This window comes from Canis aureus, chromosome 1, assembly GCF_053574225.1.
Source record: "Canis aureus isolate CA01 chromosome 1, VMU_Caureus_v.1.0, whole genome shotgun sequence".
NCBI classification, from domain to species: Eukaryota; Metazoa; Chordata; class Mammalia; order Carnivora; family Canidae; genus Canis; species Canis aureus.
In genome coordinates this window covers 94,766,368-94,910,546 of record NC_135611.1, presented here as the reverse complement: position 1 = coordinate 94,910,546, position 144,179 = coordinate 94,766,368, and the positions used below count along the sequence as shown (strand labels likewise).

Sequence of the window (144,179 nt, the reverse complement as noted above, 5' to 3'; positions counted from 1 at the left end):
TGCACTTCCACTTGTCCATTCCACTAGCTATTGGGGGGCAGCCTTGGCTGAGTCCCTGTTCAGTCCCCATCCCTGTATGTGTGGGCAAGAATGCTATGGCCTGACCTTCAGAGGGTTCATGAGAATTGCATGTGATAAACAGGCACCCCCTGGCGGGACCTGGTGGGCAAGCCTTTTAGTGATGCCTGTTGCTCCCTTTCATTCTTTACCCACGTCTTCTTCTCATCAGGCTTGATGCATTCACTTCCAGAAAGCAACACTGGAACCTGCATTGTAAGTATGTTCTCACCCCTCATTAGTAGAGACCTTTTCCCCTAATATTTCATGTAAAGCAGTGGGATCAAAGCTGACGGTGACTCTGAAGCACATCCTAGGGCGAGGCCGCAGCGGGCTACCAAACCCCCACTGCTTGTGTGTATTCCCTGGAGCAGGACTCCTTTCATCTGATCACAGAGAGCTGAGACGAATCCTCACGCCACAGCTATCTTTCTGCCACTCAATTCTGTAACCTTTAAAAAATCCATTGTGTTGAATCATTTGCCCAAAATATAAGCTGTTAGTTCATGGTCTAAAGCTTTGCTTTTACTGGTCTTACCCTGAAACCCATCCCCAGCCCTGGCACTTGTAAAGATAAATGATCTCATTCGGGTCTGTCTTCAGGGAGAGAATTATAACACCCTGTGATAGGGGTTGATGCACAAGAAGTATTACTGTTTAAAAATAAAGGGTTTGGCAGTAGGATATAAGTACTAAACAATATAAAGTATCATTGTGAATGACTTCTATAAGTGAAAACACAAGCTTTTGTCTAGGAAAGAATGCTCTGGTCTACATCTGGATGAGTTCCACAAAGAGCTAAATCTTCTGCAATTATTTATTTGGAAGTGATGTGTTCACAATTGTTAATTATCAACACAAGACCCCAAAAAAGGATGCCATAAATAAGTGCATGCCTGCGAAGTGTCAGAAGTGCTATCCAACAGAACTTCCTGTGCTGATTGAGAAGTGCTCTATTCCGATCAATGTCCAACACCGCAACCACCAGACATGAGTGGTTAAGGGGTGCCTGAAAAGTGCCTCATGTAATTGAGCTTTTAATTTCATGGGGATGGTAATGGATGCTTTACTAAGTAAAAAATATTTTGTTTTTTTTCCCTTTCTGTTAAAAAAAAAAAACAGTTACAAACAACAAAATTTGGAGATAGAGAAGAACCAATTGTCTCATTAAGAAAAAGCTCAGTTGTACTCTTGATTTTCTTTCACAACTGAAGTTTTCCAGTTTGATTTAATGAAGATAAGTTTAAAGGAATGTCTCGTTCATTTAATGAAGATAAGTTTAAAGGAATGTCTCATTCATCTATAATTAAAATACCACTAGGTAATATATATTATAAAATTTGAATTATTTAAGTCCAAAGATAATACTGTTTTCTCACTGACCAGACACCTGCTAAATATCAGAAAGCCAAGAGTATTTCTTTTATTTCGTGTCTCCTCATTTTCACTGCAAGCATAGCTTTTCTGGGGGCTACTTTTGACTTAAATGCATTTTCTTAAATTCAGTAGAACTCTTACAAATTTCTAAATACCAAATTTCTTATTCTTTCCAGAATATTTTACTTACAAGTGATATTATTTTCACCAATACCAGAATCTTCATCAGTCAGAACGTAGTGAGCCTCAGAACTACTGGTCTCCTAAGTTTTGAACCACCATATAGGCTAAAACACTGATTTTTTTAAAAATTAAGTGTACTATGCACATGCATAGGCTGTCAAGATCCGATCTACAGCCTTAGGCTCTTTGATGAATAGAGTATGTTCTGGTTTTCTGAGAAGCATGAGCAGCAAGCAGGTCTTTCATGAAGATTTACAGGTTCTTGGCAACTCTCCTACGGAGTTCCTCCACCTGCATCCTTGTAACTACCCAGCTCATCAGTCCTCAGGCTTCACCCTCCATCAGTGTGATCCACAAGACACTGCCTGGTCCCACCACTCCCATGACCTTCTCTCTTGGTTGCTTATCTCTGCTTGGGATGACCTTTCTTTTCCTGCCTTAATGACACTGTGCTTGTTTCTGTCTCCTGGCATTTAGATCTACCCTTCATTCTTGCTTATACAGTTCTTCCCAGATGCTCCTTAGCTGGCTCCTTTCACTGTTTGAGTTCATTTCAAGTGGCACCTGCTCTGTGTGGCCACCTTGATCCCCTAGCTAACCTTCTGTCCCCATCCCAATAGTCATCATTCTTCCCCGTTGCTGTGATTGTGCATTCACTGTCTAGTGTGACCGTATGCTGCATTTGTCCTCATGTGTACTGACCATCTCCCCCACCAGGGTCATTTGCATGCTGCCCACTGAATATCAAACCTAACACAACGGCGGCTCTGTGGTGGGCACTCAGGAAATATTTAGTTAAATTAAGATGCATTAAATTGTAACTGATAATTAAGGCTTCTAAAACATAACTGATATTTTCCCATTGATTTCTCAAATATGTTATGCTTATCATTTGAAACAAACCTCGGGCTGGAATTTTGGGTGATGTGTATGTATGGGGTAAGGGGATCATGGCACACAGACCCCCCTTAGAGGAAAAAAGAGGTCATTATCACCTCCAGCCTGCCTACTGTGGACAACCAAATGCCATATCTAAATACTTATGATTTGGGGACTCAAACACTTTTCGGGTTCTTAGATTTCCTATTAAAAATGTAGATGCTTTGTCACAGTGATTCTTCTCAAGCACTATGTTCGGCTCCAGAAAGTAGATTATGAAGAAGATGAGACATGATTTCTGTCCTTGGGGAGCCCACGTTTTAGCCTCATTGGCTCCTGATTGAGAACAACATACACAGACTGAGTTTTTAAAAATGCAGGGAGGAGGAAAAAGGAAGAGAGAAATTGCAAAGGACTAATTTTACCCACTTTACTATTTTTGTCTCAAATTGGTCCTATAGAACATAAAATATGTGTAAAGACTGTGCCAAAGTAAATGGCTCATATAGTGAGCATTTCTAAGATAGTGTTATGGCTCACTCTATCAATTTTATTGTATAACTGTCTGCTTCCAGCACATTTCAGAGACAAATCTTGAGCAAGCAGTGTGATCAGAAGGGCATTTTGATCTATAAGATCTTATCATTCTATAGATCTATAAGATCTACAATTACACTCCTGAGGTTTTACCCATTTCACACTGTTCATGTTGAGCCTGTTAGGCGTCAGATTGATTCAAAGGGGTGTATAATCTCTCTTCTCGGTGTTTCTGCATAAGACTATTTTTCTTTAAAATTGTACAGCTGTGTAAGCAGTAACTCTAAATGAAAACACTGAAATAGCTTTCGCTGTTTTTCAACATTAAATACTCCAAGCAGAGCTGAAGTATTGAAAGATAATTCCTCTGTTGTTCCCTTGCCACCTAAAGAGCTTTCGCTCTTGCAAATTTTTAGTTCTGAATTTATCTGCAAAGTCTTAATTATGTTTAAGAAAATGTTTCTTATTCACAACCTGAATTGATCTAGAAAGTCCTAGAACTAGGATGACATTTTCAGCTCCATGTTGTACCTCAAAATTCCATAAGAACAGAAATTCCATTTAGACCTTCAACTGCTTGGGTGCAGGGATTGGACGCTCATGCAAAGTTTATAGGCCACTAGTGAGAATTCCTGGCTTCTGAATCAGACCCATTCTAGGAGCCCTGGTAGCCAATGAGCTGATCCCCAGAAGTCTTAAAACCCCTGCACAATCATAGACAAAGCCAAAGGAGAAGAGAATTCTCAGATTCTTTTGCCTCCTGGTGCAGTTAACTGCCCAGTGCTTCCTTCCCATGGCAGTCCAGGATGAATGTGGCTGGGCCAGGGTGACTCTCAGATGGTGAGTTTTTAGGACCCTTCTGCCCAATATTGAATTACTGATATGCTTAAGAAGCAGCACTAGATTCCATGGGAGTGGAAATTAATAGTTTTTAAGTTGAAACTTCTAGATCAGAATTCCTGCCCTGTCACTTCCAACTCTAGGGTGAATTCATGTAATCTTTTTGAACTTCTATTCCATTGATAACAGACATAGTGAGGATTGTTCCAAGTCCTTTATCTAAGAGAATGTATGCAATTATCCTATAATATAACACACCCTAAGACCACAAAAGATTTCCTCCCCAAATCAATTCAGAATGAGGCAAGATAGATAGAAAGAAGAAAAATAAGAAAAAAATCTTGCATTATTATTTTTTGCACTCTAATAGATGTCCCCCAGAATTTGAAAGATGAAGGTACTTGGTGTTTCATGGACAAACCATGGACACCCTGGAAATCTCAGCAAAATGCTACCCTCTGAAAATGCTGTCACTATTCCCTAATACCAAAGGACATAACATACCAATTTTCTCCCTGTAGCTTCCTGTGAACTAAAAGATTATGTATTTCAAAATTATATTGGGCACCAGGAAAGTGAAAGCTTATATTTCTCACTCTGAGGAAGGAAAATAAGAGTGAAAATGTGATGATATTGGCAGACAATGGTTTTATTTTTAGTACCAAACCTGAGAAGTTTAGGAAAGCATGATGTTTCTTTAATCTCTTTCCCTAGATTTCTCTGGATTGTAGAAAGTCACCAGAGAATCCATTTCCTGATTATTTGTTCCCAATAGCTCACAATTTCTCTCAATGTTCATCTTTAATTTTATCCCCTATATTAACCCAGAGATAGTATTTGGTTCATAGGTGTGTTATTTTCCATTAGCTATAGCCTATCACTACTAAAATTACATTGTGTAGAATGTATTAAATGGAAGACCTTGAACAACCCAGTTAAGCAAAAGAAATATGTGTATTTATAATATATAAAATATATGTGTATATATACACATACACTACACAACTATATATGTGTGTGTATATATATGTATATTTATTTATAATTGTAGCCTGATAATGTTAATTTGAAGATGTTGTGCAGGGACAGAGACATTTCTATGGTCCCAGATACATAGAACATTGATTTCTATACAGCGTGGTGCAAGTTTTATATAATCAATTAGTCTTGGGAAAATAGAAAAGTTAAAATAGGGGGATCCCTGGGTGGCGCAGAGGTTTGGCGCCTGCCTTTGGCCCAGGGCGCAATCCTGGAGACCCGGGATCGAATCCCACGTCGGGCTCCCTGCATGGAGCCTGCTTCTCCCTCTGCCTGTGTCTCTCTCTCTCTCTTTCTGTGACTATCATAAATAAATAAATTGAAAAAAAATTAAAAAAAAAAGAAAAGTTAAAATAAAATAATACATAAAAACCTATATAAATGTGTATTTAAATATAAAATATATATTGTATCTGTAGCTATAACTGTTTAGAAAAGAAAGGAAACCCAACAAAAACAAAAGCAAGTCTGTGCATAAGGCTACATTATTTTAAAATCTGCTATATTCTTTTTAAAAACGTTTGAAACATACACTAAGTGATGCTAGCCACAGAGAATGATGAGCCCACTTTGTGCAGACACATCCCTTAGATAGTGACACTGAAGACCAGCTTGTACCGGGTATGGAATGCAAGGGGCCAGGCTGGGCTCTCAGGGCAGGGAACCATCACCATGTGGTTTGGGAGCTACCTCTGGGTCTGCTGGGACACGCAGCAGGTGCATTCACTGGGAAATCAGGCAATGCCCGGTGGAGGAGGTGGTGGATGCAGGGCTTCCACAGCAGGGAGCTTAGGTGGAGACTATGAGAGAAGGGGCATCTGGGGCAGAGTGCACCCACAGGTGAAAGTACTAGCTGGAGGGAGCCCAGCAGGATGCTCCAGAGAACCCTGCAGACCTTTAGGAAACGAGTCAGTGAGGGGACAAGCCCAGAAGCTGAGTCAGGATGCACTCTGAGGGGACCTGAGTGTCCAAGCCAGGAAGGGCAACTGTGGTCTCCAGGCAAGGGGTGCCTAGGGAAGCTTTGGGACACAGATGCCCTGGTGAAAACAACCCTGCAGGGCCCAGAGGAGGGGAGGGGGAATTGCCTCAGAACCTGGACTGGGAATCTATCTGTACAGACTGTATCTGAAATTAAGATAATTAGTGATCAGGAGTGAGTGAAAATAGAGGCCTTCTCACTTGGAATTACAACAGTTTTTGGAAGATTACAAGCTTGTTTATTGTCTGGGGCACAATCGGGCTTGCTTTTGTTATTACTAGGTTTCCCTTCTTTTCTAACCAGCTGCAGTAAATCAGGGTCAGGGCAGAGTTCCAGTAACTAATTCTGCATGGGTGGAGGTGCAGGAAGCAGGGTCCCCACCTCCTTGTGTGGACACGGCTCATCCAGGACTCCCCTGGAAGGCCAGCGCCCTGAGAGACTTCCATGGATTCTGAGTCCTCCACCCTCCCCAGCCTGAAGTCAGAGAGATGGGCTCTCCTTCCTTCCTCTGGGGTGGGGCCCTGAGAGGCAGCCCTGAGGACTTGTCCCTTCTTTGCCAGCAGCCTCTGCCCTGGTGGTTGTTAGGGTCATTGGCTGGGAGGCTATGCCCCACAGAAATCATCATTTAGTGAGTCCTCCAGATGGCACTGCTGGGCCTGGGTGAGGGTCACATTTGGCCCTCAGGAAACATCCAGTAGGAAATGAGAAGTGTGGGTCACTGAAAATGGGCCTGAGGAGGATAAGCTAGAGGAGGGAAGGGCTTAGGGGATTTGCAGGGCCAGCAACAGAAGCACATAGGACATGGCCTGGAGGTCAGCAGAGACATGTGAGGTGAAGGAGCATCCTCTGAGTGCTATGCCCTAGCTGTGATTCCAATTTTCTGTCAATGTCACATTCTGGCCACAAATTTCCCCTGAGGAGTGAAGGCTGCTTTAGTAAGTGGCATGTTTTCACATTACAATACTGCTTCACACTCCTAACTCTGGGAAACGAACTAGGGGTGGTGGAAGGGGAGGAAGGTGGGGGGTGGGGGTGAATGGGTGACAGGCACTGAGGGGGGCACTTGACGGGATGAGCACGGGGTGTTATTCTGTATGTTGGCATATTGAACAACAATAAAAAATAAATTTATTATTAAAAAAAGCAAAAACAAAAACAAAAAAAAACAATACTGTTTCACTTCCTGGGCCCGAATAGGCCTGGTCATTGGTACTGGGGAGCGTGGTCACTGCCCTTTAATTCTTGTGGGTGTCCAGGCACATGGTGTTCTGTTTCCAGCAGCATCTGGAGACACTAATACCACCCCTCAGTGAGGAAGCAGATCTGTGTTTAAGGAGGAGCATCTCTAATTATACATGGTCACTTGGTTCTCTTTAAAAGTGACAGTATTCCTGTGCAGTACAAAAGGTCCTCTTAGCCATCACACATAACAGATTGGCAGAGTAAAGACCCTCTTCTTCCAGCAGTGACTGGAATCTATCCATGTTTTCTTTTTTTTTTTTTTTAATTTTTATTTATTTATGATAGTCACACAGAGAGAGAGAGAGGCAGAAACATAGGCAGAGGGAGAAGCAGGCTCCATGCACCGGGAGCCCGATGTGGGATTCGATCTCGGGTCTCCAGGATCGCGCCCTGGGCCAAAGGCAGGCCCCAAACCGCTGCGCCACCCAGGGATTCCCTATTCATGTTTTCATTTAAAATTTTTCAAAATATGAAAAATGTGGGAAAAAATGCAGAATACTAAAAGGTACCAATTAGCATGTTTTGAAATGAATTTCTTTTTCAGAAGTGATTTTGAAGATGAAGGAACTTTTTCATCAATGTGAAGTTGCCAAAGTAGCCTGGACCACCATGTGATGCAGGGAAGAACACGGAGAGTGCGGAGAGTGCCCTACATATAGGAGTCCCTATGGTGATGAGGACCTCCACTGGTGTCACCAGGGCGCCCGTTTCCCCCATCCTACAGCATGTATCAGCCCATGTTTGCATCCACCTCACCTGACCCCAGAGTCTGCACTCTTACTGACCTTTCTGCCCTGCCTTCTGGTTCTTTCTCGTTCATTTGCTTCTAAGATAATGTACTGTCTTGCCTTGATCTTCCCAACATTTGGGTCAATCTTGAGTTAGCAGAAAAAGGGCCTTATTTCCAGAAAGCCTCTGTTAGAATATACCCTACATTAATAGATAGTGTCCTGGTGATTTTCACTAACATTTGTTCACTAGCACATTAGCCCAGAGTTACACTGGTATTCACTGAGCCTCCATCCAAGGAGCCTGAACAGCCAGGATCAAGGATGGGGGTGCAGGAGATGGACAGCCAATCTCTGGCTGTCCACCAACTCTGGCCGAGAGTGCCTTGTTCTAAAATAGATCCAGGAGGACCTCTGATACCTGGAAACTCCAGGCCATGCCCAAGCAGATATCACAAAGGCATTTAGAAAGAGATAGACATGATACATCTACTTTCCTAAATGCAGATGTTACCTAGAGCATGCCATGTGGGGTCACCTCCCATCAGTGGAATTCCCTTTGGGTGAAAATTTTCTTAAAACATTTGGATCATAGTTTACATGGAGAATTTAGCTCAAACAGAAAATAATTTCTGAATACTCGAATCTAACAATAATAACCACACATCCTAAAGTAGCTGTAGAGAAATTTGATGTGTGTGTGTTCAAAGATTTAACTATAAGAAGTCAACTCCTTTTAGTGCAGAGGTGTCCTGGTGCCATTAACAGGTTTGTCAAGAATGTCTGGATGTTCTATAAGCTTCCTTAAGTTAAATAAACTTAAGGACAGGAAAGCTATTGACCATGTAATTCATTGATCATTTTGCTTATAATAATAATATATAATATATATTATATATTATTATATCATATTATATATAATTATAATTATAATAATAATAATAATTATTATTATGGGATGTAAGGATAGAAGAAATGTTGCCATAGTGATTTTCAATTGAGTTTGGAGGGGTTTTAGGCTTTTTTTTTTTTTTTTTGCCTCTCTCCTCACATTTGCTTGTATGAGCCTTTTCCTGTATTTAAATTTTACTTCTGTAGGAAAGTTAGTAATCATAATATTGCTGGAAAGTAGCACAAAAGCTCCTTGAGGATCTCTTCCCACTGCTCAGGACTTTTTTTTTCTCTTTAAAAAAATGATATTGAGTTTGAAGTGCTGAAAGGAAGACAAGCCAGGCAGTTTGAATGATTACTAAGGATATTCAAGAACAGAATAGGGAAGACAGAGGTTCAAACCCAAATGAAATTTGCATTTGCACAGTGCAGATCAAATTTCTGTTTTATGAACCTGAGGTTTTGTTCTGGTAGTTTCACCCTATTGTTCTTCTTTAAGGATCACAGCTACTTCTGGGCCACCGTCCTGACTCTGGAATCCTTTTACAAAATCTAGCTCGATCCATAGTAGCCAGGAGATTTCTGCACAAGCATTATCTCTGTGCATTACTGACTATAGGGGACCCACTAAGGAGGTCTTCACCCTCTGTGCAAGCTTCTTTTTTTTTCCCTCCTTCAAGGTGGTTAGCAGTAGTCTTATGCTTTCACTATTATTTTATTCTTATTCTCATGTCATATTAGCAGAAGGAAAAGATCTTAATATGTGAAATTAAAAAAAAAAACAAGTAAATGAATCTTACTACACGTTAGGGAATTAGGGATCACCAAAGCGGAATATGGTGAACCATAGGAAATTGCCACTGTACACATCAAGTTGTTTGGCTATCAGTGATCTCATATGGTTCAACCTACAAACAACCTTGGATCCCACTTCTTTTATAATCAAGGGGAAAAAAAAGGAAGTTCACAGAGGTGAACTACCCTACTCGAACTACTCTACTCGTGGTCACTTGACTTTTTAGGAATCAACTTGGGAACAAGGTCCGGTTGTGCCTTAGCCTGTGACTCTTGCCACCACACATATGAAATGATCAGACTCAGGACAAGACAAGTGTGAGAAATGATTAAAGAAACAGAAGAAGATGGTGATTCACTCTTATATTACCAAGACATTGAACACTGAAAATACAATTTGATGCCACCTATTACACTGGGCTTAATATTTCTAAGTGCTACAAAGTTAGAATGACGTATAACCTGTAGAAGGTGCCTATTATCTACTTTAATATAATTGAAGAACTGGATCATGCCCCATCCATTCTGCTCTAGCAGCCCTGCCCTGTCCTCTTACCCTGTCCTCCGACTCCCAACTTGCTCCACCTTGAAACCCCACCGAAGTCTTATCTTCAATTGAAGTTCAGTGATGTCTCGCCCACTACCCCCTACTCTCTACACTCTTAGAGAGAGACCAGTCACTCCTTATCTCAGGACACTGGCCCATGTTCATTAGTGCTGAGTTTACCAACTGGACTCCATCTTGTCAGGAATGCTTCAGGATGTGTGAACAATGGAAGATTTTGTCCTACTCACAGTTTACCAAGCTACCTTGCTATTGTCTATGGATGCTGCTCCAAGATGTGAGGCTCCTGGATCAGAGACAAATAACTTTCTTACGTCAAAAGCATTACCAGAACTTTGTTTTGGTTTGTGCAGGTTCCCCAGGAGCCCCATCATTTCCATGGGGCAAGACCAAGGGTCCAAAATGGATGTTGGTGCATGGACTAGGCTGCATTACTGGAGAAGGACAAGCACCGAATGTTGGGGATTTGTAGCTCTTACAATGAGCAAAAGCAAATATGCTCTTCTTCTAGGAGGGAGGCAGTACCTTGTCTCTCAGGATGGCAGCTGCAAACATACCCGGCCTGGATAAAACTCAGCTGGGCCTTGCATCCTTGGCCCTCCAAGCAAGAAGATGCAGGCTCACACAGCATCCACGGCTGACTGGTTCTCCTTACAAATCTTGAGGGTCTTTCAGTGGACGGAGGAGCCAAACAAAGCACCATGTAGTATTTTTCCCCCAATTCTTGCCAAACCTAGAACTTAACTGAAAAGTAATTCATATGTGTGGTTTAAAAATTGCATTCATTTAATAATTTTAGGCCTTAGCCCCTTACCCAGAGGGGGGAAAGGCTATTAATGATTTCTTGTATATCCATCCAGAAATATTTCACTCACATACATGTGCATTCGTCCCAGGAATTCCAAAGGGGAGCATAATGTGCATATTGTCATTATCTTGCTTTTTAAAAAGACTGTCTCTTAAATGCGTTCTGTGTAATACTGCATTATTCCATAAAATGGAGGTATCATAATTTACTTATGTGCTCATCTACTGGCAGGGAACCAATCATGACCATAATGACATGAGCACTGTTCCCACAGGCACTTTCAATGAACCTCAGGGTCCCTGTGGGATTCATTCCCAGTGGTGGAATTTCTACTTGGTGTAGACAGTATTTTGAGGGCCCTTAAGACACTGCTTCTTTTGGACTCCCATCTTCAGAACTCTAAATAGCAGGTGTTTTAGACACTTTAATTTTACGGAAATCGCCCTCCAGGGATTTGTGCCATTGCTTTTCACACCCTCTGGAAGAGGTTCCTTCCTGCCACCTTTGAGTTTTCCCTGCAAAACTTCTCCGATCTGAATCCCGTAGAGTATGGTGAGCCGGTTTGTGTGGGCCCAGCAGCCGGACTACCTGGGTTCCTGGTCTATGACATCACAGCTAATGCTGTAATGTGGGGGCCATGAACATATACCTCAGTTTACCCTCTCTCTGAATGAGAGGCTGTGTTGGATAAATACATATAAAGCACCCGAGGTAGTGTTCTGTGCTTACTAAGCCCTCAGCTCAGGTGAATTCTTCTTACTGGGTTAATATTCATCTTTAGGGGTGCCTGGGTGGCTCAGTGGTTGAGCCTTTGGCTCAGGGCATGATCCCAGGGTCCTGGGATCGAGTCCCACATCGGGCTACACACAGGGAGCCTGCTTCTCCCTCTGCCTCTCCCTGTGTCTCTCATGAATAAATGAATAAAATCTCTTAAAAAATATTCGTCTTTAAATTTATTCTGTTTTTAAACTTAGTTTTACGCTGTGATATAGATCTGATGTGCTGTCTACATTTTATACTAAGACACAGTAAATACATAACTAGAGAATCAAAGAAAAGGGGGTTTAGATTCTGCCACAATTTGGAAAGTACTATCCTGAGTGAAAGCGTTATTAGGAATGCCTTGAGTTGCTCAAATCAGGTTCAGTAGGATCACATAAATGTTATAATATTCATTTCTTCAAATATAAGTGAAGTTGAGCATTTCTCCTATGTTCATAAATCATTTTAGTTTCTTTTCATAAAGTGCCTATTATATTTCTTGCCTGATTTTATGTGAAGTTTTGGTCTTTATCTGTTGGTTTGTAAGAGGGTTTTATAAATATAAGAGATTAGTTCTTTGTTGCATATACTAAAAATTTGTTCCTATTCATGTTTGGAGAATTCTGAGACCTTTTTTTTTTTCATTCAGCTTCTTTCAAATGATCTAATTTAACAGTCTTTTCTTCTGTGGCACCTGGGTTTGGGTCTTGCTTAGATGCTTGATCATAGCCAAAAGGCCAAGAAGCAATTGGGTCTTACTTAGACATCCATGTCCACTTGCACATTATATGCATAAACATTCACCCCTGATTTTATCTTGTCCTTTCTCTGGGTCTGTTTTAGTTTAAATCTTCATTCCATCATATATCTATTTTAATGTAAGGTGTGAAGAATGGACCTAATATGACATATGTACTTCTAGATGGCTTATTTGTGCCAGTATCATTTATGGAATAATTCAGTTTTTCTCGCTGAATTGAATTGCCACATTCATTTGCTAAATTCAAATTTGCTAAATTTACTATGTTTGATTATAAATCTGTACATGTATTTCTTATTGGACCCTATTATGTTTCTTCATTAATACCTGTATTAATATGCTAGTCTCTAAGAGCTAGAGTCAAGCTTTGTAATGTGTTTCCTTACACTTGTAGAACTAATGCTTATTATTATTCTTTTTACTAATTGCCTTAACTATTCCTGCATGTAATATTATGAAGTGAAAAATAGAATTATACAAAAAAATGGAATTTTCTTATGTTACTTGGCAGTTAATTTAGGAAGGACTAACGTCTTTATAGTCTCAGGGATTTATTTCTGTCTTCTATCACACCCTTCAATGGTGTTCTCAATATTTATTTATAGAGATCTTGGAACATTTCTTGTTAATTTTTTATTTCAGATTCCATTAAAATTGGGGTTGATTTCTCCTTAGTTTATGTATGTAAGAAAAATCATTGGTTTTTGAAATTACTTTCAGGAGAGACTTCACTGAATGTTCTATTTACTGTTTTTCAGAATGTTGTCTTGTTTTCAAAAAGCAAACAAGGATAATTTTATTTTATTTCTAATATTTATACTTCTTGCTTTCTTCCATTTTCTGCTGAATGTGCTTGGTAACCTAGGAAGGTAAGAATAGAGACCTAGGAGAAATGTTTGAAATATTAAAAGGATGATTATTGTCTTTCTCTGACTGACTTATTTTGCTCAGCATAATACCCTCTAGTTCCATCTATGTCATTGCAAATCACATCAGATCTTTAGATGTGCATGTATTCATTGGAGGGTGTCAAACACAACCTCACATTTACTTTGATTTTTTTCTCTATAAACTTTTTAATTTGCTTTTTCAAAACTAAAAGATTTGGAGAAAATGAGGCAAAATGAACTACTTTTATTGCATTAGCTTCAGTACATATGTATATATATATTTATTTGTTTATTTTATGGAGTTTTATATATACAAGCAACACTGAATGGAGGTAATATAGACTGACTGCTTAATAAGAAAATATGCCGAGATGCTTGGGTGACTCAGTGTTTGAGCATCTGCCTTTGGCTCAGGTCATGATTACAGGGTCCTGGGATTGAATCTCACATTGGGCTCCCTGTGAGGATCCTGCTTTTCCCTCTGCCTGTGTCTCTGTCTCTCTCTGTCTTTCATGAATAAATAAATAAAATCTTTAAAAAACAAAAAAAAAGAAAAAAAGAAAATATGCCTATGTTTCAATAGCCCAAGAGTGTGAACAATGAAGGGGACAAATAACAATAATAATTATAATTAATAATATGAATAATATGATTAAAAGAGGAACAGCAGCAACAACAGCGCTGGAAACTCCTGTGTGCCAAGCACCGAGCATAGTGACATAAAAGGATTTTCTCATTTAATCCAAGCAAAAATTCAGTTTGCAAAAGCTTAATTGCCCAAATCCACAGTTTATGACTTATTTTCAAAGCCAGTTCTCTATGACTCTAAAATCCCAGCCCAGGCACTAATTTAGTCCAAAAACTGTTCATTCTCAAGTATCATTGAGAAATCACAAATATTGGTCCCAAATCAAATTATTCTTTAAAAAAATCCATCTATAAATGCAAGCTGCTAAGAGATTAACTTAAATAAAACACTCGGTAAAGATTAAAAAATAACGTAATCAAATCAAGGAAAATGGATTGAGTGCCCACAGGGGCATTTTCTGTAGATGCCCACATAGCATTTCTATCTGAGAAAGAAAACTATCCTTCGGGGAGCCTACTCTCAGAAACTCAAGCATCGCCTACTTTCATGTAGGATGTTCACTAAGAAATGTTTTAGATGAAAGCTGACATTAGAATCTGAGAGCTCTTGGCCCCAAGGCAGACACACATGGCCAGCTTCTGGGGTCAGCTTCTTCCTAAGACCATAGACTTGCTGAGAAGCCTGGTTGTGGATGGAGCCTCAGAATGGAATCATCAGGGATTCCAGAACTGGTTCTGCCTCTGCTGGGGCCTCGGAAGCACCAGACAGGTGTGTCTGAAAAAACAAACTGAAAGGCCCCGATACCCGGAGGAGAAATGTTCACAGCTCAGAAGATGTCTTTCCACTGGAGAAAAGAGAGATTTTTTTTTCAGCTGGTGACAGGGAGAAAGGTGGGGGAGAAGTTGTCAGGCCACTGGTATAGTTCCCAAAGGCTCTGAGTCCCTGCGACTCAAAGTGGGACTGGGGAAGTCACGTGTGATTCCATGGGGTTCCTGAGGCTACACAGAACAATCCATGACTCACTTTCATTTAATCAATACTCTTTTAAAAAAAAAATTTTTTTTTATTTATCTATTCATGGAGACACACAGAGAGAGAGGCTGAGACACAGGCAGAGGGAGAAGCAGGCTCCCTGAGGGGAGTCTGATGCGGGACTCAGTCCCAGCACCCCAGGATCACGACCTGAGCCCAAGGCAGATGCTCAACAGCTGAGCCACCCAGGCATATCTCCTTTTTTTTTTTTTTTTAATTGAAGTATAGTTGACATAAAGTGTTATATTAGTGTCAAGTGTATGATATCATGATTTGACATTTATATACACATTATGAGATGCTCACCATGGCAAGTGTGGTCACCATCTCTCACCATACGGTGTTATTACATTACTGACGATATTCCCTATGCTGTACTTTTAATCTCCGTGGCTTATTTATTTTATAGTTGGAAGTTTATAACTGGAAGTAACTTAATTCCTTTTACCTATTTAGCCCATCCTCCCAACCCCAATTTTCTTCTCTGTATTTAAGAGTTCATTTGTTTGTTCATTTTATTTTTTAGATTCCACATACAAGTAAAATCATATCATATTTGGCTTTCTCTGACTTTTTTCAGTTAGCACAATCCCTCTAGGTCCACATGTTGCCACAAATGGAATTTTCACTCCTCTTTGTGGCTCAATGACATTCCAGTGATATCTTAGGCCTGAGTGTATATATGTATCATATATATAGATCACATCTTATCTTCTTTATCTACTCATCTATCAATGGACACTTGAGTTATTTTTATATCTTAACTATTGGAAATAATGCTATAAATAACATAGGAGTACATATATTTTTTCAAATTGATGTTTTTGTTTACTTTGGGTAAGTACTCATTAGTGAAATTACTGGATCATAAGGTAATTCTTTTTAATTTTTTGAGGAAACTCCACTCTGTTTTTCTCAGTGATTGTACCAGTTTGCATTTCCACCAACAGTGCAAGACAGTTTCTTTTTCCCCACATCCTCACCAACACTTGCAGTCTCTTGTGTTTTGATTTTAGCCATTCTGACAGGTGTGAGGTGATAACTTATTGTGGTTTTTACTTGCATTTTCCTGATGATGAGTGATGCTGAACATCTTTTCACAGGTCTCTTGGCCATCTATATATCTTCTTTAGAAAAATGTCTATTCAGGTCCTCTGCCCATTTTTAAATCAGATTTTTTTTTATGTTGAGTTGTAGAAGTTATTTATATATTTTGGATATTAAGTCCTACCAAGTATATCATTTACAAATAAATCTCTTCTGCCTTTCAGTAGGTTGCCCTTTCAATTTAGTGATGTTTCCTTGGCTGTGCAAAAGTTTTTTAGTTTGGTATAGTCCCAATAGTTTATATTTGCTTTTGTTTTGCTTGCCTCAGGAGACATAGCTAGAAAACTGTTGTGAAGGCTGATATCAAGAAATTACTGCTTAGGTTTTTTTTCTGGGAATTTTATGGATTCAGGTGTCACACTTAGGTCTTTAATCCACTTTAACTTTGTTTTTGTGTATAGAATAAAAAAGTGATCCAGTTTGTTTGTTTGTTTGTTCTTGTAGGTAGCTGTCCAGTTTTCCCAGCACCATTTGTTGAAAAGACTGTCTCTTCTCCATTGTATATTCTTGCCTCCTTTGTTGTAGATTAATTGACCATATAAGTGTGGGTTTATTTTTGAGCTCTCTATTCTGTTCTATTGATCTGTGTGTCTGTTTTTGTACCATACTGTTTATTTTTATTTTTTTTTTATTGAATGTGAACTTTATTGTGGTTTGGATTATGTAAGGCAGTGTGGTGAAGGCACTGCAGAAGTTACACAGACTGAAAAACATGGTAGGAAACGAGTGAGCTAAAAAAAAAAAAAAAACCCTACAAAATATATTTGTAAATGAATGCGTGCTGGACTAGACTAAGTACTACAACTATTTTTTATCTTCATCATTGCAGAAGCATTGAAATAATTGTCAGAGGTGGGGGGTTGGGAGGGGTTAGGGAAGGCTTCATGGAGGAGGTGGCATTTATGCTGGACCTTGAAGGAGAGGTAGACTGTTGATAGATGAGATGGAGGGAAGAACATTCTAGAATGACTGACTCTAGAGAAATTCTATAGAAATACTGAAAACACAAGAGGGCAAACAACACCCCCCAGGGAGTGAAGCTACACAACTCAGAGCAAAAGCTGAGGGGCCCAGGGCTGGGACCCAAAATCTCAAGCACCCAAATGAGGTCTTCAGTACCAATGATATTAGGAGGCACAGAACAATGGGCTTGTTTGTAAACCTAGCAGCAGCTGGAGATTTCACATTGCAGTCAGGGGCCCCAAACTGGCTGGACTACGCCTGGGTGGATTTTTCTCATCTTTTCAGGGGTGTGTGGTACTGATTCATCCTTCCTCTTGCCCACTGACTGCCTGAACGGTAGTTCATGCGTGTGTGTGAGTGTAGGTGTGTGTGGATGGGTGGGGGACCGAGGCTTTGTCTCCCACTGTACCATACTGTTTAGATTATAACAGCTTTGTAGTATATCTTGAAATCTGTGATCATGATACTCAGCTTTGTTCTTCTGTCTCAAGATTGCTTTGGCTCTTCAGGGTCTTTGTGCTTCCAGATAAATTGTACAGTTATTTGTTCTAGTTCTGTGAAAAATGCTGTTGGTATTTTGATAAGGATTGCGTTGAATCTGTAGATTGCTTTGGGTAGTATGAACATTTTAGCAATATTTTTTCTTCCAACCCATGAGCACAGAATATCTTTCCATTTGTTTGTGTCATTTTCAATTTCTTTTATCAGTGTTTTATAGTTTTCAGAGTACAGGTCTTTCACCTCCTTGGTTAAGTTTATTCCTAGATATTTTATTATTTTTGATGCAATTATAAATGCGATTCTTTTCTTAATTTCTTTCTGCTACTTTGTTATTCATGTATAGAAATGCAATAGATCTCTATATATTAATTTGGTATCCTACAACTTTACTGAATTCATTTATCAATTCTAATAGATTTTTAGAGGAGTCTTTAGGGTTTTTTTTTTTTTAAGATTTTATTTATTTATTCATGAGAGACCCAGAGAGAGAGGCACAGACATAGGCAGAGGGAGAAGGAGGCTCCATGCAGGGAGCCTGATGTGGGACTCGATCCCAGGTCTCCAGGACCACACCCTGGACTGAAGGCAGGTGCTAAACCACTGAGCCACTCAGGGATCCCCTGCCCAGGGTTTTCTATTAATAACATCATGCCATCTACAAATAGTGACAAATTTGCTTCTTCCTTACCAATTTGGATGTCTTTTATTTCTTTTCCTTATCTAACTGCTATGGCTATGACTTCCACTACTATTTGGATAAAAGTGGCAAGAGTGGACATCCTCGTTTTGTTTCTGATCTTAGGGGGAAAGTTCTCCGTTTTCCATCATTGGGTATAAGGGTAGTTGTGTGTGTGTGTGTGTGTGTGTGTGTGTGTGTGTGTGTGTGTGTGTGTTTTATATAGGGCCTCTATTAGGTTGAAGTAAGTCCCTTCTCCACCAACTTGTTGAGAGTTTTTATCATGAATAGATGTTATATTATGTCAAATGTTTTTTCTGCCCTCTATTGAGATGAGAATATGTTTTTTATCCTTTCTCTTACTAATGTGATGTATCACATTTATTGATTTGTGAATATTAAACCATGCTTACATTCCTGGAATAAATCCTACTTGATCATGGTGAATGATTTTTTAATGTATTATTGAATTTGTTTCACTAATATTCTGTTGAAAATTTTTACATCCATGTTCATCAAAGACACTGGTCTGTAGTTCTCTTTCTCGTATTGTCTTTGTCTGGTTTTGGTATCAAGGTAATGCTAGCCTCATAGAATGAATTTGGAAGTTTTCCTTTCTGTTTTATCTTTTGGAATACTGTGAGGAAAAATAGGTATTAACTCTTATTTAAAAGTTTGGTAGAATTCACCTGTGAATTCATCTGGTCCTGGACTTCTGTTTGTTGAAAGTCTTGATTATCAATTAAATTTAATTTCTAGTAACAAGTCTGTTCAAACTTTCTATTTCTTTAGGAACCAGTTTTGGAAGATTATTTGTTTATAAGAATTTATCCATTTCTTCTAGGTTGCTTGACTCATTGGTGTATAATTTGTCATACTGTTCTTTTATAATTTTTTGTATGCCCATGGTGTCAGTTGTTATTTTCCCCCCTTCATTTCTACTTCTATTTATTTCAGTCCTCTCTCTTTTTTTCTTGTTGAGTGTTGCTAAAGGTCTGTCAATTTTGTTTATCTTTACGAAAAAAACAGCTCCTGTTTTCATCAATCATTTCTTTTTTTTTAAGTCTATATTTCACTTATTTCTGTTCTAATCTTTATTATTTCCTCCCTTCTACTAGTTTTTGGGCTTTTTTTCATAGTTTATTAAGGTGTAAGTTTAGATTATTTGAGATTTTTCTTGTTTCTTGAAGTGGGCCTGTATTGCTATAATCTTTCCTTTTAGACCTACTTTTGCTGCATCCTAAAGATTTTGGAGTATTATGTTTTCATTTTCTTTGTTTCCATGTATTTTTTTTTATTTCCTCTTTGATTTCTTGGTTGACCTATTCACTGTTTAGGAGCATGTTGTTTAGCTCCATGTATTTGTCATCTTTCTAGGTTTTTTCTTGTAATTGATTTCTAGTCTCATACCATTGTAGTCAGAAAAGATGCTTGATATGAGTTCAATCTTCTTAAATTTATTGAGACTTGTTTTGTGATGTAATATGTGATCTATCCTGGAGATCTATCCATCTATCCATGTGCACTTGAAAAGAATGGGTTTTCTCCCGTTTTTGAATGGAATGCTATATATATACATAACATTTGGTCCATATGATCTAATGTGTCATTGAAAGCCATTGTGGATTTGTGCCTTGTGGATTTTCTGTTTAAACTATTATGTAAGTGGGATGTTAAAGTCCCCTACTATTATTGCATTACTGTCGATTTCTCTCTTTATTAACATTATATATTTATATATATATAACATTATATATTTAGGTGCTCATACACTGGGTACATATATATTTACAATTGTTATATCCTCTTGTTGAATTGCTCCCTTTATCACTATTAATGCCTTTTTTGTGTCTTGTTACAGTTTTTGTTTTAAAGTCTATTTTATCTGATATGGGTATTGCTACACTGACCTTTTTTTTCCGCTTCCACTTGCATGATATATGCTTTTCCACCTCTTCACTTTCAATCTGTATGTGTCTTGTTTAAAATGAATCTCTTGTAGGCAACAAACAGATTGGTCTTGGTTGTTGTTGTTGTTGTTTTTAATCTCTTGTGTTACCCTGTGTCTGTCGATTGGGGCTTTTAGTTCAATTAAAGTAACTGTTGATAAGTATGTACTTGCTGCTGTTTTGTAAATTGTTTTCTGGTTGTTTTTATAGTTCTTTTCTGTTCCTTTCTTCTCTTCTTGCTCTTTTCCCTTATGGCTTAGTGACTTTCTTTAGTGTTACGCTCAGATTCCTTTCTCTTTTTTGCATGTGGATCTACATAGATTTTTGATATGTAGTTACCATTAGGTTTATATGTAACACCTAATATATATAGGTAGATTTTTTATATGTAGTTACCATTAGGTTTATATGTAACATCTTATGTATATAGCATTCTATAGTAAGTTGATGGCCACTTAAGTTTGAACACATCCTAAAAACACTAAATTTTTACTCTCCCTTCTATGTTTTATATATATGAGGTCATATTTTATATCTTTTTATTATATATATCCCGTGGCTGATTTTTGTAGATATAATTAATTTTACTATTTTTGTGTTTTTACCTCCATGCTGGTTTTATAGTCTACTGATTAGTAGCCAGTAGACTGGCTTTATTAGTCTACTACCTATATTTTATGTTTTATTGTTAATTTTTTTCCCTTTCATAATTTCTCACTTTTAGTTCTGGCCTTTTCTTTCTATTCAAAGAATTCCTTTTAACATTTCTTGTAAGGTTGATTTAGTGGTAATGAACTCCTTTAAATTAAAGAAAGTCTTTAAACAGAACACTTTTTTATATGAAAACTTAAATACATTTAAAGTAATTTCTTTATTTTCAAGTATATTTTCCCAACCTGTTCTAAGAAAAGGAATCTTTTTCTTACATATAGGGACTACATGATAAGAAAACCCACTTAAATTTAAAGCTGTCAATGTATTCAGAATAATAAGTCTCATCTTGAATTCATAAGAGCTATAATAACCTTTTAAATTGGAGTCCTGATGAGTTTTTAATGAAAATGACAAAGCCCTAATTATTGCAGAGAGTGCGGATTAAGGATTAAATGATGGCTCTCTAAACTCGCCAACATCTGGTTGTTATTTATTGATTTCTCTCAGCCCTGTGTTCCAGGCCAATGCCTGCCAGGAGGACACGTGCCTCCAGCTGCCACCTCCCATATGAGCACTGCTATAGGAAGGTTCTTTTGGTCAGCTGCAGTGAGTCATCTGCTTGGGCTGACAGATGAACAGAAGGAAACTACTTCCTAAAGCAGGCAGAATCATTCGTATGTTTCCAGGCAGCCACATGGGGAATTACAGGAGCAGAATTAGATTTAATTGTTTTTGTTAGTCTAGATGTGTTCTGTTGTAGAGAAAGAAAGGAGGAAAAGAAAGATAATGTATTTGAAGAAGGAAAACACGAGAGGAAAAAAAGAGAAGAAGGGGCAGGAAAAGAAAAAGAAAAAAACATGGGGCAAGCTGGTGTTGCCTTTCAGCACCCAGCCTTTGTGGTTAGAACTGCTGCCCCTACCCCCATGCAAAGGGCTCCCGTGTCCCTAGATGGTCTTCCAGCAGCCACATGCATTTAAATCAAGGTGGGGTCAGACCTGAACTGGCCTCTTTCCTCTGAGCTATGCTCACCACAAAGGCTGGGCATGTCTGACTGAATACTATTCAAGATAATTTTTAATCAGAGTGAAGGGAAAAAAAGTGTCTTTGTGGCAGTGAAAATTGGAAGATGTAAAACTCAGAGCTCACAGGGGCACCTGGGTGGCTCAGTCAGTTGAGTGTCCAACTCTTGATTTTGGTGCAGGCCATGATCTCAAGGTCCTGGGATCCAGACCTGTGGTATAAGTGTTGGGCTCTTCACTCAGCAGGGGATCTGCTTAAGGATTCTCACCCTCTACCTCTCCCCCTGTTTATGCATGCACTCTTTCTCTCAAGTAAATAAATAAATCTTTTAAGAACACAAAAACCTTAAAGCTCACAAAAGGCAAGGCCCCTAACATAGGAAAAAGCTGACCTGCAGGAGAGATGGACTGGCAGGTGAAAAGGGGCATAGTTTGTCCCTAAAGCTCAGCCGGGTCTTCTGATTCTCACTGCACAGCAGAATTTCCCACTTGCCTATATTAATTTGAGTTGGTTTAACTTCAGGAATTAGAAATGCCACCACATAGGAAAGTAGTAATAAAGGAGAGGAATAAGACAAAAGAGGTTAGGACAATGCATATAATTAAGGAAAAGAATGAAAAAAAAAAAAAGACACACACTATAGGCATTCTCCCTTGTTGGCTTTCATGAAGTATGTGACCATTTTGGGGAGACCCACATGGCAAGGAGTTGCAGGTAGTCTCCAGGCAACCGCCAGAAAGAAGCAGGGGCTCTCAACCCACACACAAGAAGAAATTAATTCTAACCAATAACCTGATAGAGTTTGGCAGTAGCATCCTTCCCTAATCAATCTTCCAGTTGGAAGCCCAGTGATAGATAATACAGATTTGATACCAGAAAGTATGGTCTTGCTGGAATAACAACCTGAAAATATGAGTGTGACTCTGGATGGCAGTGGGTGGAGGATAAAGGAATTTTGAGTAGTGTGAGAGAAAATCTAAATTGCCTAGAACCAACTGTTAGTAAAAATTTGGGTATTGAGGATGCTATTGATGAGGACTCAAAAGGAAGTGAGGAGCATGTTATTGGAAACCTAAAGTAGTGAGATCCTTGTTATGTTTTCAAGTGTTTGCAGAAATCATCTCCTGCAGTCATTTGAGAAGCAGCAAGACTTGTAAGTCATGAACCTTTATAGCTAAGATTTCCAAGGAAAGATGTAGGTGCCTTCTAGCCTGTAGTACTTATAGCTAAGCACTGCATATAGTAAACTTCTATGTAGAGCAAAATGCAAGAGGAGAGAGATAAATTGGGGGAAGCAATGTTTGAAAAAAATGGATCCAGATTTTGATTATTTTGAAATTTTTCAACAGTCTTTCTGGATGGCAGAGAGAAAAAGTCAAGTATGGCTGTAAAAATTATGTTAAACCTTAGAAAGTACAAATAGAGTATTCAAAAGGCCTTTCGGGTGATCAGGATGTCCTCATGAACCCTGCTGGCCATACCAGAGGGCCTCTAAGAAACTAACTGTGTTGCTCAGCCCACACAGCAGGAATCCCAGGTAAAAAAAAAAAAAAAGGCTTATCCAGAAAAGACTTTTGGGACTTTTGTCTAGAAATGTGAGCCCCCTGGGAAATTCATGGGAGACCCACCAGTTCTTGATAAAATGTTATCAGTAAAAATCTTGCAGCTTGGACTGAAAGAGGTAGAATACAAAAGGGAAGGAGATACCAAAATCCTAAAATTGTACTATCAGGAAGCAGACTGATGAAACTCAGCTGCAAATATGTAATACCCTAATGAAGAGGGAAAGATGACTCACATGGCTAAACCAAGAACCCAGAGGCTGGAGACAAGAGCCATGGAAGATTACGCTCATATTCTGCAACCTCATCAGGAAACTCCTTTCATCTTCCTAGCTGGGTTTCAGAACTATTATGGGCCAGTGACCTATCTGTCCTTTCCTTTTTCAACTTTTTAGAGTGGGGACATCGATAGCTGTTATGGATGGCTCTCCTACCACTGCACACTTGGTGTAGGAGGAGGGTGCCAACAATAACTTTAATTAAAGCTGGATGCTAGGTCTATAGATTTCAGATCAGTCAGGCAAGAGAAATTTCACACGGTCTCATTCACACTTTGGAACTGGCTTACATGATGAGATTCTGGACCTTGAGCCGATGCTATTGGGGGATGTGGCTCTTGGAGACCTTGAGAGGGATGAATGTATTTTGCATTTGGGAAGGGCATGAATCACTGGGGGCCAAAGTGACTCTGGCAACCTTGTAAGGAGGTCCCCATGATTCCTGTCTCCTGTATGCCCTTGCATAGCTCCCTCCTTCCAAGTGTAGATAGGACCTGTGATTTGCTTCTAATCTATACCATCCAGCAAAGGTGGATATGCATAGGTTACTGTATATGCAGGATTCAGTTACTCAGCATGGCTACCTGTCTTTCTGGAGAATCTTTCTTGCAGGCAGTGCTAAAGCATGCGGCTATTTGGGGAACTGCAGGCAGCGCCTAGAACCCAAAGGCAGCCTCTGGCTGAGGAACAGCTCAAACCCAAGGCCCTCAGGTCTCCAGCTGCAAGGAAACGAATTCTGCCAACAATATGAGTGAGCCTGGAAGTAGACTCTTCCCCAGTCCAGCCTCCATGTGAGAATCCAGCCCTGCCAGACCCTGTGAGTGTGCCCTTGCACAGAACCCATGCCTGACTCACAGAAACAGCAAAATCATAAATGTGTGTTGGTTTAAGCTGATAGATTTGTAGCACTATTCTTATGTAGCAATATATATACATATATACGTATATATACACATATATATACGTATATATGTATATATATAACAGCATATATGTATATATATTACATAGCATACATATATGTGTATATATATAACATATATATAACATATATATAACATATATATAACATATATATATATATAAAACATAGCAAGTAAGAAAGAGGGAAAGATATATAAAGGAGAGAGTAAATGCAAAATAAAAGAGAAGAAAAGATAACCAAGGGTCATTAGAAGACAGTCCCCTGATGGAGACCTCAGTGCAGTGGAGGCCACCAACCATGGCCTCCCTGCAGATGAGCCTCTGCAGCACTGGCTCACCGATTCTGGGGAGGACGGGAAAGCAATTCAGAGAGTGTGGACTCTAACCAGTGAACACTGCAACAGCTCCCAGCACCACAAGAAAAAGAGGTGCTAAGGAGGACACGTGGGGGCTGGTGGATTCTGCTCTCTCTAGGACACTGTCAGTACCTGGTCTGGCAGGTACCTCTGTAGCTGCTGAAAGCCAAAGCTTTTTGCCAACCTGTTGTGGTAGCTGCCAGGGTTCTTAGCAGGAGAGATATGCTATGTGATGACAGTTCTAAGGCTCTTCAGGGGGCGCTCAGACCACAGCTCACAATAGTCTCTTTCAAAATGGAATGTCTGCTGGTTTACAGGGCAGCCTCAGGAAATTTTCACAGTGAATTGCAAGTCATATATTTCTTTTGAGATTCTGGTTCTTAATTCTCACAGAAATAAGTAGAAACTAGACATCAGGGAAAGCGATGTGTCAGTGATCATCAGTCTACTGCTTCAGTCAATAGAATGTCATCACATAATCCCTTAGCCAGGCTCCGTAATGTTTACAAAGCACAGTTAGGCTGCATTTCTGAGTAATCTTTTATCCTGACACTGCTCCTGAGCATTTGGTCTTACTAGGCAAGCGGTTCCTTAGACAAACAGCAGGCAGAAACCCAATTACCCACATCTCTCACACATTTGCCTTTTTTCTTAGCGCTCGCAGTAATTCTGTCTCGTTTGAATAATGGCGTGAATGATGCTTAACTTAGGTTATTTACCACACACGTGTGTCGTAAGAGTAAGTGCCTGGAGGTAATGCTGTTGCCCAAAGTGTAATATATAGTGAAACTTCTTAAGTATTTAAGAAAACACACGCACACACATACACACACGCATGCACTCTTGTTTAATGCAAGGGTCTCTCTTTTGAACATAGCATTCATAACTAGAGATTTCATTAACTGCTTTAATGATAGTTAAAACATTTATTAATAAGCAACAGAGGCTAAAGTATAATGCATTTGAGCAACAAATTTTCAGTGATTGCTAGGTTGTCCCAAAGTCTCTGATCTCAAGTGCAGAGGTGATTCAGAATTGAGGGTTTCTGTTGACCTTATTGGAAAGGTCACACTGTATATATGCCATATATGGATAATTATATGCATTATGATTTCTGCAGAAAATCATATGCATTGTGCCTCCTGAAAAAATCATATGCATTGTGATTTCTGGAAAAAAAAAAAACCCTCACTTTGTATTTAAATTAAATAAGATAAAGATTTTATAAATGTCATCAGCCAGGTTAAGCTTTACTGTTCTTGTGTTCAGGTCCAGCCAGGTTTTGCCTTCATGACAGTCTTTGTTTCTTCCAGAATATTTAGTAATTGAGAATTGCAGATGAGGATGTGGACTTCTAATAATAGTCAACATTAAGGTGGATAGTGGATAGACCCAGACAGACAGATACTAAAGTCATTTACAAAAATAAGATAATGTCAGAGAGTTTACTACAGCCAGTGGGTTCCCAACCATGATCAAATAACAGGGCTACTTGGGGCATGAGTTCCTGCCAGGGTGGTGCTGTGTCCCTTAATGTGCTTGTCTTTTTACTACGCATTTAAATGTCCAGTGTCTCTTGGAGTTTCCAGATTAAATCAGGAAGTGAAAAAATAAATGTTTTACTAATGTGAAAAAAAATGCAGAGGCCATACCAAAGGCCACGTAATAATGTAAAAATAGATTATAATGGCTTGTTGATTTCTCAGACACACCATAGTTCCATCCAAAAAATGTATTACCTTACTGCCCCCCCCAATAATTCATGCACAATGCATGTAAAGTGCAATATGGACCTGTTTTTCACAAAATATTTTCAAAATAAATTGGTAGATTTGATTTCTCTACTCAATATAGGTTAAAAACCCATGTGGGCCTTTAAATAAAGGAACATACCCAGATGCTTCCTTTTTCCCAATATTGCTTCCAATTCCTGCCCCTGTCACTGAACATCACGATGTACTGGTCACTCAGTGGGAGCTCCTGTACCCTCCTGGGGTAGCCACAGCTGTGACCACCATTCTCTCTCTAAAATCAATCTGCAGTAACTGGCATTTATTTGACATAAGTGGGGACCTGCCACCAGCATCTTTTTATAGAAACAATAAACTGAGAAAACAGAGCATCCCTGAGTGGCTCAGTGGTTTAGTGCCTGCCTTCGGCCCAGAGTGTGATCCTAGAGTCCCGGGATTGAGTCTCGCATCAGGCTCCCTGCGTGGAGCCTGCTTCTCCCTCTGCCTGTGTTTCTGCCTCTCTCTCTCTCTGTGTGTCTCTCATGAATAAATAAATAAAATCTTTAATAAAAAAATAAAATAAAATAAACTGAGAAAATAGAAACAAAAAAGAACAAATGGTTAAGATCTTTGTTAATAGAGTAAAAAGAACTGTGAAACTGTATACATATATATAATTAAGGAAATAATAGTTCTCCAACCCATAATATACAACTTCTTATCATTACAGAAAAAATAATTGGAACTTGAATTTAATGTAAAGGAATGGGCCTTAGATTAATCGCTGGACACTCTAGAGGGCAGACATTCCCTGAATATGTGAGGTGATTAATATGGGAAAAGGCCCTCAAACATCTCATACTTACTCAAAAGTGGTGGACCCTTTAGTTCCTGTGCAGGACTTGCTAAATAGCCCTGCTTCTGAAACTTTTGGCTTTTGCTGTGCATAAGGAAGCAAATTCATATTAAAGAAATTCTCAAAAGTATTTCAGCACACTGAAAAGGTTAAAAGATAAAAGCTGATCCAAATAAAGTTGCACAAAAATTCCTCCATGGCATAGGAAAGATGGTCATTCCATATTGCCAGTCATGTGATGAGAAGGAGGGAGCAGTTCAAAATATTCTTGGTAAATATTTTACAAAGGAATAAGACACTAATTTTCAATGTGTCTAGTGGTTTAAATTACAGTGTACTAAATAAACATAGTTTTCATTTGGCACAACTAGATAGACACTCAGCTTAACTTCATGATCAAAGGGGTGTAAAAACCCACCGAGAATGTCTGCTTCAAGCTCTCAAAGCCAAGATTCATTGTGCAGATGTGGTGGTTCAATCCAGAAATAAGTCTGTATGTGGGAATGAGAAGCCTGGGGAGCTTGGGAGCTCCGACCCAGGTGCTTTCCCATTCTATCTTTCTCTTGCCGCCTTCTGTTCTTTTCCTTTAAATAGAAACCTTTTCATGAGTATGCTCTATGGAGTTCTGTGTGTCCTCTCAAATATATGAAGTTGAGAAATCTTCACATTCACCGAATGTGTATACTGAATTGCAAGAGACGTTGTTATGACTCTAAGATTTAGAATGTGACTGGAGCTAGCATTCCTAAAGTGAACTTCTCTAAATATAATTATGCATATTTCTGGTGCCATATATTCAACAATATGAAAGTAATAAAAAGAATAAGAGAGAACACTCTCTATCTCTCCATAAAGATATTTCTTAGAGTAACGTAGCTCACTAAATCTGTTGACCTGGAAGACAGCAACATTTTCTGACTTTAGCATTTTTCTCTAACAGATATATTTTGTCCTCAGAAGATATATGACTGAGATGGCTCCAATTATATAATTTTAGAAAACATTCTCAAGTACTTTAAAATGTGTTGAAATCTATTAAAACTAGTAAGCATTTATGGAGTACCTATTATTAAGGAATGAGGCCTGCACCCAGCCTTTGTCATCAGATATGTCACCATGAGAAATGCTTAATATTTAATGCAGGCACCAGAGATCAGAATGTAAATAAAGTACTTACAATATTTTGTTTTTCAGAAGGGACTCTGGGAAGAGAGAGGACATGAATAGGGGCTTGAAATTCAGCCTTCATTTGATGTCATGGAAGAGAAGTAGGAATGAGGACCATTGGTTCATCTCAACCTGTATGACCCTGGACAAGTCAGTGAGTCCCTCTAGTCTTCTGGGCCCTCACTCAGAATATGCATGGCTTTGACATCTCTAAATTCTATTCCTATTCTATGAATCTGATGCATCACAGAATCACTGCCTTGCTTTGTTCAGCAAAGGTCTCCTAATCTTCATTGACTATTTCAAATTCTTGGACATGGGTCTTTCTTTTTCACCAGAGCTCTACTAAAATATATCAATTGGTAAAAATTGTAAGAAAAGCTGATAGCGAGTATCCTAGTGAGCAGTCCTTGGTTCTATTGCTAGATTTATTAGTCAACCCATGATTAAACTCATTCAATTTAACAAATATCATTTACCAAAAAACCACAATTTCAAACACTCAAGTGTGTCATATACAAGTGTTGAATTGTTTTAGTTCAATATTCCTAAACTTCCATTAAATCCAGTTTGTTAAAATGTCAGTCTTTTGGGGGAAAAAATCTTTGTTTATGATACTATTTTGCAAATGAGGTAAAGGACAAATCCCAAGTTTTAAGTTGTCTTTTGAAAACTTCAGTCTCCAATAATGAAGTTAGCAATACTCATCTAAAATTGTATATTCTGGGATCCCTGGGTGGCGCAGCGGTTTAGCGCCTGCCTTTGGCCCAGGGCGCGATCCTGGGGACCCGGGATCGAGTCCCCCGACGGGCTCCCGGTGCATGGAGCCTGCTTCTCCCTCTGCCTATGTCTGTGCCTCTCTCTCTCTCTCTGTGTGTGACTGTAATAAATAAATAAAAATTTAAAAAAATAAAATAAAATAAAATTTTATATTCTAAAAAGATGATTGATAAAGTAACTCAATAAGTTGGAAATTTGTGCTTCCATTGTTCATGTGTAATAAATTTTTTTTTTTTAATTTTTATTTATTTATGATAGTCACAGAGAGAGAGAGAAAGAGGCAGAGACACAGGCAGAGGGAGAAGCAGGCTCCATGCACCGGGAGCCTGATGTGGGATTCGATCCCAGGTCTCCAGGATCGCGCCTTGGGCCAAAGGCAGGCGCCAAACCGCTGCGCCACCCAGGGATCCCCGTGTGTAATAAATTTTAATAGGAAGACAATGAACTTTCTGGTGGAAGAATAAGCCCCATTGCTTTATTCTTTTTTTTTTCTTTTAAGATTTATTTGTTTATTTTAGAGAGAAAGAGAGTCTTAAGTAGACTCCTTGCTGAGCGTGGCGCTCGATGCAGGGCTTGATCTCACGACCTTGAGACCTGATCTCACGACCAGATCTCACAACCTGAGCTGAAACCAAGAGTTGGATGCTTCACCAACTGAGCCACCCAAGTGGGCCCTCCCCCACCATTGCTTTATTCTTTATTGTGCATTTGGTTGTGAAGCCTTTGTACCTTTTCTAAGACAGGACATGTAGAGCCATGCCTGAATTCACAAAACAAGTAAGAGCTCCTATCAGCTCCCTAGAAAACAGTCAACTAAAAAGATGTACAGTTTATAGTGATTACACTGTTTTTAATCTTAAGAACCCTTTCCATCCAAAAAACCCAAGTTGAATTGAAATATATCACAAATTATCTTTGTTTTACTTTATAAGATGGAAGATTCTTTAAAAGAGACAATTTCAGAGGATTCGATAGTTGAATACATAGTACTTTATAATAGCTAAATGTTTGAAAATCGTTTAATAAGTAGATGTAATCTCACTGCAAATATTTAGGGTCATTTAAATTATATTCAAAGTTTGGGTGCCTGGGTGGCTCAGTTAGTTAAGCATCTGCTCTCAGCTCAGGTCATGATCCCAGGGTCCTTGGATTGAGTCTCACCTGCTTCTCCCTCTCCTCTCTGCTCATGCTCTCTCACTATCTCTGTCTCTGTCTCTCTCAAATAAATAAAATTAAAAAAAAAATTATGCCCCAAATCTTCCAAATCGATAGCACTGAATTAAATAGAAGAAACTATGCAAAATCAATAACTTGTTGGGTGTTGTTTTGAAATTCTCTAATGTTGAAACTGTATTTTGTATTATTTGTCATAGTGTTTTGTGGTAGGCAATGCATCTATGAAGATTTTATAGAATGGACCCTATTTGAAGCTTCAGGGTCCATTTCAGATAGACTTGCCTGGTTGTCATGGCCATTGTCCTGGTGAATTGATCATGAACAGGTGTGCATCTTATAGCAGTCCAGTCAGAGTAAGGACTATGAGTTTGTTTAATGTGTGAGTGAAACAATGCTCTTTTCTTCCATGTCCGGTCTGGGGCGTGGCTGCGGGGATAGGGGCTACTCTGTGCATCTCTACCACGAGGGACCATGTGATGATGTCAGAACAAGCAGAAGGAGCTCTGAGGGACAGAGCTGGAGACTGCTCAGCCTCCGAAATTGGTAAAGTCACAACAATAGACTTGCACAACTTTATAAGTTCTCTTCATGTTTTAGCCATTTTTGCACATTATGAGGTTTTTTGGCTGAATCGAAATATCAACCAATGTTTTGAATATTGTGGGGGCCTTTTTAATAACAAAGTAAGTTTTTATTTTTATTTTTATTTTATTTTATTTTTTTTTAATTTTTATTTATTTATGATAGTCACAGAGAGAGAGAGAGGCAGAGACACAGGCAGAGGGAGAAGCAGGCTCCATGCACTGGAAGCCCGACGTGAGATTTGATCCCGGATCTCCAGGATCGCGCCCTGGGCCAAAGGCAGGCGCTAAACCGCTGTGCCACCCAGGGATCCCTTTTTTTTTTTTTTTTATTTATTTATTTATTTATGATAGTCACAGAGAGAGAGAGAGGCAGAGACACAGGCAGAGGGAGAAGCAGCAAAGTAAGTTTTTAAAAAAAGTTTTATTACTTTTAAGTCACCTCTATACCCATAATGGGGCTTGAACTCACAACCCCAAGATCAAGAGTCACCTACTCTTCCAACTGAGCCAGCCAGGCCCCCCCTAGAACATTGCTCATAACTGGACAGATGAATTGTTCATTTAAAGCCATTCACTTAAAAAAATTTGACTAACCAGCTTTTCTAAGCTTCTTATATAGACTTGGAAATAGTAAATAATGCATGTAAAGAAGTAACTGCTTTCTAATATTCTCCAATCTGAACCACCAAACTTCTCTTTTTAAAAAAAAAAAAAAACTCATTTAACAGCTCTCTATGCATTTTGCACTAATGTCATTGGCTTTCAAGTAAATGCTGAAAAAAAGACACCCTAAAGAAATATGCATAATTTAATCTTTACTTCAATGCCATAGTATATAGACACAACATCCATTACAAACACTTTCACTTTCTTCATCTTTGTATTTCTAGTATTCAACACAGCTCATACTGTAGACGCTAAATAAATGCCTTTTGAATAAGTGAAAGATAAAGTGCCTAAATGTTACAGTGCTCTGTTTTTGTAAAGAAGTGGTGTAGCAGGCGGTTGAACACATGGGATGTAAGGTCAGGTAAACCTGAATTCAAGTCTGGCGTGTCAATTTCTAGCTGAGTCATTTGAGGACGTTACATGTACCTAATCTTCACAAGGAGCAGAGTTGCAGGCACTACCTTTACAAAGCCCTCAAGACACTTCATATTGATTTTCTATATTTTCTCTAGACAAGGGCTTTGAGGCTTAAGAGCAAAATGGCATAGTCCTTTCTTTACCTATTCGAGATCACTTCTGTAGGTAAAAGTGTATCTAAAAACAAAGACCAAATACAAATAATAAAAATCTCTAAGCATCAGGAGTTCTATCACCATATATCTAAAAACCTATCAGAAGAATTGGCATTTCATGGTTACTCAGTGTTCTTTATATTTAAATCAAGTGAAAAGATGAGATTAAATCAATTATGTTATATACTAAAGATTGCAGTAAAGTTGGAAAATATTAAAGCAATTAATCCACTTTCAGGACAAAATTAACCTGCTTTCTAAATTTATGAATCTCATGTAATGCAAATTACATATAATCTGTCATACGACCAAACTCCAATAAGTGCCCTAGAAGGTTGCTGACCTAGCATTTAATTTTGGCTGAACTATTATCAGGAAGATCTCTCAAATCATGAAATTGGCTTTACAGTTTACAGATTCAGCACCTGCCAAGTATGAGGATGTGTCTGAGAGAGAAAATAGATTACAGTCAATGCATATATATTTTCTTTAATTTATTTGTTCCTTCTCTGATCATTTAAAGACACATTCACTGAACACACTACAAAAATCATTTTCACACTCCCTGACTGACCCCATCCTGTGTGAGGCAGTCACAAGTGGGATAGCCATGTGCCATAGTCACGTGAGTGTGAACTGACTGCTGTGAGTGACCTCCAGTGATTCTTGATATGTGGGAGTCACTTCTTCCCCTCCTGGCATATCTACTAAGGTGTTATTCATCCCCCCCGCTTTTTTTTTCAATAAGATTCACAGTCAATTCTTTTTTTTTTTTAATATTTTATTTATTTATTCATGAGAGACACAGACTGAGAGAGAGAGAGAGAGGCAGAGACACAGGCAGAGGGAGAAGCAGGCTCCATGCAGGGAGCCCGATGTGGGACTCGATTCCGTGACTCCAGGATCACACCCTGGACCAAAGTCAGGCGCCAAACCGCTGAGCCACCCAGGGATCCCCCACAGTCAATTCTTAATAGGTTATAGAAAAGTAGGTGTTTTTTTGTTTGTTCGTTTGTTTGTTTGTTTGTTCTAATAGGTTGATGTTCTGATCTTGCCAGCTGGTCTCATCCTTATATAATTTTCTACTCGCCTTCATATCCCAAACAGCTCAGTTGTCTTTCCAAATCACAGATCTGATCAACTATGCTCAGAAACCTCTGGAGGAGGAGTCCATCCTCCTTCCTGCCAAGGTCAGGCCTACCAAGAAAGGAGGCCCTGTGTCTTGCCACAAATCCCTGCATCCTCTTCCCCTTCCCTCTAAGCCCCACTATTCCAATCCTTGCCGACCGTCCAGCCTCCACCCTTGCTTGTCTCACATCAAAGTCTTCCTAGTCCTGGAATAATTGAGGTTTCTTTCCCATCAGCTCCTCTCTTTACCTGCTTTAAAGACATCATTCTTCCACACTCTTCACATACCCTTTGGTGTCTTTTTTTTTCCCCCTTTGGGATCTTTTTGCCTCAGTTTGCAACCATGAAATCCAGGACCTTTGCTTCTTCAGACCAGTGCTACTGTGGCCCTTTACAGACTGCCCCCCCCTCCCCACCGCCCCGCCAATTCCTCAAAGCACCACGGACCTCAGGATGAGTGACTACGGTGTATATTATTGATGGCATGGGGATGGCTATCTAACGGAGCATGTATGTGGCAAACAAAGCTTGGAACTGGGGACAACATGAGTGTTTCAAGATTTCACATCAAAAAACATGGCCAAGACCTTCCCACAGTGCTCCCACTGCCAGCCTGGCTCTTCTTCCTGGATAGTCACTGATCTCCTACCCCTGGGGGTCAAACCTCAGGAGCTCACTGCTTCACTTATCTTTGGGAAAAGCCAAACCTCTTTATACAGGCATTACTCTGAGCCTAGAATATGCATCTTGGTCCAACCATGACCATCCACTTGACACCTTAATTCTTCAACCATGCCTTCCTGCAGTCTGAGCTTTTCACTCTAAAAACTGTCCCAGAGCTGTGCTCTTGTGAGCCAACCCAGGGCTGGACTGCCCAGGCCTAGCAGATGAGTCTAAGGAGGCCTCTGACACTCTGTTTTGGGTCCCCTTTGATTTCTTTCCTGCAGAGGACATGCCTCTCCATTCTTCCTGAAATGTTCTAGTTTCCTATGGATCACTTTGGAAAGAATGCATACACACAAACAGACGTGATACTGTACACACATGCACAGAGACGTGTACAGAACACACATGCGTACATACATATTATATATATGTATACACACATGCTTCACACACGTATGCACATGTGCACATTGCACACATTCATTCTTTCAGCACACAGTTACTGAAGCCCATGTGAAGAATACAGTAAAAGAATACAGTAAGAATACATACAATATGGTCATTGCCCTAATGGTGCTTATGGTCAAGTGAGGGAGATGACGAATCACTGCAAAATAAAATCTCTCCTTATACTCTGTGACTATGGAACTGAAGGCCTAGCTAGCACTCAGAAGATGCCCACCAGAAGGACTTGCCAGAGCAAGGGGATGATAACAGCTTTAGACCTGTTCTTGGAAGAACAAGGAGACCTAAGAGAGGAGGGAAGGGCATTTCAGGGAGGGGGAACAGCACATGAGAAGACCCAGTGACATGAGGAAGGGTTTATTAAGCTCTTAGTATTAGTTCTGAAAGAATTGCCAGAAGACAAATCAAGACTCCCTCCTCTACAAAGAAGTAGTTTAAAATATATTGACCTGTGATGCTGAGCCAAAAAAAAAAAAAAAAAAAAAATCCCACCCATATATAAAATTCTGTTTATTTTTATCTTAATATGATGAGATTTGAAAAATTACACACCATTTTTCTTCCATTTGAAAAACTCTCGTTCAACGTTTAAGTGCCTGCAAGTACCAGAGTTATCGCTCTGCTGTTTTTCTTTGATCATATGAACTTCAATTGCACTTGGCTTTCTGGCAGACACATAACAGATTGATGGCATGCTTTAGCTTTAACCTTCTCAAATTCTGAGAAAGAGCACATCCTAAAATATACGTGTTGATGGCCGATGAACTGAAATGTCACTTGCAGACTCAATTCAGTGAACAACCTTTAGAAACAAGTAAATGAAAAGTGCAATTGCTCTAAGTTTTATGGCTTCCAAAGGCTCTTTTTTATCCAATATGATTCTGAATGGATCTGACAGAAAAATGTTAGACATTTACAGTATCTTTCTTTGCCCTCTTGGAGCAAATAAGATGCTGATGTTATTTTTAAACTATGGATTTAGTGATTCTTAAAAAGAAATTCTGTAGAAGTGATGAATGCCCAAGAAAAATAATCTGAAGAAGAGAGACAACGTGGGCTGGAAACAGGGGTGTCATCTGGAAGACATTGGGGGTTAATAGCCCTAGAGCTTGCCAATCAACTAGACATGGCTCTTCAGGAGAAGGCAGAGGTTTTCGATGATTTTTCCCAAACCCAAATCCAGTTCTTGGTTTAAAGAATTAGACTCGGTGCCTGGTTATATCTTTGTAGCTACGGCTGTGCCCATGATACAATAATCTAAGGATGACTGTGCCCTTCAGTTGGTCCCTCAGAACATCTCGTCTCCTTTCTTCCAGTGTGCTTCACCCCATGACCAGCCTGTACACTTGTGCCCTAGCCCCAGGCTGGAGGAGACTCCCTGCCCCCTGCCTGTCCTTTTGGCAGTCGAGCTGGGTCTGTCCCTGATGCTGCCCCTGACCTTCGGCTTCCTGTGGTCTGTCAGGTCCTCGATCCTTGTAGCATCACCTTCCAGGTACCAGGCCTCACTGCCTGCTTGGACCACCCTGCCTTTCTGCTCTGCTTCTGAGTTTGCAAGGCTACCTGCCTTACCATATCAGGTGTTTCGTCATACAACACTAGTGATTCCAGACTTCAGTTCACCTGTTCAGACCTAGCCTCTTGTCATTTCCTTGGGTTCTAAGCACATCTGGAACCTGACAGTAGTCTCATCTTCTACATGGTACTTTCCCTTCTGTATTAAATCCTACGGCTAAGACTCTTGCTGTTGCTTACTTGGGTCTCCCAGAACTCCCAGGCCCAACCCACTCTGGCAATGGACATATTTGACAGGTGTGTACCACTGATAAGCAGCCTAGCTCTGGCTCCATTTCTCAGCAGAGCTGACACTAAAACATTAGGGTACACACCTGTCTGTCCTCTTGTGCTGTTAGCTTGACATGGACACTAGAGTCTTAGTAACACATCTCACTGCCAATGACTCTATGATGCCTTATATGATTTTAAGGCTGTTCCCTCATCAGGTGCTTTCCTCATCAGATTTAGTGAGGCAGTCAGATATCAGTGAGCTAGGCCAGGAAGCAAACCCCTGAGACTGAGTTCCCCAGCTTGCAGACATAGGCTTTGGGAATCTCTGAGACCAGGGACTTTCAGAGGACTTGGTGGAGAGGGAGGGAACTGTGCAAGGATCCAGCAGAACCTCTCCCAGATGCCATCTACATAATATGGAATCTCAGGGTGCTGGTAATGATGGCTGCCAGGGTGGAAATAGCCACACATACCTCCACTTCATGGCATGAGGAACCCTGATGGCTGGTCCAAGAGCCTCCTTTGTTCTGCTTTGTTGTTTTTCCTTCACACTCCCAGCTCCAATGTAGTCACTTTAGTCTCAATTATCTTGCAAAGTGTAGATCCTTCCAACACTCCTTCCACACTCTGATGTACTTCCTTACATAATACTTAAAATTCAGTGTGTTTTAGTGTGCAAAACAGCATTGCATTTTGCTCTTAACTGTATTCTGTTTCATACTTTTTCATTAACATGATGACTTTTAAACTTATTTCTATTACTGCATTACTTCTAACTCCTTTATGATGTTACAGAGCATTTGTGGATCATTTTATATTTCAAGTTTTCTAATAATGGATGCTTCAACACTTTACTGTTACTAAAGACACTATGGTGAACATTATGGACCTGCCGAAGAACTTTTTAATATGAAGAAGTTATACTTTTAACCAACTTAATAAACAAATATATGCAAATGAAGTATAGTGCAAACAATCTATTCATTTGAATCTACTGCATTGGATTTCACAAGTAGAACTGAGCTTTTCTGACAATGTGTTCAATGTCCCGTGTATAGGAAGCACTCACTCAATCAGTGTTAACCTAATTGGTTAACATACACAGCTTCAGATGTCATCTATTGGACACCTTTATCCACGAGATATCATGAAGTGCTCAATAATGCTCTAGTGAACCCAAAATATCAACATCTTTTCTTGTTGACTTAACAGCACAAAAGAATATATGTTAATTAGACTTTAGAAGTTTGGAACATAAGAGGATTTGTTTTGAACCTCAGAGGACACTTAATTCACACACTTTAGTCAGATAATATGCTTGCTTGGGGGAAAATAAAGGTATTTATTTCTTGAGGAATCATAAATGTCTAAGAACTTCAAGTCTCCAACTTAGGGATTCTAATAATACAGACTCCTAAATGTAATGGGTGATTATCAGGACCTCTGGGTTTTAGAAAGTGGAGTATCCTCAGGACACAGAAGTAGCTCAGGTCCTCCAGAGTCATGGTAGGGACTGACATGGGCCTCTGGGGGATCCTCACATGAGTAGATCCATATGCACCATGGTCCAGTGCTTTACATTCTCTGCCTATGTCACTCTTGAGCTTGGCATTTGGCAGCCCAGAGACTGGATCGATTCCATATTTTGTTTTGTTTTGTTCTTGTTCTTTACAATGAATTTGTTATCTGCATTTAAAAATGAAATTTGTAATAAAGATGTAAATTACCAGCTTCCATAATTTGGCTATTGTAGATAATGCTGTTATAAACATCAGGGTGCATATATCCCTTTGAATTGTTTGTTTTTGTTTTGTTTTTTTGTATCCTTTGGGTAAACACCTAGTAGTGCAATTGCTGTATCGTAGGGTAGTTTCTTTTTTAACCTTTTGAGGAAACTCCACACTGTTCTCCAGAGTGGCTGCACCAGTTTGCATTCCCACCAACAGTGCAAGAGGGTTCCCTTTTCTCCACATCCTCACCAACACCTGTCGTTTCTTGTGTTGTTGATTTTAGCCATTCTGACAGGTGTGAGGTGATATCTCATTGTACTTTTGACTTGCATTTCCCTGATTATAAATGATATTGAGCTTCTTTTCATGTGCCTGTTGGCCATCTGTATGTATTTTTTGGATAAATGTCTATTTGTGTCTTCTGCTCATTTTGAATTGGATTATTCATTTTTGGGGTATTGAGTTTTATAAGTTCTTTATATATTTTGGATGCTAAACTTTCATCAATTATGTAATTTGCAAATATCTTCTCCTATTCTATAGGTTGCCTTTTAGTTTTGTTGATTGTTTCTTTCACTCTATAGGAGCTTTTTATTTTGATGAAGTCCAATGGTTTATTTTTGCTTTTGTTTCCCTTCCCTCAGGAGACATATCTAGAAAGAAGTTGCTATAGCCAATATCAAAGAGATTACTGCCTGTGTTCTCCTCTAGAATTTTTATGGTTTCAGGTCTCATATTTAGGTCTTTCATCCATTCGGAATTTATTTTTGCGTGTAGTGTAAGAAAGTGATCTAGTTTCATTCTTTTGCATGTTGTTGTCCAGTTTTCCTAACACCAGAGGGGAGGTGGGTGCAGGGATGGGTGAAACAGGTGATGAGGATGAAGGAGGGCACCTGTTGTGATGAGCACCAGGTGTTGTATGGAAGTGTTGCATCACTATATTGTACACTTGAAACTAATATCACACTGTATGTTAATAGGAATTTAAATAATAACTTTTAAAAATACAGATTACCAGCTTCTTATTTCAAAAAAATTAAGATCTACAAAACTTGGCAGTAACTGGCTAAAAGTGAGGAGCAGCAGCCTCTGTAGGATGAAATATGAGATTCTCCATCATGCTATATCACTACACTCACTCTCATTGTGTATCCAACATGGGGGTTGGGCATCTTGTGTTTGTTATATTTACCATCTACATTCTCTTACTGATGTTACCTGGCTTCCTCTGGGAGTAATAGGAGTGTCTGATACAGAGGCTCTCTTAGGGAGTGCATGCCATGAAGAAGGGGCAATGGAATGATTAAGACAAGAGAATCAGGCTTGTGCACAAGGACCTCCAGTAATGAGCTCTGTGACCTCAGACAAGTTACTGTGCTTCTCCAGCCCTGATGACCCTTTGTAAAGTAAGGGATTGGATTATTTAGTATTTTCCAAATTAAACACAAGAATTTTCTTCACAAGAAACTAATAGGTACCCCATTAAAAAAAACAAGAACCATGAGATTTTTCTTCTAAAATGCATTTTTAAATATATCAGCTTATAAAAACATAAAGTTTGCAAAATAAGCTTATTTTTCAGACTTTATCCTGCCAACTTTATGTTGCAACTTCCCAGTTTATATCTGTAGGTTGTAACTCTAAGAATTAACACATCTAAATCCACACCTTTGATCCCCCTAGTCCTGTTCCCACTCCCACTTCCAGATGTTAAACCATCAACCCAACCACTCAAGCAGAAACTTCTGTAACGTATTTGGCTCATTATTTTCCCAGATGCATCCATCCCATCAGCTAATTCTGTCTCAGTATCAGTTACCTAGCTGTGTAAAAAATGACCCCAAAACTTAGTAGCTTAAAAAAATAAACACTTTATTAGCTCGTAGTTTTGCGGGTCAGCAATTTGGGCTAGATACAACTGTATGGCTTTTCTCTTGGTCTTAGGGAATGCACTCAAGTGGCAGCATTAGCTGGTGGGTTGGCTGGCTCCTGGTAGTGCCTCAGCTGTAACAGCCCATATCTACCAGATATGGTCTAATCACCTGTGAAACTGGCTTTGGCTTCTTCACATGGCAGTCTAAAGGCAACAAAAAAGGGCAAACACCATGATGAAGGCGCATTTTCAAGTCCTTGTTTGTAACACATTTGTTAATGTCTTGTGGGTCAAAACATGTCAGCTGGCTAAGTCCAGAGTCAGAGAGGAACCACATAAGAATGTGGATAGAGGTGAGGCATGGTCACTGGGGACCACTGCCGTTGACGCTCTTTCCCCAAATCCAAATCAAATCCCAAATCCTTCTGCACTTTCCATACCCACTGGTTCATCCAAGATCCAAGTCACTCTAGTCTCTCACTTGGAAATTGTCATAGACTCCTAACTTATCTGTCTACGTTTTCTTTCATATCCCCCTATTAGGTTTTCCAAGGACAACAGATTATTTAAAACGTAAATAAGGTAGTTTCTTTCCCTATCGAGAACCCTTCAATGATTTATCATTTAATTGAGAGTGTAATGCAGATTCCTTCTTTGGGCTAAAACACCTATGCAGTTTTGTTTCCATTTACTGGTGCTATTCATCTCCTTTTACTCTACTGTCATCATGGATGCCATTTTTCAATTTCCCAGAGAAATCAGACTCCTCCCAACAATGCATCTTTCCATTACCATTCATGCATGCTACCCAGAATGTTCTTTCCTCAGCCTTTGCATGACTTGGCTCCTGCTCAGATCTCATTAAAGTGGGATCCTTCAATTATTCTCTTTCAAACCTGGTTTGTTTCTTTTGAAGTGCTCTATGAGTCGCAATTTTCTGTTTGTGTGTGTGTTTATAGTCCTTTTTCACTTTCTTGTTTGCTGTTAGACACTAGATTATAGACACATGAGGACAGGTTGTAACCTTTTTTTCTCACTGTTTTATCTGTCGTGCTTAATACATAGTAGAAATTCATGAAATGTTTGTACAACGATTTCTACAAACTCAAAGCAGAATTATCCACGTGGCCAAGAAGTGGAAATGACCTAAATGCCCATAAATTGATCGATGAATGAATAAAATGTGGCATACCCACACAAAGGAGTATTATTCTATAATAAAAAGAAGTGAGGTAGTGACACATGCTACAACATAGATAAGCAGGGCAAACAATGAAAGACACCAGACCAAAACAAAAACAAAAACACTACGTATGTATGATTCCATTCTTGTGAACTTTCCAGAATAGGTAAATCTACAGAAACAGAAAGTGGATTAGTGTTTGCCAGAGACTGGGCAGTGGTAGCGCTTGGAGATACGGAATGACTGCTCATTTTAGGGAGTTTCTTTTTGGTGTGATGAAAATATTCCAAAATTATATAATCATTAGGAATGCACAACTCTGTCACTACACTAAAAAAAATAAATGTGCACTTTATGTGGGAAAATTGTATGATACATACATTATATCCCAACAAGAATGATTAAAAGCAATTCTTAGAGAATGAAATAAAATCAAGGGCAGCAATAGTGTTTCAAAAATTCTCTAATTTCTGTTATCTTTTCCATTTTAGAGGTAAATTGTAAAAGAATAAGTGCTTTGAAACCAGAAACAGGAGGAGTCAGCCTAAAAGCTCCTCTGGCAAAGATGATTTAGTTAAAGAAAAGTTACAAAATCATGGAATTTTAAAACTTCAGTTCACACTAAAGAATATTCCATCATAAAATGCTGTGTCCTTGAAGATATTTTAATTAGCTAGACACACGCGTGCGTGCGTGCGCACACACACACATACACACACACTTCTGAATTCATTCTGGCTGTGCAAGCACCAGGCAAGACCTAAACAACTATTTCCAACTCCTGACATAGGTGTGGAAATAGGCTTTTTCTATCATTGTGAAAATGTTTCTTGGTTGTCAAAGAACTACTAATTATTTATTTTAACCTGCCTGAAATTTAAAATTATTTGAGCTTGCAAACTGAATCTGCTCTAGTTAGCTTCTTAGTCAAATGAGGAAAATCAGCCAGTATGTTTAAGAGACTTACCTAAGATGATTCAACTAAAAACAAAACTCCAGTCTACAGATTTAATTTTCCTTGCTCTTTCCCCTAAGTTTTATCACCATAATTTGTCATTTCAGATCTATAATTTGTCATTTCAGATCCATAATGTGTTGTAATAATACCCTCCTTTGGAGTGTGCTGCTACTGAAAACTTTTTGGAACCATGAAAAAGGAATTATTTATCATGGTGCTTCTCTCATTAATGTCACATTTTTGTTGATATCTGATATTGTTGAAGATACTCTTAGACAACATCCAGAGTCTTTCCACTCAAGAAAAACAGCCACCAATCCACACAATTAATCTTTCAAAAGACGTTTTCCCTACGAGAGGTGATTATTTTATTCCCTACCACCTATTTTCTTTCATGTATTCTATCCTATGCTTAGAAATGAAAAAAAAATACATACAAACAACAACAAGAAGAAAACCACCACATGTACACACAATAAAACCCCTCTGAGATAAAAGTCTGCCTTAGCTTATCACATTGTCTAATGTATGCTGTGTACTAAGTAACTTTGGATTGAACAGTCATGCTAATAGGTTGTTATACGACTGTGTGGTAATGAAAGAAACAACGAGATACCCAAGCCCTTCCAAATTGTGTTGGAGCCTCAGTGTTCCCTAATTTAACAAAGATCCTCCCTGCCAACAAGACAACCTATCCTGCTGGCATGAGCCTTGCCTCCCTCCTAGACACAGGGGTCCTAACAAAAATTGCTCCCTGAACTAGCAAGATGGACTTGACCCCTTGCAGTTCAAACAGCCCACCTGAATCAGAGTTAGACATGTAAGATTACCATGAAACTTAACGATGAGAGCAATGAGTTAAACATTGAATTTGGAATATAAATATAAAGATATTTGAATGCAAAATTGAATAGAGGTTTATCTAGATAAAGAATTAATGAACTGACTTTGGTTCACAATTCTTATTGGAAGGAAGACAAATGATAATTTGTCAAGTAACATTTGATATGCCAAGCGACTTACAAATAGTGTTCTATTTAATCTTCACATTAAATGTATGAAGTAAGGGTCATAGTCTGTAAAATAGATGAGGAAATAGAGGATGGAGATGTAACAATTTATTGAGATCATATAATTTGTGAGATATAGAACTACATTTTAAAATATGGCTGATCTTGGGGCACCTGGGTGGCTTAGTGGTTGAGCATCTGCCTTTGGCTCAAGTCATGATCCCTGTTCCTGGGACTCTGCCCGTGTCTCTGCCTCTCTCTTTGTGTGTCTCTCATGAATAAATAAAGAAAATCTTTAAAATAAAATAAAATAAAATAAAATAAAATAAAATAAAATAAAATAAAATAAAATATGGTTGATCTTGTCATTTCTATAATACCAAATTATTCTCCTAGAGTTCCTCAAACTTCAAGAAATACACAGAAATTTATTTGGGATCATTCCACAGTAATTTATTGAGGACAGATGCTAATACAGATCTTTTGAGAATCAAAAAGATCATTAAGGGAAAGAAAATTGGTAAAGTGTATTTTTTTTTTTCCTGAAACAAAATACATCTTTGGTCCTTAGTGCTAGGTATAGGGTTTAAAAGCAAGTGTACAGTCGTCTCTTTGCTTCTTAGAGAAGCCTTCCAAAATTTAAGGCAAAGGACCAGAAAACCTGATGTTACAAGATATCTTGATTCAATAGTTTTGTTACTGCCATTTTTAAAAAGATTTTATTTATTTATTTATTCATGAGAGACATACAGAGAGACGGGGAGACATAGACAGAGGGAGAGGCAGTCTCCTCACAGGGAGCCCAATTCAGCGACTCTATCCCTGGACCCGGGATCAAGCCCTGAGCTGAAGGCAGTTGCTCAACCGCTGAGCCACCCAGGCATCCCTGCTACTGCCATTTTGTTGCAGTTTATGTGTTGACCTTGCTGCTTCCACATTTATCACAAGAATACAAAACTTTAATCAAAATTGTCTCAAAACTGAGTCTCATTAAAATATTCACTTAATTAATACTGTCTTCCTAACACTATGGATAAAATATTTCTAATTTTTAGGGTTTTTTTCACTAAATGTATTTTTGTGGTTCTAATTCCTTACTTATTACTTAATATTTTAGAAAAAAAACTTTATTTACTGATCAAGGTTTACTAAGTCTATTTCATGCCAATGTGTACTTTGTTTTGCACACAGTTGTTAACTAAATGCAACCTTTCAAGATCTTAAATATTTCAACTTTGTCAAAAATATTTTAATTATCTGTTCATTTTTACCAAACAAAACATCTTACCATGTAAAGTCCTACCTGCTGTCAATATTTTTGTGCTGATTCTTCCTACCAACTGTATTTTTTGTATTTCATTATTGTTTTCAACATTTCCAAGCTATATGATTCTTCAAAAATATTTTTACTTATAACTATCAGTTTAGGATTTTGTTGATTACTTCAATCATAATATTTACTAAGAAATGGATAAAAGTTTTAGATGTAATTATCATCATGTTTTCATGATAGACATTTCAAACTTTCAAAAAATGATTATCATTTGGCTTAATAAAAGAAAAAATACTCCTGGATTCATATCAAGAAAAAAAAAATTCTTACAGCTTTAGTAATTACAAAATAAGAATGCTAATTTCAAGAAATATTACAAACACCAGCATTATTTGGTCTATTGTGCAAGACTAATCATTCAGTTAAATAAAATAATAGATTTTAATTTCACTTGATCTTAGTAGAAATATAAATCCTATTTTTTTCTGAATTATTTTTATCATAGTAAAATATGCATAAAATATACCATTTTATCATTTATCATAACTATTACCATTTTAAAACTTTTTTTTTAAGTAGGCTCCACACCCAGTATAGAGCCCAACACAGGTCTTGAACTCAGAACCCTGAGATCAAGACCTGAGCTGAAATCAAGAGTCAGACACTTAGCTGATTGAGCCATCTAAGCGCGCCTTTATCCATTTTTAATTGTACAATGTAGAAGCATTAACATTTATGATATTAACCACCACTACCCATTTCTAGAACTTTCTCATCATTCAGGACACTCTATACCCATTAAGCAATAACTCATCATTTCTCCCTTTACTCTGCCCCAGGTAACCTTTATTCTATTTTCTGTCTTTATGCATTTAACTATTCTTAGTACATCACATGAGTGGATTCATATATTTTTCTATTGTGTTTGGCTCATTACACTTAGCATAATATTTTTGAGGTTCACATATGGAGCATGTGTCAAAATCTTTATTCTAAGGCTGACTAATATCCCATAGTATGTATATACCACATTTGTTCATCCATTCATCTGTTGATGGACATTCGTGTTGTTTTCACGCTTTGACTACTGTGAATAGTGCTGCTGTGAATGTTGGTCTACAAGTATCTCCCTGAGTCATTGCTTTCAGTTTGTGGGGAGGGGATGGTAAATACCTAGAAGTGGAATTACTAGATCATATCATCCAGCTTTTTGAGGAACTGCCACACTGTTTTCCACAGCAGCTGCACCACTAAAAAATGCGCATGCATTTCAGTTCTTAAATATCCTTACCAACACTTGTTGTTCTAGCTTTTTTTGATAATAGCCATCCTACTGGGTGTGAAGTGCTATCTCATTGGGGTTTGTCTTGCATTTCCTCAATGGTGAGTAAAACTGAGACTTTTTCATGTGCTTTTTGGCCATTTGTGTATCTTCATCAGTGAAGTGTCTGTTCAAGTCCTTAGTCTATTTTTTATTTTGGGTCTTTGTCTTTTTTATTCTTGAGTTGTAGTATTTGTATATTCTGGATATTAATCCCTTAACAAGTATGTAATTTGCAAATATTTGCTCCCATTCTGTGAGTTACTTTTTCCCTCACTTGCTAATATTTTTTGATGCACAAAGTTTTTAATTTTGATAAAGTCCAATTAATTTTTCTCTCATTGCTTATGCTTTTGGTGTCATTATCCATAAAATACCAAATCCAATGTCATGAAGATTTTCCTCAAAGTTTCTTTTGTGTGTTCTACAGCTTTAGCCTTTACATTTAGATCTCTGATACATTTTAAACTTATTTCCATATATGGTATAAGGTAAGAACTCAAACTCATTATTTAACTTCTAGATATTCAGTTTTCCCAGGACCATTTGCTTAAACGACTGTTTTTCCTCCCTATTAAATGGTTTTGGCACCTTGTTGAAAATATTTGCCTGTACATGTAAGAATTTATTTCTGGGCTCTCTATTCTATTCCATCCATTTATATTTCCATCTTTATTCCAATACCATATTGTTTTGATTACTGTGGATGTATGATAAGTTTCAAAATCAGGAAATGTGAGTCCTCCAGTTCTGTTCTATTTTTTCAGGATGTTTTGGCTTTTTGGGTGTCTTTGATATTCAACATACTGACTTTTGTATTTACTCACGTATGTCTCTTTACCAAAGATCTTTATATCTTCCTATGGGTTCTACTTACTGTCTCAAGTTGTTTCGTTTCAATTTTAAGGATTTATTTTTATTGTTTTTTTGTGAGAGAGGCTTATGGTTAGGAACTCTATCAGATTTTGTTTATCTGGAAATGTCTAGTTTCTTTAATTTTACCCTCAAAAATGAAGCACAGTTTTGCTTATTATAAAACTCTCAGACAGCATTTTTCTTTCAGCTACCTGAACATATCCCACAGTCTTCAAACTTCCAAGGTTTCTGATATGAAATTGGCTGACAATCTTACTGAGAATCCCCTGTATGTGAAAACTCATTTCTCTGTTGCTTTCAAGATCCTCTGTCTTTTTCAATAACTTCATTAACGTGTTTCAGTGTGAGTATCTTAGAGTTTACTCTACTTGGAGCTTGTTGAACTTGTTAGGTTTACATTATTTTTGTCTTTAATCCAATTTGGAAAATTTTTTACACCATTTCTTCAAATACACTGTCTATCTCTTTCTCTCTCTTGTCTTTTCCTGGGACTCCCATAATTCTTATGCTGGCCTGGTTGGGATTGTCCCACACATCACTGATTCTCTGTTTATTTTTCTCATTATTTTCTCTTTCTCTTCTCAGACTCCATGATTTCAGTTGTCTTATCTTCAAGTTCACAAATTCTTCTGCATGGGGTCATACCTAATGTTGAGTCTCTCTGAATTTGTCATTTTAATCACTGTACTATTTTAGCTTTAGAATTTTTGTTGGGTTTCTTTCTGTGTTTCTCTCTCTTTACCAAAATTCTCATTTTACCCTAATATTCATTTTCTTGACTTCCTTTAGTTACTTGTCCATGTTATATTCTTAATTTGAGTATATTTAGAACAGTTTTAAAAAAAAGTCTGTCTAGGGGCACCTGGGTGGCTCTATCAGTTAAGCGCTCAACTCTTAGTTTCAGCTCAGGTCATGATCTCATGGGTCATGAGATCAAGCCCCACAGTGGGCTCCATGTCCAGTGCGGAGTCTGCTTGAACTCTCCCCCTGCCCCTATCCCCCCTATGCATGCTCAAGTACTCCCTTTCGCTCACTCTCACTCTCTCTCTCTCTCTTTCTCATTCTCTCTCTGGAATAAATCAATCTAAAAAGTCTTTCATAAGTATGCTCTCTGGATTGGGGATGACTTGGATGGTTGGGTTTTTTTTTTTTTTTTTAAGATTTTATTTATTTATTCATGACAGACACAGAGAGAGAGAGAGAGAGGCAGAGACACGGGCAGAGGGAGAAGCAGGCTCCATGCAGGGAGCCTGACGTGGGACTCGATCCTGGGTCTCCAGGATCACACCCCGGGCTGAAGGCAGCACTAAACCACTGGGCCACCAGGGCTGCCCGCTTGGTTTTTTTAATTACTAAAGATTATAGTAGCCCATTTGTTTCAGATTTGTCTCAACTAATTTTCTTTTTGTTTTTCAACTAATTTTCAAAAACTTCTTCTTGCCATTATGATTACTGAAGCCTGTTCCCTCAGCTAGTGTTTAGTCATACAGACACAGATTTTCCTGAATGCCTTACGCTGAAACAAAGAAAAAAAACACACACAAAAATAAACTCTCAAAAGTAAACAACCTTCTTTCCCTACCATTTCAGATTGGCTCTGTGCATTCCTTCACCACTTACCTAGGCTTATTCTGAACCTTCTTGGTTCAATAATCCCCCAGGTGAAAGCTTAAGGTACTTTTAGATCTTTTCTGAGCATTCATCTTTTCTGACCATGCACATGGTTTTCTAAATTCAGCCCTTAGATATGGCTGCTTTGAAATACCCTAATTTCCAAAGAGTCTCACCCCAGCACTTCTGGGCCATGGATAGTCTATTCTATATCTCTACCAGTAACCTCTTGCTCTAAGTATCTCTCCTAGTTTTTACAAACTATTCCCACTACTTTTCCTGCTTGTGTTCCAAGTTATACAAGACAGAAATGAATGTCTCACATCAATCTTTCAGAAATTTTCAGATTACAGCAGATGTACATAGTAACTTGAAAAAAAAAAGTCTGTTCCTCTAATTTGAGGAGAGAACTAGGAACCAAGTTACTACCTGCAAAGACCAGGTCAGGCAGGAGATGGAGTTAGGATGAGTACCATTTGGTTTCTACAAACATTTTACTATTTTCAGAGCTCTTACAAATTTATTCAGACAGCTTCTGGTGGGTGCATGTGAGTGTATGTGTGTGTGTGTGTGTGTGTGTGTGTGTGTGTTATGTGTAGAAATCAGTCCTTGGGATTTTCTACTTTGCCATTTTGCTGGTATCATTGCTATATATTTTTTTAAAGATTTTATTTACTTATTCATGAGAGACACACAGAGAGAGAGAAAGAGGCAGAGACACAGGCAGAGGGAGAGGGAGAAGCAGGCTCCATGCAGGGAGCCCAACGTGGGACTCAATCCTGGGTCTCCAGGATCATGCCCTGGGCCGAAGGCAGCGCTAAACCACTGAGCCACCAGGGCTGCCCTCATTACTATATTTCTTAAAACCTATGACATGTTTACAGATAAAATATCCCTTCGAATTTTTTTCTGCTCCATTTTAGTTCTCTTCTTTTGGACTCCAATTGCATGCAGGAACTTGGGATAAGTCCCCCATGTCTCTTCTGTTCTTTTTCTATTCTTTATTTTCTCTGTATTATACTTTGGACATTTCTATTGACCACTTCAGTAATATTATTCTATCCAATCTGTTCTTGAATCTATTCATTATGTTCTTAATTTCGCATACATATTTTTCAACTATAAGCTATGGGTTTTACTTTTATATGATGTCTAGTTCTTTGGTAAAGATTCTCTATGTGTTCATTTTTATGTCTATATTTCTCTATTTTATTCAGCATATTAATCATAATTATTATAATATCTTGTTTGCTAAGGTCATTTTCTGGATCACCTGGCAGACATTTTTTTTCAGACTTTTGTTATCTTGTTTGTTTGTTGTTGGTTTTAGCCATACTGTATTATCTCCTTGCATGTCTTGTAATTTTTAACTGCATGCCATATAGTTTGGACAAAAGAACCTTTGAGGGTCCAGATGGTATCTTCCATCACTTGTCCATCTCTTCTGGTAGGCAAAAACGGTAAGTGATTGGTGACTTCCATCTAATTACTAAATTTTGGTTTGGGTAAGATTTAGTTTACTTCTCCCTCATCCCTCCTTATCAGGTGGGGCCCTCAATAGATTTTAACTGAAAGATTAGTAAGCCTTTTAACAACATAGCCCTAAAGTGGATATTCTAGAATTTAAAGTACAATATCTAAAATTAAAACACAGAAGGTGGTTTTAAAAAGCCCACTTTTGTCCTTTAAAGACTTTCAGCTGAATTATTTAGTCTATCAGCCAATAGCTTCAAAATTTGACAACTGGAATTCTGATTTTAGATTAGTTATATAGAGAGCTAGAAAGAGTATCACCCCTATTCTTAAAATAAGGGAAGGAGCTATAAAGCTGGAAGTTGACTAATTTCTATGAGATCATGAAAGAACTGAAGTAACAGCTACAGAGACAGGTGCCTTCAAGAACAACAGCAGAACATTTGCTTGCCTGAGACAGAAGTGTCCCAATGTCATATACACAGGTAGAAGTATCAAAAAAGAAAATTTTAACAAGTAGTTGAAGCATGAACTCTATAGAGAGTGTGAAGCCCCTGGAGACCACTGATATAAAGGAGGGATTTCGCCCTCTTGCAAGTTTTCTCCTCTAGGAACCCCACCAGACAACCACTGGGAAGATGAGAATACCAAGAAAGCTAGTGGCTGAAGGAAGAGCAGCCACTGCCAAAACTCCACCCAAACCCATCCCCCTTTATTTTCCCTAAAAAACAACAGTCATAATCTACAGAAGGAACATCAATTAAACCATAGTTTGGGTCCTAGGGAAAGGGAATGGAGACCCCCACTGAAAATCTATCATCTCCCCTACCTTTACAAGTGAATAAAAGTCTCAATCTGCAGAGAGTACTGTGACCAAACCACAGGCTGGGAGCATAATGGAAACCCACTAAACATGAAGGGGGGAAAATGAAGCTCTTTTTCTGGAGAAGGGGTAGGAATACTTAGTGACATTCATATTCTTAAGACCAAGGTTCAACCTTAAAAAAAAAATCCTTAAAAAAAAAAGACCAAGGTTCAGAGTGATTGCCTAAAACTGAGGTTTAATTTAAAAATCAGAGAATTCCATCACCCAAATTTTATTCCCAGCATCATGCTAACTAGCCTGAAATAAAAATATCAATGGAGTACAGCAGAAAGCACCATATTATTGGTCTTTAGGGAAATTCAAATTAACAATACAATGAGATACCACAATTAGAATTGCTAAAATGAAAACAGTAAGTGTTTTACATGAACATTTATAATTGCCATTCACAGCTGACAAAGAATATAAACAGCCAAGATGTCCTTGAACAGATGAAAGGATAAACACGTTGTACACCTGTACAATGGAATACTACTCAGAAATGAGAAACAGTGAGCTATTGATTCACAAAATTGCATGCTTGAATCTTAAATGTATTTTGCTAACCATTAAAATCTCTCCCAATTTCTCTGTCCCCCAGCAGATGCTCTCTAATAAAAGCAAAAAATATGTACAAATAAAACATACCTGTGTTCCTTAGTGTCAGTTCACCACTATCTCCAGAACTTTCTCAGGTCTGTTTGATTTTCTGGTCCTCTTCACCTTCATCAGCCTGGGGAGCTTGGGGAAATGCTTCCTTCCTAAGGATTGTGAGGTTAGTAGAGATTTTACTGCCTTTCAGAAGATTTTTGGAATATGCTTTTTACTCTCTGGTATAGAAATCAGCAAATGGTTTCTGGAGTCCCCTGGACTCGCAATTTTGTTATTTTAGTTCCATGTGGATACTAAACTTTGTGTTAGTTTTTCTTTTTCCCATCTACCTCAGTCCTTTGTTGGTCAAACCGTGACAACAGGAAGAATAACTGCCTATCATTAGTCCTCCACCAAAGGTTTGCCCTCTTTGAAATTTTAGTTTCATTCAATACTGCTGTTTCCACCTATATCTCCTGCCTCCAAACACATAACTTTTTATAACTTATTCCATTTTTCCTACTTATTAGTGAGAGTGTGCCATGAGTAACTCCCTCACCCAGGAACACACATTTCTATCCTAATTATTTTCAAGAAAGGCTAAATCTTAGATCAAAACACAGAATCTATCATTTGATTACAATGTTAAGTTTCCACATTTTTCCAGTGATTTTTTAAACGATTTATTTATTTATTTATTTATTTATTTGGGAGAGAGAGTGTGTGAGCACAAGAGGGGGAGATGCAGAGAGAGGGAGAGAGAGAATCCTCCAGCAGACTCCATGCCGAGCACAGAGCCTCACCCAGGGATCCAGCCCAGAACCCTGAGACCATGATCTGAGCTGAAATCAAGAGCCAGCTGCTCAACAAACTGAGCCACCCAGGTGCCCTGGTAGCTGAATATACTAAATACACTAAAGAAATTCTCTCTCGTTCTCAAATATTTCTGAGGTTATTCTTAATTTTGATTGTTCTTTATTGAAACATCCCTTATGCTTTATCTCCTCGGCCTCTCATGTTTCTCTCACATTGCAGACTTTCTGTTCTGGACACAGACAGAAGGAGAAGATTAAAAGTGTCATAACCCACTCCTCCTGGACGTGATTTCAAAGCTACTGCCATACCACACCCATTGGCATCTTTTCAGCCTGAGGTTCTGGTTTTATAAGTAAATTATTATTACATTTCTTATGACCTGTGAGCCACAAAAACAGCTGCTTTCATTTTCTTAGAAAAACATATAAAATTTAAAATACAAAAATAACTCCCAAATTTATTAAGTTTTCTGTTTGTATTATTTTACTAGAGTGAGCAAGTTCAATACATGGTGAGTAAGTTTGGAAAAATTAAATATTTAGTATAGCATGTTACATGCAGGTTTATTGCTATACGTGAAAAACATGTATGCACACTGAAATGTAAAGAAAAAATTTTCATTAATAATAAAATTTTTTGAAAAGTTGATTATTCAGCACTATAGTGCCTCAGAATCATCAGCTAACTTATTCATACAACAAATATTTATCAAATGCTTTATTCAGAACCTCGCTTGATATCATACTATTCAGAAGTCCCAATTAATGGAGATTATAGTTGATGGAAAAAGTGATCAGCAGTCATTTATTAATGCATTTTGAAAATAGCATAGAAAGTTATCTAAAATAGTTAAAGAATCCAAAATTGAGGGATACCTGGGTGTCTCGTTTGCTTAAGCATCTGACTCTTGATCTCAGCTCAGGTCTTGATCTCAGGATCATGAGTTCAAGTCCCGTATTGGGCTCCACACTGGGCATGAAAACTCTTTTCAAAACAAAGAATCAGAATTTGGATTATCTGAGTCAGAAATAAAAGGATATTAAAAATGTAATATGAACTGCTCACAACTCCAATTATCTCTATTAAAGTGTGAGCAAATATAAGCCAAAAACAGTTTATCTATTTAATGTATCATATACATCGATTAAAAAACAACTGCTCAGTTAAAAGCAAATATCATAAATAACAAGAAATAGGATCAATAATACCAATATCTAGTTGTCTACTCTATACTAACATATATTTCATGCTATGAAGTTCAGAAAAAAATATGTCTTCGTATGCACTATAAGAAAGGCCATAAAATCTTTAGCAAACAGGAAAAATGAAGTCTTTGGTGTGTTCATTATTAAAAACTGCAGCAGGGGGGAGCCCCGCCTGTGAGGTGCTGGACTGGCTTCCCGGCTGGAACACATCGAGTCAGCAGCAGGGCACTCATGAATTTGAATCCAGTTTCGGCCACGGCAGCACCAAGGAGATTCTAACTGGCAAGGCGGGCTGTGTCTCCCCACCGTGCGATCCCTACAGGGTAATTCCCTCACACCTTTACATCCCTTCTGGAACAGCCGCGCCACCTGCCTGGCAGCTGTTCCACGCTCAGCAACGCCCGTGGCCGTGGTACCTGCACGCTGTGGGGACAGCGAAGCCTCATCACCAGCACTTCTGTTCAGTCTGTTCCCAATGATAAATAAAACATATTTTGGTTGGGATATGAACATTTGCTCGGGAAAGCCTATCCAATGGGATCTGGAATCCAAAGATGGAACTCAAGTTTCAGTTCTGCAGTTGACTAATGTTGGTATCTTGAAAATTGTAGAGTATAGGACCATCAACCGAAATAGGACAAACACTGGAATGTGCACCCAGTTCAGTCCTGGGTGGGAACCTGGTCCCATCAGTCTAATTTGGCAGTCTCTTTTTGCTCAAAGATCAAGAAACCTGAAATAATATAGAATTTCCTTGTCAAAAAAAAAAAAAAAAGAATTTCCTTGTCTATAAGGTTTAAAAGTTTCTTTCTAATTATAAAAAGTTATTCATGGTTATTGGAAAATATTTGGGGTATGTTCCCTCTATCCCTATAGTGTGGAGAGTTTTAATCAAGAAAAGATGCTGTATTTTGTCAAATGCTTTTCCTGAGTCTACTGAGAGGATTTTTTGGTTCTTGTCATTTCTTTTATTAATGTGATGTATCACGTTGATTGATTTGAAAATATTGAATTGCCCTTGCAGCCCAGGAATAAATCCTACCTGGTCAGGGAAATAAGTCAATCAGAGAAAGACAATTATTGTATGGTTTCACTCATATGAGTAATATAAGAAACAGTGCAGAGGATCACAGGAAAAGAGGAAAAACTGAATGGGAAGAAATCAGAGAGGAAGACAAACAATGAGAGACTCTTAATGCTAGTAAACAAACTGAGGGTTGCTGGATGGGAGGTGGGTGGAAGGATGGGGTAACTGGGTGACGGGCATTAAGGAGGGCATGTGATGTGATGAGCCCCGGGCGTTGTATGCAACTGATAAATTACTGAACACCATTCATCTGAAATAAATGATGTATTATATGCTGGCTAATTGAATTTTTTAAAAAAAAGAAAAGAAAATTTGGGGGGAATGCAAAATGATTTAGATGAAAATATATGTCCTTCAAAGCCCTAACTCATTCCATAAATGAGGAGTTACTGTCTTGATACATTTATTTCCAAGGTGCTTCAAGTTCATTTCTTTATCATTTTAGCATAGCTTTCTACATTTGACAGATTTGTAATTAACAACATCAAAGTCTGAGTGTGACAGCATATAGAAAGTAGGAATGATGATTTGATTTTGTTCAGGTGAGCCTCTGCGTTAGCTGAAGGAACTAAGGGTTAGGGTTAGGGTAAGGGTTAGGGTTAGGGTTAGGCAGAGTTGCTACATATCCCTGGCGCTGTCAGCAATAACTTATCTTTTGGAGGACTATGAATTTATGGTTAAATCCATAAAAATTTAAGGAGATAAAATAAGATAAATGAAGGTAGATCAATAGTTTCACAGTTATCAACAGAGCTGCAGTATAATTATATTCTAGACATCTACACCCTTAATGAACTTCTGATAAGAAGCTATGGATTAATAGTCCATATTAACTTAGGCTGAGCTGCAGAAGAAAATCTGCATTTATAATTGTGTCGCTTTTGCCTGTTTTGCAGAATTCTATTCTAGACTGAAGTGCACTATAAAAAGATACATCTGTAATCAACCACCATTGAGAAGAAACACGAAAGAAACTACCTAATTTACATAACAAGATCAATAACAAAAAAATCAAAAGATATGACAAGAATTTTGTGGAGTAATGTAAAAAGCCTACATGAGGAAAACTTCCATTCGATACAAGATAAGTCTTTTTTGTTCTATTGATTCCATTTATTTTTAGTGATGATACCTAATGCTTTGAAATTTCAAGTGATATTTAAGAACCTTTAAAAAAGGATATACAACTTCCATCTGTAACAAACATGACATAAGTTAAGATCTACAGCTCTCAAAGTACATTTCAGTAAACGTATTTCCTTCCTGGGCTGTGTCCATAGCCAGGGATTTACTGAACTTTAGACCCGAAGTGTATCAGCAGTGGCAGTACAATTTAAAAGGCATGTGTTATTTAACAGATATTTTATGATAACTATTTCTTTTCATCTCCATAAGAGCTCTAAAAAGAAGATACAAGTATTTCCATTACACAAGCAAGACAGCTATTCCTAAAATCTGAGGCAAGTTCCCTTACCAGAACTCTGCTTCCAGGCAATGAACTCAGGTCTGCATGTTCCAAAGTCCATATTCTTACTTTCCACTGCCATTGGTACGTTGACCTAATAAAATAGTCCAGAAAATAGGAAAGGAGAGTGGAGATCTTTTACCTTTGCTCCTATGTTCTTTAAATCCTAAAGAAGATTTTGTTTTTGTTGGATTCTTACTACTTAATCTCTCAGATTGGAATTATAAATGCAGACTTCTTATCTTCATTATGAAATTACAGACAGCTTGTAAGCAGAATCACTAATTCTACATTGTATCTCTTAACGTACCTAGAACTAAGATGACAAAAGAATGGACTTGACACAATCACGGAGAAGTCTTTCAAGAAATATGGTCAGAAGGGAAAAGGAATTAATAATAATTTGGCCTAGAAAATCTGTTCTAAACAATAGATTTTGAATAGAGTCAGTGTAATTAAAATATTAGCTATTCCTAAGTTAATACATTTAATGTGATCCCAATTACAACTCCGAAAGTTTTTGATTTGCCTTTTCCGTTTTAGTGAGTAGTGAGGTCTTTTAGTAAAGCAAATTCTGAAGTTCACATGGGAAAATAAACAAAAAAATTTTAGTAAGACTGAATAATGGAGTAGTAGAGAGTGACAGTGCCTACCAGGTAGTAAACATTTACCTCTCTCCTAAATGAAAAATGCATTCATCTCATCCCAGCATCTCCCAAAGTCTTAACCCATTCTAGCATCACCTCTAAGTCCCAAATCTCATCCTCTAAATACTCTACATCAGGCATGGGTATGGCTCTGGGTGGGGGTCATGCTCAGAAGGACTTTTTATCCATGAATCCATGAAACTAGAAAATTGCTCTCTCCTTCCAGAATAGAACGATGGGGCAAATACAGTATAGACTTTCCCATTTCCACAGAGGGAAACTGGAAGGAATAGAGAGGTCACCAAATGAGTCCAAAGTCAGCAGAGCAAATTCTGTTAAGGCTCAGAAGATCCTCTGAGGCCTGACACCCTGTCCCTAGGGCCCTCAGGAGTGGTCCTGTTGACCCCTGGCTCTAAGCCTGTCTCTCTGGCCTCTGCCTCCATGTCCACATATCTGTGTTTGGAGTCTTTCTTCCTTGTTACTGAAGGACAGCCCATGTTTGTCACCAAGGAGCTCTGCAAGCCCCCTTCCTGCTTATAGAATCCCAGAAGTTTGATAGCCTCCCTTCATTTCTTCTGGTCTCTGTTCCTTCCAGAGAAGCTGATGCAACATTCCCAAAAACCTTGTTGGTCTGTGGTATATGTCATCCGGACCCACAACATTAGATCCTTCCTGCAAAACCACATCTCTTTTCCTGGCTCAGCTGAGATGGTTGAGTGGATTCACCGGGCCCCTACCTAATCTCTTCAACAGAAGGCTGCCCTACAGCGTTGCCCTTGGCCCTCCCTCTGGATCCTACTTCCCCAGCCTGTGAATGGCCTTCTGTTTCCATCCTTTGTAAATGCAATTGGCTTGGAACCTTCCAGTCAAGTGCTACTTCCTCTTTGCCTAGTCACCCCCTCCTCAATTTATCTTCTTCCTCACACATTTTGCTACAGGCAGAATGGAGCTCTGTTTGGAAATCTCTGCTAACTATCCACATTCATCTTTTGTAAATTCTGTTTTCCACCAAACAAAAGAACACAATTCAGTTGAGTTTTCTAGCTTTGTAATAAAGATGACCTTTTCTCCAATTTCAGATAATATGTTCCTCCTTTCTTTTTCAGATCTCACCAGAAACACGTTTAACATTTGTATTTCTGCCAAGATTCTGTTCTTCAACAGACGGATGTTCATGATGAGAAACTTTCTCTGCAATGTTTCTTCCTGAGCTTTCATCAGAATCGCCCTTAACATCCATACTTCTTTACCAATTCCGAAGCCACTTTCCTTGGGTGCTGCCATAACAAATTGTCACAAACTCAGTGATTTAACAGAAATGTATTCTCTCTACAGCTCTGGAAGCCTGAAGTCCAAAATGAACCTTCTGGTGTTCCTTCTGGGGACTCTAAGATAATCATTTGCTCCACACTTGTCCCCTGGTTTCTGGGGGTTGTCTGCAATCCTTGGCATTTCTCGAACTGTCAATACATTGCTCCAATCTCTGCCCATGTCTTCACATGGCATTCTCTGTGCCTCTGTGTGTGTCCTTTTCTGTGTTTTACAAGGACGATCTCATTTGATTTAGCACCCATGCTAATCTAATGGGATCTCATCTTGATCTTTATTGTAATTATATCTGTAAAGCCAATAAAGACACAGTCTGAGGTTCTGGGAGGACCTGAATTTTGAGGGCCACTATTCAACCCACAAGAGTAAATTTTATTTCAAGCAAACTATTAGTAAACAAACAAACAACCAAACAAAAAATGTGTCCAGAGCTTGCCCATACAAAATAGCATTAAGGCTTGTTTCTCCTGCTGGAATTCTCTGAGTTCCTCTAGCCTGATTTGGCCCGATGTAAAGTCATGTTATCCCCATAGTGATTTAAATTGATCCTTCTTTTCTGTCAGGTGAATTAGAATTTTTGTCTCATTTGATCCCAGTATTAAATTTTCTTTTTGATTCAGCTGGCTTCTGAAGTGATAACTTCACAGTGTTGAACATACAGATGCTGTTGTATACATCAGAGTGTATGGCCCCCTGAGGGGTTTCTGGGAATTTCCCAGGAATCTTAGCAACAAATCTCATTCGTGTTCTCATACCATAGTTCCTGGACTGTTCACACTGTTATTTCCTAGACTCCAGCTCCTTCTACCAATTTGTTCTATTCATTGACATATAAAGTCTAATTTCTCCCTCTCTTACTCTCTCTGTGGCATAAGGAATACCTGTACCCCACTTCTCCCTCTTGCAGTGCTGATGTGACTGGACTGTTCACTGAAGCAGGCTTCCAGCCCTCCTGCCTATTTCTCCTCAGATTTTTCAGTTATGAAAATATTCTTCTTATCACAGACCTTATTATGAGGTCCTAAATAACACTTGTAGCTTCAGTAAAGCTGATTTAAAAAAAAACAAACCTGTAATTTCTCAATGTTTCATGAAATAAGGAGCTAATTGTTTTAATGATTCCAATATAAGTTGCATCTTATTTCACTGTGTTGATACTAATGTTAATGTCACGTGGTGGTTGTTTTCTGATGCAAAATCAGTTTTAGGAAACGTTTTTTGTGGTCAAGGGTATAGAAACAGCTTTGGACACCAAATTCTTTAGATCTCTGTCTTTCTTCAATTACCTGGCTGTGTACATACAAATATCAAAATGAAACCACAGGGGCTCCTGGGTGGCTCAGTTGGATGAGTGGCCAAATCTTGATTTCAGCTCAGGTCACAATCTCAGGTTTGTGAGATCAAGCCCTGCATCAGGCTCTGTGCTGGGCATAGAGCCTACTTAGGTTTCTCTCTCTGTCTCTCTGTCTCTCTCTCTCCTTCGGCCTCTCCTCCTGCTCTCTTTCTCTCTCTTCCACCTTCTCTTAACAAAGAAAAAAAAGGGGGGGGGGGGCGACCACAAAAGTCATGTATTGCATTAATCTGCTTCCAGACTCAAAGTTCTATTCTTTTATCCCAACCAGAGTTGTTACCATCTTGTTCAGTGCCAAATGAGCCTTGATAATATACATTACTATCAATGCAGGCTCTATGTGGAATTCCCTGAATATGAAGGGTGCTACAAACCTTCTTATTTCCGTGAAAGCAGTATCAATGGTGCTTGATGCATAAACAAAGTATGTGTGTATTCAACTTTGATGCAAGTTGAAAGATGTGAAAAGAGGTGAAATTGGTAGAGCATCAAATGAAATAAAATATAACAGTTTAATGTAACTACTAGTAGGATCCTACTCTACAGTAGTTGTAGATCAAGGATGTATATGAGAATTTAGAGCAAAAATGAGTGGTTTTGGTTTTGAGCTGGTAGAGTAATTGTTGGAAAGACTCCTATAATCATCATATCATAGAGGCATCATCCCCACCATGTGCCACCCACATTTGTCCTATTATATGAAAGAAAAAATAAGCCTCTAATAAAAAAAAATTAATTGTTTTAGAGCTACTATTTCTTGCAGTGCAAAACAGATCCTAATTAGTTCACTGCCATTCTTTGCTTCCCTTCCAAGAATAGTTCTTCAGCTTGCATAGTAGTTACTGAAAATGTCAATATAATTTTGCTATAATTCTTCCTGAGATGTATAGAGATAAAACCAATCAACATTACATTGTATAATTGTGTGCAATTTTATTTAAAATAGTCATGCTAAGCAGTATGTTCTATATTCTCATATAAAACATCAGTAAAACAAGTTTCATGCAATTAAAAGTCAAAAAACATATTAAAAACTAAATAAATATTCATCGGTGGGTGGTAGGTGGAAGAAATTGGTAAACTTCTCATTTTTCAGTTCAAATAAATAAATTTTTAAAAAGTAATAAAGGGGGAAATTGCCTTAAAATTGTTTCTACCTATAACTTTTAAATAGCTTTAGTTGGGCTAAATTAGAATAGTAAAAAACTTGGAACCCTCCTGATTAAAGTATTTTTTAAAAATTCTGAATAAGTATTCATTTGCTTGTGATTTTCATATATCAGCAGGTTTGGATTCATTAATTGCAAAAATACTATTGAACTGGTGCGATCTGAAAATGTTCAAGGAAGAACCACAGTTCAAAGGAAAAGTACTTTTCTAAGCAGTGGTCTTCATTTTATCCTTTCAAAAGACAATGGTATTTGGTACTTTTCCCCCTCGTGATGTGTGGCGATGTAATATCAAGTTAGATATTTTACAATCATGGTGACAATATGCTCAAGTATGTGTGAATGAAGTAGCAGCACTGTATGGAGCTAGATCTCACAACTGAAAGGCTAAGCTATTTTACTTTTCTTTCTGTGTTGTCACTGTATGGAGAAGGGCATTTTGGCACATTTGGCCACATGTTTCACAATGAAAACACAAACTAAATTCTTTTTAGAATAATAAGATCATTTAAAATATGGACCATAAAAATACAAATACAAATGAAATGAAATGAAATAAAATGTGGACCATAGACACATCTCAGTTTGCATAAAGAACATAACTCAGCTTTAACAGTTATACCCATGAGTGTATGTGAAGAAGCACAGGGCAGAATGGAAGATGGTGGAAGCTCAGATTTATTTTTTTCAGCCCTTCTCATTCTGCTCCCCCCGCCAAAGAAGCCAAAGTAGACCTACTGTGCAAAAACCTTTCTATGGATAAAGGTGGTTACTACATAATGACAAAAGATTCAATTGACCAGGAAGATCCAACTATGAAGGTATATGCACCTAACACTGTCTCAAAATACATAAGGTGAAAATTAACAGAACTATGGGTACAAATGAGCACATGAGGATACTGACCACAACAACCACAACAAAACAGGCAAGATATAAGCTTCAAATTCTGACAATTCTAACTGAAATATTGTGGAAAAGAAATGTTCTCTGAAAAGGAAAGATATTTGAAAGCCAAAGGGGAAAACATATAAAAGAATGAAGAGGATATGGCATAGAAGAGGGGTAAGACCAAGGGCTGATCAGAGGGAAATTAGAAGAGTATTAGCAAGGCAACCTTTACTTGGAGGAGGATGGACTTTAAGATGTGGATAGGAAAAAAATTCTTAAGAATTGCAGGAAACTGACCCAGGATAAAGTGAGTATGTCTTGCGATGTGTCTATCTAAATGTAGACAAAATCCAGAGCAGGAGAGAGACAGTCTTTCCCAAGAGAATGCCCTGGCAGGAGGAAACCCAGCAACACATACTCTCTGAATGATTCTGAATGATTCAAAACAAAAAGAGTTGGAATTAGTTGGCTGGAATTATAGGACCAAGATGAAACAGGCAGAGTTAAGAGGAGTGGATTATGACCCTTAGAACAAAGAAAATGAGGAGGAGCAAAAATCTATTCTGAGATTCAGGTCTTTCTAAAACATGCAAGTTTCCAACTGTGGAAAGAAAAATAAAATACAGAGCCAGAAAAAAAAAATTAAAAGCATAGAAAATGTGATGGTAAACTGGGTGAAGTGAGAATAAGGATTATTTGAGTGTTCCATGATGTTCAGTATTTGGGAAAATTTAGTTGACATCAGATTTTTAAGAAATTTTGAAAATGTTAGGGAAAAAATTTCCAGAACAAACTCATTTCATTCAACAACATTTATTAAGGTTTTGTTCATATGGCTGACTTAGTTTTGGGGTGCACACCAATAAATAACAGCACTTCCCTGTCTAAGATGGAAGTCAGACATGTAAATAGTCAGAATTATGAAATGTTTTGTGATCTGCAAATGCCAGCGAGGAGAGGTAAGTTTTTGTTATGGCACAAAGATTCCAAAGATCTTACCAGTTACAGAACAAAAGTTATTTCTTATTCATATGTCAAGTGTAGGTAAACAAGGACAAGTAGACAGGACTTCATTCAACTGATAAGAAAAGATTTAACGTCCGGTGATTTTTTTTTTAACATTACCTGTCATTGAGAAAGGTGGCATTTGTCTAAAAATCACTTTCTGAGAGCTTTGTCCTGCGATGTTCGAAGGCGTGTAACAACAGCTCAATAGCAGTAAATTATGTGCTTCAAAATAAAATTGGTTTGAATATTTAGATGAAGAGAACACAGTCTGTTTTTAAACTTTAAGGGAACACTTCCTGTCTATAAAAAGAAGCAAGGGGTCCCAATGGACATTTACCACAACCATCATCTTGGCATTAGAAATATGTCAAGGAATAATCTTTTTTTAAAAGCTGTAGAAATCCAACTTTAATGTCCTAAAACAAAGGAACAAAAGAGATCTTTCTCTTTTCTCTGCTTCCTTCTGCAAGTGTGCTTTATTACTAAGCCTTTGGTTGGAATGGCTTTTTTGTTCCTTCAGTGAATGTGGCCAGCTAAGGTTATGTGTTTTTGTTCAGGAGATGAATCAGATGGGAGTGGGGAAGTGAAACATTTTAGTCCCATTTCAAATTCCTTGGGAAGAATTCCAGTCATTCTGCCTGGGGTCAGGTGTCAACTAAAAGTATCACACCTCCTGTGAGGATCATGGGGATGGATGGGGTTGCAGAAAATTCATGGATGAAGGAGGTGAAAAATTTCCCCCAGAAAGCAAACAGATAGAATAACAAATAACTGAGAAGGTGGCGGGGAGACAGTACCACCACCCAGTAGAGAGGGTGAACTGTCACAGCATTAGTTATGTCTTTGGAAGCTTCCTTGCAATAAGCCAGGGCAGGGGTGGGGTGTGGGGCGGATAGTAATAGAGTAGGGATTACTGTTAGACCCAGGGTCTCCTCCTCCTCTCCTGGGGGGAGCTTGAGATCTAATTTCATCAGTATTCCTTCTGTCAGCAGGACATGGACACCCCTTCCCTGCCTTGACTCTCCTCTGTCTCCTGCTCCTAATTGGGCACATGGACCTGAATTTTGCCCATTGCTTCCCATTGCATAGTATATCTCCTTGATGCTTTAACTTTTAATTTTAAATTCAGAATATATTTTCTTGCCTCCTAAAATCACAGATGATCCCAGGATTTATCTAAATAAATCAGAAAGAAGATTTTCATCAACTCAGGAATGCTCTTGTTGGCATCCAACACCATTATGGCTTATTCTGAAATCTGAAAAACGTGATGATATCTAGCCTTTGTCTAACAGGGAGCTAAGTAACTCTGCAATGGAACAAAATTCTAGCTATTTAGCGTGACTGTTCTTGTTTAAATTGTTCCCAGAACTTTGGTTTTACTGGTGTTTTCTCACTGCTTTACCCCATTCTAGCTGAAGATTATTCATGAATGATGAAAAGAAGCAAGCATGAAGCTTGGAGGAGATGCTCAAGAATACATAAAGAAAGCAAAATATTTGCATTATTGCTTTTTTTTTCATTTTGTTTTTTACATTCAGTATTTAAAGTAGACTTCTTACAGAGAGAAGGGCAGCAAAATGCAACCACTTTTACAGCTAATTTGCAAATGGAAAGTGTTAATTAAAATTTGAGGCTCTCAAAGTTTCTAATTAGCCTGTAAAATTCATTCTGCTATTGGGATTTCAGTTTTTATTTCTTTTCCTGGTTGTATCTCTAATTATAGACTATAAGCTAAAAGGATTTTTTTTTTATATTTCACAAGAGCATTATAAAAGAAAACCATCAAAGTTTTAAAAATATAAAAGGCTTCCTAAGATTTGGTTGATACAAATACTGTTAGATAATTTGGCTTCACTGTGAAGTGAAAACTTCTAACAGAAATGATTGAGCTTATACTTTATGAATTGGAATTTAGGGAAAATAATCTCAAACATTGATAAAGTTTATCTAAACCATGGACATAATTCCATCTGTTGGCAATGATATCATACAATTTCCATATTAATTTATTATCTAAATGGTACAAGAATATGACAAAAAGTGTGAGTCAGCACTCTATTTTTTAAAAGATTTATTTATTTGAGAGAGAGAGAGAGATCAAGCATTGGGGGAGGGATAAAAGGAGAGGGAGAGAGGGAATCCCAAGCTGACTCCCCATTGAGTAAGGAGCCTAATGCAGGGCTTGATGTCACAACCCCAAGATCATGACCTGTGGCAAAATCAAGATCCAGATGCCTAACTAACTGAGGCACCCAGGTGCCCCATTCACTTTTTGAATACATGTACAGGATTGGTGTTTTAGGATAACTGTCCTGCATAGTAAGTAAGAAGTTGAAATTATGGCAGAATCAGAAATTAAAACAACAGCAATTCATTGACCAGCCCCCATATATACCAAGAACTTAAGGTCTACCTGTCACAGCAATCCTGAAGGTTACATCTTTATTTTTTACCACATACAAAAATACATAGCTAATATATTATACAAAGCTAGTAGGTGTATATATATATATATCCTAAAGTCACCCTATTTTAGTGTACAATTCAGTGATTTCTAGTAAATTAGTAGAGCTGTGCAACCACTCCCATATTCCAATTTTAGAACATTTCCATCACCACATAAAGATGCCTCATGCTCATGTGCCCTCAGTTTTCATTCCCAATCCAAGCCTAAGCAATCACTAATGTACTTTCTGTCTCTATAGGCTTGCCTTTTATGGACATTTCATATAAATGGAATCTCACAATCTATGCTTTTTAAAAATTTACTTAGCATAATATATTTTGTGGTTCATCTTTGTTGCAGCATGGATGGGCATTTGGATTATTTCTACTTTTGGGCTGTTACGAATCATGCTGCCATGAACATTCATGCACAAGTCTCTGTACAGACACCTATTTTCATTTATCTTGATGGATATTCAGGAAAGTAATTGCTGGGTTATATAGTAAATTTACCTCTTCATTTTCAAATAAGTGACAGATTGTTTTCCACAGTGGCTGCACCTTTTTATATTCCCATGAGCAATGAATGAGGGTTCCAATTTCTCCACAGCCTTTCCAACACTTGTTTATGACTGTCTCTTTAATTATTTGCCATCCTTGTGATTGTGAAGTGGCATTTCCTTGTGGCTTTCATGTGCATTTCTGTGATGGCTAATAATATTGATAATCATGCCATGTGCTCGTTGGCCATTTGATATACGTCTTCTCTGGTGAAATGTCTATTCAAAATTTTAGCTTATATTTTGTTGCATTTTGGTCTTCTGATAACTGAGCTGTAAGCTTTTAAAAAATATTTGAGATGTATGTAATTTATCATACATATGCTTTGAAAATCTTTTCTCCCCATCTGGGACTCATTTTTCACTTATTAATGGTGTTCTTGAAGTTCAAAATATTTGAATTTTTATGAATGTAAATTGATCTTTAATCACTTGTGTTTTTGGTGTTGTATTAAGACTTTGACTAACCTAAGGTCCCTACTTACTGAAAGAGGAAACTGAGGCCTCATGAGGTCAAGGAGACACTTGAGTGCAAGAGTGTCTCCTACGCCACGTCTCCTTTGGACTCACTGCCAGCAGCATGAATTCAGATGACTGATGTCTTACACCGGGCCTGCGATGTCCCTGACAGTGGAGGTATTCTGAGTGACACAAGTACACAAAGAAAGAACAGACATATCTTCCTGGAAAATTCTCTTCTAGCTTTCTCTGTATAACTTGAAAGAAAGGTTCTATAAGCAAATACATATTATAAGAAAGTTTCTGATGATCATTTAATCATCCTAAAGTAAAATGAACAATGCTTTTCTTTGACTTTAAGATCTAAAAAATATACATTTAATAAAAAATTGGCTTTTAAAAAGTTTTAAAAATCTTCTATATAAAGCAAATCCTAAGGCTGGCTGGGTGGCTCAGTCACTTGAGTGGTGGACTCTTGATTTCGGCTCAGGTCATGATCTCAGGGTGATGGGATCAAGCCCCTCATTGGGCTCTGCGCTCAGTGTAGCATCTGCCTCTCTCTCTCTCACTCTCACTCTCTCTCTCACTATCCCCCTCTCTCTTTCTCCTCTCTCTCTCTCTAAAATAAATAAATCCTTTTTAAAAAGTTCTGTAGGAAAACCAGGAGATGAATTATTAAATTTAAAGTAATCAAAAATTTTAACTGGATTACCCAAATTAGAAAAATTGACTATTATAATGTGCCAATAATTAAGGCTAGTCACAGTGTTATGTGGGTTTAATGTTAAACCTAACTAAAGAAATGTTGTGAAGAATAAATTGAGGAGACTAGCTCATGTTGTGAATTCAGAGAGCACTTCAAAAATGTACTTGTGGCAGGCAGCCTCTAAGGTGATCCCAATGACCCCTATCTGCTTGTATTCCCACCCTGTGTAATCCTCCCACTTTTTAAATATAGGCTAGACTTACCAACCAGCTTCTAAGAAACAGTATATAGCAGAAGCATATATAGAGAGATCACTTTCAAGATTGGGTGACAAAATGACCTTGGCAACCACCTTGCCCTCCCTCTTTTGCTCACTTGCTCTGGAAGATGCCAGCTGCCATGTTGTAAGCTGCCCTATGGACAGGCCCACGTGGTAAGGCCCTGGTGTCTCTTGCCCACAGCTCAAAAGGCCTAGGCGAGGGAGTGCCAGTCACTGGCCCTGGAGAGTGATCAGGTCTCATCCTCATCTATGAACCTACAGAAAAAAAAAAAAAAAAAGAAATCCTTTAAGTCAATACGATTTTTGGATAAACCAGATATTCAAATTAAGTTGACATCAGTCACACCAGGAGAGGGTGAGATGATTTTTAAGTGTCCTGTCATTATCCAAGCATATTACAATATTACAGGTAAGGTCTAATGAGAAAATGCTATCAGCAGCAGCCATCAGTGCATTAACCTCTGTGGGGATGAGTGAGCTCTGATTCTGCCGTGATGACATCAGACTCAAGGCAGCACCTGGCATCTTCATTATTTGAGGCTTGCACAAAGACATCTTGTCCATTCAAACTGTTCATTCTCAATTCTTGATGCACTGACTGTTAGAGTTAAGGGGTTGATTTATATTCTTATGACCAGAACTAGTTTAGCAAAGGGTACAGTTTAAAATCAAGCAATTAAAGGGAGTGAAATTTCTTGTAACTTATCTCTCTTTAGTTATGTTATCATGAATGACTCTAATGACTCAGTGTGAAGAGCATCACAATAATAAGGATGGAAATAAACAGGGAATTTTATAAAGCAGCACTTCTCAAAGTGGGCTGCATCTTTTATTTGAAAAGCAAATTCCCTGTCTCCACCCCCAAACTAGTGGATCAGAAACTCTAGAGACTAGGATTCCAATGTCTTCTAAGGTTTAAGAAACACTGTTCTAGAGCACTTGTTTTCTTTTTTTTGTTTTTGTTTTAAATTTATTTTTTATTGGTGTTCAATTTGCCAACATATAGAATGACACCCAGTGCTCATCCCATCAAGTGTCCACCTCAGTGCCCATCACCCAGTCACCCCCACCTCCCCTTCCACCACCCCTAGTTCATTTCCCAGAGTTAGGAGTCTTTCATGTTCTGTCTCCTTTTCTGATATTTCCCACTCATTTTTTCTCCTTTCTCCTTTATTCCCTTTCACTATTTTTTATATTCCCCAAATGAATGAGACCATATAATGTTTGTCCTTCTCCGATTGACTTATTTCACTCAGCATAATACCCTCCAGTTCCATCCACGTCAAAGCAAATGGTGGGTATTTGTCATTTCTAATGGCTGAGTAATATTCCATTGTATACATAAACCACATCTTCTTTATCCATTCATCTTTCGATGGATACCGAGGTAGAGCACTTGTTTTCAAAGAGTGGCTTTGTCCTAGAACCAAGAGGGTCCCCAAGACTGGCTAAAAATTGACACTAAAAGCAATAGATAATACTACATGCTTAGTTTTTTATGGACTGCTGAGTATTAAATATTAGTAGATTAAACTGAACCAATTAATGATTAATTAAAATTTATATTCATAACCTAAGGTCAACTATTAGAGTTTATTGACGAAACCAACAACACCTTGTATTTTAGAAATTTGGTTGCAAAACTCTTGCACTAGAAAACAGTGGAAAAGTCCACATTTTTTTCAAGAATGACACTTGGTTGTCAGTGTATCATCAGGGTACATCATGGTGTTGACTGAGGGGCCAGATTCAAAAGGAAGAAATCTGCCTTTGTAGGTATAAACAATGAGGTCATGCATTTAGCAAAACAAACAAAAACACCCCAGTAAATTCGATTTTAAAAATAGTTTATTTTCACATCATTATGAAAGGTTTTCTGAAAGAAGAGGTTGAAGGAGTTTGGGTTGGATGTTTACAACTCATATATTATTGTGGGTTTTTTTAAAATAGTGGGTTCATCACCAATTATAACAACACACATTGTTCTTTATGATCAGGCAGGTCCAAAAACAACCTTCTTTTGCTCCTGTTGAGAGACGGTACTGTGGGAATCTTGCCAGTTCCCAGGTTTTAGAGAAGTTTAGGTGAAGGGAATGAGGATGAGAGCGTACATCTGTGCCTTGAGTTCAAGGTCCGGGAGGACAGAGCCTTGTGTGGAGGGGTGCGGCCCCAGGGGCAGTTCTGATGGCTCAGGACTTGGAAGAATCTGAGTGAGGAGCTCCCAGAAGAAGAAGGGAAGGATTGAAACCAATTTTCCCTTTCTTGCCTAGTGAGGTTGTGAGACAGTCTTCCTATTTCTTCATGCCTCTGAAAACATTCTGATTGTCTGTTTGTTTGCTTTTAATTTCTGCTGTAAGAACAACTTTTCCTATCAAATAAAAATGTGAACTGAAAAAATAAATAACTAATGGAAGAGGTGAGCAGTGGGAAGGGGATCTGCACAGAATGATCTGTCAGGTTTAGCCCTACCTGCTGCTTTGGTGTCTCAATTCAGTCATGAGGGAGGTCGCATGGCCTCTGAGGCATTTTCCAACTCAAGACATCTTTAATCATCTCTCTTCTCCATGTATTTCAATCCTCCTTGTGTTATGGTCAGAGAGACATAGGATTTGATCGCCCAACCCTGAGATCATGACCTGAGCCAAAACCAAGAGTCAAATGCTTAACTGACTGAGCCACCCAGGCACCCCCAGAAAAGGTACTTTTAAGGAGCTAAAATACACATTACTGAAAAGAAAATTAATTCACTCAGAACATATGTACAGTGATCTCAGGGTCACGAAAACAAGCCCTATTTTGGGCTCTGCACTCAGAGAGTCCACTTGAGATTCTCTCTCCCTCTCCCTTTGCACCTCCCACTCATGCTCACTCACTTGCTCTCTCTCTCTCTCAAATAAACAATTACATCTTTTTTAAAAAGTACCCTTTCTGGCTACTGTACATATGCTCCAAGGTTGTTAACACAGAAAGCCACTGGCCTAAAGCCATATACATTTGATCTGATCCATTTCAATTCTGTGGGTTCAGTATTTCTGTCTGTTTGTTAGGGTCACCAGGTTCTAAGAGGCTTTGCCACGGCATCCCAGGGATCAGGTGTGAACACATCATGGCATGAGATCCATATGTATGGAGACAACCAGAGTCCAACTCCAGAAAATGATGCAAAAGGCATGTATCAAAGAAGAAATAGAATTTTTTATTTGCATTTTAGGTTTAAAAACTATCAGAGGTATTTGTATTTGTACTTGGTTTGTTATGAACAGGGTAACAGGGAGTTAAAAGAGAACCACTATTTCAAAAGCTAAAAATCTCACCAAATCCTTAAGATGTTATGAAACAAAGCTCTGGCTCTGGTGTATAAAGCAGCCCCTGGAATGTGTTTTCTGTACCCTGTGTGATACCCTCTAGCGGATAGGGCTCATTTTTTGGTGCTGTTATTGTTTATGTTACTTTTCCCCAGTTTTTTGTTGACATTATTATTTTGCTTTACGTTTTAAGGCTTGCAAAATGATGTAAGTTATGCACAAGATGTAAGAAATAAAAATAAATGAACACCCACGCGTAACCACTCCACCGAGGAAAGAAAACTCATGCATGCCTTTGCAGACCTCTATTGGTCTGTCTCTAATCTCATCCCGTTTATTATTCCCATTGTTCCTCTTTACAGTTTATTGGATATAAATATACTGCTACATAAGATATTGCTTTGATTTGCATATTTTTAAAAGATTTTATTTATTTATTTATTTGAGAGAAAGAGAGGATACAAGCAGAGGGAAAGGCAGAGGAAGAGAGAGAAGCAGACTCCTCACTGAGCAGGGAGCACGACTCAGAGCTGGGTTCCATGACCCAGGGGTCATGACCTGAGCTGAAGGCTTAAACCAACTGAGCCACCCAGGCGCCCCTGATTTGCATGTTTTTGAACTTCAAATAAATGGAATCATACTGTGTGTATTCTTTGACTTGCTTTTTTGGCTCAATATCATGTTTATAATATTAACTCTTATAAAGTTTCATTGCGGTCTATGGTCATTGCTTTATTATATCCCATCATAAAACTATATTAAGCAAATGTATCCATTCTAGTTGATTGGATTGGGTTCTCCCCCACTCCATTTTTGATATTATAATGACAATAACTCTGAATCTTCTTAGAGAGGATTTTGGATATAGGGGCTGGAATTTCTTTAGAGTATATTCAGTGCAATTACTGTGTCCAAAATTTTACACATCTTCATATCTACTAAGCTATGATAAAGTGTCTGCATCCCTAGGAGCAGTTAAAAGACTCAGGAGATCCATGTCACCACTTATAGTTGATAGTGTTGCTCTTTTTAATTGTGTCCAATTTGATGGTTGGGAAATGGTATCTCTCTATGTTTTAATATGCATTTCCTTCATTACTAAGGCAGCAAACAAAGTAAATAATTTTATTTAGACAAACCAAGGAGGAAAAGATAGGAAGGGGCTACCTGTGATGAAGAATTGGAGTGGAGGTCTCCTCTAGAGGGTTGGCTGTATAGACATGAGTGACAAGATGGGCTGTGCCAGGTGGCCAGCTGAGGGAAGGAGCTGCAGACAGAGGGAGTGGCTTCTAGCTCTTCCAAGAGGCAAAACCTTTCCTTTTAAGTGATGTAACTAAATATTCTTAGTTGATAAGTTAGAGACCTGGGAAGACAGTTCTCACGTAGATTAGGAGACTCAAACAGATGGTGTTGGAGAGGAAATAATGCTTAGGGTATTAAAAAAGAATGGATAAGGAGACATACATGATGCCTGTTTATTCTCTTAATTAGAATCTGAATTTGCATTGTAAGAGAAGGAAAACCACACATAAAAACAAATTTTAAACTCTTTGAGAAGAATTAACGTGACATGAATAATGCAATATTATAAGCTAAAAATAACTATTAAGATCTTTCTAGAGATGGAGAATCAAAAAAAAATTGGGGGGTCCATCAATTTTTAGATCCGTGTGGTTTTGTAGGACGACAATGCCTTGTCTGTGTTAAATCCAGATGAAGCATTTCCAGCCCTTTGGAGATGCCTCCCAAGTTTTATTATATGTAGCTACAACGGATCATTCATTATCTGGAGTGAAAATCAATCCTTGCTTTCCTGCCTTGAATGGCAAGCTGAGTTGAGTGTCACCATTCACTCCTGGAAAAGGACCCACTTATTATTGATCAATGGAGTCCAGAAGGGCCCAGGGAGAACCTTCCTTGTTTTTCCTAGTTAGTCACTTTGCATTCTCCTATGATCAGGTGCCAAGATGGAATCAGGCACATGAGAGATTTGCCAGGGAAATGCCTGCAGAGAATGAAGAAGCAGGAGTAGGAGCAGAAAGCATTCCAAAAGAGATGCAGGTCTGACACCTGAGAAAGGAGATAGGGGATGAGGCAGGATTGGGCAAGAAGAGCCTCAGACTTCAGTGCAGCTCTGAAACAGCCTCTGCCAGGCTGATGGGGAGCTGTAGAGCAAAGGCTATCTACTGGAAAAATCTTGCATCAGGCAGGGAGGGCCTGCTCCACCAACCAGTCATTGACTGGGAGAAACCTGTAGAAAGCATGGCCCCAGAACGAAGGGTTGGGTGGTGGGAAGTGGGGCAAGAAGTCCCAGAGGTGCAGCGGTTGTCACTTTCCCACACCCTTTGCGTTAGGACTGAAAAATGTACCTCCATAGTTGCCTCACTGAGAAATATAAGTTTATTAAACTTGTCACATCAAGATGTTTACAGTCTTCAATGTCTCCATAACAATTAAATATCATGAATACATCTGGGTTTCTAAACTGTGTTCTTGTCTATCAATTATGACACACAAGAGTATCTTACTGGTGTTCCTAATGATACTGAAATGAAATAAGGATTATTTGCCTGGCTCAAGGGATTATTTTTTTTTAAACTTTGCTTTGTTTACAAACAAATTAAAACCACATTTTTTTTTAATTTGCAAGTTAAACTGATATAGAGACATCTGTTGGTATCCCGTAGCTTCCTTTCTCTATTTATCTATAAGTACAGTGATTCTCTTTTGTGTTCCTATCCTCAGGCACTCTTAATTGGTTTATTGTAAAGAGAGTTTCTTCACCTGAACACATAGTCATTATCTATTTGGGCTTCACATAAAATTATTGTTATCCCTGACCCAGTGGTCCCAAACCACTCATGTGTGTCTAGAGTGTTCTGGGCCTAGTGATGCTGTCATATGGTTGTGGAAACCAGCCCTCCTTCATTGCTTATTATGTGACATTCAGACATCTCAGACTCATTTGCTTCATTACTTTATTTTTTATTAACGGCACATCCCATTAAAGCAGAAAGATGCAACAATGGGATTCAGATAAAAAGAGGCCACGATTAACCAAGAGACTGGTTCTCTATTCCTCCCTCTGTTTGCAATGTTCAGCTCATTTAATTTACAATTGGAAAGGAGGAAAGGAGTGGAATGGCTCACTAAGAGCAGAAGTAAGAGGAGAAGAAAAAATTAGTTAGAGCAAAGGTATAACATCTAGTATTAGGTTAGCCATCTGTGTGGGAGAACAGAAATATGAATCCCTACAGGCGGTTTCTCTAACAAAGGCTGTGTAGCCCAGGGAGGTAGAGAGAACTCTAGAGGTGACATGCATTTGAGATTTCCAGCATGTGACATGCCTTTATCCAAACCTCTTTCTATCTTACTACAACCTCTTACTACCCACCATGGTTTTCTGCTTAGTCCTAGGGCCACAGAGAATAATTTTCCAGTTGGAACACCAATACTCTCTGTTCTCCTAATGGCCTCCCGCTCCAGGTCCCTGACTCATGCCTATGTACCTTTGCCCTTGAATGGCTTTCACTGACAACTTGACCTTCCTTTGCTCCTGTCAAGACCCCTAAGCTCCCTTTAATGGAAACAAAGAGTATTCAATGACAGTTGCAAGAAGACCCATTAAAAAAAAAATAGACCCCAAGTCACTGTTAGAAGGCTCATTGCAAACCAAAGAATCAGGTATTCTCAAAATCAAAGTTCATGAGAGAAGCCAGACCTCCCAAAGCCAATGAAACTTCTTGACTGACAAATATAATAAGATAGCCACTTTCCAAGAAACTCTTACTTTACCACCACACACTGTCCCCTGCTCAGCCTTCTGTAGAGACAGAAGCTTCACAGACTTAAAGCACAACAGCTGCTAACACCTGAGACTGAGAAGCTCATTGGAAGGATGATGTGGGATGTTTTGCTACTTGGATGGGTTTCAGAAACACTCATATTGGCCACAGGGTCTCTCTTTGGTCCTTTGCCCAAAATTTAGTCCACAGTCTTCCTAAGATTACACATCAATGCAAAGGAAATCTCAAAGATCTTCTCCACAAATATTGGAGGCAAAGATGATAACTAGCTCTTTTGCACAACTAGAAATAGGAACCATGTGCTTTTGTCTGATGTGTGGCTGAACTTTTAGAATTGCAGCTCTCACTTTGAGTCTGTCTATATGTTTTTGTGTCTGTGAGTATGTAGTAGTTTCTTACCTTTGGATGGTATTACAAAATTACACCATATATTCCTTAAAAGGACCTCTATTCTGTTGCTTTAAAGATAAATAAACATTTATACAAATTAAACAGTTCTGAAATTCCCAGAAATTTGGGAAATATATCTTCGAATATCTTCTAGAAACTAACTCAAAGATTTTTAAAATTCAAGTTAACACAATTTAGGTTAAGTCTTTGGCAAAAAGGACTAGTTTGATATTGTTGGTTGAATAAAGACAGCTACATTGTCAGTATCACACATTTTTATTCTATTTGGGTATGCTCTTCCTAAACTTAAAAAGGTTTCCTTAAAAAAAAAAAAAAAAAAAAAAAAGTTTCCTGATTAAATAAACTAGCTTTGTAGCTACCAGCTGTTTCAGATCATTAAAAATGTGATTTCATGGTTAACCAAATTAAACCATTCTTCCAACCAACCTTATTTTAACAGTACTTATGATTTGTGGTATGAAAATAGTTTCCAAGCTCTTTACGTAACTGAAAACCTTAAATTTATGTTAAACTGAGTTAATAATATTCTTTAGATACCGAGGTCACTTATAAATAAAACAAAATACTAAAACTTGATTACTAAGCAAAATTTTAACTTTACATGCTTTTTTTTTTCTCTAATTTTTACATGGTACAGAAAGGCTACAGTCTACTTACTGTAACATTTTATATTCGTATTTCTCTTTATTATTTATAATATCCCTCTTTCCAAATACCTGATTTCCAGGTCTCTCAAACAACTGATTAGAGAACTGAGGTCAAGAGATGCATCACTAATTTATTTAAGAGATGGTTTCATAACTAAGCAGTTACACTTAAAGAACATATTGAAGAAAAAAAAGAACATATTGAACTTCTACTACTTTAGGGATAGTCTTAGAACACTAGCAAAGTTGCAGAATAATGCACACAGTTCCCCATGCCAAGTTCCCAATTTCCCATAATGTTTCTATTTTAGCTCCTAACTTATGGTAGAATTTATAATTCCTTCCTTATGTTTTTTGTGGTTGCCCTAGAGTTTACAGTATGTATTTATAAATAATGTAAGGCCACTGTGCAATAACATTACACCACTTCATGTGTGGTGTAAGGACCTTATCACAAAGTATTGCCAATCCTTTCCCCTCATCCCTATGACATCACTGTCATTCATTTCATTTATCCATGTGCTATAACTAGGTAACACATTGTTACTATTGTCACTTTAAACAGTTACCTTTCAGGGACTCCTGGAATTCTTGCTCTCCACTCAGGTCATGATCTCAGGGTTGTGAGATCAAGTCCCACATCAGGCTCCCCACTCAGCAATAAGTCTACTTGAGATTCTCTCTCTCTACCCTTCCTACATGCATGCATTCTCTCTCTCTCCCTAAAATAAATAAAATATTAAAAAAAATAAGAAGAGTTCCTTTTAGAAATCAATTAAGAATTGACAAACTCAAGGATTCCATTTTGCCTTCATTCATTCCTCCCTGGAAGCTCCTCCTTTATGTAGATCCAACTTTCTGATCTTTATCAGTTGGGCCATGTTTAATGTTTGTGGTAACATGGGTGCTAGATGTTTCAAATTCCTCTAGTGTTCTTGTTTTTGTCTCCCTTCTTGACTTTGGAGCTTCCCTAACTACTCCTCTTCAGAGACAGTCTTTGACCTGCAATTCTTTTTTTAACTAAACTAAATTAAATTAAATTTAAATTCAATTCATTAACATATAGTGTATTATTAATTTCAGATATAGAGTTAAGTGATTCATCAGTTGCATACAACACCCAGTGCCCATGACATCACATCCCCTCCTTAACACCCATCACCCAGTTACCCCACACTAATAATGAGACCAAAGAAAGAGAAATTAAGGAATCAACCCCATTTACAATTGCACTGAAAACTATAAGATACCTAGGAATAAACCTGACCAAGGAGGTAAAGGATCTGTACTCTGAAAACTGAGGACCTCATGAAAGAAATTGAGGAAGACACAAAGAAAGGGGAAAAGACTCCATGTTCGTGGATTGGAAGAAACATATTGTTAAAATGTCTATGCTTCCCAGAGCAATCTATACATTCAATGCAATCCCCATTAAAATACCATCAACATTTTTCACAGAGCTGGAACAAATAATCCTAAAATGTGTGTATGTCTTGCAGTTCTTTCGGCTATAACCTACTTTAACTAGACTGGAGACCTGTAGGTATCATCATAGACTGTCAGGGACAGAAAGCATTCTATAACCTGCCAATAAATCCCAGGCCATAGTGGACTCTGCCTGGGGCTGTGGCCTCCACAAGTTTTTGTGACTCTGCTACAGGGATATGCCTCTCTCCCTGTGTCCCTACTCCTTTCCCTAACTGCAGCATTCCCAATCTTTTTCTGGAGGCTTTATCCTCTATTGATATGTTTCACCCACCTATCCCCTCATATGAGCAAGGAAGGATGCAGGGGGCTGAAGTTCCCCTGACTGGGATGAAATATCAGAATCTCCTTCTGGCCAAGTTCTTTCTCCTGAAGAGCATGCTTCTGCTCTATAGAAAGCTCTGGATATATTTCCAAATAGTTCCTATGTCCCCACTACCTCCTCCTTTTATTCACCACTCCCTCCACAGCCACCAAGGCACCTTTCTCCATCTTCACCATAAGAACCTACAGGGGTCCTGTTGGGGAAGCCCCCAAGACTGTGGCCTCCAGGATTTTCTCAACTAGTCACACCCAGCCTCCAGCAATTTGTCAAAAGTATCATTTAAGTCTCCCTACTAGTTCGTGGTTGCAGTGGTGCCTGCGATAGATATAAGGAAGCAGGAAAGCCAGGCTCAGTTCCTATCTCTCTGTGTGTGCCTGCCTCTCCAAATGTCAGGGTGACAATTAGCCTTGAAGCCTTGATTCTCTAATAAATCCAAGAAAAGCTATTGATTTACAATTTTCTAGATTTTTCTTATTGTAAGGCTAAAAGTTATGACTTCTGGAAGTTCCTTTCCTTGATGTTAACATCTTATATAACCATGGTATGTCTTTAATACTAAGAAATGAACATTGGTACTACATTGTTAACTACAGATTTTATTCTGATTTTACCAGTTTTTTCACTAATGTCCTTTGTCTCTCTCAGAATCCAAATAAGGAAAATAATGCAGAGAATTTAGTTAAGTATCAGCTTAGTCATCCTCAATCTGTGATACTTGCACCATCCTTTCTTGCTTTTCATGACTTTTTCAGTTTTGAAGTTCTCTCATTTTGGATTTTTCTGATAATTAGGCTGGGCTTATGGCTTGGAGGAAGCATAGCACAAAGGTGAATACCCTTTTTATGCATTATAATGGGGCATTCATGACAGCAACATGACTAATCATTAGGGATGTTAGCTTGATCAGTTGGTTTATGTGGCATCTGCCAGATTTCTTTGCTGAAAATTTACATTTTTTTTTTTCTCAAACCTATATTAGTTAGAAGCCAATCACTAAATTCAGCGCACACTCAAGGGAAAGGAAATTAAACTCTACCTCTTGGAGGCAGGAATATCTGTATCTGTATTATTAATAATTTTTGTTATTTATTTTTTCATATGGACTCATGGACAGCTATTTTATTCTTTGGAATATGATCTAGCACTTGTTTGTTTCATTGCTCAATTTGTTAAAATTTTCTGGTTGAATCTTTGTTTGAGCTTATAACTTATTCAGTCTGTGTCTGCCCTGAGTAAGGTAATGCTGAGCTCTTACTTCTTCCCGTAGGTGCCTATCACTCTCTAGATTTCATGTTGCTTGTTTTCCTGTAACATCAGTTCTCTGCTGGGTTCACAAAAAGTAATTAATTTCCAGCAATGCTCTTTCCAGCTTTCTATGTCTCCAAAGTCACTTGCCAGAGTGATATCTGTCAAAAACACCTTTCCATCTATCCATAAAAATGTCTCAAAAAAAAAATCTCTGAAAAATCATGATCCAAGAGCTCACATGAGAATAATGGATATGTAATTACAATATGAGTTCTGACTCATTGGTTCTATGTGCTATGAAATGTTTTGATCCAGGCTGGTGCCATTTAAGAAGATAAAAATAGAGAGATTATTTCTTAGTGTCACTTCAATTCTCTCCCTTTGCATCATTCCCATTTGTCCCTCACTTACAGAACCTATTACACACACACAGGCCAATGACTCGGCTTGTTTTATATCCATACTATCAATCATGCGCTTTGGCCTTACAGCAATAGATTCACTCCCTACCTTGTCCTCAGTGGAGAATATAGTAAATTATCAAAAACAGAAAGCTCACATTACTCTCATAAAGTGTAGTTAACAAGCAGGGGGAATGTTCATGCAACACCCCCATCAATCAGCCTCTGTGCCGAGGCATAACAGTAAATATCAGTGGTAAATAAATAAATAAATAAATAAATAAATAAAGGCTTTTAAAATGGGCATACCTCCCAGGATCTTAGAAAGAAAGGCAACATGCATTTAGAACTCAGAGATGTTTAAAGGTTGAAACAGGTCAGGAAGAGTAAAACTAATACCATTTCACAGATTTGAGCAATGACCTGAGGAAAAATCCATTACATAATATACCTGTTAGATGTTGAGGAAATAGTTTGGAAATGTACTATCTTGCCTGAAAAAAAACACTATAAAAGTATATTCTGGAAAGAGATTCAAGATGGCAGCAAAGGTAGATCCTGAACTCATCTCCTCCCATAGACACACCAAAGCTATAGCTATGTATAGATCATTTCCCTGTGAAAAAAGATCTGAAATTTGTATGAACTGCTTCCCCACAAATAGAGATAAAAGAACCTCATCAAAACAAGTAGGAGAGGCAGAGATGTGGTCTTCACATAAAACTCAACCCCTAGTGCCTCAACACACAATAGGGAGGGGTCTCACCAGTCAAGTGCTTCTTCTGGAAGAGTGAGGGGTTGATGCCTTACTTCAACTCTTGGGATCTTCACCAGAGAGCTGAGCTCCTAAAGATGCCTGGCTTAGAAAATCAAGGGGGATGACATTCCAGGAATCCAAAGTACCATAGGAAACAGATTCTCCTTCTTTCTAAAGAGCTCATATTCAATCTCACTCATCCTGGGATCACATTCAAAAGCACCAATTTTTAAAGTGTCTAGACTGTATGTCAAGGAAATTTATTTGCTCATCTGAGGTATCCGTCTGAGGGGAAGAGGAGAGTCAGGGGCCTCTCTGGAGACAAAGGCTCTGGCAGACACCATTTGTGTGCTCTCTACCTACCCTGATAGCATGGGTAGGCACACTGAGACACAGCAGCTTCCCGCTGCCTCACTGGGAAGGGTGGGGGTGAGCAGCACAGTCCACTGCCTTGCTGAAGCAAGAGAGAGCAGGTGGTAGCAGCAATTCTTTACTCCCTGGCTAGGGTAGGGTAGTGTGAACAGTCAGGGCATTTTTCTGCCCTCAGCCTAAGGCCTGAGACAAGGCATTCTCTTGCAGCATTGCTGAAATCCATGAGTGCATGCACTCAAGGCATTTCCTGTTCTTTCAGAAAGCATGCCTTTCCTCCTCTATATACCAGGGGCCCTACTAAAGCCAGTAGGCATGTGCAAACCACACAGGGGATGTCCCTTGTTTGCCTGGTGGCCAAGGAGGCTGGCATTCCTGTGCTCCAAGGGAATATAACAATTGCAAAGATACTTCTTGGCAGGCCAACACCCCCAGGGCACTGCACAGACAGGATGCTGGAATACCCACTTTGCAGTCTTCCTGTGAAAAAGGCCTATTTACTTACCCCAGAGCTTCAACCTGATGGACAAGTTTCAGGTTTTCCAGACCTCTAGAGGCTGCAGATGTGCTCCCAGGGAATGTAAACAGAGAGACACCATCCTTGTGTACCCCCTTGACCTCACTACAGCTCTACCAAACATCCCAGAAAGGAGCTTATACACTTATCTGGAGCCTTGAGTTTTGAAACTGTCACCCAGAGATGCCTTCAGATCTCTCAGTCTGGAGTCCAGCTGGGTTTACAATTGTCACCCCACAGGACTATATATGTTTGCACACTTTAAAAGCTTCTGTCTAAGAATCTGCCTGCCCATTAGCCTAAAAACTAAGTGTTAAATTAGATTTCTCTTTTTGGAACATTGACAAGTCCTGGCACACCCTCAACAATAGGGACACATCAAAAATAATTCAGATTATTTAGACAATCACAAAGGTTAGGAGACAACCAAGAATTAGGACAAGGGTGAGAAGGAAAGTTCATATCCTACATATGGCAACTCCATCAACACTGAAAGAAGTAGTTGTTTTGCCAAATATATAGAAAGGCAGAAAGTCAAGCAAAATGAGGAAATAGAAATATGTTCCAAACAAGAGAATAAGATAAAACTTTGAGAAAAACTCAATGTTATGGAGATAAATAATCTACATGTAATGAATTCAATTTGATGGTCATAAAGGTGTCATGCACCTTGGGAGAAAAATGGATGAATACAGTTGTTATAGGATTTATTTTCCTTTAGTGCCTGTGGTTCTTGATCATGTGGCTTCAAAGAATGAAAAGGTAGACCAGGTGAAGAGTGATGGGCAGCAAATCAAAGTTTATTGAGCAATAGTACAAAGCTCTCAAAGAGAGAAGGGACCCAAGAGGGCTGCCACCAGGTTTCTAAGCCTAAGGGGTTTTACAGGCATTTTGGTGTGGGCTGTTTTAACCTGATTAACTCTCCATATGCCTGTCACTCAATCCGGTCTTTATCCTTTCATGTGAGAAAGGGTGGATGGCTCCTTCCAGGGTGGTGTAAAATCCTTTTAAGGGTGATTTCCTCTTAGGGCAGGGGACCCTTGTCCCTCCTTGCCTGTCTTTCTTCCAACTCTCCTTCATTACAGTGAGAACTTCAACAGAAACAGTAAGTATGAGAAAGTACCAAACACAAGTCACAAAGCTGAAAAATACATGAACTGAAAAGTACACTAGAGAACTTCAACAGTGGACTGGATGAAACAGAAGATGGGGTCTTCAAGGTGGAAGACAAAGCATTGAAATTCACCCAGACAGAGCAGCAAACAGAAAAATGAATTTAAAATGGTAAAGATAACTTCAGAACTTATGTGACAACATCAAGCAAAATAATGTTCAAATTAAAGGGGTCCCAAAGGGAGAGGAGAGAGAAAGGTATAGAAAATTTATTTGAAGAAATAATGGCTGAAAAGTTTCCAAACCTGGGGAAGAAAACACACATCCAAGTCCAGGAAGGAAAGGAAGTTTCAAATATAAAAATCTCATGACATCTACACCAAGACATGTCATAATTTGAATGTCAAAAGTGAAAAATAGAGAATATAAAAAGCAACAAAAGAAAAGTGATTTGTTATGTATGAAACCCCATTAGGCTATCAGCAGATTATTCACAAATTTTGCAGACCAGATGAGAGTAGCATGACATATTCAAAGTGCAGATAGAGGGGCGCCTAAGTGGCAGAGTCAGTTAAGTGTCCGACTCTTGGTTTGGGCTCAGGTCATGATCTCAGTTGTGAGTCAAGCCCCACATCAGCCTCATTGCTCAGCTTGCTTGGGTTTGTCTCTCCCTCTCTCTCTCTTTCTCTCTCTCCCTCTGCTTCACCTCTCTCTCTGTCTCTCAAATAAATAAACCTTTTTTAGAAAGAAAAATAAATGCTGCCTGACTGCAGCCTGCCTTTCTTTACAAAGTGCAGAAAGAAAAGCTTCCAACCAAGAGTACTCTACCCAACAAGGTTATCATTCAGAATTAATAGGGAGATTACGAGTTTTCCAAATAAGCAGCAAAAGGGGTTGATTACCACTAAACTGGCCTTATGTTTAAGGGACTTATTTAAACTAAAAACAAATGGCATAATTAACAAGAAAATGTACAAAAGTAAAATCTTAATTGCAAAAGTAATATACAGTATATGTACAGCAAAGGTAGTTGGATAAGTCATTTATAAAATATCAAGACAAAAATAGCAAAATTGACTAAAACTACAAGAATCACTGAAAATATTCATAAAATAAAAAGGACAATGTGACATCAAAACCATCAAACATGTGGAGAAAGAAGTAAAAATGCAGCATTTTGAAGTATGTTTCCATTTAAGTTACTGGCAACCTAAAACAGACTGTTACATGCAGAGGGTGTTTATGTGACCGACATGGTCACCACAGAATGAAAATTTGTAGTAAATATGCTTAAGAATATGAGAGGGGAATCTAAACATAGCACTAACAAAAGGTATCACACCTTCATTAGTGTGATGAGGGAAGAGAGAAAAAGAAAAAGGAAAAAAGGAACAGAGAGCAGCTACAAAAAGAGCCAGGAAAAAAATACAAAATGGAAATAGTATATACCTGTCCATAATAAATGTAAATGGACTAAATTCTTCAATCAAAAGACATAGAGTGGTGGAATGGATAAAAACCAAGGCCCATCTATTCACTGCTTATCAAAGACTATCTTCAGAAACAAGGACATTCACAGACTAAATGTGAAAGGACAGACAAAGATGGGCCACGCAATTGTAAATGAAAAGAATCAGAAAATATCAGCTTTAAATGACCCATATATATTGGAGTGAATGGATAAAGATGACACACAACACACACACACACACACACACACACACACACACAAGAATACTATTCAGCCATTAAAAAATGATGAAATCTTGACAGTTGTAATATCATGGACAGACCGTGAAATATTGTGTTACATAATATAAGAGAAAGACAAATACCACATGATTTCACTTATATATGGAATCAAAGCAAAACAAAACAAAACAAAACAAAACTCAGACTCATAGAAACAGAGAGAATAGTGTCTGCCCAGGGGAGGTACGTGGAGGTCCAGGAGGGTAGAGGGATGGGGCTGCAGGGCTGGGGGTGGGGGGAGGGGCTGTGGTCCAGCCTACTTCTCTTCTGTCCCCTCCCCCTCCTTCAGGAGCCCTTTGTGACAAAGCCAAAGCTCTGTGATGTGGCCTGGGCCTCTTGTCCCCAAGTCCACGCCCAGGGCTCAGTGGCCTGCTGGCAACAGTGCAACTTGGCACTAACACATTTCAGAAGAGAGAGATGGAGAATTACCTCTTCTCTCTGAAAAGCATTACTGCTGGTTGGCTGAGCTTCAGCCCCACTTCTTGGACAATTAAAGCCATTTTCATTTTCTTGTGTATACTGGGAGTATACACAGTATACTGTATATACTTCTTCCTGTTATTCTCCTACTTCCGGAATGATCCATCCTTAACACCACATAAGAAACACAGAAGCAGCAGGAAGGTAAGGAATCCTTGGCCCAGACCCAGTAGAGCATGATCCCATCCTCTTTTCTTTTTTTTTTTTTTTGTTTAATTTTTATTTATTTATGATAGTTACAGAGAGAGAAAGAGAGAGAGGCAGAGACATAGGCAGAGGGAGAAGCAGGCTCCATGCACCGGAAGCCCGATGTGGGATTCGATCCCGGGTCTCCAGGATCGCGCCCTGGGCCAAAGGCAGGCGCCAAACCACTGCGCCACCCAGGGATCCCCCATCCTCTTTTCTATTAATATTTCTACTTTTCTGAATCACTGGAGAGACTCCTAAGGTAGGAAAGAACAGCACATGCATTGTTATGAATAGAGCAGAACACCATCTGTCTAGGGACAGGCCAGACCAGGAAGAGGTTAGAGGGGCACGAGGATCTCTACCTGACAATCTCAGGCCAGGAGTGCAGGTGTGGTGGAGGGCCCCAGGACAACATCCTCAACACACACCACCAGTGGCCGAGGACAGGATGGCTGAGGGCTCCATCTCTAGCACAGATCAGGCCCCTGAGAACCCGTTCACCAGCCACCTTCCTGGGGCAGGTGTCTCAGGTGAATGTTGCTCTGTCGGGGCTGATCAAGGGCAGCCGCTGAGCTCAGGAGGCCCCAGGAAGCAGCTGGAGTGGGGCTCTGACCTCAGAGAGCAGGGTCTTACCTGAAGAAACGCAGATGCTGCAGGTCTGGGGATATGTGTGTTTCTTGAGCAGAGGACCAGTGACAGAGGAATTTCTCACGTAGAAAATCTTTCTGTACATTCTTCAAAGAAGAAAAACTGAAAACGTATTTATCTACTTTGAAAATGAGTAAAAGAAAGAAACCCATGCCCCCTCCCCTCTTAGTTAAATGTAGGAAGTCACATTGTTCATGAGCACTGAGCATCTGCAGCTTGCTCCAGAGGGCAGGGAGGGGGTCCCAGTCTCCCCATGTTCTCTTATCTCAGCATCGAGTGGAGCCTCAGAGAAGGAGCAGCAGGAGCCAGAAGAAAGCCCAGACTCTGAAGACTCTGAAAGGTGAGCCTCTGCCCCTGAGCCCTGCACACCCCAGGTACACCATCCCTCCTGCTCCGAGTGCCCAGCCCCACAGTCTCCAGGATCCTGGGGCCCGAGTCTGTTCCTTGGGAAACAGAGCCCTGGTGGGGGCTCCTGGGAAGCAGAGCAGAACCCTGACACTTCCCCAATTCTGGGCCAGAATGAAGCCCCAAGGGGCCAGACACGGTATTGCCCAGCAGGAGCTGCAGGGCCTTGTCAACCTCTAGCTCCAACTGTGGACAAGTTGTCCAACTTTGCTCAGAGTCCTCTGTGAGGTGACCCAGTCCTGTCTCCCCCAACAAGGTCATGAATGGGGATGTACTCTGTATAAGACAAAGCGATCCCCATCATGAGCTTTGATGTCACTGTGTGGCACGTGGCCCTGGACACTGAAGTTTGGGACTCCCAAGTCTAAACCACAAAGGTCTCCCCTAAAGGGACACTGTACCCAGCCTCCTCTAAAAGACTTGGGCCCCTGCCTTCATGTCTATGACCCAGTTTTCTGTTTCAAGCTTGCAGAGATTGCCTGCAAGAACTAGAGGAGGTTCAGGACCTGATTTCCCTTCTCCAAAGGTAAAGAATCTTTCCCCTTTCTCTGCTGGATGATTCTCCCAGAGTCTATAGTGTGAGCCCAGGGCTACAAGGACCATGGGGATAGAGTGTGGCTAAAGCCCTGGGGTGAGGGACAGTAGGAGCATTGCGAAGTGGGTGTGGGGGTGTGGAGGGCCATGGGGCCTACCCTCTTGGCCATGTCTACTCCTGGCTGCAGCTTGTGCCTCTTGTCTCTTGCAGCTACCTGGGGAGGCTCCCTGACCAGGGGGCCTTTCATCACCACCTACATCAAGAAGCCCCTGAGGAGGTGTCCAAAGCAGCACCTGCTAGAACCCACAAGCCAAGGAAGGAGTCTGGGGAAAATGCTGCTCACACCTTGGCCCCATCAGCTTCCCCTGCTCCTCTCCATCGCCTTCTACCTCTGGACTCCACCCTGCCAGCAGAACCTCAAGAAGACCAAAATAACTTAAAGAAAATCCTACTGGGCACAATCACAAAGAGCTTACTTCCAGGTAATTCCTCTTTGGCATCTCTCATTCTAGCCGTCTCAGGCCTCAGACATGCCGACTATCCCATTTTATCCTTTTCCTGGTGGTGGGAAAGTACCAAGTCCTTGTTCTTCCCTACCTCGTCACAGCACAAATGCCAGCAAGAACACCTGGCCTGCCACCCACCAGAGGCCTCGTTCTGGGGTGGCCCTACAAACTGGCAGATAGAGACTCATAAACCCTCATTTGTCACCTCGGATGTCCAGAAGCTGCTGGAAATACTAATCACAAAAAGAGTAGAACTGAAGATTTGGAAGGAGAAAGAAAAGGATGGATCAATTGGGAAACAATTGTGCCCAGACAATCACCTGAACTCTTTGGGGACTATGTGGAAGTTACTCAGTGCTGAGCAGACCACCATAACCCCACAATCCTTCCGGAACATGAAAGATGAACCAGAGCAGCTGGCCAGTCCTCAGCAGCTCTCATCCCCCAAAATCTTGGAAGACCACTTGCAACAGAAATGCAGCCAGCTCTTCTGGGGTCTCCCCTCTCTGCACAGTGAGTCCTTGCTGGCCACTGCTTTGGTCTGTACTCACTCTCCTCAACTACAGGTTCCCTTTCTTTTATTCAATGGGCTCTCTAATTGCTTGCCAGCTCTAATTCAGGATCAAATATCTTCACAGTTTTCCCATGTCTCATCCTTGCCCCACCATGGGATCCAACCCCAACCCTCGACACCAATTTGGCCCCAGCCCCAGGCCCATCTTGCACCTTCTGTCCCAATCAGACCACCTTCTCTTCCACCCCAGATGAGTGCCTGTGGGGTACCTTGCCCTGCATCCCTGGAAAAGACACAATTCTTCATCCCAACTGAAACTCAACAACTGGAATGGCCATTGTTGCCAAAGCACCAAGAAAGGGGGAGGACTTTACACTACATGATGAAAAGATATCGGAAGTTCTTTGGCAAAGTCCCTCTCAAGCTTCCCAAGTACAACCAGGACTCCCAGTCTTACGGGTCAGTTTCCATCATTCATGGGGACTTTGTAATCTTTAATATCCAAAAACACCACCATCAAAGGAGGCTCAGCAAGGATAAACACAGAGACAGCCTGCCCCACAGGGTCCAAGTGTCTCTGGAACTGATGTGGCCTCCCAATGAATTCCCAGAGACAAGTAAGGCACAGGATAACCAGGGATTCTCAAGGCCCTTTGTGTTTAAAGGCAAAAGCAGCCAGACTACACAGAGGACCAAGTCCAGGGACCCTAGAAGTTTCTATAGGAAGAGTCAAACAAGATCCCAACTACAGAATAACTTGGGTAATGGTCTACAGCAATGTCTGAAGAGAAGCCCAACAGATCTCTCCAGAGTTTCAGCCAGCTTCCCAGTAAAGGTTCTAGGAACTGACTCTGAGGAGGAGTTAGAAAGACATTTGATGAGGACCTTGAAGAGTGACCAAGGAAAACAAGTAGCCAGGGGCCCAGGTAAGAAACATCTAGAAAAAAACTTAGAGGTTCACTTGTGCAGGAAATTGGGACAGATCAATGAAGGTTTGATCCCTGTGAGCGTGCGTCGATCCTGGTTTATGGCCACTCACAGTTTGCCCAAGTCCCACCTTGGCAGTGAACGTAGAAATCTGGCACCCTTGAATGATCGGAAACCCTGCATAAATACCTCCCATGAGCTGCCTTTCCTTAGTCCTCACACTCGACAGATGTTGGAAGCACACATCATAAGGTTTCGGGTGAGGCATAAGTGGGACCTACCTTCCCAAGCCTTTGAGCCCATAGATCTCAAGCTATGTGAAGCTCAACCCTTGCCCCTTCCCCTGCACCCCTCTCCTTGCTCAGCCACCTGTGTATCTGGGACCCACTCAAGAGCCATGTTCTACAAGTTCTTGGGAAAACCTCCTCAGCCGCATCTGGGAGAGGAGATAACAGAAGAGTCCATTCCCACCTCAGAGAGTCCCCAGCCTGTCCCCTCATCTGCAAGTGAGGAAATTCAGCAGGCCTCACCTGGTGATGTCCAGGAGCCCTCAGAGGTCCCTTTACCTGGACAGGAAGACAGATCACCTTCTCAGACCTCTACACTCAGCCTCACAAACAGAACCCTGGAGAGTGAGATTGTTATGGGGGCCAAGAAAGACAACCTGGAGTCAGGTCTAAGTTCAGCAACGGCCAGGAATGAACTAAAGGACAAAAGTGGGGATCAGGCCTCACAAAACAAGGTAGCAATACTGAAGATGAAGCTCAGGTCCCAATTTACAAGGGCTGAAGAGGCCAGGGAGGAGACAGAGCCCAAGAAGGCCCCTGCTTGGAAAGTCATCTTAAAACCCAGTATGCTGGCCAACAACCAAACCATTTATGTGGATCTGAGGAGATCAGGATCTCCATGTGCTAGTAAAAGCCCCTTACCACCTACAGAGTTGGCTGCCCAAGATTTAAAGGAGCCATGCCTTAAAGCAAAGGTTGCCAGTAAGTTTGAGCTCCAAGAAAAGGTAGAGTCAGAGAACCAGCCTCAAGGACCTATCGCTGGTGTGCCTCTTCAAGATTCTTCCAGTGACATCTCCCTTCAAGACTCTGGCACTTGCGACCTTGTCCAAGACCATGATACTAAGGTGCCCCTGCAAGATTCTCCCACTGATGTCCTCCTTACCATAGACACCTTGTCCACACACAAATCATCTTCCTGTTCCCAGAGGGAACATGCCAGTGGAGACACACCAGCTTCCCCAGTGCCACATGACCTTGTATCAAGTGAATTGAGCAGTGAGGTGCAGCAGGAGCCCAGTATACCGAAAGCTGAGGACCCATGTAAGAGCCAGAGTGAGATGACTATCTCCACTGCTGAGACAGAAGACCTGCAGAGTCCCAAATCAGAAGAGCATGAAGAGTGTGCAGAGCCATTGGGAAGCAGCGTTTTCCAAGCTGGTGGGACAGGCCACCCTCCCCGTGTCAGAGGAACAGGAGATAGCCTTGGAAGCAAATACCTCCAGCTCATGCCAGAAAGGGGACAGGTTATTCCAGAAAGCCACTTTAGAAAAAGGGTAAGGAACTTTCTGCAATGTCTTAATCTCAATAAAAAAGGCAAAGGACTGGAAGATCCCCTTCAAAAGGGCAAGCCTGTGTCAGCAACTGTCCAGAGGGAGGTACCAGTCAGAAGCAGATCAGTTATGGACAGCAGAGCTACTGAAGCTCAGACGGTTGTGACAGCTGTGGGACGGGTCCTGGTGGAGAAACTGGGACTTTACCAAGGAATGCGTGCCTCAGACATAAATATGCACAAAGAATTCCAGGCCCCAGGACGTGGGCACTCCCGCCACCACAAGGTTCTTTCCTCCCCAGAACAGGGGAGAGTGATGAGAGAGACGGCCTCCAAGCAGCAAGCCATCCCCAAGGGCCACAGCTGTCCCAACAGGGCCGAGTGGATCCCAGGCAGGGACAGCAGATGGGAAGGCCCACCCAGGGAGCTGGGGGCCCCAGGCAGACCCAGCCAGCACAGGCTGATGCTGGCAGGTGCCTCAGGTCACATTCACCGTTATCCAACATATAGTCTTCAAAAATGTGTGTCATCCCATCAGGCAGTGTGTGCTCCTCACACCTGTCATGGTAGGAAAGCTTTACTTCAAGAAAAAGTTGAGTATATGCAAAGAAAGCCTTTTGTTTCTCATGTTAGCACATCTTCCATGTGCTAATGGCTTCTTTGTACCACGATTTGTATCGCTTCCCAAAATATATGTTTTTTTTTCTCATGAGAGGTTCTGCCTTCTGTGTGGGCCCTGCTGGGGAAGAGAGGGATGGAGTCTGCTCTCCCCAGTGCCTGCTTTGGCTTCCAGAAGGGATTGGGCCTTGGAGGGGGTGAACCCGCGGCCTGCCCCCCATGCCCCCTCATGCCCCTTCCGTTTCCATAGCACCATCCTTATGACCACACACAAAAGAGGAACAAGGCCTGGAAGGCCCCCACCCCAGGATCCAGCTAGGCCCATTCTGTCCTGCAGTGTCCCTACCCCGAACTCCTAGGCCATAGGGAGGGTTTGCAGAGACAGAAGGCCCCCGCCCCCCAGGCTCCAGGCGGGTGGCAGACAGTGCCCTGTGTCAGAGGCAGGCACAGGGTCTGCAGGCGAGGCTGGCCTTGAGCACAGAGGCAGGGGGAACCATGCCCCCCGGGCCTGGTAGGGTAGAGGGTGGCTCTGCTGGGGGCTCTCCTGTCCCCGCTGACACCGGGGGCCCTCGCAGCTCAGTGGCATCACCCCCTCGTCCCCTGGGGCAGCGCAGGGCGAGGACACCCCCGGCTCTGAGGTGTGAGCAGGTGGGGAGCGCAGAGGCCACCCCGACCAGTCCCCTGCTCCCTGGGGCGCCCCTCCTGGGAAGTGGAGCAGGGGCAGGTGCCAGGGAGGTGGGGACAGGCCGCACCATGTGGCCACACATGGGGTGGTGACCAAGGCCCCGCGGGCCCCCGGGAGCCCCCCTGCCACCCGCAGGCCCAGAGGCTGTCACCCCAGGGTCCTCCCCCACTCCTGCTGCCAGGGCCCAAGTGGAGAGAAGCCACCGCACCTCCCACACCGAGGGCCTGGCACCCGGAGGCACCGAGGCCTGCAGGGGGGAAGGGTCTCTTCAGCTGAAGGTGATAAGCTTGCTCAGGACTGGGGACCTTGGGCAGACTGGGGGTCCGTGACCTGTGCTTAAATGTGCAGCCCACAGATGGCTCCCAGAGGACTGGCCTGGGTCATGGAGCAAGTGTTGCCTGGTTCCCTGTTATGGTTTCCTGGAGCCCAGGGAGAGGGAAGAAGCCATCAGGTGGGGTTTGCCCTGCACCTGGCGGGAAGTGACCCATCCGGAGTGAGGGTGCCGTCCAGGAGGGTCCCCCCGCCGTCAGGACCCAGCCCATGGGAGGGAGGGACCTGGGGGACAGGTGGCCTGGCCACAAGCTGCTCTGCTGCTGCGTCTCCCCGCAGAGACCTCTGCCAGACACCCCCCCAGAGACCTGTAATAGACTCACACAGAGATCTCCCACAGAGGCCCACACCAAGACCTCAGAGACTCTCAGACTCTCAGAGACCTCTGACTGAGGACCATGTCCAGGAACCACTCATAAAGACCTCCCACACACATCTTACAGAGACCTCTCCCAGAGACCCACACCAAGACCCCACACAGAGACCTCTGACAGAGAACTCCCACAGATACCCACATAAGACCTCTTCTAAAGACAAAGCTCACACTGACCCTATGCGGAGACCTCTGACAGGGTCCAACATCACAGAGTCCATATCCAGGGACCATCCACAAAGACCTCCCACACATATCTTATGCAGAGACTCTCACAATGGCCAATACCAAGAGACCTCACAGGGACCTGTGACAGATCCACACAGACTTCACACAGAGACACCTCAGAGATCACAGGTCTGAGCACAGAGACCCACACACAATCCACATAGTCCACAGAGAGACCTCCCAGTGCCCCACAGACACCAAAGCTAGACCTTGAACAGAGGCCTCATCTCCATTCTTAGGACCCTGAGTAGCCATCCAGTGACAGACCCCCTGCATGGATCTGCAAATTGGCAGTACAGCTGTGCCCCACCCCCCAGAGAAAATGCTTGTGTATTTTTTAATTACTTCTGAAGAAAACTTTCGATTCCCCATGTATACCTGAAAAATCCTTTCCTTCGTGGATTTTCAGTACCCTGAGCTCTGACCCACAGTTGAAAGAATCACAAACTGAAAACAAACAAAACTTTGCCTACATCTAATGAGGGAAGATATCTTATCTGTCCTTTTTTTTTTTTTTTTTATTGTTTAGCAATACAGCATCAGGGGTCACATTTTGTATTTTGTTAGGGCCAAGTTCCTACACTCAAAGCGACTTCTTCACATTGGAAACAATGTAGGGAGGCCTACAGCAACTGAATGCAGTGGATTGAACCAGCAAAGAGACGTCTGACTCATGCTGTAGACAGCATGTTATTTGGTCCCAAACAGCTTGTGTTCAGTTTGGGAGGTTTGCTTTATTTTTAAATCAAGCGAATCCATAGTATCAAACATATGAAGCTGTTTTAGAAATGAGACGGAGTTTTGGCAATATTTCTATTACATCCTCAGGCTTGTTTATTTTTACCATTAATAACATTAAGTAATTATATCTTTTTCTTTTTTTGCTCCTTTTAAAATACAGTAATATCCTTAGATGATATTATGTCTATCTCCAGAATATGAAAAACTCCTAATGCTAAGATAGCTTAGGCTTCTGGGCTATGTAGAATAAGGTTGCATATTTTATATAATTCTAAGGAATGCTCATTTTCTAAGACTCCAGAAGTCAGGTTCTATTTTATGTTATAAGGTCAAAAAAGGATGCATTGCTTAAAGTAATTTTGAAATCTTAGAAAATATTTCACTTAGTTGGTGCTTGAAATACATATTATCTCAATTAAATTACTTGGAATTGGCATTTTAACATCTTTTAAATTAAAGAAAGTATACTTTTAATCAACATTTCATTCTAATAGATAAGATCTCACCATCTTCCTAAGATTTTCCAAATTGGGCACTTAGTTGTGACTCTATATTTCTCACTGGTCATAAGAATCCTATTGCCCTTGACTTGGTAAGATCTTGATAATAAATAGATATCAAGTGTATGGTGAAATCTCTCAGGACACCCACTGGGATGACAATGTCATAATCCTTTCTCTCAGAAGAGAGGAATGAGCTGGTGTCAGTTCTGTGGGTATATATATATTTTTTTAATTAAGGAAAAACATAGGCAGTAAAATATTTTACAGAGTAATAGCTATTAATGTTTTGAAATTCACTCCCTTGGTGATACTTTCTCATGTTATTGAATCACAGAACTATGGAAAGTGGCCATGGATGCCCTCTAATGTCCAATCAATAGTATTTAATAACTAGGATAACTCATCATTTCCCTATAGATGCCCACATCCACAACATTCCACAGTCATAAAAAGGATACTTTCTTTTACGAAAGTTTAAGCTATTTCCAAACCATGTTTTTAAGTAGAATAAAAGTAAATTATTGTAAGAGGCATAAAGTAAGTAACTTTCAACAAAATAGATGAAGATTTAGGAAATGCTACCATCTTTCGTAGGAAAACACAATTGCCTCATCTCATGCTGATACCAAGAAACCTGGGTGACACAGGTCTTTGCTCTGAGCATTTTTATGTGTGTGCTTATTTGGTCCTGTGGATAGGATTTTTTTTGTGTGTGAAGATTTGTATGACAAAATAGTTTTACAGAAGTGATAGATAGGATATGTGTCTGGTAAGTTAGCTTCGATAGCCATTCTTATCCCTCTTGGAATAAGAGCAAGCAGAATAACTGACAAGTATTTTCTGGAAAATGGTTCCATTATCTTGAACCTTTCTCAGTGGAAGAGAAGATGGAGGCCTTGGGTAGGAAGCTGAGATGCCCTTGCCCCACAAATAAGTATGTAATTTATAGGCTATTAAAACTGGAAGGGGGGCAGCCCAAGTGGCTCAGAGGTTTAGCGCCGCCTTCCACCCAGGGAGTGATCCTGGAGACCTGGGGTCGAGTCCCACGTCGGGCTCCCTGCATGGAGCCTGCTTCTCCTCTGGCTGTGTCTCTGCCTCTCTCTCTCTCTCTCTCTCTCTGTGTGTGTGTCTCTCATGAATAAATAAAAATCTTTTTAAAAAATAAAAATAAAACTGGAAGGGCTACTGCAAGGCTGTTTGCTGGAAGGATCTGCAGAGAGCAGATCAAGAAGGACAGGCAATAGTGTCCTATGGCCAGAGCCAGGACACTATTTACAAAATTTGTCCATAACATAAGCAGGAAACAGAACTTGGCCAAAGCAGTGCTGCATGCTGCACCTTCCCTCCATTTGTTCAGAGATGACACTGCCCTCCACCACCACCTCACCCCATAATCCTCTCTTATTGTCAAAGGCATACTGGAGACTTCAGATGAAGAAGAGTAGGTAAAGAGAGGAGAAAGTGGAAGAGAAGAAGCAGGCAGGAGAAGGGGGAAGATGAAGAGCCTTTACCGGAAAACACACAAAATTCTCTATCCCAGCCACTCAATTAACAAATGGGGACCCTGTGGCATGCAGAGACTCCCCAAGCCACATGTATACTCAGTTTCCATATCTGACTTTGATCAGATGCTTCCTCTACTACATGACACAATTGGCATGAAAGGATCCCTTTCCTAAGTCAGATGACATTGCTACAGGAAATTATTTCCACCACCACCAGGTTATGGTACATATCACTATTTCAGAGAAAAAAAAGAAGAAAAAGCCACGTTGCCATATAGACAATGAAATATTTCAGAGAATGGAAACCTCTTTTGATCACAGTCTGTTGTCTTTAATCATAGCATGATTTAAAAAGAAATGAATGACAAGGAAATTTAATTTCATTAACTTCCATGAAAACCAGCACAATGTAATGTGTTCCACTTCTCCATCTGGGTAAAACTCCATTGTGAAAAGTGTACCTTTCTCTGAATCCTGAACCCACCTGCCATTCAAAGTAGTCATCACAGATTTTGAGGATTGGAGGCAAAAATATACAAAATCCAATTCCTGGAGATACCATTCCTGCTTTGCTCACCTGAGAGGCATGGGAGTCCCTTAGGGGTAAGACCCCTTGATGGAGCATTTCACCAGGGGAGTGGACAAGACAGTACACTGTGGTGCAGAAGAAAAATATTAGAACTTCCATGTGGAATCTTTTTCATCTCATTAAAAAAAAGTCCTTATATTTGTATAAGCTTTGTCATGGATATAAATCACAGAATCATAGTGCATGCAGTTCATTTGCAAAAACATAAATATACACACATAAGATGCTATGTGCTCAGAAAAATTTTTTATGGGCTAAAAGAATGATAGAAATTTTGGAGAGCACTGACATGAACAAGATTCCTGGTCTTTTCTAAGAAACAGACCCAGAATCCAGAAACCCTGATGGGTCTGGGCTCCATCAGGCAAACCACATGCATGGCCTATCCAGAAAGAATGAGGGCTACGGATATACTCTAGAAGGGCTGTTTCACCAAACTCTACAACTTGGAGGAACCCCGTCAACTCTGAGCGTCACCTCGTAGGCAGGGGGTGGGTAACACAGAGGTAAGTGAAACGTTTTTCCCTGACTCACCTGCAAACATAATGCACCTGTGAACTAATAGGGACCCCAAGTCTGTGGTGAAGGGCTGTGCTGAGTGGAAACAAAAGCCCAGAGTCAGTTAGAATATAGTGCAGGAAACTCATGCCCTCCCAGGGCCATCAGACCTGCAGGAGGTGTGGGGAGGGTACAGAAGCAGTGGAGATCCCAGACAGTGTTTAGCAGAGATTGCACACACCGTAATTCAGGAAAATGGCTTTACAGTTACAAATGCAATCGTTTCCATTTACATTACACTTTTGGAAGTATCCTATTGCTTTCAAGGCAAAATTTTGAAGGTAGTAGTTTTATTTACTAATTTTTAAAAAAAAAGGAAAATCTACTGGAAGATGTTATTTGCCTTGGATCATGTAAGCAGTTCTGGGGAGAGAAAAGAATGGATTCAGGAAGTCAAGCATAAGGACACAGTGACTTGACTAGTAAGCATGAGGGCTGAGAACGTTGGACAAAATTAAACAGATTGGATATTCCTTGGGTGTACAACCATTGATCATGCTCACAAACCAGCATATTAAGACAGACCTCTCGGTATCAGGCCAAGCAACTACCGTGAGCCCACTTGAGCATGGACAGATCAGGAAACACCCCAAGGTAGGGGTTGCAAATGAAGATGAAAGGAGTTCAGCCAGTGATCCAGTTTCAATGAAGGCAGCATCTGTAATGGTCAGCACTTGCCATCAGAAGACGATATGGGAAGAACAAGTTGAGAAAGAGAAGTAGTTCAGTTTTGATGCCAAAATCAATCACCTGGATGTATCACTAAATGTAGAAAACGGACTGAACTAAGTCTAACTGGTTGATCCACTACATGCTATCTACATTACCTGCTTATCTTCTTCAGGGAGTTATGTCATTATTTCTCACACTTGGTGATCTCTAACATGCTGGGGGAGTCCAATATATTTGTCAAGGTGAAGCCAGACATCAGTGACGGACTCAGAAGTGTGAAAGTCTTGCAAGTAACTTCCTTGAATGACACAGCCACCAAATGAAACATTTCACTGCATGACATGATATGATATGATATATGACTGATGTATCGATAAACAAAGGAATGGAGAAAAATACTGTAAATTATAAACGCGAAAAAAGTGACACTTGTTAATCTCTGGGGAAGTACTCGATTTTTAACATTCTACAGCTTCCAAGAGCTATTGTATCTGTGTGTTTTTTTATTACGGTGACATCTTTACCCTTACTCACATATGGATAATTTATCAGTGAATAAATTCTTATTAAAACCCTTTGTATTTAGGGATGCCTGGTGGCTTAGTGGTTGAGTGTCTGCCTTCAGCTCAGGGCATGATGGAATCCCACATCAGGTTCCCTGTGAGGAGCCTGCTTCTCCCTCTGTCTCTGCTTCTCTCTGTGTGTCTCTCATGAATAAATAAATGAAATGTTAAAAAAAAAAAACCCTTTGTAAAAAAAAACCAATTATGAACAGACTTTATATAATAAGGTTTTTTGTGAATATCTTCTTTGTCTTATATCATTCCATTCTGATACCATTGCATTAGTTTTCTAGGGAATAACATTGGGCGGTGTACAGATAGAGGTTGAAATCTTAAGCAAAGGGAATCAACAGGCACAGGCTGAGACAGTATTTAAGAGAAGGTGCATGAACTGAAATCATATTGGTGTTTTGATATTTATGCATTTTTACTATGCCAAAATAAATACAAAATTTGGGAGAGGAAAAGTTAAGCAAATCTTAAAGAATACATCCAAGCCAGTGATGCACTTACCCATTAATCTGTTTCTCCTTCATACATTGAATGGGTTTGGCTAGAAGACCTGTACCTTTCATTGATTTCTAAAATTCAAGAATGATGTTTCCCAATTGAAGCTAAAAGATTCCCCTATGCTTCCTTTCACTCATGAGAGAGAAGTGGGGGGAACTAGCCCTGCTAATATCCAGAAGTGGCCCTCACTCACACCAGAGCCATGCTAATCTCCTCTTGGACATAAATACCAAGAGATATCACAGAATACCAACACCAAACAAAGTTACTTTGAGATCATGATACAGTGAGATAAAATGAAGGTAATTCATAATCATTTTCTAAGTATAGAAAGATCATGGTGCCACCCCTAAAAATACCAGACACCCCATTCTCTTGGCTAAAATGAGTGACATCTACTCATTACCACTAATGGTTTATTCTGGCTATAATCTTCTCTCTTATAGATAAGATTTATTGAGATATCAATCATAGAATTGCCTCTGCTTTCAGCATCCAATCTAAAGTGACCCCTCCCTTTTAGGCCCTCCCTCAAATCACCCAACCAAAACCCAACCCAACAGTAGGTTTTTTTCTAACACCTCCTACAGAGACACTCCATGGTTTCCAGTGGTGTATGTCCTCCTTTGTTGAAATGAATAATAAACCCAACTTATTCTGGATAAAATTTGTTTAGAGGAGTGTTCCTGATGGTCTTTGGCCGGAGGACATGGACATTGGAATGATCTCATCTCAACCAGCTGACTCTGCCTCCCCAAGTTAAACATCCCCATTCTTCAGCCTTTTCTTCAAACATCACCTTCTCCAAAGCATTCTGTACTCCCCCACCTAAGTCAGGTCTCACCTGTGCTGTGAGACCCCTTTGTACTACCTCTTGTGACAGCCACTGCTTATCATAGGTTTCTCACAAATGCACTGAAAGCTCCTCGCAGGCTTAGTGAGGAATGTCTGACCACATTTCTTATACTTAATCTAGTGCCTGTTGAAATGTATCAATAAAAGTTTGTTAATTAATGGAGATGTGAATTAAATAAAGCTTTTTAACCTACCTTATGTATAATCACAACAGTATAATCATATCTTTAAAAAGGTTTCCAACTCTTTCAAGTAGCCAATATGTTTTGAAAAGAATCTGTAAGATAAAATAGTATTAACAATTGAAATTTAATGATGCAAAGAAAACTCCAAATTATTGAATCGAAGTCTTTTATTTTATATGTCAAATATGAATATCCTTGTAGCTTTTCAAATTAATCACAAAACTTAAGTGCTTACCGAATATAGTTTAAAAAGCAATTTTACCTCAAGGTATTGTTTCTATGATGACAAAAATTTCATTTAAAAAGCTATTACCAAAGAACATATTTAAAAGAATTTAAATATATAACTTGCAACAGCTACATATATTGTAAATAGACTATTCTAAAAATAAGAAACAATTATCTCTTGTTTACTTTAACGTTTAATATGCTGAAAAGTCCAGAGAACCATTGGTTTATTAGCAAATTCATATAAAACGGGATAGTGAACAATCATACTGCATGCATTTTTCCCTCTTTGAAAATTATTTTTGAGTTATTGAAAATATTTCAAGACATTTGAAAGATGTGTGTGAGTGTAGAAAGATATGCTTGCATGCTTATTGCCTAACAATTTAACTTACAAATATACAGAAGGTACAAACTTGTAGTTATTATATGAGTAAGCTCTTGAGATTTAATATACAATACGGTGATTATAGTTAATAATAATGTGCTGTATACTTGAAATTTGCTAGAAGAGTAGATCACAAATGTTCTCACCCCGAGGAAAGGGCAAAGATGTAAGATGATGGATATATTAATTAGCTTAATTGGGGTATGATTTCCTGGTTTCACTCATGAGATGATTGCAAAATCATTTCACAATATGCAGGTAAATGAAACATCATATTGTACAACCTAAATATATCCATTTTTATTTGTCAATCATACCTCAATAAAGCTGGGAGAAAAAATATCCACAGACATGTATATGCACACATATATCTATGCATGTACTACATGTGTGTATATACATGTGTGTGTTAACATCCTTACATTTGTATTACTGATTTCAATTTTTGCTGGAAAATACTGTTTTCATTATTTCTAATAACATGACATTGTAAAGTTGACCAGCAGATTTGAAGTCCAAGTAACTATTCTCTCTCTTCAGCAGTTTCTGCCAGGTTGACCTGAACTTGGGTTTGGTAAATCCCCTCTCTGCTCCACAAGATTACTGCCAGCATCCTCAGTTCACTCTCGACACACTGGTCTACTCTTAATCCTCTAAAAATTTCATGAACACAAAAAGAGATTTTTCCTCAGGAAAACACTGGATGGCTCTACTATTGACCATCTGTGGATGTATAATGAATGATCAATCTATGTGATTTGTCTATAAACCCAGTGAATACTCTTCCTTTTTTCTCAGAATAACTAATGGTACACATAAATCTGTTATTGAAAATAAAATTTTGTTAAAAGGTACCCACAAAAAAGAACTAAGAGCTCTTGATCTGTCCTGCATCCAAAAGGTTTTCTCCCAGGATTTGTTTTAATAGTTTTATAATATTACTTTTTATACCTAAGCTTCTGATTCATTTTGAGTTAATTAGTGTGAAAGGTGTGAAGTTTAGGTTGAGATTTCTTTAGCCTATGGATGTCCATTTTCTCCAGTATCATCTGTTTACCAGATTAGTTTTCGTATTTCAGAAAAAAATTGTCAGAGACTACAGTGAGTGAAGGGGAAAAAAAGTAAAATTGAAGACTTTATTGCCTTTGTAAAAAAAAAAAAAATGCTTTAGGATATTTCCATTTATAAACAAATAACAATTTATGGATAGAATTACATTAAGCAATAAATAATTGTGAAATTGAATCATGTTCAAAGTTAGTGCAGCAAGTTTTAGAAAAAGACCTCATTGATGGTACCCTTTGCTATGAGAGCGTCACAACTTCCTGGGTATATTTGTGAATCTGAGAAACAACTTGGTATCACATGGCCCCAGCTAACTTGGTTGAATGCTATCTGCGTAGCCTCAAATTGCCTAATTCTGAAACTCATCTAGATCTTGAGCAAAGGAAATATAAAGGCTTGTATATTCATTTTCTATTGTTATGTAACAAATTACCACAAACTCAGTGGCTTCAAACAATACCCATTTATTTACATGATTTTCAGTAAGGCTGGATTCTCTGCTCAGAGTATCATAAGGCTGAAAGGAAGGTGTCAGCCAGCAGACTCCCTGCCTGGAGGCTCTAAGGAGATATCTGCATCTAGGAGATATTAGATTATTAGAGTTCAGGTTTTTAGAGTTCTGTTCCTTACAGTTTTTTTTTTTTAATTTTTTTTTTTATTTATTTATGATAGTCACAGAGAGAGAGAGAGGCAGAGACACAGGCAGAGGGAGAAGCAGGCTCCATGCACCGGGAGCCCGACGTGGGATTCGATCCCGGGTCTCCAGGATCGCGCCCTGGGCCAAAGGCAGGCGCCAAACCGCTGCGCCACCCAGGGATCCCTGTTCCTTACAGTTGTAGAGGAGGTCCCTCTTTTGCTGGTTGTCATCCTGGGTCCTTGCTCAGCACCTTAAGGCCACTCTCACTTCTTCTCATGTGTCTTCGTCTATCTTCAAGCCAATGATGATGTGTCAAATCCTCCTGTGCTTCAAATCTCTCTGATCTTCTCTTATATCACCACCCAGACAAACCCTGTGTGTAAAGCACTCATCTGATTAGGTCAGGCTCACCTAAAAAAATCTCTATGTCTTAAGGTGAACTGACTCAGAAGTTTTAATTACACCTGCAAAATCTCTTCACAGTGGTGTCCACATTAGTGTTTGATTGAATAATAAGAGGACAGAAGTCTTGGAAGACTCTGTGTAGAATTATTCCAACAATAAGGTGCCTGGGTGGGTCAGTTGGTTAAGTGACCAACTCTTCATTTCAGCTTAGGTCATGATCTCAGTGTCATAGGATTGAGCCCCATGCCAAGCATGGAGCCTGCTTAAGATTCTTTCTCTTTGGGCAGCCCTGGTGGCCCAGCAGGTTAGCACCACCTTTGACCCGGGCCTGATCCTGGAGACCCAGGATCAAGTCCCATGTCTCGGGCTCCCTGCACAGAGCCTGCTTCTCCCTCTGCCTGTGTCTCTGCCCCCACCCCCGTGCCTTTCATGAATAAATAAAATCTTTAAAAAAAAAAAAAAAAGATTCTCTTTCTCTCCCTCTACCCCACCCCCATCCCTTTCTAAAGAAAATAATAACAGTAGAATTATTCTAATCATGGCCAACATCCATCAGTCTGTAATGAGTAAAGTACATGTGTAGGGATTTCTGGGAATTCTCAGGAAGGTGTTATGCTTGGTGACAAAACGTTCTAGTCAGTTACCATATGATATTCACATATCAATTCTTTACATTTTCCTGGGGTCTGCATTGTCCTCCAGCTATTCCACATTCATCAGGTTCCATAAACTTCCTGGGGTTACTACTGTCTTCACTTGGTATGTCTGAAAATTACATCAGTGGCAAAGCAGGAGATTCCTTGAGGGGTGCCATGATGAGAGATGAGGTAGAGGACAGTCTTCTTTCCCCTTCTGTGTAAAAGCTTTAAGGAGGTGTCAAAATTTCAAAGCTTTTGGAACAGTTCTTTTCTTTTTATTTACACTTTGTCCCTTCCTCCATGGGCCTCAGGTATCAATTAATGGAACTGGTCCAGTTGATGGATCTAATTAGCAGGATCAACCAGGATTCCATCTGGATCATGACTCCCCCTAGGATGTCAAGGCTTGGGCTCACTTTTACTCATGATCAGTAACTTCACAAGGATTCTAATTTTTGCCCAAAAGTCCTAACGTATTTCTTCTCTTTACTCTTCTTCCTCCTAAGTTATTTTATATATCAAGCTTCCTCTTTCTGCAAGCCTCCAAAATCTCTTCTCCAGTGCCTACTCTCTGCTGATGACTTGCTTCCCACAGGATTGAGAAAAAAGAAGCAATCAAAGACACTTTCCCTATATTCCCCACATCTGCCCCCCTACATGCCCCTGTACCCATTTACTCTGCCTTCCCTCTGATGCAGGGGGTACACTGCCCATGCCCCTTTCAGAGACCAAACTCCACCTTGCACTAGAATCTAACTACTTCCCCGGACACAAGGACACAAGGCACTTCCCCTTAGGAGTCAACAATGAAAATTTTATTTAATCATTACAGTCAGCATGCAATCACACCATAATTTTTGAATATTAAGAAATAAATACGTAATACCTCTTTTTTACCTCATATCTACATTTAGCTACTCCTCCATATCTCTTCTCCAACCTACATCTGTATTTGAATTTTTTTATTGACATACAACATTAGTTTCAGGTGTACAATAACATGATTTGATATTTGTAAATACTACAATATACTTATCACTACAGTGAGTCTGATTAACATCTATCACCATACATATAGATTTTTTCTTGTGATGAGAACCTTTAAGACCTACTCTCTTAGCAACTTTCAATATGCAATACAGTATTATTACAATCACCATGCTGTACATTGCATCCTCATAATGTATCTAATTTTTGTTTCAGTTTTTATTGATTATTAAATTCTCTTTATTATTTTTTCATTATGATAAATATGCTCTTAATCATCACTTATTTCACCTATCCACTCACCTTCCTCCCTTCTGATAATCATCAGTTTGTTCTTTAAAGTCTTTTCCTTGGTTTGCTTCTCTCTCTCTCTCTCTTTCTTTTTGTTCATTTGTTTTGTTTCTTAAACTCCACATATGAGAGAGATCATTTGGTATTTGTCTTTTTCTGACTGAATTATTGCACTTAGTATTATATTCTCTAGCTCCATCCATGTCCTTGCAAATGGCAAGATGACTTATCTATTTTGTAACTGGAACCTGTGTCTTTTGATTCCCTTCACACATTTGAACCAATCTTTTTGTCCCCACCTCCAGCAAGCACCAATCTGTTCTCTATATCTTCAGGCATGATTTTTTTTGTTTTTATTTTTATTTTAGATTCCACACATAAGTGAGATCATATAGTATTTAACCTTCTCTGTTTGACTTCTTTCACTTAGTGTAATACCTTCTAGGTCCACTCATGTTTTTGCAAACGGCAGGATTTCCTCAGGATTTTTTTTTTCAATGGCTGAATAATATTGCATTGTATGTATATATCACATTTTCTTTACCCATTCGTGTTTTACATATCTTGGTTATTGTAAATAATGCTGCAAGGAACATGAAGGTATATATATCTTTTTGAGTTAGTGTTTTCATTTTCTTTAGATAAATACCCAGAAATGGAATTCCTGGATAATATGGTATATCTATTTTTAATTTTTTGAAGATCATCCATATTCTTTTCCATACTGGCTTCACTAATTTACATTCCCACCAACAGTGCACCAGTATTCTCTATTCTCCACATCCTCACCAACACTTCTGTTTTTGAAAGTAGCCATTCTAACAGGTGTGACGTGATAACTCATTGTAGTTTTGATTTGCATTTGCCCAATGGTTACTGATGTTGAGCATCTTTTTTTTGGTACCTGGTGGCCATCTATATATGGAAGACTATTACAAATCTGTTTGTATCAGCCTATATCTGTTGGCCATTCTCTTCCAATTTTATCTAGAACTCACTCAGGCAGGCTTCCCTCCTACCAAAATTATCTTTCATAGACATCACTGACCTCTTTCTACATCCAAAGTTGGAATGCAGATCTTTACCTTAACAGACACTGGAGCAACAATTGACATTGATGACCACCAAACCTCCTTGTTAGAGAGGTGTCTTCATTTGGTTTCTAGGGACCATATTCTCTTGTTAGCCTCCTACCTTAAGAGCCACTGCATCTATGCCTTCTTTGTTAATTTATCCTTATATTCTCATTCTGCTTTTCTCTAACTCCTTAGGAAGTTAATATTATCTCATGACTTTAAACTCCATTGGTATGCTGGTGACTCACAAGTTGGTATTTCCAGCCTGGACCTATTATCCTGAACTCTTTCTTACGTGTCTGACTGTATATGGCTCAGCCCAAGTGTCTAGAAGTCATTCAAAATTACCTTATCTCAAAAAAAAAACAAAAAAACAAAAAAAAAAAAACAAAATTACCTTATCTCCTGTCCTTGTTCTCTTGAATCTGTTCCCACTTCCAATATTTCTTTTCCCAGTTAATGGTAACTCTATTCTCCTAGTAGATTAAGTAAAAATTCTTGGTGTCATCCTTAATTTCCAACTCACATCCTATACCTCACATGTCAATCAATCCAATTGGCACTACTTCAGAATTTTCACTGGCATCTAGCGATGTCTCACTACTACCCCTCCTCCTGCTCTTGTCCAAACCACTATCTATCATCTTTTGCTGAGGTTTTGTCAGTTTCCTAACTCTGACAGCCTTTACTGCTTTAGGCCTTGTGCCTCTATAGTTCATTCATAAAAACCAGAGTGAGACTTCTAAAACTCAAGGCAGACAGTGCCACTCCTTTGCTCAAAACACCAGAACTTCCCAATTCATTCAGTCAAGTCTAAAGTGCTTACCATGACTAATCAGGCTCTCTGCCCTCCCCAGCACTCCCCCTTCTCTCATCACTACCCTTCTCTGAATTTTCTAGTTTGTCTCTGTGCTTTTCTTTAAACATGCCACAGCCTTCTACTTTATTTGCTCTGTCCTTAGGTGTTTCCCCAGACATTTACACGGCCCCACCCTGACTTCCTGCAGCTCCATCATAAAGGCACCATGATAGTAAAAACTTCTCTGATCACTTTTTTTTTAAGACCCCAGTCCCCATCTCCCCATTCTGCAATCTTTATCTTCCATTTGTTTCATTTTACTTAAAAAATATATATATTTTTAGAGCTGGTTCAAGATGGTGGCATAAGAAGATCCTGAACTTCCTTCCTTCCACAAACACAACAAATCTATAGCTGCAAATGGAATAAACTCTGAGAGAGTCCTGAAAAACTAGATGAACAGTGCTTCTACCACAAATGATAGAAGAGACACATTGAGAGGGATAAGAGCAGCAGAGACAAGTTCTCACCAAAAACACCCCCCCAGGCAGGGCAACACACACACAGGTGGGACCTCAAAGGTATGGAACTGTTCCCTAAGGGGCAAGGAGCTTATCTTCCATATCAGACATAGCCAACCCTTGGGCCCTGCACCAGACAAACAAGCCCCCAAAACACATGGCTTTCAAAACCAGTAGGGAGTATGTCCAGAACAACCACAGAACTATAGGGAAAAGATAATCCATTCTTAAAGGGCTCACACAGAGATTCACTCAGCCTGGGACCCAGCACAAAAGCAGCATTTTTAAAGGACCTAGACTACATGTGGAAGAGACTCATCTACTAATCTTAAAGTGACTTCCAGAGAGGCAGAAGCCTGTTGGGACTCTTTTCAGGAACAAAAGTGCTGGTGGGCACCATTTCTATAATCCTATTCCACTGGCAGGTACCATTTTGGCACTCTAACCTACGAGTGGCACTGGGCCCACCCTTCCCATGCACACACGACAGCCACATTGTAGCCAGTCAGGAGAACCCAAGCTCTGCTTTGCACTGCTACCACACTACAGCCAGCCAGGCAAGCACCCTGTCTCCCTGTGCTGCAGCCATGCCATAGTCGGATGGCTCATCAATACACTGCCTATGAGAGACTAACTTCAAAGTAAGGACACATGTGCTACTGAAAGTGAAGACCCATAAAGTGTTATTTCATGTAAGTGAAAACCAAAACAAAGTTGTTATAGCTATACTTATATCAGATAAAATAGGCTTTAAAATGAAGACTGGACTAATAGACAAAGAAAGGCATTACATAATGATGAAGTGGTCAATCCAGCAAAATATAACATTCATAAATATATATGTACAAAATGTGAGAGCAATAAATAAAGCAAATATTAACACACCTGAAGGAAGAAACTGACACAAATAATACAATATACTATAATACAAGTAGGCAACTTTAACCCCCCCCCACACACACACACTTACATCAATGGATAGACTATCCAAATAGAAAAATGCATAGGGAAACATCAGCCTCAAACAACACATTAGACCAGATGGATTTAATAGATATGTGTAGAACATTCCATCTGAAAGCAGAAGAATACACATTCTTCTTAGGTGCGCATGGATCATTCTTCGTGATACATCACATGCTAGGCCACAAAACAAGTCTCAATATATTCAAGAAGATTGAAATCATATCAAGCATCTTTTCCAATCACAATGATATGAAATTAGAAATCAGTTACAAGAAGAAAACTGGAGAAACCACTAATATGAGGAGATTAAACAACATGCTACTGAACAACAAATTGGTGATTGAATAAATCAAAGGAGAAATAAAAAATACCTAAAGATGAAAGAAAATACAAGTGAGTCATATCAAAATCTATGAGATGTGAGATGCAGGAAAAGCGGTTGGAAGAGGGAAATTCAGAACAATACAAGCTTACCTCAAAAATCAAGAAAAATCTCAAATAAGCAATTTAACTTTACAGCTACAGGAACTAGGAAAAATCAAAGAACAAACAAAGCTCAAAGTTAGAAGAAAGGAAATAATAAAGACCAAAGCAGAAACAAATAAAATTGAGACTAAAAAGGCAATATAAAAAATAAAACTTAGAGCTGGTTCTTTGTAAAGATAAAATTGAGGAAACTTTAGCTAGACTGGCCAAGAAAAAGAAAGGATTCAAATACATATGATAGAAATAACAGATGAGAAGTTGTAACTAATTTCACAAGAAATACAAAGGATCATAAGAGACTACTAAGAAAAAATAGAAGCCAAGAAATTGGACAACGTAGAAGAAATTGATACATTCCTAGAAACATAGAATCTTCCAAGTCTAAATCATAAAGAAATAGAAAATCTGAACAGACTGATTACTGGTAAGGAGACTGAATCAGTAATTGATACTTCCCAACAAGTAAAAGTCCAGGACCAGACATTTATAATTACATCAAAAAGAATAAAATGCCTAGGAATAAAGGTAATTAAGGAGGTTAAAGATATGCACACTGAAAACTATAAGGCATTGATGAAAAATACTGGAGATTACACAAATAAATGGAAAGATACTCCATTCTTATGAGTTGGGAGAATTAATATTCTTAAAATGTTCATACTACCCAAAGCAATCTACAGATTCAATGTGATTTGGGTCAAAATTCCAAAGGTGTTTTTCACAGAACTAGAATAAGTAATTTGTATGAAATCACAAAACACTCCAGATAGCCAAAGCAATATTGAAAAAGAGGAACAAAGCTGCAGGTGTCCCACTCCATGATTTCAAATTATGCAACAAAGCTATAATAATCACAATAGTAGGGTACTGGCATAAAAACAAACACAGAAATGAAGAGAACAGAATAGATACCCCAGAAATAAACCCACTCATATATAGTCAATTTATGACAAAGGAGGCAAGGACGTATAATGGGGAAAGAACAGTCTCTTTATTAAATGTTGGTAACTGGACAACTACATACAAAGGAAAGAAACTAGACCACTATTTATGCCATATACAAAAATCAACACAAAATATATTAAGAACTTGAATATAAAACCTAAAACCATAAAACTTCTAGAATAAAACACAGGCAATAATATCCTCTTAGTGTTGTTTTTTTGAATCTGACTCCAAAGGCAAGGGCAACAAAAGCCAAAATAAACATATGGGACCACATAAAACTAAAAAGTTTCTGTGCAGCAAAGGAAACCATCAACAAAAAGAAAAATAACCTAATGAAATGGAAGAAGATACATGCAAATCATATATCTGATAAGGGGTTAATGTCAAAAATATATTTTTAAAAAACTCATACAACTCAATAACAAAAAAAAATCTGACAAAAAAATAAGCAGAGGACTGACTTGAACAGACATTTTTCCAAAGACATACAGAAGGCCAAGAGGCCCTTGCAAAGATGTTCAACATCATTAATCATCAGCGAAACGCAAACCAAAACTACAATGAGATATCACCTCACACCTGTCAGAATGACTAGTATCAACACAAGAAATAACATGCTGGTGAGGACATGGAGAAAGAAAATCCTCATGCACTGTTGGTGGGAATATAAATTAGCGCAGATACTATTGGATACAGTGTGGAGGTTCCTCAAAAAAATTAAAATAGAACTACCGTATGATCCAGGAATTCCTCTATGAGGTATCTATTTGAAGAAAACAAAAATACTATTTTGAAAAGCTAGACAGATACAGATACTAGACAGATACAGTTTTGTTCATTGCAGCCTTGTTTACAATAGCCAAGATATGGAAACAATCTATACATTATCAACAAATTATCAACAAATGAATGGATAAAGTAAATTTTATACATAATTGAGCATTCTTATAATGATAAAGGTGTCAATTGTCCAAGAAGATATAGCAATCCTAAACGTGTATGCACCTAACAGAAGAGCTTCAAAATACATGAGGAAAAAGCTAATCAATATGAAAGGAGAAATACACCAATATGCATAGTAGGAGACTTAAATACTCTGCACTTCAATAAATGATGGGATAAATAGGCAGAAGTTCATGTGGGTCATCATGACTTTAAAAAGTCAGATGTATATTTATCGTGATTTCAAAAACTCAACTAGAGATTATAAATTAATATGCCATTAGTGTGTTGTTTTGGCTATTTCTCTATTATTATCTAAAGAGAAATGCAGTTAAGCCAGGGTCTAGAGCTATGTGTCATTTATAAGGATTTATCTTTTGCAAGGAACATCAGAAAAAAAAAAATTAGTGGGAATGAAAGGATGGCTAATACAGAGACAGTGGCATAGTACCTTTGGATCGAGCTCATTGTGTATGCTCTTCTGGTGGGACTCCTAATACGATTCATTATATAAGCAGATACATAAAAATTGAGACTTAACAATTCCTTTTGTTCAACTGTATTAGTGCTGTGAACCCTCTCATTAGCAAGTTTTCCAACCAGTATAAAAGTTTTGGTTCTGATTTTTGTTTTCACAGCTGAAAACTATTTCAATCCAATTTCACATTCACAAAATAATAAGAAATTGTTCAACGTCTCCGATTCAATACAGTAATATTTTCATGTTGAGGTGGGAAAAGCAAAGTGGAGATAAAAGAGGATGATGAAGAAAAGAAATTCCTCAGTCTCCTATAAAAAAAAACAAAACTCTAAGCATACTGGTATGGTAAGCAAAATTCAACATTAGAATTACATAAAAATTCTCACACACGTCATTCTGCAGAAGAGGCTGAGAACATGATAAACATGGCAGCAATCACGGTACTAATAAAATGTGAGTCTGTATATCAAGAACTCATGGAGCTTCTGGAACCACAGAGCTCCTGACCCATTAGCTGTTGAGCAGAAGTGGAGAGTCAGCATCAAATAGCAGTTTCCTGGAACCATAATAACTAAAATAGTACTTACATAGTTGTGAACATATGCACCACAAGAGAGAACCATTGGCTTGAATTTATTAAGAAATTAAAATTCCAGTATAACTCCAGAATAAAAGATCTACTTCCATATGTCACTCCCTTAGGACTGATTATGGCAAGATAGTTGTACTTTACATAATTTACCTTTTAGTACATTACTAGAAATGTAGTGAAAATATCAGAGGAATTTATCAAATCTTTTCATCCCTCCCAAGGAATTATTAATTATAAGAGACACCATCAATACTTTAAGAGGACTAACGGAGGAAAGAAAACACTAGATTAAATATGCACTTTAATTTTCAAAATCATACTAACTAGAAATATTAAGTATGAAAAACATGTCTAATCTTTGAAGGAATACAGCAAGTCCCAACATACTGATCAATAATCAGACTATTTGAATAACCTCATTCAGGTGGACACATTATTATAGGAACATTCAATAACGGATGTAGCTCTAGAGGAAAACAAAGAGGATATGAGGATTCTGAAAACACAGTCCTAGAACTCAATGGAAGTGTCTAAGATTTGCTGAAAGTATAAGAATTGGAAGTGGAATGATGTGTGGAAGTGAGATCTAACTTGCTAAAAAAGATAGGTCAAGAAGAATAGCATTGGTTTTCAAAGAGGGACACATGTAATGAATCCAGACTCTTCTAACCTACTGGGAGCCCTGTCCATGGAGCTAGCTTGGCAACAGCTGTAGAAGGATGCTATGCAAAGAACACCTGCAGGAGCAGGAAGTTTAACTCAATGACTGAAATGTGTGAGACCAGAAGAGCTGCATTTAGCATGGACTTTAGGGATATCTAGACTAACTCCTCAATTCCATGGATGAGTTCACCAAGCCCAGGAAGGAGAGTAATAAGGCAGTTGGTAAGTAGCTGGGCTGGGCTGTATTTGAGCTTTACAAAGTTTAGTGATAAGATGCTAAACTTCTTGAGCATCACCACTTTATATTGAAAGAATTCCATTGAAAGAATTTCAGACTCAGGGTTGTTTGCTCCAGGAGATACATTTCTAGACAGATGGTTTCTTGGAGATATATATACAGCTAATAAATGGACCAATACACAATTAGGAATTCTGACAATCCTTGTTTATTTGACTTACATCCTCAAATCCCCCTGTAATGTTTTCACATCCCATCAAGTCTTATAATCCTAATCCAGTAGAAACCTACAAAACACACATGCATATACATATGAATGCATATACATACATACAGGAAGTTTCTTTCAGAAGTTTCATGATTGTCTAGGGTCTTTATTATAAAACTATATCCCACAAAGTGCACAGCTTGAGAAGTCAATGGCATTTCCTTTTCCAATCTCTTTTTGTTAAGTCATGCCCTAGGTGCCATTATGTTACCAAACTCAGAGCTATAAAAAGTAAATTTATAATTTTTTCACACTGCAATCTATCTATAATTACCTTTTTTTTTTTTTTTTTTGGCCATGGTGATACTCTCCAAAAATTGAAGTCACTTGAGCTGATTGTTCCCAGAAGGCACCAGTTCTATTCCTAAATATTAATGCCAAGAACAGGTAAATTGCTCTCCTTAAGGGCCTTTACAATTTTATAATTATTTCACACTCTGCAATAGTCACTAATGGCAAAGAAAAGTTATTGCGGTTACCCTGCAAAGTGTTACTAGAGTGACATATGGATGCTTGATTGACTAGGACATTAGTGCCATGTAATTTTCTGATTAATCAAAATGTCTAGGTTTTTTTAAAGTCATAGTCAATAAAACAGCTAGTCAATAGAACAGGTCATAGACACTTTAAGTTTAATGAAAAACTTAAAAATTAGAAATATCCAGCTAGAAAATTAGAATATTGAATGCATGAAAACCAGTAAGGTTAAATAAGTAATTATACTTTGCTTTTAAGATCAATCCCCAGGAGAGTGAAGACAGAAAAGACAGTGGTGTTGGAAGCCCTAGGCATCCATCTCTCCAGCTAGACAACAATTGTATTAGCAGAAACTATCTGAAGCAAATACTTTGGAACTCTGTAGTTTATTTGAGAACTTGTTATGTCCAGGGGATAACTTGCCTGGGAAATTATGGTTAACTTAGTTTATTTAAGGCATAAAGGTAGTGTCAGTTACTGAGCCCTATATCAGGCAACTGTAAGGAATATGACCTATGTTTCTGAGGCAGCTTATTAGACCAGGGTCACCAATGATAATCTTGTCATCCAAATATTAGGGGCTTAGATTCTTATTGTGAGTTATTGTTCTGGTTAAGGAGGTGTGGACAGGGAGACTGGCCATCAATGTTCCAAATTCTACCAGCTGAAGTGGTTTCCTAGAGATTTAAAAGAGTCACATCTGCTGTTTGCTTTTTAAATATTAAAACAACTGTGTATGATGAGGAATTTAGAAAGCCACCATGCTTACCCAAGGAATGATACAGCTCAGAAAACACCCCAGTACAGAGACACCTATAACATAAAAAAAGCACCAAACCCTGAGTAAAGGGGAGAATCTAGTTTCCAGTTTCCACATTATAAGATTTAAAACTCCAATTTTCAATAAAATATAGCAAGGCAATACAAATAGGAAAGTATAGCTGATTCACAGAAGCAAAATAAATCAACAGAAAATGTACCTGAGGCAGCCCAGGTGTCAAGCTTACTGGACAAAGACTTTACAACAACTGCCTTAAGGATGCTCAAAGAAATAAAGAAAGACACAGACAAAGGCAGGAAGATAATATGTGGGAAAATAATATCAATAAAAAGATAAATTTAAAAAGAACCAAAAAGAAATTCTGAAAAGTATAATAACTGAAATGAAAAATATATCAAAGGGATTCAAAAGCAGATTTATGCTTGCAAGAGAGTCAGTGGGCTTAAGAAAACAATTGAAATTATCAAGTCTGAGGAACAGAAAGAAAAAAGGATGAAGAAAAATGAACAGAGCCTAAGGGATCTGTAAAACACTATCAAGTAGACCAACATAGGCATTGTGGGAATGCCAGCAGGCAAAGGGATAGAAAGGAGTAGAAGGGCACCTGGGTGGCTCAGTCAGTTAAGCGTCTGGCTTGGGCTCCAGTCATGATCTCTGGGTCCTAGGACCAAGCCCTACATCAGGCTCCCTGCTCAGCAGGGAATCTCTTCTCCCACTCCCTCTCTGTTTGCCCTTCCCCAGTTTCCCACTTGTGCTCACTCTCTCTCTCTTTCTCTCTCAAATAAATAAATAAAAATCTTTAAAGGGGAGGCGTCAGAAAACATTGAAGAAATAATGTCAAAAAGTTCCCAAATTTAAAGGATTGAAACTGCAATACATTAATCTACACATTCAAGAAGTTCAACAAACTCTAAAGTAGGATAAGTCAAAGACACTTACCCTGAGACACATTGTAAACAAAATGTTGAAAGATAAAGCCAAAGAGAGAATCTTAAAAGCAGCAAGGAAGAAGTGACTCATCACATACAAGAGATTCCCAATGAGATTATCAGCCAATTTCTCATCAAAAACCTTGGAGGCCAGAAGTCAGTGGATTGATCTACCCAATATGCTTAAAGGAAGAAAAAACAAAAACAAAACTGTCAATGGACAACTTTATATCCAGCAAAATTGTTCTTCAAAAATTAAGAAGAAATGGCACTCTCAGATCTTAAAAGGCTGAGGGAGTTCATTACCACTACACTTTCCCTATAAGAAATGCTAAAAAAGAGTCCTTCAGGTTGAAAAGAAAGGGAAATAGTACTGGAAGCCATATAAAGAAAGAGGGTAAAGGTAATACATGAGTAATTGCAAAAGTGACTATTATTGTAATTTTTTTATTATACTATGACCCAACTCTCTATCTTCTTCAGGGTTTAAAAGACAAATGCATAGAAAATAATTATTAATTTTTATTATGTGGTACATAATGTATAAAGATGTAATCTATGGCAATAGTAACTGAAAGCAAGACTGGAGCTATCTAAGAGTTTTTGTATGCTATTGAAGTTAAGTTGGCGTTAATTCAAATTAGATTATTAAAATTTTAGGATATTAAATGTAATACTCATAGTAACTACCAAGAAACTATCTATACAACATACATACAAGGAATTTAGAAGAGAATCAAACATTTCACTAAAAAAAAAAATCAACAAGAAGAAGACATTAATGGAGAAAAATGAGGGACTAAAAGACTACAGGTATATGGAAAACATACTTGTTTGTTGGAAAGTGGCAGAAGTAAGTCCCTCTTTATGAGTGATTACTTTAAGTGGAAGTAAATTAAACTACCCAATCAAAAAATAGAGATGAGTAAAACAGATAAAAATATATGATCTAACTATGTGCTGCCTACCAAAGACTCACATTATTTCTAAGACAAAAATAGATTGAAAGTAAAAGGATGGAAAAATATATTCCACACAAATAGTGACCAAAATAAAGGTGCAGTAGCTCTACTAATATCAAACAAAATAGACGTTCACTCTAAAAAGTTTAAAGGAGAGGAGACAAAGGACTAAATTATAGATCTATAAAAGGTAAAATATTTCAAGGAAAATGAAAGTTATAAACATTATGCACCAGATAACAAAACCTCAAAATACCTAAGGCAAAAAAGTTAATAGAATGGAAGGGAGGAATACAAAGTTTTATAATAATGGTTGGCAACTTCATTGCCTCACTTTCAATAACTGATTGATCAGTCAGACATAAGCAAATTAAAAAAGTAAAGGACTTGACAACACAATAAGTCAACTAGATATAAAAAAGATATACAGAATAGTCTACCCAACAATAGCAGAAGGTTCTCTTTAAGTATACATGGGACATTGCACAGGGCAGATTTCATGTTAAACATGTAAAACAAGTCTCAATAGATTTTAAAAGGCAGATATTAAACAAAGTTTCTCCTCCCACCACAACTGGGTGATGGTTAAAATACATAACAGAAGAAAAGCAGAAAAATTCACAAATATGTGGAAACTCAGCAACACACTCTTAGAGAAGCAATCACAAGGGAAGTTAGAAAACACTTATAGATCAATGAAAATGAAACCACGACTTACCAAAACAAGAGATGCAGAAGTGTTCAGAGGGAAATCTACAGGTGTAAATGCCTGTATTGAAAAAGGTCTCAAATCAATAGCATAACTTCACAACAAGAAGAATTAGATAAGGGAAATCAAAATAATTCAAAGCTAGTGGATGGAAAGAAATAAAGTTTAGAGCAGAAATAAACAAAAATCAAAAAATAAAATAATAGAAAAAAATCAATGTAACTAAAAATTGGTTCTTGGAAAACACCAACAAATTTGACAAACCTTTAGCTAGATTGACAAAGTAAAAGAAAAAGAAGACACAAATAACTAAAATCAATCAGAACGACTGTTGTGGGATGCCTGAGTGGCCTAGTTGGTTAAGCTTCTGCCTTTGGCTCAAGTCATGAACCCAAGGTCTTGGAATCAAGCCCCCCAGCTAGCTCCCTGCTCAGTGGAGTCTGCTTCTGCCTCTGCCTTTGCCCCTCCCCCACATTCTTTCTCATTCTGACTCTTGCTTTTTGCTCTCCTTCTCTCTCTCTCATAAATAAATAAAATCTTAAAAAAAAAAAAAAAAAAGTCACAGTTGTTAGGGTGGCCAGTGAGGGAGCTGGCAAAGAATTACACAAAGAGTAGAGCAACAAGCAGGACAATTTGTTCACTCTCCAAGGGAGAAGGGGGCCAGACATCAAGAGAAATAGCACTCTGAGTTTCTGTTAGGCTGGACCTTTTAAGGGGTTTTAAGGATGTGAGAGGATTGCAGCTGTGCCCACGAGGGGTGGGGAGTATGTGGGGAGGGGCTTGACTGTTGGCCAGGTAAGAACAGGAGGTGACAATTTCTCAGGAGGCTCTGTCCAGGAGTTGTCAGGGATGTGGGTTGTGGTCTGGCTAGACAAGAATATGTTTTGTAGTTGTGGTCTATTTTCTGAGAGTCAAGGGCACGGTGACCTAGAAAAACATAGGGCCAAGTACAGATACCTGTGAGTTCTGTCTATAAGCTTGGCTGGGGAGGAAGCTTTGAATAGAACCCTTTCAGCAATGGAGGAATTACCACTAACCTTATAAAGGAGGACATGAATTATAAGAGAATACTGTGTACAACTATGTGCTAACAAATTAGGGAAGTGGACAAACTCCTTGAAACACAAAAATGACCTAAACTAACTCCTGAAGAAATAGAAAATCTCAACAGACTTGTAACAAGGAGAGGCATTTTGAGTTCTACAGACTGAATAACTATAATCAAGAGAGAAAAGTCTTTTTTTTATTTGGAGAATCTCTCCTCACCCCTATTCAATATCTTACAAGAAGAAAAGCCTTGACCACCAAAACAGACTCTGATAATTAATTTTCATTTATCGAGCTTCCTTGGAGCTAAATTTAAGAATTTAAAGCACTTTATAGAAAACAAATGCCTGTATTCAAAGAGCTCAATAAAATATGAGTAAGCATCCTCTGGTATCCCTCCTTACACTTATGCATTTGGGAAAGGGATATATTTACTTCATTTTTATGCTGACTTAATAGAAAGTAACAATAATAATGATATCAACTATAAAAATAAACTATCATTTATTAGGCATCTATATTTTGCCAGACATGAGACATTAGGTATTTTACATGTAATTTCTTATGTACTTCATGCTACATCCTAACATGCTGGAATTAATACCTTTATTTTAGGGATGGTAAAACTCAGACTAGAAATGTAAAATAGCAAAATCAGATATCTACTGAGTGATACATCCATAGTTCAAATCAGTTCATTATGACTCCAAAGTCAAGAAAAAACATCACAGCATGCAGGCAAAATTGCATTAATATGACGTTCGACAGCATCTTCAAGGGGAAACAGGATCATGATAGAGTGATAGTAAGAAGAGCAACATGGCCCTGATGTTCCTAGTGATAACATGCAGGGAAAGTATGGCTGCCAGTCAAATCAGTCCACTGTTCACATATGCATCCCTGAGGGATAAATATAATTTGTTGTAATGGGTAGGCGTGCTCTTTTCCCCAAGTTTCTTTCTGAGTACAAATGTCATAGGCAAGAATACACACACTCGGTGCTAACAGGAACCCAAAAGAAAGTGGGAGTAGAAGGCAGAGAGGCATGGAGGGCATAGGAAAGTGGTCCCCAGCTCAGGGTAAGGGGGAGGACTGAACCCCCAGGGTCATCTAGAAAAGTTGTGAACTTATTTGTGTTGGGCTCAATAGTAGGCATTGAGTGAGTAAGGGTCAGGGACGGGCACCATCCTTTCACTCACGTGGTTACCACAGTCAATCTCCAATCTTTCAAACAGACTTTGAAATAGGTAGGAATGCTAATTATACATGTGCTGTGTCGGTCCCAGGCTATCAATAGTGACATCCTCAGATGGGAGTCCCTAGGATACTCACCTGCACCTGTCTCCCTAGGAGCGAGCCCCACGGACTTTTCCCTGACCAGAGCCAACATTGTCTTCTTTAAACTGGCCCTTGTGGTTCTTACTGTGATTGCAGGATGCATCTCTGCAAAAACCATCAGGGAATTTTGCATTTATATATTTGAATCTTTCCTTTAAATATGAAATGTACATATATACATACATGATATGTATGTGTGCTGGTAAAGGGTAAAGGAAGTGTGTGCCACTTATCAACTCAATGATTCCCCAAATTTATACTTTTTTACCTGATCCATGACAATAGAGCCAGGCATTTTATTTTTTCTTAATTTTTAATTTAAATTCAATTTAGTTAATATATTGTATTATTAGTTTCAGGGGTAGAATTTAGTGATTCATCAGTTTCGTATAACACTCAGTGCTCATTGCATCAAGTACTGCCTCCTTCCTGCCTATCACTCAGTTACCCCATCCCCCCACCACACACCTCCCCTGGAGCTGGGCATTTTAAATATTTCCGTTGCAGGCTAGAATGATGTTAAGCTTTGGCAGTGGAGTGCTCTGGAGTGCTCTAAAGAGACATTGCAAGAGGAAAGGATTTCCCTTCCTGGTTCTTGTATGCTCCTTCACCCACCTAACTCCAAAAGTGCCAACAGAGTGCCAACATGGCCTCCAATCCCCTCAGTCAACTCACCTGGGCTCCAGAATTATTGAGGCTTTCCCCGTGGTTAGGCACCAGCTCTAGGTAGGGGCGATCCTGCAACCTTCTCTGCCATCTAGTGGTCTGTAACCACACCTTATTCAATAAAGTCCAGGTTCCCTTCTGAAGTCTGTCTTTCCTTGGGTCCTCTCCTGAAAGCCCAAAAGTCCCTTTTAGAGTTCTTCTTTCACTTCTAGAGTTACTTTCCTATACGAGCTGAATACTTTTTTATAATTTCCCAATTTAAAAAACTGTGGCTTCTGTCTCCAGATGGGACCCAACTTGATAGCAAGAGTAGTTGCAGAAGATGCACCCATAAGGACGGGATCTGAGAGTTAGCTTGCTCCTGCCTTCGGGTTCAGCAGAGTGCTGAGCTCCTGCCTCATGGAAGACAAGATGCTAGTAATCCATGGCATGCGGGACATAAAATTTAACCAAGCCACACTAACCATCTGTACTGAACCATGATAAAGCACCAAGTGACACGCACACTTTGGGAGCCCAAGTGACCATTGCCCTTGACTATTACAGCACTGTTGATGACTGTGGTGTGGGATGAATAGCTTTTAGTGTAATTAAATTTTTATATAGAGAAAAGAGCAAGCCCACGCCTTTTAATTCTCAGCTCAGAGGATGGTCTGAGAACCAGAGGGCTTCCATGTCATCCAAAAAAATAACAATAAAAAACACCCTTTTATTTCTTGCAGCCACAGGACTGACAATGCTGAAAATTAAACACAAGATCTACGTGCCAAATAACACAATAATGGAATTCAGGAGTAGTAAAGACAGCCATAACCTTGTTCCTGATCTGATCTGGGGTAAATATTCAGTCTTTCACCATTAAGTATGATGTTATCTGCAGGTCTTTTAGTAGATCTTCTTTATCAGCTTGAAGATGTTACATTGTATTCCTAGTTTTTGACAGATTAGCTGTTGAGTATTGTCAAATGGTTGTTCTGCATCAGTTGACATAATCATCTAGTTTTTCCTTTTTAGACCATTAACAGAGTAGATTACATTGATCCATCTGTGTAAGCACGAAAGTGAACAGCCAAGCTAAAAGAAGAAAGAAGGAAAAATTAATAAAAATAAGAGCAGAAATCAATGAAGGAGAAAATACACATACAGTTTTAACACTGCTAAAAGTTAGTTCTTTGAAAGACTAGAACATAAATAAATCCAGCGGTATTTGCTAAGTTTTTCTTATAATCTGTAAACCTACCAAGGCATGTAGTGAGTCTGAATCCCAAAGAAGAGACTCCCTCCATTATACATGGGGCTCACAAAAGTATGTACTGTTCCTCGTTTCATACTGTCTTCCATTCCACAATGTATATTTTAGAGTCAATTAATTTTAGAAAAATTAAGATGCAACTAATTCATTCTGGGTCTATAAATATGAATTAGAATGTTTCACCCATTTAAAATAACTAGTTGTGGAGCTAAAAATATAATCCTTTCCTCTAATGTTTGTCAGCAGGCATCACAGCACAGAAAACAGTCTCTCCACTCACAACCTCTGTCCAGGGCATTTTTCCCTGGTTCCAGTTTCAGTGGCTAAGCTGTAAAAACTCTTTAACTGGGCAGCCCGGGTGGCTCAGCGGTTTAGCGCCGCCTTCGGCCCAGGGCGTGATCCTGGGGACCCGAGATCGAGTCCCACGTCGGGCTCCTTGCATGGAGCCTTCTTCTCCCTCTGCCTATGTCTCTCTCTCTCTCTCTCTCTCTCTCTGTCTCTCATAAATAAAATCTTTATAAATAAATAAATAAATAAATAAATAAATAAATAAATAAAATAAAAACTCTTTAACTATCTCTAGTAACTATGCCCCTTAACATAAAGACTCCAACGACAGCAACAGCAACAACAAAAGAAGTAAATGAAAGCATAAATTCAGCATATCAATAAAGCTTTTAAGTATGAAGATATTTATTATATTTTCCAAACCTGAACCAAAATACTGTTCAAATTAGTGTGGGTTTCTAGAATGAAAATGTATCTTTCTGAAGCCACTTAACTGATATAAGAACAAGAAAATAATAACATTTAATTCAGTAGGAGATGTCAACAAATAGAATACTGCTCATCTAATGTACAAACCAGAGCATTTGTTTTGCAACGTTATTTCTGCCAATCAACAGGGTGCAGGAACTTAAGGTGATAGTGTTCTGGAAACTAAACATGAAAACTTTGCTTCTGTGATAGCTGTCACATTTGTTGCATTTGGGTATATATGCTACAAAGAGTTACAGACAAACACATATGCACATACAAACACATCCATTTACACATATATTCACATATGCATAAATGCACATGAAAATATACATATAAACACAAAACAGAAACATACACATGCATAAACACATACACACAAATATACTCACTTACACACATATGCCCCCATTTATACACATGGGAGTATAAATTATACACATTTAACACCAACTTACACAGAGCCACCCATGCATGCATACACATGCCTACACACAACCACACATACCTACTCATACATACATACCCTATATACACATACCCAACCACACAATAGAGTGTGTGTACAGATGTCCAAAAATAATTTTTAAAATTGGAGTTTAGAAAATATGAAAGCCTTCTAATAAATTCGGCATTAAAACCAAGTAAAACGTGAACCATGCTTATTCGGGCAACAGAACCTTTAGCAAAAGAAATGTCCTTGAAAATATTGTGATTATTATGAACCATGAGTACAAATGCACCCTATTATATATAGCTCAAATATTCTCATTTGTAAAGCTGTTCCATTTCATCCCAGCCTCTTTTCTTATTCCATCTCTGCCCTAATTTTCTCTTCTCCCATCATGTGATACACCAGCCCTGACTTGAAAGTAGCATAAGTTTAATGCTGAAAGTAACCAGCATCTTACATGCTGATTGGAATTGCTGGGCTATTAGTAGGAATAAAAATAGCTCAATAAATTCTAGTATTCTAGTCTTGTTAATGTCATCCCAGGTATAGGGAGAGATAAAGAATATCCAATATCTTCACTATAATGATATTGAAACAAACGACTGTGTTTTGATTCATGCTTGGAAACAAGCAGACACCACAGTTAGAAGCAAGCTCAGGAAACATTGGGAAAACATTTTTTTGACTACTTCATCCAGTTTCTTCTTGAGGGAGAGGGCTCCGTATAAGGAAACTAGCTACCCTGGAGCCCCATCGTGACTTTCGCAAAGACCATCACTGGCTTGCAGTGATTTTCCTCCACTCCATAGATGAAGCAGAGACAGCAGGAGGAGACTCAGAGGGCATCAGGCGGGGCCACTGGGTGCCACCACTGGGCAAGCAGTGATCAGGAGAGAAGGCTAATTGCTCCAAACAATCAGCAATCCAGACATATTCACTATGAGCTGAGATGCTGCCAGGAAATGCCTGATATTAGATCCCTTAGGACTCCTTGGGCCTGGACAGATGTGCACTGTCTTGTGTCATTTTGCATTGATCCACAGAACTCAGAGCAGAACCCTGAGCAGTTAAAAGACACAATTAATCTTCTTTTCCATTTGAAGATTGTTAAATTCTACCCATGCAGCATGGCTAATGAATCAGAAAAACAAACATACGTTCTTTTTTTTTCTTCAGATACTGCAATGCTCTCAAAAAAATCGTAAAAAGCAAAATTCCTCCATCTTTGGAATCTTAAATAGATGATACCTTCCTATAATCACTCTTTAACATGTAAATTGACAAATCATCAGTTATCAGCTTGAGTCAAAAGAACAGTCTGCTCTAAATCCAGAATTAAATGCAGGTGAAAAGTTCAACTTTGAGGCCATTAATTTGGGAGATTGAATTCAAGTAGAGCAGAAGTGGCAGATGTATGGTGGGGGGAATGGTGGAAGTGAGTGATTAGTACTGGCAATGCGGAGGAAGAAGAGGTTCATACCTGTCTTGTCCTGCACCCTTCTACTCTCCTCCAACATCTGCAGACTGAGTACCACCATTTTGCACACAGATGACTCATCAGCCCTACCACTGCCTCTTTAGTCAATGCTTTCTTCCAGTTTTCTTGACAGTTTAGGGTGAACATGGATTTGGTACCTGCCTAACAAATTCTAGGGATGATTCATATTCTGAGTTAATTTTTTGGCATATATAGTCTATAAACTTCCTACTTACTGGGGGAAAAAATGGAAACAATGCCTTAGCCCTTTATTAGCTATCTGGTGGTCTCCACTGAAGACTGTCCATAGGCACAGTCATCTGCTTTGTAGGGATCACGGGACTCCCATTTCAACCTGCCTTCATCCAGATAGAAATAGGATCACACCAATTTCTGAGAGGCTATAGTGCTCTTCAGAGGCCTTTCCTTCTGGCAGCGCAAGATTGGTAGTCAGCACAAGATTGGTAGTCAGCGCTCAGAGAGAAGTGTTGATGAACATGGTTGTTTTTTTTGTTTTTCTTTTCAGGACTGAATTAAACAACAACCATTTGGGACATAAAGAAAAGCTCAAAACATTAACCATGCTCATATCGAGAAATACGAGCATTTTTCGATTGCTGCCAAATTACCTGCTTCAGTTTCCCAGATTTTTGTTTCCTTCAGTCTTTGGCTGGATCATGTGGTAGTTCTATTTTTTAAGTTTCAGGGAGCCTCCATACTGCTTTCCATAGTGGCTGTTCCAGTTTACACTCCCACCAGCAGTGTACAAGCATTCCCTTTTCTCCATGCCCTCACCTTCTGGCACTTTAAAGGAACCCAAAAACATCATCCCTGCACTGTGTGTATATAGTTAAGGGGTGGGGCATTAGGAATGGAGATAGCAACCATATCCTCCAATCAGCACCTCTATCTGGAAAGCATGAAGTGGTATGCACCTGCCATTATGTTTTTTAGGGAGCAATAAACTTGTTCATCACCCACAGGTGGGATGCTTAAAGCAAACCCTGTGTACACACTAAAAAGGAGGAGGCTTTGCCTGGCTTATGTGTGGAATATTCCACACACCATGTCCTATCCCTTAGATACTCATCTTCCTAACCTAGCATGTCCAGAGGCAGTTCCATGAAGCAGATTAGCTATCCCATGCTTACTCCTCTGCTTTCCATTAAGCAAAAGTCCTTTCTGCATGGACAAAGTCCTCAAGCGAAAGAATTTATTCTAAGATGACTTTCATTGTCTAATAAATGAAATGTCAACATGACATCAATCCATTAAATAAAAAACACAGACTAGAAACAATTTTCATACAGTTGCAGGACTAAAGTCATTCTCTAAAATGTGATAAAGGGAAGATGGATTCTCCACCATCTAGGATGTGCACCACCAGCGTTCCCAGCAGCCCTGCCCATGGTGGACAGCTTCCCTGCTGCCCCAGAGCCCTGGAGCCAGAGCAGTCACATGTAGAGCCAGACTGAATTTCAATAAATTTTACCACGTCCATGCTTCATTCAGCCATTTCTTTGTTGACCCCTTCCAAAGGCTGAACCATGTGGTACGGAGGACTGTGGCATTAGCAACAGCAACCAAAATTATAGTCTATTCAAGGTCACAAAGATTTTTCTCCAATATGTTAGTTTAAGCAAAAATATTTCCATAAAGAACACTTACCCAGTATTTCATTCTTTGGAAGTATTCTGTACAAACAAAATTGTCTCTAGCTTCACTGGGATATCATTTAGTTCTGGCCATCGTGTAGTGTCACTCAGAACCTGGCACAAACTATGTGGAGAAGGGGGGAGAGGGGAGGGAAGGGGGAAGGGTGGGGAGAGGAGAGGAGAGGAGAGGAGAGGGGAGGAAAGGGGGGAGGGGAGGGGAGAGGGGAGGACAGATGATTTGTAGGGTACAGGCAGAATGAAGCTGAAGTAGCTTTGTTGTCACATTAATGATCCTGCGCTTTCCAAGTAGCCTTTTTTTTCTAATAACTTGAAGCATTTCATGAATCTTTACTGCAGAAAGACCATGAGATACAGTTTATGAAGGGAAGAGACATAAGGATCACCCTGACCCCAGCATTCCACATGAACTCTGGCTCCAGTTCCCCTGCTAGACAACTGTGTGAGAAGGGAAAGGTAGCCGCCATGCACGGAGCACCTCAGAAGCTCATGTGTTTCCTCCAGGGTCACCTCAGTTAACCTCCACCCTGTGAGGCAGCTGCCAGGGACATTTTATGGTGGTTCCCATGGATCAAGAAAATGGCCTAGGACACTCTGTCTTGTGGATTTGGGGAGAGTAATGGAGCTCCAAGTCAATGCCTATTTCCTTCTCCATTCATGCTCACCTCTCAAATGAAATATGAGAGGGATACCTGGATGGTTTAGTTGATCGTTTGACTCTTGCTTTTGGCTAGGGTCATGATCTCAGGGCAGTGGGATCGAGCCCCATGTCAGGCTCTGCACTCATCCCAGAATCTGCTTGAGATTCTCCCTCTCCCTCTGCTCCTCCCCCTGCTTATGCTTGCTCTCTCTCTCTCTCTCTCTCTCAAGTAAATAAATAAAATATTTTTTTTAAAAAAGAAAGAAATATGAGACATAGAACTGCTATTTGGGAAAGGTAGAATGCAGGCAGGCCCAAAAAATGTAAAGCTCTTGGCATTACAAAAAGCTGTGACTTGTACGACAAACAATATTCTGAAGTGGATGTCAATTCCAGAAGACACAGAAGGGCCTGAGAGAGCACCCAGACTGACCAGCCCAAGGTGGCCTGGACATCTTTGTGCCACGGGACAATGGAAAAAATGGTATCACAATGTTGAGACATGATATTATGATTAAAAAAAAAAGGCATGGACCAGGGACTCCTTTCCACCCTGCACCAGCTGCCCAGACCATAATGCCCCTATGCCCCTCACACAACAGTCCACAAACAACTTGCAAAATTTTTCATTGATGGAAATTTCAGTAATGATTTGAGAAATCTGGAATTGACTAGATTATTTACTGTAAAGCAGAAATGGGATTTTACGATGGGAAATGAAATATTTTTAAAAATTACAATTTTGGCTTCTTTAGTAGTTTTTACAGATTGCAGCTATGAAACTTAAACATGGTTTTAGACCTTATTTTCAAAACAGGAATGTTTTTAAAGCATTATTGAAGTAGAATTGATTTTTGCCAGCTGCCCAAGGAAAGTATATGATATTCTCCTTATCACTTTGTCTTTTTAGCCCCCTCCTCTCTAAGACTACAACGTCTTACTGACCAACGCAGAAATCATAAAAAAAAATATCTTGGCCCTTTTAATTTATAAGCTTATGGTTATTACAACATTTTTTTTCCTTGTCAGAAAGCCTTTCCATGCTATTCCAGGTCCTCAGATGTGGGAACAGGGTACTGTATCAAACAGTCTTGAAAGGAGACAGGACATTAATTACCAAGACAAGAAAAACCATGGCCTAATTATCAATTAATCCTAGTCCATCTCTATTCTAGAAAAGCAGGAGACTGTGAAGGACAGAGAGCATGAGTATTCACAGCATTGTGTCCCTGCTAAGCAACAAGTGACCTATTTCAACCACTACACTAATATGTCAGGTCCAGAGAAATACTTTCTGGTTTCTACCAACTGCCTGGGGAGAAAAATAACTCTTCTTCCATTAATTTTATTTTTCTATCCCTCAGAAAGTCCTATCATATTAGGCAGATATGATTGTATTTTGAATTCCTCTGTGGGGTCTTTCCATGACATCTCCTCCCTGGGGGTTCATCAACTCATTTCTGACTGGTGAGTAAGAGTCTCCCATGACTGGATGACACTTTCTGGCTGACAGGAACTTGCATGTCCCCCTTGCTTCCATTATTTGGCAGATCCTCTAAAACAGATTTCTTTCCATTTTTTTCCAGGATCCATACCTTAGTGAAAGAAAAGATAATCAATGACAATGTTTTCATTTGCTTCAGTTGAGATGAAAGTCAAGAATAAATCTAACATTTTAGTAAGAATTTGCTCTTCCTTTTTTTAAATTCAAATGATATTTATACTACTTTTCTCCCATGAAAGGTGACTATTTATGCTCATAATTTGGATCACTGAGACATTTAGAGACAAATCAATGGAATCTTAGCTTTAATATAAGTCTTGGGTTTAAATCTAAACATTGTTGACCACCTAATGGTAGTGACCATGCAAGTGGTCTCTGAGTTGTGTTTATTCTTCCATAAAATAAGAGTACTACCTATCAAAAAGCTCCATGAGGGCAGGTAACACGGGCCATCTTGTTCACTATTGTATGCCTGGGGCCTGATGTATGATAGGCACTAAATCAATATAATTGCTGAATGTATAAAATAGTAACAGCAACTATGATAATATGACCACCTTTATATGATTTGCTGTACTAGGCTAGTGGATCAGCAATAGTATTTAACTCTCCATTATATAGAAAAATCTTTTACTAGGGAGAGAGTAAAGTAAACTATGATTCCACAACTGGAAAACTTGGTGAGAAGGATTTCCAGGGAACAAAGACCTTGGAGTCATGTGGCCCACATGAAATTCTGTCCTGAGGAAGTAAGAATTTTACACATCACCTTTTCCAGTTGTCAAATAACCATGAGCCATTCCTTAGGGAGTGATGCCCAAGTCCATTCTGGTAAAGCAGACAGGACACAAGGCCTGAAGCAATGCTCAAATCACCCAGTGTCACCAGAACCATAACTTCTCAATTTTAGGGTAGAATTACTTATAAAGACAGAAAGAAGAGAGCACCGAGGCACTCAGAAAAGACAAAGAATTCACTCCAGGTGGGGCCTGGAAGTTCCTAGGTAGACACAATATCACCCCTTCAACAAGTTTTGACCAGCATCTTATTGCAAGAGTCACATACCTTCTTGAAACTTCCTGTCAATGCTCTAGCTCACATGGAGAGTAGTGGCTCAGAATATGCAACAGATTCAGGAACAAAAAGAAACCATGGCCCCAGCCCATCATCAAAGAACAAGACAGCAGGTACCAGCACCTTGAAAAGTCTAAAATAGCTTCCCAAGATACAGGATGATAAAAACAGATTGGAATTAACTTCGGATGGTGCATATTTTTCTATGTACATATTGTTTCGAGTGCATTATATTTGTAAAACCATGGAAGAAGGATAAGTGAAAAGGTACGATAACATGGGCAGTGCCCCTGAGTCAATAGATAGAGCAAGAACCCTGGTTACATCACCAGCTTGACTCCATGAACTAGGAAATTTCTAGTAGAAAGTCAATTTTACCTTTTAGGAACTGATGAACAGCTAAAACAGAAAAACATTTGAGGAAGGCCCCTAACCCAGATGAATCAGAAAGTACCAGAAATGACCAACAGTTACCTCAGCCTCATTATAATATTAAAATTCCCTCATGGAATCCCTGGGTGGCTCAGCGGGTTAGTGCCTGCCTTTGGCCCAAGGCATGATCCTGGAGTCCCAGGATTGAGTCCCACATCGGGCTCCCTACATGGAGCCTGCTTCTCCCTCTGCCTGTGTCTCTGCCTCTGTCTGTATGTGTGTGTGTCTCATGAATAAATAAATAAAATCTTAAAAAAAAAAATTCCCTCATGAATATTCATCCCAAACTAATAAAAGGAGCTTGCTTTCCCTTGTTTGAGGAATCACGGCTTTGGAAATTATTCCCATGATCTCCTCGTTTGTACAAATTGACCTCTTGAGGTGACCCGAGTCTCTGTATATAGTTCACCAGAGAGAAGGCTCACTTGGGCCCTTGCTTTGTAACATTTCCCAGGACAAAAGCCTGAGGAGTTTCACTGAATGTTACAGGACAGTGCTGGGTCTCAAGGCTCCTGGGAGAAGTTCTGCCTATAGCTGCCACATTGCCAAGCACTCCCCTTGCTCCAAAACTTGAAGCAGCTCTGGCCTGGTTGAGTTTTAGGAGGTCTTTTTACTCTGTACACCCCTGAGGGAGACATATTCTCTGTACAAGTGAGATAAAAAGGGGGAAAAATGGGAGCCTTCTGTCTCCTGAAGAACTGCTATTCCTCACGCCTGCCCTCATCCTCCAAAGATGGGAGAACCCAGTCCCCAAGAGTACATTGCAAAGTAAAGTGCCCATTTTTATAGAAACATTCTAAAGATGTTTACCCTTCTAGGTTCGCTTCTGCTAACCACTCTCTGTCCCCCTCCCAGAGTGTCTACTCCCAGGAGCACCTGTTCCTGATGTGGGAGGTAAGGAGAGCCAACCCCACTGTGTGCACAGCATTGCAAGTCCGGCCCAGATTAAGCCTCCCTACTCCAAGACACTGATCACCCACCCATGTTCACATGAATCCTAACCAAAGCCAGGATTTGGTTCAAAGCTGTGTTTAGTGGGTTTTTTAAAGTTTCTTTTATTTTTTTAAGTAATCTCTATACCCAATGTAGGGCTCAAACCCAAACTTGGAGATCGAGAGTTGCATGCTCTTCTGATTGAGCCAGCCAGGCGCCCCTAGTGTTTCCTCTTATCAGGCACCTTGTTTCTTTCCTGTGTGCATGGCACACTTTTTCAGGAAAGGCAATTCTTTCTTGATTACTGTGTGGCAGGCTCTTTGTACTGCTTCTGTTAATGGTGTTCAACTCATACCAACCCTCCAAGGCAAATGTTATTATTTCTATTTTAAATATACAGAGGCTAAGACTCAGAGAGATTAAGTTATCTCTGGACACTCCAATGATAAAGAAGAGAACCAGGTCTGTCCAATTCTAACCCCCCCCCCCCATCTTTCACTATGCCAGGCTGTCTCTAAGAGTAGGTGGCACACACATTAATCTACTAAATGATCTAGAACACAACACATCTAAGCCAGACTTTATAAAGAAAAGACTTTATAAATGAACTAAAGAACTATCTCATCTATATCGTATGGTCATAATTGGTAGAGAAATGTTTTTAAAGTCACAGGAACAGAACTTCCAAACATAAAAAACTCATAGGGCCAGGTAAAATTTTTAAGAAAAGTTTTCCTAGCCAAAATACATTGTTATTTGGATATGTTTCTTTTGAAGGAATCTTATTTGGTCTCTTCATTAGTGGCAAACAAGGGAAAAGATAATCAAAAAAACATCATACACCCTGTCCCTTTAAGCTATAAATCCAGAAGAGTTTTTTATCTTCTAATCTAATAAGAAAAGAGAATAGTATTGATGTGCTTAGTTACACTGAAGGAAGTGAAGGCAAATCCATCAATTAGCTTAAGAACTTTATCTGCTTTAGAATTGATGAACTAACTAACAGGAAATAACTAATAAAATCATCAAGGGCATCTTTAAAGAACTATAGACACAAACATCTGGCACTAGCAGAAAGACACTCATGAGAAGGGCCACTGCAGAACTGCTATACTCTGGACTTTCATGTGGAGCTAGAGTTAAAGATGCTGATAGGCTACAGATAAGAGCACTCCACAGAGTAATCTAAGAAAGTATAGAGTGAACAGTTCTAGGGACAACCAAAAAGGAATGAAAAGTCTGTCCTAGCATGTCTTAAGGTATTTATCGAGGGAGAGCTTTAATTTTATCAGTATTCCATGATTATCTAGTCCATAAGTCTCCGCTATGTCTATTGACTTCAGAAAAGGTAAAATCCCGATTGTGACAGAGGAACCAAAGAAGACAAGACATGGTTTCTGGCCTTCAGAACCATAATCCTCTGGAAGTGCAGACAGCTGCAAGTCAACATACTTCCAGACGCAAAGAGAGGTCATTGCTTGCTAAGGAGCATCAAGAGTGTCTCCTTTAAGGAGATTCTATGTCAAAATTACAACCCAAGGATCACAGCCATGTCCAAGGCTCCATTCACTAAGACTAGTTGCTTGTGGTATAAACTACCATCGGTCAATCTTTTGATAGCTAGCCACCAACAGCAATAGACATGAATAGGAACGCTCACCATGAGACATGTTAGAATGTTTCCTACAGCATAACTTGGAATAGGCAAAAACTAGAAACTACGAAATGCTCATAAGAAGCAAAAAGGGAACAGAAACCGTGTATGCAAAGTGGGCAATAAGGCAGCAGTTAGCATATGTGAAGAATCCAGGAACATAACATTGTGTGAAAAGAATCCATGGTGAGCGAGGATACGCTGCACAAGGTCACTCTTAAAAGCCAAGAATGGAAAATATCCAGCTGTGTGCCGTTCAATGACAAAAGAGCAAACCATCACACAATGAGCCAAGTACTTGAAAGGATACTCTTCTGAAGAAGACATACAGATGGCAACAAGCACACGAGAAGGTGTTCCACATCATTATTCATCAGGGAAATACAAATTAAAACCACAATGAGTTTACCACCTCACACCCACTAGGATGGCTGGCTATAATCAAAACAATGGAAAATAAAACTGTTGGCAAAGGATGCGGAGAAATCAAAATCTTCATCCATTGCTAGTGGGAATACAAAACGGTTCAGCCAGTGTAGAAAACCGTTTGGTGGTTCTTCAAAAATTTGAACCTAGACTTACTGTGGTTCAAATCCTGAAGCACAGATCCCAAATGACTAAAACCAGGTGTGTAAATAAAAACTTTCATGTGGATGTTAATAGCAGCACTATTTACATTAGCCAAAAGGCAGGAACAACCCCAAAAAAGTTTGGAAAGACTATTCTTAATATCAGCCAAAAGCAAACACCTGTGAGATTTGGAATTCTGGTGTACTTCCAGCATGCTGAGGTCAGCAAACTGTACTTCCCAAAAGATCTTCGCATGTGATGCTTATCCCCTCAGCACATACTGAAATTAGGACATCCAGCAAACTCACAATTTTCTCATTTCAGACATCTAAATCTCACAACCTAAGTCAGCCTAACAATGTATTTTAGGCTTCAGGTTATACTGATCTCATAAAAGGGATGTTTTTACATCTTCAGAGGTGGACTGTCTCCAAACCTCTCTTTCACTGGCCTGATGCTGATGAATTATGTTCATGTGTTTAGCTTCTAAGGAGGTCATCAGAACATGCGAATCCCTGGAGATGGCATCTGTTTCTAGATCCTTGCTAAATCTCCACTGTTGACCCTTTTCCATCAACCTCAAAGGTTCAACTACATAAATTGTATGACCCATAGGTGGCACATGGGCAGTCTATATGTCACATGTCACTCACTGCCTCTCTTCTTCAAATCAGAGGTCTGTTTTGTCACTTTAAAAACTCAATAGGGAATCCAAGAAGGCCTGATGGGATTTTGTTGAGCACAAGAGGACAATGCCTAGAACCCAAGAGCCCTACTGGTTCTCTCCTACTGCTTGGCTGTGCTTCTGCTCACTTTCAGACCTGCAGCAAGGCAACGTGTCCCCACATCTCCCCTAGTTCTTCCAGTCCATACCACTGTCACAGGGGAGGTGAGCTTCCTAAAGTCACCCATTCTAATAAGGAGCAGAAGGGATACTGATGAGTTCTAAGAGCAGCAGGAATTGTCAGGCACCACCTATTTAACAAAGAGCCGGACACACTTGCTTTTGTGAGATGGAGTCCACTTGTAATCCATGTCTCACTTTTAAATAGATGCAGAAGTTGAGGGTTTTAAAAGGTAACTTACATTTGCATGGCTCTGAAATGATGCTCCCCTTCTCGCTGAAAAGGGTGTGGAGTACTTACAGTCACTTTACCATTCACCACGCAGAGATCTGAGCCAGGAGCTCATCGAAGGTGATAGATTCACATCGTACTTTTTTTGGCTCCCACAAAAGTAAAATCATTTATTCTTATATATAACTTTTCTCTACTTTTCCCTGACAGAGATTAGAGAAATAAGCAAAAGGCATCGGTCAATCCCCAAGCATGTATTGATTATCTGCCATGGACCCGGCAGTTATCTGGATCCTGGAGTCAGAGAATGAGTTACCTGCCAGCAAAGACTGTAGACTCTGGCAGAAGGACAACAAAGATGTACCCGGTCAATCAATAATCACCCACTGAACACTATATGTGGGAAGCACTAGGCTGAGAACTGGAGATTCAAAGACCCACAGATGGCAGACCCTTAAGATTTTCCATCTGCAAAGAGAGAAGGCCAGACTGGACAGAGAGGAGCCATTAAACTCAGGGAAGTAATGAGAGCCCTATAGCCGAGTTGGCTAGTATAGAAATGTCTCGAGAATAGCCCATTGTAGATTGATAATGGTGAGCCTTTGTAGCTATGTAGTATCTTACTATGGTTGAGCAAAAGCCAAAAACAAGTTAAATAGAACTTTTCAGAGGAAAAAAACACAAGATCACAAATGCTCAGTCCTTTTACTAGACTTCACCCTGCACACTGGCATTTCAAATAATTGTGTTAGTTATTTATCACTGCCTAACAGCCTACCCCAAAACCAAGGGGCCTGAAACAACGTTTATATTTTGCTCATAATTCTATTGGGTCCAGGCTCAGCTGAGAAGTTCTTCTGCTTGTCTTGATTGTGATTATTTATGTGGCTGTCCAACCTCAGGGCTGGCTCATCTGGGGGGTCTCATCTGGAAGATGATGTCAGTCCAGGAGTCTCTCCCTTAGGAGGCTATTCCAAACTTCCTCACACAAAGGCAGCACCATTCAAGCAGGGGCAGGAAGCTGCAATGAATGTCTCTTGGGGCCTGGGATCAGATGTCACAAATAGTACCCAGTCCACATTCTTTTGGTCAAAGCCAGTCATGAAGCCATTCCAGGTATACAAATTGTTGGGGGAGGGGAGGACTCTACCTCTTAATAAGGGTTAGCAAGGCCATATATTGCACAGAGGTGTGTGTGTAGGAAACAAGGAATTATTCTAGCAACTACCACTCTAACAATGTCTTAACCCACACAACTCCAAATATCTAGCTTTCACAACATCTGAAGTATTCCTTCCTTCTACTTTCACTTAACTCGTCTACATATTCCTGACTTCATCCAAAAAGCTCCAAACTCAGGGCCCCTGGGTGGCTCAGTCAGTCAGGTGTCTGTCTTCGACTCAGGTCATGATCCCGGGATCCTGGGATGGAGCCCCCACATTGGGGTCCCTGCTCAGCGAGGAGCCTACTCCTCCTCCTCCCTCCCCTAGCTTGTGCTCTTTCTCTCAATCCCTATCACTCACTTTCTCTCTCAAATAAATAAAGGCTTAAAAAAAAAGAAATCTCCAAAATCTGAATATGCTAGTTTTATCAATAAGTGTGTTTACAGTAGCATCATAACTTATATAACTTATTAACATTATTAATAACTTTTTTCATCTCACAGGCTCAGTACAATACTCTTCATATGTGGATTATTAAAATATATAATTATAAGGATAATGAGAAGCATATTCCTTGTTCCCATATCTCTCCTCTCTACTAGGACCGGCATTTGACGACTTCTGACGAACATAACAATTTTTATATTTGACATCAATTTCATAATTAAAATTATGAGTCCTATGTAATCAAGTTAAAAACTCTCTGAAACATGTGAGTCCTCATGGAGACCCTCCTCATCAGATACTTGAAGGTAAGTGACTGGTGAGAAAATCAGTTATCCTGATTTGTATAGTACAATGTGCAGTTTGGGGTCCTAAACAAGAGATGGAAGAAAAAACACTGGAATGAGGAGTTTTTAAAACCTCCTAATTAGGGGCACCTGGGTGGCTCAGGCCTGCCTTCAGCTCAGGTCATGATCCTGGGGTCCTGGGATCGGGCCCTGCATCAGGCTCCCTGCTCAACAGAGAGTCTGCTTCTCCTTTTCTCTCTTCCTCTGCCTCTTCCCCTGCTTGTGCTTGCTCTGTCTCAAATAAATAAATAAAATCTTAAAAATAAAATAAAATAAAAATAATATATCCTAATTAAAGAAAATCTGCTTTGCTTTTCCTTTATAACTCAAACTGACTATAACATTTTAAGCATAATGACGTGAACTTACTATTGAACAAGAGATGATTAGCCTAAAAACATAAACAAACAAACCAGTAAACGACCTTCAAATGCTCTTCTGAGATCATTTTATCACAATTGTTTATGCTGGAAAAGAGAGAGAGTCCAGGTGATACAATCAAAACTCCTGTTAGGAGAGGCAGCTTGAGTAGTATCCTCTCACCCCATCATGTCCATGAACAGACCCCTTTGCGGCTCAACCTACTTCAAGGTCACTGGACAAGATTCTGAGACAGGCTTCCCTGATTCCCCTTGGCAGACTGAGGCAGTTTTTCTACTCTGTGATTGATCGCAGCATTACCTGGATATTCTTAGTCCAAACTCTCGTGTGAAAGTCTTGAATAATTTGCAACTCCTGCCATGAGCTCCACACCTGATTTATTACACACCGTCATCGCAGCTGCCTGTCTGTGTACCGAGGCAACCCATAGCAAGAGCTCACAGAGTGCGGGAAGGCCCCATCCCCACACAGAATCCTCAATAAGATGGACAGTGGAATTAGATCCTATGTGGCAAAAACTTCAAACTAAGCACACCTGGTTTCCTGTTAGCAGCTTAGTATTGACCCAACCAAGCCTCCACTCCTCCTTTGCCCAAGATCCTCCCTTTCTTTTATAATTCTCTCTCACCTCTGTTCTACCAAATGCTTGAACCACCATAAAATTATCCCCCACTTTGTTCTATTGCAAATAACCCCACTTGGAAATGAGCTGAATGCGAGAAACCACCCAAACCAATAGAAGAATGCAAATGGGCAAGACCTGAATTTCAACCAGTACAAAACAACAGCCAATACTCATTCAGAATTATCTAGGAAGCATTTCTCCCAAAATAACCTAGCTGTTAGCTCATGGCGTAAGTGCTCCTGTTTTTGAGCTAGTGGTGTCACTGCCACTAATCAGCTCCCATTATGTGTGAAAGATTACCACGTATTCTCCTTTATCATAGTTTTGTTTCATTTAAGAATAGCCTTCCCACAAAACATGCAAAGACATTCTGCCCCTGAATTGTACACTTGAAATGGATTAATCATATGGCATGTGAATTATATCTCAGAAAAGGTGAGAGAGGGGTTGAGATTCTTACTTGTCATGTTTTCTCTCAGGGCTGCTGAATGCTGATTCTTAGAGGGAGGTGATTAAGCCTCCCCACCCCCCAGACTCCAGAGTGCAGGAACCCAGATGCCTGCAGAGGCTGGGGGAGTGGACTCTATGATTACCTAAAACCCCAATGGGAAATGTGGAAGTTCACCTGTGATGTGTCGAATGCTTGAGTACTCCCCAAATTCATACCTTGAGTCCTAACCCACAGTGTGAGCTACACAGTGACATGGTCTTCGGGAGGTAATTAAATTTAGACGAGGTCATAAGAGTGGAGCCCCCATGTTGGGATTTACGTCCTTACAAGAAGAAAGCAAAGCGCTCTCTCTCCACCATGGGAGGACATAGCAAGAAGGTGGCCACCTGAAAGCCAGGAAGAATCTGCCAACCAGGAACTGAATCTGCCAACACCTTGATCTTGGACATTCTAGGTGTTGTGCACAAGATTGCGAATCCGAGAAACCACCAAGGAGCCGACACCGATGCAAACACACGAGGGTTTATTTACAAGCTCGAGCTTGGGTCCAAGTATACCTGACACAGCGGAGCAAGGACTTGGACCCCGAGGTGGGTTTCAGCTTAGTTTTAAGGGCTGCTCTAGGGGACCTCCAGAAGGGGTGGAGGAATTTCTCAAGTTCTGTTTACATTCTGATATGGGGCTTTCTAGGGCATTAAGCTGTAAGCTGTTTTCTTCCTGTAACTGAAGTAATGTGAATTTCAGCTCTTATTCACAGGGGCCTGGGATGGCTGTACTTGTGCTAACGCTGAACTTAAAGTGGAATGGCCTTAATTTTTTCGGCCTCCACATTTCCCCCTCTCAGAGGAACCTAAGGAAGGACCCAATCATGGGTCCAGGTTGCTCTCAGAGTGAGCCAGGGGGAATGATTAAACAAGGATTTGAACCAACCTTGTTGCTGTTCTTGCTCCCATTTACATTTCAGTGAAGAAACAACATCCTAGTTTAAGGCAGCATATAACTACCCCCCCTACCCTTTGTTGTAAGAAGACTAAATCTAATCCCCTTCTATTTTGAAGGACAACCTCAGATTAGGAGTCTTGGAGGTGGGAAATAAGTGAGAACTGCGCAGTCTTAGCTTTAGGGGATTGTCCTTGTCTGGTTGGCTTTTCCATTCTGGAACAAAGTCCTTGAGAACGGCATGTGGGTCAGCTGGCTGGATGCGGGTGTAGTGGACCCAGGGAGTAATCCCGTCGACCTTGAGAGCGGTGGGAGCGGTCAGGGTCATGATGTAGGGTCCCTTCCAGCGAGGCTGAAGTGTTTGGTGTTGGTATCTCCACACGTACACCCAGTCACCTGGCCGATATCGATGAGGGCCTGGGGGTGGCCCAGTCTCGTAGAGGGCCCTCAGTTTAGGCCACACCTGCTCATGGGTTCGTTGTAACATTTGGAGGGAGACAAGAAATTGGTGATCATCAAATTCAGCAGGCACCTTGGGTTTTAAACTGGGGATAATAGGTAGAGGAAGACCGAACATGATCTCGTAGGAAGTCAGTCCCATCTTATATGGGGAATTCCTCACCCTATATAGGGCGAAGGGAAGGAGAGTCACCCAGTCCCCACTAGTCTCCAGGGCTAATTTAGTTAAGGTCTCCTTTAATGTTCTGTTCATCCTCTCTACCTGTCCTGAGCTCTGGGGCCTATATGCACAATGTAATTTCCAATCTGCCCCAAGTACTAGTGCCACTCTCCGTGTTACCTTAGAGACGAATCCTGGGCCGTTGTCTGATCCAAACTTAACAGGAAAACCATACCTCGGTAAGATGTCTTCCAGCAGTTTCTTGGTCACGGTCTGTGCTGTTTCATGTTTGGTGGGAAATGCCTCTGTCCATCCTGAAGAAGTATCTACAAACACTAGTAAATACCTGTATCCATATTTTCCAGGTTTTACCTCAATAAAGTCCACTTCCCAATAGGTTCCTGGGCAGTCCCCTTGGAGCCGGGTTAGAACCATGGGCGGTGGCATTAGTTAACTGGCATGTGTGGCAGCTCACCACAATCTGCTCCATCTTTGCTCCAGAGTCTTTAATAGTGATCTTTGCATGTCGTATGAGGTCTTCCATCTTCCTTGTTCCCATATGAGTACTCTGATGCATTTTGGATCAGGCTTCACCATCCTAGTTCCTCTGGCAGGATGATGCTGGAGTCCACGGCCCTCCACCAGCCACGCAAGCACTGGGTCATGGGCAAGCATTTGATCCAGTGTAAATCAGCATCAGTATGGTTGGGGGTGTCGGGCAGGGTCAGTGCCCCCAGATCGGGTCTCCGTTTCCATGGTTACAGCTGCCCCCGCGTATCCGATTCCTTCTCAGACGAAACTGCTGCCATCCGTGTACCAGGTGGCATCCGCATTCGGCATTGGCTGGTCCTGGAGATCAGCTCTGATTCCATGCACCTGTGCCAAAATTTCTTGACAGTCATGCAGACAGGGGTCCCAGTCTGGGTTAGGGACACGAGAGGCATGGGGTACTGGCAGACCCTGACACGGTCGGCCCCCAGCTTTAGTTTTGGCTGGTCAGTGCCAGGCCAGCCCAATTCCCCCAGGTTCTGCCCACGCTTGGGGAAGTTCCTGCAGCCAACAGTCAATGTCAGTCATTGGGGCTGAGGGCGTTTGGTAGAGACAATATTTGTCTTCTGAACTCAGGACAAGCACCTGAATTGGGTGCCCCTCTTTGTTGAGGATTTTTGCCCCTTCGGGGTGGAAGCGAATTTGTGCCCCCATCTTGGTGAGCAAATCCCAACCTAACAACGGGTAGGGGCACTCAGGGATGACCATGAAGGAGTGGGATACCCGGCCCATGCTGAGATCCACAGTTCTTCAGGTAGTCCATGAGTACTGTTTGGTGCCCGTGGTCCCTTGCATAAAGTCTTGCTTGCCAATTTCTCTTGGGGTTGTAATAAAACTGAGTGTTGTGCCCCAGTGTTCACTAGGAATTCAACAGGTTTCCCCTCCACTTTAAGAGTTACCCTGGACTCGGGAGGGGTGCCAAACCCCAACTGCCCTAATCGTCCAGGTCCTCCATTTCTAAGATCTTGGCAGGGGCCTTAGATCTTTTGTTAGGGAAGCTTTTCACCCAGTGGCCCTCTTCTTTGCAATAAGCACATTGGTTTTTGTTCAGCTTAGGGTGCTCCTGATGGGGACCAGGGCCATCCTCCTTACCTGTCCCTGAAGCCAGCTTCTTGAGGTGCCTCTGTCTTTCCTGTGGGTCATCCATGGTTGTGGCCAGCAGGATCTTGGCCAGGTTTCAGGTCTGCTGGTCACTTAGTTTGGTTTGTTGTTCTTCCAGACTTTCTCTATTATTATAGACTCATTCTGCTACTATCACTAAGTCCTGCAAGCTCTTCTCTCCCAGTCTCTCTACTCTTTGCAATTTCTTTTTAATGTCGGAGTGGCCTGGTTAACAAAAGCCATGATAATTGCAGCCTTTGTTTCCGGGGCTTCTGGGTTCATAGGGGTGTACTGCCTAAAAGCCTCTATGACTCTCTCTAAGAAGGCTGCTGGACTCTCATCCTTACCCTGTCTCATAGCATAGACCTTGGCCAGATTGGTAGGCTTGCACGTGTCAGCCTGGAGACCTGCCCCTAGAGTCTAGCGGTGGACCCGGGGTCTCTCCTTACCTTCAGCTGAGTTGTGCTTTTTGGGGGGTAAAAAGGGTTTTAGCCAAGGAGGGGAATTTTCGGTCATGTCCTGCCAGGCCAGGATGTTGGGCACCTGGTCAGGGTGGCCGTCCGGTTTGTCCCTGAAGATCATGGCCTTAACCTGTAAGATAATAGGTAGGTGGAAAGTTCCTTCTAGGGCCATCCCACGTCAAAGTTTGGCCATTCTGTTATGCAATAAATTTGAAATCTCCATCTCCTTATGTAAACAGTTATGACAGTTAACAAAGACACAGCAACACAGACAAATGCACAAACAGTTAACAAGGACATAGTAACACAGACAAACGTTCCAGTGCGGCCACAGAGACAAAACAGAAAGTAACCCGAAGGGCTGGCAGCCGGCCCTCCTTACAGATGAGGACCCCGTCCTCCGGGGGGCAAGGGATGTCTTCTCAAGACCCCCTGTCGACAGCCTGCCAGCGCGTCCACCTAAGCCAATGTCGACCCAATACAGATTGGAATTCCTACAGGTAAAAGTACAGTTTAGAGCTCTCAGAAAATATGCGCCCAAAAGGTGGAAAAAGTTGAGTGCACTCACACACATGAAACCCTCCGGATGGGGTCCTGGGGGTTTCTCGGATCCTGGACAAGCCCCCAGATGTTGTGCCCAAGATTGCGAATCTGAGAAACCACCAAGGAGCCGACACTGATGCAAAGACACGAGGGTTTATTTACAAGCTCGAGCTTGGGTCCAAGTATACCTGACACAGCAGAGCAGGGACTTGGACCCCGAGGTGGGTTCCAGCTTAGTTTTATGGGCTGCTCTAGGGGACCTCCAGAAGGGGTGGAGGAATTTCTCAAGTTCTGTTTACATTCTGATATGGGGCTTTCAAGGGCATTGAGCTCTGTTTTCATTCTAATAGGGGCTTCTTGCCCTTGGCTTGAGCTCTGTTCTCATTCTAATATGGGGCTTTCTAGGGCATTAAGCTGTAAGCTGTTTTTTTCCTGTAACTGAAGTAATGTAAATTTCAGTTCTTATTCACAGGGGCCTGGGATGGCTGTACTTGTGCTAATGCTGAACTTAAAGTGAAATGGCCTTAATTTTCTCGGCCTCCGCACTAGGCTCCAGAATTATTAGAAATAAATGGTTGTTTTTTTAGCCATCCAGTCTATGGTACTTCGTTAAAGCAGCCCAAGCAGATTGATACGTCATTACCTGACATTCTAGAAGAATATAGCCTTCTTTATGCTTAGACACCTTTACCTAAGTTGTCAGGCATGGAGTTGTTCATAAAGTTCTTAGTACTTGAAAATCTTTGGCCCAAAGAACAAACAGAAGACACCTCTATCTTAAAAGTCTGTACTATTTCAGAATCCTCTTTAGATAGGTTTTGTAGGAAGAAAATGACACAGGCTTTTAAGATGTCCTGAACAGAGCTGGAGAAAAAAGTCATTTAAGGTCAAGTTAATGAAGGAAAAGTTCCTGGGGAGATTTTAACTCAATTTCATGAAACATGGCAGTCACTAGGTGTTTAATTAGCTCCTGCATCTTGATACGCCTGCCCTCCCCTCTAACACCAAACACAGCTCACTTGAAATATTCTCTGAGGTGATCCTGAAGAAGGCAGATAAATTTGAGACTGGCTTAGAGCCTGACTCCAATTTTGGTCTCTAAACTAATGGGTTACAATCCTATCCATAGTTATTTAATGAATACAAAGTTATCTATTAAATTCTGTGTTTCTAAGGTTTTTTTTTTCTCCTTTTGACTAGGGAATAAAACTCTTTTTAAACTTTATGAAAGGAACCTGCCACATCCATACCAAAACTGGTCAGAATTCTTGCTATTCTCTGAAGAGGTCATTCACCACCCAAGACCCTACACCACCCCACACTAATTTCATTTTCGAAAAAATTTAAATAATTACTAGTAACAACTGAGACCCTTTATGAAGAATAAAATGGCCTGCATATTTTAAATCATGAGAAACAAAGGATGCTATATTTAAAAGGCCACAGTGATTACAGATGGAAGAAAACATAGCCGTGTTTCTCCTCATTGTTCATTTTAACAGTGAAAAGCACACCAACGCTTCCTTAGTGAGATGCTGGGCACACAGGAGGTCTGTAATGAGGAGAAGGAGGAAGGAATAAGAGAGAATGACCAGATGCCTAAAGCAATATCTAAAGGAATATAGTCATCAAAAGTCATCATTATAACCAGCACAAATCTCCCTAGAAAATGCTCATCACAAAGAGCTTATATGGGGGAGAGAAAGGAGTTTTGGCTTGAAGTCACAAGGAAAGGTCCATAGCGATAATTCTCTGACAGAAGGGAGATGAGAATTAAAGGTGGCAAAACATAAGAGCATAGCACAAAGGCAAGAATGTGCAGGGTGTCACAGGGGTGGGCAAGTGGCTCTATCAGTAGGAAACCAGGAATTCAATGGTGGAAGAGGCTAGAGAGGCTGGTTGGGGTAGGGTGAGAGGGGTCTTGAATGTTATGCTTAGGATAGCAACTGCATCCTACACTGAACAGCCATCAGCACATCCAGTAGCCTTGCCTATATAAACAGGGCCTGAGGAAAGGGTCTCTGGAGACAAGATAATATGATCAGATACGTGCTTTAGAAAGACAACTCTCCTAACAAAGCATAGGGTGGCACAGAGCACAGAAGGCACACAAAATTGTAGCAGCAATAATACATTGCTGCTCAGGGGTTCCCCCAGAGAATGTGTGGTACCTCCATAGAGTGAAATGTCAAGGCAGGCATTAAAAATCATTGTCTTAAAAAAAATGTAATGCTACTTGGAAAAAGAACATGTATATGATATTAAAAGAAAAAAAGCAGAATACTAAACTCTATTATGATGCTTCCAATTTAATTTTTTTAATTATTCAAGATAAACATAAAAGGGTTAGTGATAAATACACCATATGGAGTTCCACTTCCAGGATGACAATGTGAGAAGCTCCATGGACCCACTCCCTAGTGAAACCAGCAAAGCTGGTAGAAACAAGCCTTAAAAAGTAAAGGTATCTAGAAATTGTCCTCAGGGCAGGTAACAAATGAAGAAACATATATTCAAGAAACTTTCTGAAACAATGTATGAATAGTGTGGCATCTAGGCCACAAACTATTCCCTCCTTCACCACCAGAATCCCCAGATTGATTTAAAGGAAGGTCTACTGCAGTTGGGCATGGCCAAGAAGATCTGGGGCCCCTTTTACCTCTGTTCAATCAAAGCTTACACTATCTCACCAAGAGGGATAGGCTGTCTGCATTTCTCATTTCTTTCAACCCCAGGTTATTAAAGAGGTTATATTCCTGTTAAGTGTGGCCAAGAGATCAGGACCTTCCTCCTCTGATACAGACACTGCCCACAAAATGGAGGTTCCACTGAAAGCATGACAGACTGAGAATCTGGGGGGCCCATGCCACCCTCACTGTGGCTCACCTGTGGACCAGCTCCCAGCCTTCTGAGAGGCAAGCTGAGAGTACCAGCGTCTACTATCTCTCCCTGTGCCCAGAATATGGCTCAGAGAGTTTGCCCAGGAGGAGCTGGAGTCCATAAGAAAAAGGAGCTCCAGAATTCTCCACCAAGGATGTGGGCAAGTTCCAGTCAAAGGTGCTCAAGACAATAATAGCTCCTCTTATTTAAGATGGACAAGTTGAGCCATTGACCAGCTAGTTCACCAGAGAGATCCAGGGAAAGAGGCCACCAAGAGCCATCCCAGGGTTCAAACAAACCTTAAAGACTAGCCTAAAAAAATTACCTCTACCCAAATGTAATTGGATTAGACTGTTGAACAAGCGATGCCCAGCACACTGGGGAAAACAGTAGAGAAATCACAAGGTAATTAGTGGAACCAAATGGCATGAGTGGGAAGAAAAGTAATGCCAAAATGCAGCAGACAGATTAGCAGAGAAATGATGGAAAGGCAAAACTACCACCATCCCAGGAGGATTGTACACATGCCTGGGCTAACCCTCTGAAGATTCATACAGCTTCACACTGTGGAAGAAATAGATTTCACAAGAACAGCCCAGCCAAGTCACACAACAAATAAACAAGCTAATGACAACAAGCCCAGAAAGCAGGGAGGGAAATCGGTACCCAGAGTTGCTACAATATGTTACCTAAAATGTGCAGTTTTCAACAACAAAATATAAGAAATGCAAAGAAATAAGGATGGGGGCACCTGGGTGGCTGTCAGTTAAGCATCTGCCTTCAGCTCAGGTCATGAGCCCAGGGTCCTGAGATGGACCCCCACTCGGCCTCCCTGCTTGGCAGGGAGTCTGCTTCTCCCTCTACCTCTTTCCCTCACCCCAACTTGTGCTTTCTCTCTCTCTCATTCTCTCTCTGTCTCCAATGAATAAATAAAACCTTTAAAGAAAAAAAAAAAGAAATATGGATAGGAACACAAACTCAGGCAAAAAATAAAAAAAGCAGGCAACAGAAATTGCCTTTGAGAAGGACCAGCCATCAGGTTTAATAGACAAAAAATCTTCAAAACAGCCGTGAAAAAAAACATGCAAAAATGGATATAGATCATGCTTAAAGAAGTAAAGTACAGGGATCCCTGGGTGGCGCAGCGGTTTGGTGCCTGCCTTTGGCCCAGGGCGCGATCCTGGAGACCCGGGATCGAATCCCACGTCGGGCTCCCGGTGCATGGAGCCTGCTTCTCCCTCTTCCTGTGTGTCTCTGCCTCTCTCTCTCTGTGTGTGACTATCATAAATAAATTAAAATTTAAAAAAAAAAAAAAAGAAGTAAAGTACAGTATGAAGACCATGTCTCACCAAATAGAGAATGCCAATCAAGAGGCAGAAATTATTTAGGAAAAAAAAAAAAGAGAGAATTCTGGTGTTGAAAAGTACCATAATAAAATTATTAGTTCATTGGAGGGGTTCAACGGTAGATTTGAACTGGCAGACAGGAGTCATGAGAAATTTTGAAAATAGATGGAGAGAGATTGTATAATCTGAAAAACTTCAAAAATTGAAAGCAGAAAAATGAACAGAGCCTCAGAAACTTGGAATACCATAATGGATACCAATATATGTGTACTCCAGAAGAGAGGAGAGATAATGGAGCAGAAAAATTATTCTAAGGAATTAATGGCTGAAATTGTTCTAAATTTGTTGAAAAGTCTTAATCTGCACATCCAAGGAGACCAACAAACTCTGAATGGGATAAACCATATTAAAATTCTGAAGGTCAAATGTAAAGAGAACATCTTGAAAGCAGCAAGATAAACACACTCTAGGATATATGTTGGATGTGGTTATCTGTAAGAGGAAGGGGGCTGGATGTTGTCTAGATTATTTTTTATGCTTTTCTTTATTTTCTCCTTTTAAAAATTAGCATGTATTGCTTTTAAATTAAAAATCCTGTTAAAATATACTATTAAATTAAAATAAATGAATAGATTATTTCAGTGTTCTGAATGTAAGGTGGTGAGAACATGGTTGGAAATGGAATTGGTGGGGAAATTGGTGTGCTATTCATGGCCATGTGGAGTGTACTGTGTCCTCTTGGTCTGGCTGGATGCCTGTCCAATTGCTATCAACTTTCCTTGACTTTAAGATAAGAACTACATAATATACTTGAATTGCACCATGCTAAAAATAAAAACCAGCTAGTAAAAACAAAATCTATGACACTGATGATGATGGATGGGAGGAAATATAAACTAGAAAATGTATAGGAAGCTAAATACTGTCTTTACAAAGCTCTCTGTTTTTTCATGCCAGTGTCCACATGAAAATAGGTTCTTACTAAGACATCTCTGATTTCTCTTTTTCTTTCTTTTTCCTTTTTATTTTTTTTTTTAAGAGAGATAGATGGGGCAGAGGGAGAGAGAGAGAGAATCTTAAGCAGGCTCTACATACAGCTTGGATCCTGGCATGGAGCTGGATCTCACAAACCTGAGATCATGACCTGAGCTGAAACCAAGAGTCAGATGGTTAACTGCCTGTGTCACCCAGTCACCCCAGTCATCGTGATTTCTTTCCATAGTCTTCCTCAAGCTTATCCCACAATTATTGCTTCAGTGCGATAGCCATTCTCAGTCTCTCCACGGAAGCTATCACTTGGAGATGCCCTGATTTCCACTTTTACTAACCTTTGAATGTTAGGTCCATGATCCTCAATTTGTGTTATTGTTATTGTTTTTATTACACAGATAGTTGCCTCATAAAATAGTTTCAAATACTATTTGGTCAGGCTCCTCTAAGTAGTGACATAAATACTCAGGTATTATTGCATATGTTCCAATGTTTCCTTTGGAAACAGAGAATATAATCTCAAGAGCATAAAAGAAAAATCAAGTAGACCCAGAGACCTTCAGCAGATCCTCAGTAATTCTTTTTGCCCTGAGTCCTGCTTCCCAAAACATGTGATCCTTCTTAGGGATTCCAACACAATCTTGTGGATCAGATTCAAGAGGCTGGAAATCCTGATGAATTTTGTGTGCAATTATAGGTGAGTGTGTGTGGATGAGTGAGATTCATTTTTATGTGATACAATCCATGCCTTTCATCTGATTCTCAAAAATATTCATTACCTGGAAAGGCCAAGAATT

At 39.7% G+C, this 144,179-nt stretch overlaps 1 protein-coding gene and 2 long non-coding RNA genes across 5 annotated transcripts in view; 1 reads left to right on the top strand and 2 right to left on the bottom strand.

Moving 5' to 3' along the window:
• Window positions 1-1,046, bottom strand: part of LOC144289987 (uncharacterized) — a 4,977-nt gene extending 3,931 nt beyond the window's left edge. The window contains exon 1 of the long non-coding RNA XR_013357889.1: window positions 1-1,046. This exon is cut by the window's left edge and continues 1,574 nt beyond it. This is a non-coding gene — a long non-coding RNA (uncharacterized LOC144289987).
• Window positions 1,047-40,134: 39,088 nt separating this feature from the next.
• On the bottom strand, window positions 40,135-84,939 carry LOC144320773 (uncharacterized). Of its 3 annotated transcripts, XR_013386414.1 has the most exons (5): window positions 84,144-84,939; window positions 66,801-66,960; window positions 52,976-53,084; window positions 51,342-51,454; window positions 40,135-40,327 (listed from the first exon to the last, which is right to left on the bottom strand). It is a non-coding gene; the product is annotated as an uncharacterized LOC144320773 (long non-coding RNA). The 3 variants fall into 3 exon arrangements; XR_013386411.1 differs by lacking the exon at window positions 52,976-53,084 and having other exon boundaries at window positions 84,144-84,907; XR_013386412.1 differs by lacking the exons at window positions 40,135-40,327; window positions 52,976-53,084 and adding an exon at window positions 50,937-51,170 and having other exon boundaries at window positions 84,144-84,911.
• LOC144320768 (spermatogenesis-associated protein 31E1-like) lies at window positions 83,166-89,311 on the top strand. Its single transcript, XM_077909718.1, has 4 exons — window positions 83,166-83,465; window positions 84,429-84,498; window positions 85,029-85,089; window positions 85,309-89,311. The coding sequence occupies exons 1-4, from the start codon at window positions 83,259-83,261 to the stop codon at window positions 89,252-89,254; spliced, it is 4,284 nt and encodes a 1,427-aa protein (XP_077765844.1). The 5' UTR covers window positions 83,166-83,258; the 3' UTR covers window positions 89,255-89,311.
• Window positions 89,312-144,179: the final 54,868 nt, after the last annotated feature.

Coding starts and splice junctions, on each gene's coding strand:
- LOC144320768 (XM_077909718.1), top strand. CDS start 83,259: ATGGAGAATTACCTCTTCTCTCTGAAAAGCATTACTGCTGGTTGGCTG. Junction 84,499..85,028: donor GACTCTGAAGACTCTGAAAG/GTGAGCCTCTGC, acceptor TTCTGTTTCAAG/CTTGCAGAGATTGCCTGCAA. Junction 85,090..85,308: donor CTGATTTCCCTTCTCCAAAG/GTAAAGAATCTT, acceptor TGTCTCTTGCAG/CTACCTGGGGAGGCTCCCTG.